The sequence below is a fragment of the Adiantum capillus-veneris genome, chromosome 21 (assembly GCF_014529385.1).
Source record: "Adiantum capillus-veneris isolate H3 chromosome 21, ASM1452938v2, whole genome shotgun sequence".
Lineage (NCBI taxonomy): Eukaryota > Viridiplantae > Streptophyta > Polypodiopsida > Polypodiales > Pteridaceae > Adiantum > Adiantum capillus-veneris.
The window spans coordinates 37,950,622-38,094,800 of NC_140951.1; the positions used below are offsets into that span (position 1 = coordinate 37,950,622).

At 44.4% G+C, this 144,179-nt stretch overlaps 1 protein-coding gene across 10 annotated transcripts; it reads left to right on the top strand.

Moving 5' to 3' along the window:
• The first annotated feature begins 14,334 nt into the window (after positions 1 to 14,334).
• LOC147430800 (TSL-kinase interacting protein 1-like) lies at positions 14,335 to 113,092 on the top strand. Of its 10 annotated transcripts, none has more exons than XM_086493354.1 (15): positions 14,335 to 14,706; positions 51,999 to 52,081; positions 52,175 to 52,222; positions 52,402 to 52,511; positions 79,141 to 79,225; positions 79,304 to 79,535; positions 79,749 to 79,946; positions 80,028 to 80,116; positions 80,217 to 80,458; positions 80,552 to 81,086; positions 81,278 to 81,700; positions 81,778 to 81,897; positions 112,245 to 112,386; positions 112,512 to 112,577; positions 112,660 to 113,092. In XM_086493354.1, the coding sequence occupies exons 1-14, from the start codon at positions 14,565 to 14,567 to the stop codon at positions 112,556 to 112,558; spliced, it is 2,496 nt and encodes an 831-aa protein (XP_086349480.1). In that variant the 5' UTR covers positions 14,335 to 14,564; the 3' UTR covers positions 112,559 to 112,577; positions 112,660 to 113,092. The 10 variants fall into 10 exon arrangements, with proteins under 10 accessions (XP_086349480.1, XP_086349482.1, XP_086349488.1 ...); XM_086493356.1 differs by having other exon boundaries at positions 79,764 to 79,946; XM_086493362.1 differs by having other exon boundaries at positions 52,004 to 52,081.
• The last annotated feature ends 31,087 nt before the right edge of the window (positions 113,093 to 144,179 follow it).

A 144,179-nucleotide genomic window follows, 5' to 3' on the forward strand; every position in this document is an offset into this window, starting at 1 on the left:
TTGGTTTGGTCGCTTAAGGTTGGATGTGTAAAGCCACTTAGGGTAATTGGTTGGTCTAAACTGGCCTAGGGCCATATTGGTTTGGCCATTTCAGTTCGCTTAGGGCTAGCCGCTTAGGGTTAGTGGCTTTTGGTTTGGCCGCTTAAGGTTGGCCGTGTAAAACCGCTTAGGATTGGTTGTCCTAAACCGACTTAGGGTCGCGTTGGTTTGGCCATTTTAGTCCGCTTAGGGCTAGCTACTTACGGTTAGTGGCTTTTGGTTTGGGACCTTAAGGTTGGCTCTGAAAAGCTGCTTAGAGTCTGCACTCTAAACCACCTGTTGGTTTGGTTGTTTCGGTCCACTTAGGGCCAACCGCTTAGGGTTAGAGGCTTTTTGGTTTGGCCGCTATCTAGGAGTTGGTCGTTTAAAGCCACTTACAATTACCCGTTCTATAACTGTTCTAAATTGGCTTAGAGCTGCATTGGTTTGGTCGTTGCAGTCTGCTTAGGGCTGGCCGCCTAGGGTTAGCGCCTTTTAGTTTGGCCGCTTAAGGTTTTTTGTGTAAAGCAGCATATGGTTGACACTCTAAACCGATTTAGGGCCACATTGGTTAGGTTGTTTTAGTCCACTTAGGGTTAAAGTCCACTTAGGGTTAACAAATTTTGGTTTGGCCGCTATGAGTTGGCTATGTGAAGCCGCTTAGGGTTGGTCGTTTAAAGCCGCTTAGGGTTGGCCATTTAAAGCCACTTAGGGTTGGCCGCTCTAAACCGGCTTAGGGCCGACTTGGTTTGGCAATTTAGTCTGCTTAGAGCTAGTCGAGTAGGGTTAGCAGCCTTTGGTTTGGTCACTAAGAGTTGGCCATGTAAATCCATTTAAGGTTGGCTACTCTAAACCGGATTAGGGCTGCGTTGACTTGGTCATGTTAGTTTGCTTGGGCAACCAATATGCAAAGACACAAGCAAAAACAACAAGATGACAAGTCATTTCTGGAGGTCATTTGCGTTACGGATTGTCCTCTTGCCGTTTCTACTTGCCACTTTGCATATGGCTTGCTCAAACCATCAATAGGGAAGTGGGTAAGACGCATGCAAAGTGGCAAGCAAAAATGACAAAAGGGCAAGCCATTTTTAAAAGTCCGATTGCGTTTTTTCTCATGGAAATGCAAATGGACTTCAAAAACAACTTGCCGTTTGTGTTTTTTTGCTTTGCATACAACTTACTCAAACCATCAACATGGATAAGGACAAGCTATGTGCAAAGCATCAACAAGAAATGATGCTACCATATATGTGGTATAGATGTGTTTCAACACACTTAGGACTGCCAGGACATTTTTTCCCTCACTAGGCGGTTTCCCCCTCGTGCATTATATATACACCCATCATTCTAGGGCTATCTTATCTTTCCATTGTGTACTAAGCAATATACTCTCTGTTGTGTGCCTTGAGCTTCTTCATCTTCTCCAAGCTGTGTGTGCATCCCTGCAACCCTAATTGCAAGAATTGGTATCAGAGCAGGTTGTGTCTCCTCTCTCGGGCATAGTCGTCAGCACCCGCCTGCTCAATGTTACCATATACATGTGGTAGTGATGTGTGTGAACACACTAGGACCGCCGGGGCATTTTTTCCCTCTTTAGGAGGATTTTCCCCCCGTGCATTGTATATACACCCATCACTCTAGGGCTATCTATCTTTCCATTGAACACTAAGTAACACACTCTCTATTGTGTGCCTTGAGCCTCCTTCGTCTTCTCCAAGCTGTGTGCGTTTCTCTGCAACCCTAATTCCAACAATTGGTATCAGAGTAGGTTGCGTCCTCCTGGGCTTAGTCGCCAGCTGCTCCAGTACACACCTGCTCACTTTCTTTGATTTCAGTGAGCTTTGGCGAGCACTCGCAGGTCGATAAATATTTCGGGCGAGTTCACAGAGCTCGGTCTGCTCAGATTTCTGATTTGGGCTCATTTCGACCTCCGTTTCCACTACAGGCAGTATTGCACAGGCTATTTCGTCATTTTGTGCAGAGTTTCTGTCAGTGCCATTTTTTGCATAACAGGTGCCTTACAATCTTCTATGGTTTGTGCTATATAGCATGTGTTGTTCCCGCTCCATTTCTCCTATTTTCGGGCAGTTTTCACATCAGGTGCAGCATTTACCATGGCTGAAAACGACAACACAGATGTGTTCAAGATGTTTGCTGCTGAGGACAGGTTGGATGGGGACAATTACCTTATGTGGGCTTATATGATGCAACATGTTCTTGTGTCAAAGGGCGTCTGGAATATTGTGCAGGGCATTGATGTACGTCCTGGTTCTGAGGATGTAGGCGATGTTGAGGATGTTGCAGGTCTTGCTCCAAGGATTGCTACTATTAGAGTTGTTTTGCCTACGGCAGAACAAGCTCGTTGGGATGTAAAGGATGCACAGGCTCATGCATTGATTGTGTTGTCTGTGAAGTGCACCATTGTTCCTCACATCCATTCAGCAAAATCTCCAAAACAGACTGGGATATTCTAGCAGGTCTTTATGCAAGCCGCAATGAGGCTAAAATTGCTTTGCTGCGTAAAGAGCTAGAGTTGAAGATTATGCATGAGGAAGATGATATGGACACTTTCCTTGCTAGTGTCAAGGATATCAATGAGCAACTTATTTCTGCAGGTGAAGTCATTTCAGACAGTTCCCTGGTGAAGACTGTTCTTGATGCCTTACCAGATTCTTACCAGACTTTTGCTAGCACTTGGAGACTGATGACCCAAGGAAATCCAGAAGTTGTCAAGTTTGATGCATTATGCACATTGCTGTTGCAAGAGTCACTTTCCAGAAAAAACAAGACTAGACAGCGTGCAGTTGAACAGGCTTTTATTGCTCCTCAAAGAAAGGGTGGTAACAGCAATGCAGCCACTTCTTATGGTTCTGCTGCGAGTGGAAAAACTTCTGTTCCTAATGCTTCTGCTGGCAGCAGCACTTCATCTGGCAATTCTGGTGATAAGGGAAAAAAGAAGATGCGTTGCCATTATTGTAAAGCTAATGATCACTTGATCAAGTCGTGTCCTAAGTTGAACGCCAAAGAGGCTAAGAAGAAAGAGGGTGGTTCCAATGCAAATGCTGGTTCCACTACAAATGCAGCAATTGTTGAGTCTTCTGTGAAAGGAGACTGTGATGCTAATGTTGATGTAGAATGGGCTTTTAGTACAGAGTGCACTTACAATCCTGCCGTCCATGATGCATGCTTTTCAGTTGCTACAGATTCACATGTGTGGTATTTCGATAGTGGTGCTACAAAGCACATTACCTCACATAGTGAATTGTTTACCTCTCTCGAGTCTGTCCCTCGTGGGAATTCAGTCACTTGTGCCAACAATGCCTCTTATCCGGTTCAGGGAGTTGGAAAGATTGTGCTTACTACTGCAAATGGCAGTTCCTTCACACTTGTTAATGCACTTTATGTACCTGGGATCAAGAAGAATCTCTTGTCTGTATCCGCACTTGCTAGACTTGGACTTGTAGTCAAATTTGTGGATGACAGATGTACAGTTCATGATCTCAGTTTTGGTGATGAAATTGTTGCATCTGGCCTTTTGTGTCGTGAGCTGTATAAGCTCACTTTGTATGACAAGTGTGGACAAAATTCTGCAAATGTTGTTGCAGATTCAAGGGCTATTTCAGATGCAAAACTTTGGCATGCACGTTTTGGTCATCTGAATTTTGCTGCGTTTGCAGAAATATGATATGGTTGCTTCTTTGCCGCCTCTTGAAGCACCTGCCAAACATGTTTGTGAAGGCTGTATTTTGGGTAAGATGCAGCGTTCTAAGTTTCCAAAGTATGGTTCAGTTCGGGCCACATGCAGGTTGCAGCTTGTGCATAGTGATGTTTGTGGGCCCATGCAAACTCCGTCCTTGGGCAATTACCTGTACTTTGTGACTTTCATTGATGATTACTCCAGGCATGCATGGGTATTTCCGCTTAAAGCGAAGTCCGAAGTTTTTATGTGCTTCAAACAATTTCTGGCTATGCCTGAAAATGTCTCGAAATGTACTATGGGCACCCTCCGTTCTGATCGAGGGGGGGAGTAAATGTCTCATGAATTTAATGCATTTCTGGCTAGTTGTGGGATAAAACACCAATGTACAGTGCCTTATACACCTCAGCAAAATGGTGTTGCTGAGAGGGAAAACAGGTCACTAACGGAAATGGCACGATGTATGGTCAAAAGTCAAGCTTTGCCGCATTCTTTTTGGCTTGAGGCCATTATGTGTGCCACTTATGTACTTAACAGGTGTCCTACGAAAGCTTTGCAGTCTATTACTCCATATGAAGCATGGCATGATAGAAAACCTTCTAATGAGCACATGCGTGTTTTTGGCTGTTTGGCATATGCTTTGGTGCCACAAGTGTAGCGCAGAAAATTGGATGATAAGGCTGTCAAATGTATTTTTGTTGGTTATAGTGTTGAAAGCAAAGGTTACAGTTTGTATCATCCGCAAACAAAACGTATTCTGGTTTATCGGGATGTAGTGTTTGTGGAAGATTCTGTTCAGCCCTTGCTGTCATGTACTAGAGACAGTAATGTAAGCTCACAGGACATTTATGACACTTTGTTGCCTCTTTTCAGTGGTGGAAATACGAATGTAAGTTCCAATGAGGCAAATGTACAGCCTATGGGGGTTTCTGAAAATGTTCTAGATCATCCTATTACTGATGCAGATGTACATGATGTACTTGATGAGGAAAGGGTTGAAAATGAGCAGGCTAGAGGTATGCCAAAATGGCTGGTGCACACTTTGCGTGACAGTAAATTGGATGCACCTTTGTCTAGTCGTACTCGTTCAGGCTCTCGCCATGCATCTTATGCATCAGATTGTTATGCTTTGGCTGTGTCTAGCTTACATGATGTTGAGGAGCCTCTGTCTTTTGATGAAGCACAGAATTCAAAAAATTGGATGACTGCCATGCAATCAGAATATGATGCACTTATAGAAAATGACACATGGACTTTATGTGATTTGCCTCCTGGCAAAAAGGCCATTGGTACGAAGTGGTTTTACAAGTTGAAACGCAAGCCGGATAGTGAGATCGATTGCCATAAGGCTCGACTTGTTGCAAAGGGTTATGCACAACAAAAAGGCATAGATTATGAAGAGACTTTTGCTCCCACTTGTCGTATGACTACTGTGCGTTTTCTATGTGCATTGGCAGCTCATTTTGGTTGAGATGTACATCAATCAGACATTGTTTCTGCTTTCTTGAATGGTGACATATTTGAGGAAGTTTATGTAACGCAGCCTCGCGGTTTTGTCATAAAAGGACAAGAGGACAAAGTGTGAAGATGTAAGAAGGCTTTGTATGGGTTGAAGCAATCTCCTCGTGCTTGTTATGAGAAAGCTGACACTCATTTGGCTAAACGAGGCTTTTGTAACAGTCCAATAGAAAGCACATTGTATGTAAAGCATGAGGGTGATGTACTTCTCATTGTGGTTCTTTATGTTGATGATTCGTTGATCACTGGACCAAATGAGAGACATATTGCTGAATTTAAGGCTGATTTGAATGCTACTTTCAAGATGAAATATTTGGGGTTGTTGCATCATTACTTGGGTATACAGTTTAAGCAGTGTGATGGTGGTATTGCCTTGTGTCAGAAAAGTTACATAGAGACATTGCTATGTAAGTTTGGACTTGAGGATTGCAAACCTATTGCCACTCCAATGGAAACAGGTTTGAAGTTGAGTCTACATGATGCTGGCGATCCTGCTCTTGTCACTCTTTACCAAATTGTTGTTGACTGCCTCATTTATGTATGCAACACAAGGCCCAGTATTCAGTTTGCAGTCTCACAAGTCATCAGATTTATGCATAGCCCAGGGTCTAAGCATTGGCAGGCTGTCAAGAGTATTTTCCGCTACCTTAGCGGCACTTTACATCTTGGCTTGTTTTATCCCAAGGGGGGATCATTGCTGTCAGATTTACATGCTTTTTCGGACTCAGATTGGGCTGGTTGTTTTGACACGCGAGTGTCCACAAGTGGTTTTTGTTTCATGCTTGGTAGTTCATGTATATCATGGTTGAGCAAGAAGCAACCTATTGTGGCCACTTCGAGTTGTGAGGCTGAGTACAGGGGAGTCTTCACAGCTACGGTTGAGTGTGTATGGCTCAGACGCCTTATGGTTGATTTGGGTGTTGGACAGGACACTTCCAACACTATCTACACTGACAGTCAGAGCGCATTGGCAGTTGCGAGGAACCCAATTTTTCATGCTCGCACAAAGCACATTGAGGTGCATTATCACTATGTCAGGGAGAGGCTCTTAGCAGGAGAGATCAACTTGGCTTATGTGCCAACACAGGACAACCTTGCAGATCTTTTCACAAAGGCATTGTCTCGTGAAAAGCTTGAAGCTTTCCGGAAAGGTTTGGGCTTACTCCCCTTTGTGGACTGATCGTGTCCTTAGTTCATGGCACTTCCCTTTACTCATGTGCCAGCTCTCGTTTACCGCATCACTCCAGGGGGGATTTGTTACCATATACATGTGGTAGTGATGTGTGTGAACTCACTTTCTCCAATTTGGGTGAACTTTGGTGAGTGTCATCAAGTCGATTTATACTTATGGAAAACTCCAAGAGCTTAGTGTGCTCAAAAAATTGATTCGGACTCATTTTGGCCTTTGTTTACACTATAGGTAGTAACTGCACAACAATTTCGTCCTTTTGTGCAAATTTTTTGTTAGTGCAATTTTAGTCTCTTACAGTCCTCTTTGGGTTGTGCTACATAGCACGTGTTAGCTTTTGTTTGTGTTTCCTCTCCATAAGGAATTTTCACATCAGGTGCAGTTAATGGCCATGGCTGACAATAACACAAATGTTTTCAAGATGTTTGTTGCTGAGGATAAACTATATGGGGATAACTACCCAATGTAGTCTTATTATGATGTTAGAGATGCGCAGACTCATGCATTGATTGCATTATCTATGAAGTTCACCATTACCCGTCACATTCGTTCAGCAAAATTAACAAAACAGACTTGGGATACTACGGCTGATATTTATGCAAGTCGTAATGAGGCTAAAATTGCATTGTTGCATAAAGGACACTAATGAGCAACTCGTTTCTGACAGTTTAATTGTGTAGACTATTCTCGATGCATTGCCAGACTCCTACCAAACTTTTGATAGTACTTGGAGACTTATGACCCAAGGAAAACTTGAAGCTATCAAGTTTGATGCATTATGCACATTGTTGTTGCAAGAGTCACTTTCAAGAAAGAACATGACTAAACAACGTGCAATTGAACATGCTTTTGTTGTTGCTCAAAGAAAAGTTGGTAATTGCAATATAGCACTTCTCATGGTTCTTAAGTGAGTAGCAAATCACGTATTTCTAATGCTTTAGCTAGCAGCACCTTGTTTGGAAATTCTGATGAAAAAGGTAAGAAGAAGATGCATTGCCATTATTGCAAGGCTAATGATCACTTGATAAAGCAACGTCCTAAGTTGAAGGCAAAAGAGGCCAATAAGAAAGAGGTTGGATCCACCACAAGTGAAACTATTGTAGAATCTTTTGGGAATGGAGTTGATGTAGATGCAAAGTGGGAATTTAGTGCAAAGTGTAATTATGATCCTTCTGTCCATGATGCACGTATGTCAGTTGTTGCAGATTCACGTGTGGTACTTTGATAGTGATAATACAAAGCACATTACTTCGCCTTGTGACTTGTTTACCTCGCTTGAGTCTGTCCCTCATGGAAATACGGTTACTTGTGCCCAATGCATATTATCCAATCAAGGGAGTTGGAAAGATTGTGCCAATTGCTACGCATGGCAGTTCTTTCAAACTTGTTGATGCACGTTATATACTAGGGATAAAAAATAACCTTTTGTCTGTATCTGCACTTGCAAGATCTAGTCTTGTTCTTGATCTCAATTTTGGTTGATGAAATAGTTGTATCTGGCATTTGTGCCATGGGTTGTATAAGCTCACTTTGTACGACAAATGTGGGTAGAATTTTGCAAATGTAGTTGTGGATTCAAAGGCTGTTTCAAATGAAAAACTTTGGCATGCATGTTTTGGGCCTATGATTTTTTATTTATTTTTTTGCATTATGTACCAGGGATAAAAAAGAATCTTTGTCTGTATCTGCACTTGCAAGATCTGGTCTTGTTCATGATTTCAATTTTGGTTGATGAAATAGTTGCATCTGGCATTTTGTGCCATGGGTTGTATAATCTCACTTTGTATGACAAATGTGGGCAGAATTTTGCAGGTTTTTTTGTGTTTGCAAAAATTTGATATGGTTGCTTCTTTCACGAAGGCTGTATATAATTAGGTAGGATACAACGCTCAAAGTTTTCAAAGGATTGTTTAGTAAGGGCTACATACAGGTTGCAACTTGTGCATAATGATGTTTGTGGGCCTATGCAAAATCCATCCTTAGGCAATTACCTATACTTCGTGACTTTCATTGATGATTACTCCATGCATGCATGGGTGTATCCGCTTAAAGCTAAGTTTGAAATGTTCATGTGCTTCAAGCAATTTCTAGCTATGTTTGAAACTGTCTCTAAATGTACTATGGACATCTTCCGTTCAGATTAAGGGAGGGAGCATATGTCTCAAACAAGGCTTTTGTAATAGTCCAACTGAAAGAACTTTGTATGTCAAGCGTGAGGGTGATATATTTCTCATTGTCATTCTATATGTAGGTGATTTGTTGTTGACTACTGGTCCGAATGAGACAGACATTGCTAAATTCAAGGCTGATTTGAATGCTACTTTCAAGATGAAAGACTTGGTGTTTTTGCATCATTACTTGGGCATACAATTTGAGCAGTGTGATGGAGGTATTTCCTTGCGACAAACAAGCTACATAGAGAAATTATTATGTATGTTTGGACTTGAGGACTTCAAACCTGTTGCTACTCCAATGGAAACAGGTTTAACATTGAGTTTCCATGATGTCAATGATCTTGCCAATGTCACTCTTTATCAGATTGTTGTTGGATGCATTATTTATGTATGAAATACAAAGCCAAATATTCATGCACTTTACGTCTTGGGCTGTTTTATCTCAAGGGGGGATCATTGCTGCCAGATTTGCATGATTTTTGACTCAAATTGGGCTAGTTGTTATGACATGCAAGTGTCCACAAGTGGTTTCTTGTTTCATGCTTGGCTGGCTGATCAAGATGCAACCTACTATGGACACTTTCAATTGTGAATCTGAGTACAAGGCATTCTTCACAGCTACGATTGATTGTGTATGGCTCAGATGCCCTATGGATGATTTGGGTGTTGGATAGGACATTGCCAACATCATCTACACTAACAGTCAGAGTGCATTGGTAGTTATGAGGAACTCAATTTTTCATGCTGGCATAAAGCACTTTAAGGTGCATTATCACTTTGTCAGAGAGAGTCCTCTCAACAGGAGAGGTCAACTTGGCTTATGTGCCGACACTAGACAACCTACAGATTTGTTCACGAATTTAGGGGTTTTTTTCCTTTGTGCATTGTATATACACCCATCATTTTAAAGCTATCTTATCTTTCCATTGTGCACTAAGCAATATACTCTATGTTGTGTGCCTTGAGCTTCTTCATCTTGTCAAAGTTGTCTGTGTATCCTTGTAACCCTATTTCCAACAAATGGGAGTCTGTTTGCATTTTTTCTCATGGAAATACAAATGGACTTCAAAAACAGCTTGCACTCTTGCCGTTTATGTGTTGCCGCTTTGCATACGGCTAAACTATCAATATGGACAAGGGTAAGCTGTGCACAAGCCATTCTTAAAGTTTGTTTTGTGTTTTTTCTCATGGAAACGCAAATGTACTTCAGAATCAACTTACCCTCTTACCATTTTTGCTTGCCTCTTCGCCTGCTTATCGCTTCGCATATAGACCCTATCACTAGTGAGATTTGGGCAGGTGAGAATGGTAGGAAGGTGACTACTACCATGCAAAGCTTCTGCTTTTGGTATTTTGTCGCCACCTCATGAAGAAAGGGAAAGAAATACCTGCAGAGCTCAAAAAAAGTAATCAACGTGCTTTATAACGCATTTAACGTGGAGAGTGTGGAGCATCATTTCTCCACCAAAATGGATGCACACACATATGCACAACTACTTGAAGCACAAGCGCATAGAGGTATACAAAGCATTGAAGATCGACACGTCCAAGCCATCTTGGCTCGACAAGGAAAACATGAAGAAAGATAAGAAGGAATTACACGATAATCCCAACAAGTACAAGCAACAAAAAGACGTAGCAAAGCTGCGAGTGGAGTCAAGAGTTCACACCACTTGGGCAGTGGTGGATGGGCGAGCTTCGAGGGCGATTTTGTAAGTACAAATGCATTTAATTTAATTTTTGTAAGTAATTATGATTTAATTTTTGTGATCAATTGCTTAATTTAATTTTTGTGCTGCTTTCAATGTTTTTTAATAGAGGGAGATGACAAATCGCTAGCCTACCCCGTTCGAGCGCAGTTGTGGTGCAAGCCACGGTCTTGCTGTGCTCATAGAGATTTTCAGATCTTGACCTGGCGAGATATGGCGTACAAATTTTATTAGTAGTTTCATTTTTGTTAAACTATATGTTAGTATATTGGGTTGTTAACTAAAATTTCTTTATTGTCACTTTTTTGTTTTGTAGAATTCGACTCGAATGTCGTTATGAATGAGGAGGGGACCTTCAATCCAAAGTAGTGCACTCATGGGCTACCATATCTTTTAATTTTATGTTCATGTATCTATTGGAGATAATACAATTCTCCCATTTTGTACCCAAACATTCTATTTAGTGTTTATACGTTGTTTTAGTTTGAGGCATGCACCCACTTTTGCTCTGTATATATCCTTTCACACTCTAAACAAATCTTTTTACCTGCCGCATTGGCAATCCCTTGTACATATGCATTTGTATCAATGAACACAAATTATTTTCAAATGTTGTGTCATCTCAATGTTTTCATTTTAAGTTGGTGTTGATCAATTTGTTATTCTTTTTGAAAGTTAAAATTTGCTTACAATGGAAAATTTGTTATTCTTGGTCTTGCCACCCCAAAATTTTTGTACTTGCAGGCATTGATATACGCGTTGGTATGTATAGTTATGCAACATCAATATCATAATCGATATAGGCAAGAATATCTATGTCATTGTATGAACATAATGACATAGATATCGACGCCTATATTGACGTTTTGATCGTGACACAAATATTGACACTCCGAGGCAAAGAAGTTCATCCGCGTCAATATGGACGTCACAAGTGTGAAGACCCCCCTTGTAGTGTTATTCTATTTTTATTGTCAAAATTATAAACAAAATGAGGACCCAAGACCTTTCTTGATGTAGATTTTAAGATACGTAGGCTTTACAAAATATAGATCTCCACAACAAGACCAACCAAGGGGATTTTTATAGAATAGAGTGGTAATTTGGTAAGCTGCCCTTTCGTTGGCACTTCCTTTCTAAAAAAAAGAGAGTGTTAATAAAGAGGTTTTTGGAGACCGCGTAAAAAGATCACTCTTTATTTGCATATGTGCCATATGGCGCTTAGAAATAACAAGATACCCTCACTGCGCAGGTGAGCGCATTCTCTCTCTTTTTGATGAGTCTGTATGGGATAGTGATCTCTCTCTTCTGTGTGTGTGTGTGTCGCTCACAATTTCTGGTCTTTCGCGAGACTCCTGAATGTGATATGTTTTCTTGTGTCTTTTGTGGCGAGGCCGGTACTTCTTTTCTTTGTTTTTAGGAATTCATGTAGCCCTTGAAGGCAAGATTGCATTTCCTTCCCTTTTCATAGCTTCACAACCAAGATGAGGCTGAACTGCAAACATTACACGACCATCTAAAACCGATGCAACAGAAGGGGAGGGGGAGAGACAAGGGGTACAAACAATATAGTAGAGAGAACAAAGAGATGCGACCGATTGTAATCACACACACACACACACACACACACACTCACAGAGAGAGAGAGAGAGAGAGAGAGAGAGAGAGAGAGAGAGAGAGAGAGAGAGAGAGAGAGAGAGAGAGAGAGAGAGAGAGAGAGAGAGAGAGATTTATCATCCTCGGGAGGTCACATATGACCCATGGGACCAAAACATGTATACAAAATGTGTCTCTTCCTATAATAAACAGAGAAGTGGTTGTTACATTGAAGAGTGGATGACCTGAAAATTGGTATGACTAGGCAATTGCTAATGACTGGATGAAAATAACAACTATAACATTACAAACACGCCTTGAAAGGGAGAACAAGCCTAAGAGAGTAACAGGTGGTGGACAATAATGGCATAGAAAGCTAGGGAGAGCGAAACTCCTGATTTCCCTCCTTGGTATACTACCCATTTGCCTTTCATTCGTGCCACATGTACTTTTTTGAGCTTTATGCCTTTGTGTTTGAGCTTTAGCAGGGTGAGTTCCTGTGTAATTAAAAGGTTGGTGTCTTTGAGAAATCGAGATTGTTGAAGTAGTTTCAACCAGCCTTCCCTATTCCCAAATTCAAGAATAGTATGCCCACTCGATATGAGCTTTGTTGGGGCCTCTGGAGGTGATACATTCTATTGTATTGAAGTCAAGCTTGATCGGCGTAAGGGTTTCGTTGAGGAAGTTGATACGCTTGAGGAAATCAACTTTGACTGATCCCACCAATTCGGACCTTTAGGGTATTCTCTTCTTAGACTCTTTTCTCTCAAAGCTCTGTTGTCACACAAGTCTTCACTTTAGCAAGCATTGTTTTGGCGGTATTCACTTCGACTTCCTTCACTTTGTAGGTAGCATGATCAACCATGGAGTCAAAGCATGCTTCGATCTTGCTACGATGAGCTCTCATGTCACGATTTTCTTCCATGACCAAGCTTGGAGTCGTTTGATGCTGTCCAATTTGCTTGGACCTGCTACAACGGCAGCAAAGCTTGGCTAAGTTCTCATGGGAGTCTTTGGGATGGACTTGCTTTTATTTGTCATGCTTTTGACAGCTTGGCGAGGGTGACCAAGATAGAGAAATCCCTGTCTCTAGTACTTGTAGAAAAAAGCTCAAACCTCCCAAGTGATTGACTGTAACACAACAAAGAACCTCTGCAAAATCTGAGATTTAGCACAAACTTCCTACTGTAACTAAGAGCGGTCTAAGAGCTCATAAGAAACGTTGCTAAAATCTTTATGAAGCCACGTAACAAGCTTAGGCAAAATTAGGAAAAATCAAAACTCGAGATTTGATAAGACCAGACTCAACCTGGAGATTGCACAAATTCTCATCTGCCACATAACGCATAGAGGCAAACTCGAAACTCAAAACTTCAGAGGCTGCGTGCTTAGATGGCGCGAGCGGGTCTGCAGCAAGAAAAACTCATTGTAGGAAATCTACCCAATCCAAAAACCTTTTCATATATAATAAGCCAAGCATGCAATGGGGCACCACCGCTCTTGCCGTAGATATACAAAAAATATGGCAAAAAATGATAGACCCACAAGATGCCTCCCACAATGTTGCATTATATACCTACTACTCCATTGTAGCAATGTTCAAAAGCTAGCTAGGTGTGGGTTTCTACCACATGTCATCACCAATTCATTTTTTGAGTGCCTTTGTTTGGTACATTTATACTGAAACTAGAAAGGGTTATACCAAAGATTGTAGGTTGAACCAAGACGAGTGCTATGGCGTTGCATTACTCAACATGGCAACCATATCGTAAGTTAAGGTTTTGCTAATAAGAATCTCTTAGGATTCCTTCTTTCACTTCAATGAAGAGGAAAACTATTTTTAAAAATAGCAAGGCTCAATTAAAGTTAATTTTGCTATTTTAAACTCACTCCCCCCCTTTCTCTATCACGTGGGCGTGCACGCAACGCGAAGCGCTTTTGGAACCTCCAACCCTCTCTCTCTCTCTCTCTCTCTCTCTCTCTCTCTCTATGCACAAATCTCTTGGACTCCTCTTCACCTTTGAGAATCTCCATGCAAAGGAGCACGCGCTGGCCCCTCCCCCCCCTCACTCTCTCTTGTGTTGAGGAGGGCCTACCCACATGGTCGAGGGCGGTACTTGCTGTGACATCTTCATGTGTGTGTTCCCTGGTCTCGAGGGGGTGTCATAGATTCTAGTGCACAACGTGTTGACAATGCTTGTTTCATTTGCATGCCTCCAAAATGCCACATCAATGGCATTTGGTACTAACCTCTTGGTCTGTATTGCTTAGAAAACTTATAAATTGACCAAAGACGAAGAACTTATCAATTTGGAAAGCCGCGACCAAGAGGTTAGTAAATAGAAGGGTAGGCTAGTATTCATTATCATCAACATTTTTTCACAAAACTCACAGTTTCCTTTTCAACTTGTTTTTCTTGTTTGTGTGCTCGTTGTAATAACTTCTCATCCGGAGAGAGAGAGAGAGAGAGAGAGAGAGAGGAGGCAAATTCGAAACAGACCAAGATGTCAACTGTCTAATTCAACAGGCCGACAAGAGAGGAACGCGCACTCTTTTCACTACACTTGCCATCTTCATCTTCAGATCTCTTCGTTGCAACCAGCTCTCTTCTTTACTACGCTATGGCTGCTGCAAAACGTTAGGGTTTGTGGCGTGAGGACGCAATGCTCAGTACTGCAGCTAAGGAGGAATCTTCTTCGGCGGTTCCGTCCCCTACGACACCATCGCCTCCCCCTCCCCCTCCTACAGCTTCGGTAGCCGCAACAAGCACATCTGTAGCTGTTGATGACAAAGTTACTGCTCCAGGTGTGTGTGCGTATGAGAGAGAGAGAGAGAGAGAGAGAGAGAGAGAGAGTGTTTTTATATTTACTGTAATGGCTGACGCTCAAATACACATTTGAAAGTTTATTACTGATTCAAGAGCCAAGGATGAAGAGTGTTCATTTGACAATCGTGAACTATGCAGCAATAGCAATACCAAGCATAGCAATTCTGGCGTAGCATGCCACTGTTACAGCAACTAGATGGACAATATTGGTCACAAATATCAATGTTGGTATTATAGATTTTTCTGCACTCGTCTATTATCGTTTTCAGAAGCTAGTGGAAAATATGCATATGGAACATGTTGTCAAAGTTGATGATGTGGAAGCGTCGAGGCCACAGAGAGAGAGAGAGAGAGAGAGAGAGAGAGAGAGAGAGAGAGAGAGAGAGTTTTTTGAATCAGCCAATCTTGGCCATGAATAACTGATCATGATACAATGGGGGCAATGGGTTGTTTATATACCCACCTCAGTAAATTGTCCTACCCAGACTTTGACAAATAAGTAAAATAAATACTAAAAGCCAAAATAAATATTCGGATCACATTGGGCTATTCACTTGAGATGCTACTAACTTTATAACACCCTCTCTGTAGCTCATAGTGACAAGTTGATGAAGAAGCTACCATGGACAACCTAGCAACACTGGTCATGTTGTAGAGAGAGAGAGAGAGAGAGAGAGAGAGAGAGAGAGAGAGAGAGACTTCTGAATTAGTCAATGGCAATGGATAACTGATTATGATACAATGGGGGCAATGGGTTGTTTATATACCCACCTCAATAAATTGACCTACCCACACTTTGACAAATAAGTAAAATATATACCTAAAGCCAAAATAAAATTTGGGATCACATCGGGCTATTCAGTTGAGATGCTACTACCTTTAACACCCTCTCTGCAACTCATAGTGAACATAAATAGTGAGACTAAGTAGTTGAGATGCTACTACCTTTAACACCCTCTCTGCAACTCATAGTGAACATAAATAGTGAGACTAAGTCGATGAAGAAGCTACCATGGACACCCCAACACCGGTCATGTTGGATATACCTTGGCGGATTTGCTACCTCCAACTTTTTACCTTAGAGGAATGCCATCTTGAGCATCAGTTGCCTAAATCCAAACATTCTGAGACAATGAACTTTGAAACATATCCTGTCCATAGTTCGACCAACAACAATGGATTGGTGCACTTATCCATGGTGTTTTAGATATGTCTGATCCTACCTGATGCATGTGCCTTGAACTTTGACCCACGGGTTCAAACATCGATAACTTGAACTTCAACAAAAGGCTCCAAATTATTTATAGGGAGCACTGCTTGCCCCTCTTTGCCACTCACAAGCCTCTTTTTGGCTGAAGCTAGTGGCGGCAATGGCCTCAGGACTAGAAATCTGGCGTTGTGGCCACTGTTGTTGCCACCATTTGTGCCATGCCGATCTCCTCTATCAAGTCTTTATCACTGCTATCTTTGTCTAGCTTACCTTTGCCCTTGTCTTTTTGTGAGTTCTTGCTTTTGTCTTTGGCGTTGCATTCTAAGCCAAATAAAGCGTTTTCTTACATTTATAACAACAATGCTCGGACCTCGTGGGTACTGAGACAGCTAACTAAGGGTTGGTATTGTCACAAGACGGGCACCACGTGCCAATAGAAAAGAACACACTGAACAGACTTTTAGCACTTTAATAACAACTGAACTAAAAGAGAGAGAGACAACACGCGACACGGAGTGGCGGAATTCCACCCCAGAGAGCATTGGCCCCAAACCTTGGCGCCCCTTTTGGTATTTCTTTATATTGCATCAACGCAGCACATTACAAGCTGGTACTCCAGACTCTGTACCTTCTCTAGGAAGCATGCCAGAGAATGAGCCCTAACTTCATATTTAAAGGCCCTTGGCGTAAAAAGCAATTATAGTGAAAAGCCTTCAAACTCAAAAGCATCTGGTCCAAAAGCAAAGCGAAAAAGCTGCCAGTGTAAATCACGAAAATCTGTACAGCTTGCCATGTCATCAACCAGCGCAAAACGTGAAAATCCGTACAGCCTGCCACGTCATCATGCCAGCGTAATTTCCGAAAATCTGCCACATCATTAGTTTTTCCGTGTGTGCGGGTCTTGCTTTATTTTAATCCTTTATGTCACTTGGGGCCCCATCGGACGGGGTCCCCATAAGTTGGTAGGACTTCTTCTTCTATTACTTGTTCTCTTAGGGTTTAGGCCCCTCGGCCAGCATCTGCAAGTTAGCTCCATTCTTTAGGGTTTTGACACGTCAGCAGTTTGTTACAGGTATTGTGGTCCTTGTTAAGCTTGCCTCTGCCTTTATTCTTTAGCGAACTCGTGCTTTTGCTTTTGGCTTCATAATCTCGAGCCAAACAAATTGAGGGCTTTCTTGAGAACTTCGCCCGTGCATAGGCCGCTAAGTGGGAATTGTCGATCCGCTTTGCGTAGCCGATAGTTGGTGTTGGTCATCACTATTGCTGGCGCTTGAGCAAGGGGGGCCATGTTGAAGTTGCAAGATATGGAAAGCTACCTCCTTCTTGTACTCCAAACCGGGCCTTAGAGATTCCCAGCCGCTCCACAAACTCTTCGGAAATTTTGAGATTTGAAATCCTCCCCTTCCAAGCCGCTCCTCAAAGCTCTCCAAAAAATCTATGGAAGGGGACTCCATGTCACAAACTGATGACGTGGCAGTACTGCCCGGACAAAGGCTGACGTTGACATGGCAACAGGACAGTACGGATGTTGATGTGGCAACATGGAAGTACGGACGTTGACGTGACAACAGAATTGTACGGGACCCAAATATTGCGATGGCTGATGATGTGGCATACTGTTTGGATTTCTGCAAATTGTGCTAAGTGCTTTTGCTGGCAAATTTTTGATCTGTTGCTATTGGGACTACTTGCTTTTGAGTTAGAAGCTTTTGGGGCTCTGCTTATAGGGCATCCCTTGTAAGAATAAATAAGCCCAAGGGGCCTCACTCTTCAGAGCATCTGGACGTAGAGTCTGAGAGTAGAGGATCCCTTCGTTGAGTACACCTTCTGAGCTGGTGTTCTTGGTGTAGTCGTCTTCTTCAAAGCTGACTTCAGAGGTGAATGGATGTCACTGGTTTGGGCACTCCAAGCGAGAAATCAATAGCAACACGAACAGAAACTTCAAAATTACTGAACTTTACGAGAGAGAGAGAGAGAGAGAGAGAGAGAGAGAGAGAGAGAGAGAGAGAGAGAGAGAGAGAGAGAGAGAGAGAGAGAGAGTCTCACGTGCCACATCCAACCCTATGTGTCCGTGGACAAGCTACAACACGATAAGGGTTCAGTTTAGTCAAGTCAGTCTAGAATAGGAAGTGATCTGGCACTGTTGTGAGTCTGTTCGCAGACCGTGCATGCCCAGTCACTTAGTATAGATGCATATCCTCTGGTTGCACACAACATGATCATCAATATTCCCGACAGAATCCATTAGAATCAATTAGGGGATTTTTCCAGTGCATTTAGCCTATTTTCCCTATTTTTGACATTTTTCACTTATTAACTTAAGTGACTTTCCAACAAAAGTAGGTAGGGCAATTTTGCTAAGTAAATATATAAGCAAACCCAAGCTAGCACTAAATGGCAGCAGGAGCTCTCCGCTCAACAGGCATCTTCTCAGCAAGAACCCGCAGTACCCCCCAACCTTGGCGTTTTCCTCTCCCATCAGCCTAGCGTTTTTGGTCTTCATCATCACCCCTTCAAGCCTTGGCGTTTTCAGCATAGTTACAGGAGACGGGCCCTAGGGCCGGGGGACGGCCGTAATCGGGCCGGTAACGGCTGGGAACGCCGAGGGACGGACGGAAAACGGGCCGGACGGGCGGGTCGCAGGGGAGACGGACCGGGGACGGCCGGGGCCGGACCAGGGTCGGACGGACCGAACGGGGACAGCAGGGGTCGGCCGGGGTCGGATTCAAAAAAATGGCCGTTTTTGACCGTTTGCAACGGCTCTGTGCAGCCCCAACTGCCATATTTTTAAAGCCTTGGCCCTTGGGAGGCTATAAAAGGCTCCCTTGGGCCTCTTAATACTCATAGTCTCAATGCTCAATGCTCATTCCATTTCCCTCAAGCTCAAGGCTCAAGCTCATTCCATTTCCCTCAAGCTCAAGGCTCAAGTTTGAACTTTGAAGCTCTCCTCTCCCTCTTCTACCCACTTTGAAGCTCTCCTTTACTCTCTCTCCACACAAGCTCTCCTCTAACCCTTCTAACTTCTAAGCTCTACTCTCTCGAGTCTCTCCACCATCATGTCATCTCAAGCCAACTCCACTTCTCAAGCCGCTTCTTCTCGAAGGAGGCCCGCCATGCAAACGTGGTCGTGGTGGGATGAAGTCGACTTTAGCTTGCGTGGCAAAGGTGGCGGTGCAAGACCATGGACGTGCAAGCTATGTCCATACAAGAGATCGGGTGGTTCAAACAAAGTGCGAGCCCATCTTCTTCATGAACCCGGTCACGAGGTGAAGTTTTGCCCTCATGTAGCTCCCGAGAAGAGGTTGGATCTTCTTGAGAAACTCACGGTGTATGAGGTTGCGGAAGCGGCCAAGAGGGGCCGTTTTGTTGCCGTTGATCCCTCCGCCACGGCGACACCGCGAGAGCCCTTGTGGCATGCACTTCTCATTTTGTATCGATCGATCATCGATGTTTTATTAGCACATTTCAGCCTATATGACTCGTGTTCTTTGGTCTATTTAGTGTAAATTTATGGTCAAAGTGATGCTCTATGTGTGTAGGTCAAAAAACGCCAAAAAAACTCTTTTTTTTTTTTGCCGTTCCGACCCCCGTCCCCGTTTCCTGACTTTTGCAGTCCCGACCCCGTTCCCGACCCCGACCCCGACCTGCCGTCCCATGTAACTATGGTTTTCAGCTTTGCAGTCCTCGCCAACAGTCCCAGATCCCTAGCATTTTTGCTAGCGCTACCCAAATCTGCCAGCATTTTCATTTTCAGCCTGAAGTGAAGAAATTGCAGCAGCGTTTTCAGCCTTAGGAACAACAGCAAATTCCGCCCTAGCCACTTGCAGAAGATCCCCATTTTCAGCCTTCAAAAACGCAGCCAAAACAGCGTTTTTCAGCCGCCCAAAACAGCCCCAAGTTCAGCAGATTTCAGCAGATAGAAGACCGCAGATTTCAGCCCTTAAGTCGTCGTCGCCATCCCCGTCGTCGTCACCAGCATAGTCCCAAGTTGCATCAGTTTCCATGCATCGTCATTGTACCACTTTGTGCAATCACCTTCGCGAAGGGAGTATCCAGCTATTGTCTCCCCATCCCGTATCTGTGTGAAAATATCTGCAAAATCTGTATCTGTGGCATACTGATCGACCATATCGTCGAGGCTCCGATGATGTATCGCGGAAATAGCCGGAACCAACGGCTTCCTAGACAAAGCATCTGCCACCACATTCTTCTGTCCCTGCACATGGACAATCTGGAAGTGAAACTGTGACAAGATGTTCGCCCATTGCATCTGCTTTCCGAAAGCTGCTTCTGTGACAAGAAGTAGCGTAAACTCTGATGGTCTGTAAAGACAGTAAAATCCACTCGGAGTAGGTAATGCCGCCACTGAGTAAGACCATGGATAACCGCCAAAAGCTCTTTCTCATATATCTGTGTTGTCATCTTCGGCCTCGAGAACAATCGGCTCTCGTAAGCGATGACATGGCCTTCTTGCATCAAGACCGCACCCAGACTACGACCACAAGCATCACAATATACTTCAAATGACTTCTGCAAGTCCGACAAAGTCAAAATAGGTCCCGTAGTCAATTTCTCTTTCAATGTCCGAAAGGCAGTCACCTCTATGGATCCTCACGAGAAAGGGACTCCTTTCTGTGTCAAGATATGCAAAGGGGAAGCAACCTATGCAAACTTTCGTATGAACCGCCTGTAGTACGAGCACAGTCCCAAGAAGCTTCTAACTTCATGGACATTCTTCAAATCGGGCCAATCATGTAGAGTCTCTATCTTGGCCGGATCCATTTGCACTCCTGCTGCTGAGACAATGTGTCCCAAAAAGCGTCTATGGTAGGAAAAATTCACTTTTCTTTGCATTAACCACTAACTTGTGATCTCGTAATGCTTGAAAGACCTGAAGCAGATGATCTCTGTGTTCTGTCTCATTCTTGGAGAAAACAATGATGTCGTCAAAGAAAGTACCAACAAATAGCCTGTACTCTCGAAAAATCATGTCCATCATCCGGTTAAATGTCGCAGGAGCATTGGTTAAGCCAAAAGGCATCACCAAAAACTCAAATAACCCAAAAGTAGTCCGAAAGGCTGTCTTGTAGACGTCTCTCGGCGCGATTCGGATTTGATGATATCCAGTCTTCAAGTCAATCCTGCTAATGCACGAGGATCCCTGTAAGCTGTCGAGTATATCATCAATCCTAGGAATCGGAAATCTGTTCTTGATGGTGATTTTGTTGAGAGCTCTATAATCAATGCACATCCTCCAAGATCCGTCTTTCTTCAAAACCAACACTGGAGAGCAATACGGTGAAGTACTAGGCTGGACAAGACCCTTTTCCAAGAGGTCTTTCACTTGGTTCATAATCTCTTCATTGTTAGAGTTACATCTCCGGTTGCTTCACACTTCATGTTGTACGGCTAGTATGGTCCGGGTTGGCCACCCATGTCATGCACTTAGCCTAGGGTCACATGTGCACATTGCACATGGTCATTCCTTTTACCATTCACCACACCCACATTGGATGGTTTTATACCTTAGGGTATTTTTTCCCATGAGGGTCGTGGGGCCTTTTATCTCATGAGGTCGTGGGGGCCTTGCGGCCTAGTATATATGCTAGGCCCACCCCACATGTATTCATCATATTTGTACACTTACAATAGTAGAGAGGTTCCATTGGGAACCCGTTTACCCACTCTCTCTCCATTCCAGCGTTGGGACTTTCTCTCTCTCTCTCTCTCTCCATCGCCATTCTCACATGGTATCATTGCCTAGGCTGGGAGCATCTCTACATCAGCGTTTGAGGCATCAGTAGCGAGCGCTCATCCTCCCCTTGTGTTTCATCGCCAAGGATGTGCAACTGGAGTGCTTGCGTTTTTTTCCAAAGGCAGCTGCGTTTTCAGCACCTACCCCTTGCGTTTTATCTTGGGATTAACTCTTGTGTTTTTTCCTCATCATCGCTTTGTAGCAGAGAGAGAAACTCCAGCGTTTTTTTTCTCTATTGGTCTGACTTTTCCCTCATTGCTCAATTGGTGCTTGTGTTATCTCATCAACACAGTTGAAGGGTCCCTCGTCTGTTGCAGTTGGCTTCAGAGTTCCCCTTCATTCCCTATCTTTACCCCTCATTGCCCCTCATCGGCCGGGCATTAACCTCAGCGGACAGCGATTTTCAGCTTGCTATTTTTTACAGGTTTGCTGCGTTTTTTCGCACACACGAGGTGAGGTTCAGCGATCTTGTTGGTTCCCCGGTACCCTCTACTTCGGGTGTTTTTACCCCTCTTCCGGTGCAGTTTCTGGACCGGTTTCCTTGCTGTTTTTCTCTCATTTCAGCGCCTTCATAGGCTGAGATACACAGAGTTACTCAACATCCGCTTCTGCAGCGTTCGGAGACGTACAAGCTTGCTGTTTTTTACTGTTTAGCACCTTAGCAGTTGCTCTTGGGTAGATACTAGACAGCTTGCCTGGCACTTATCCTCTAGCACGGTTGCTCACGGTACCCTCACATCGACTTGATCTCTCTGCTTTCTGGGCATACGCTTCCGCACGGAGATTGACGAGACATGGCTGCCCCTGCAGCATATGGTTTTACGGTCTTTGCAGAGACCTCCAAGCTGGATAATTCCAGCTACAGTGTTTGGAAGACGAAGGTGAAGACCCTGATCACCTACAATGGATTCTGGGATTGGCTTCAGGACAGCACATTGGCTACGAAGCCGGTTCTTACTCCAGGATCTGTTTCACAGGCAGATATTGATTCATGGGTCGACACTGACCGTCGGGTGTACACTGTTCTCCTTATGAACCTCTCTGACACGGTTCTATAGGAAGTTAAAGTGGAGGAGCACGCACACAAGCTTTGGCAACGCATTACGGAATTGTTTGAGGACAAATCAGTCGCCAGGTGTCTTCGGCTAGAGCGGGAGCTTTACCTCTTGCAGTTCAGCCAGTTCAACTCACTTCTGGGGTTGACTCGCAAGATGCGGGAGATCTGGGATGACCTCGTTGCCTCTGGAGGCAGCATGACCACACAGCAGATGGCCAAGCACTTGCTCTTCAAACTCCCTCCTCGATTTGATTCCTACTACCACAGGGGATCATACGCTCACGCCCCGGAGCCCCGCTTACCTGGGAAGAGGTTCTTCTCGAGCTCATGCAGATTGAGAGCCACTCCGAGTTTCGGGCCGAAGGAGCTGTTGGCGCGGATGGTGCATTGCTGGCTAAGGGAAAGGACAAGGGAAAGAAGGCCCAGACATCGGATTCGGGCGAACCTTCTACGTCGGACGACAAGAAGAAGAAGAAGAACAACAACAAAGACATCGAGTGCCATTATTGCAAGAAAAAAGGGCACAAGCAAGCGGAGTGTCGGAAGAAGAAGCAGGACGAGGCTGACAAAGCTAAGAAGAACATAGCTTCCACGGCGGTGACGACTGCCAAGCCATCTGAGGGGATTTCTCTTGTTGCTGCTACCGGTGCGGCATTGACTTCTACTCAGTCTGGAGCATGGATTGTGGATAGCGGTGCTACCGCCCACATGACTCCTATGAGGGACTGGTTCAGTTCCCTTACAGCTACGTTAGATCAGACTATCACTCTTGGTGATTCCCACACGGTACCGGTCTCTGGTACAGGCCACATACCCATTTTCAGATCTTCGACTGACCCACGATACAGTGCTTTGGAGGCTTTGTATGTACCTGACTTAGCCTTCAACCTCCTTTCAGTGGCTTCACTTGATTCACAGGGGGCACAAGTACTATTTGGAGGAGGTAAGGTTGTTATCTCCGACTCTGCTACTGGCACAGTGCTAGCCCATGGTGAGCGAGACGGCGCCCTCTTCAAGCTCACAACACTACTATCACATGGCTCGGTATCTTCTTCATTGTGGCATGCCAGATATGGCCACTTGAACTATTCCTACATGCAGCAGGCATCCAGGGAGTCCTTGGTTGATGGGCTTCCTAGCATTCGCTCTCCTACGGGTGTTTGCACAGCTTGCCAGATGGGCAAGCAACATCGTGACGCCTTTCCGAAGCAGGCTGAAACTAGAGCTTCGAGACCACTAGCCTTGATCCACACCGACATTTGTGGCCCTCAAGCCACTCCTTCCTTCAGCGGAGCCCTCTACATGTTGGTGCTAGTGGATGATTTTACGAGGTACACTTGGGTTTAATGCTTGAAACTCAAGTCGGAGTGCCTATCCTACTTCAAGGATTGGAAGACTGGATTGGAAGACTCTGGTGGAGAAGGAGAAGGACTTAAAGATTGTCTCTCTTCGCTCAGACAACGGAGGTGAGTTCACTTCCAAGGAGTTCACGCAGTTTTGCAAGTCGGAGGGCATATAGCGCGAGCTGACTACTCCTTACACTCCATCTCAGAATGGAGTGGTCGAGCGGAAGAATCGGACTATTGTTGAGATGGCTCGAACGATGCTCGAGCATGCTTCTCTGGCTCGGGTTTTCTGGGTAGAAGCTTGTTCCACGGCGGTCTACCTTCAGAACAGGTTGCCTACATCAGCAGTAGCATCTATGACCCCTTATTAGGCTTACTATGGACGCAAGCCCTCTGTGGCACACCTACGCGTGTTTGGGTGTCCGGCCTTCGTGCATGTGCCAAAGGAGAAGCGGACAAAGCTGGATCCCAAGTCCAAGAAGATGATCTTCGTTGGATACAGTCAGGAGTCCAGTGGATTTCGCCTTCATGATCCGGTCACCAAGGCCACTACAGTGAGTCGTGATGTTGTCTTTGATGAGCAGTTCATTGGCTCTTCAGAGGGGGCGTCTACTTCGGAGCCTTCTACATCGACCTCTCTCTCCCTTCCCGCACCAGTCAGGCCTCCACCTCCACCTCCACCACTACCTAGACCTCTACCACAGTAGCCAGTACCTACCTTGGATCATGCTGATTCTGACACCGACTCTTTCCAGTCTGCAGATGATCCCGAGGACCCTCCAGAGGACGTAGCAGCAGCACCTCGGGAGCGACTTGTACCTGGTTGGCTTTATTCGACAGTTTCTTCTTCTGGATTGACGGAGTTACCACAGCCGCAGGAGCCTGGGCAACCTAGACGCTCAGCACGCCTTCAGCAGCGAAGTTAGGTATACGAGGGCAACGAGTTCGTGAACTTTGCTGTCATGACGCGGATTTCTTCTGCGGCCCCAGAGCCCTCTTCAGTGAAAGAGGCCCTTGAGTCTAACTCTTGGAAGTGTGCGATGCTTATGGAGCTCGACGCTATTGAGCGGAATGGTACTTGGAAGCTTGTTCCTCGACCTAAGAAGCGGAAGATTGTTGGGACGCGCTGGATCTTCAAGACGAAGTTCAAAGCCGACGGCCATCGAGAAGCACAAGGCGAGACTTGTGGCCAAGGGCTATGCACAACGCCCTGGCGTTGACTTCGACGAGACTTTCGCTCCGACCGCTCGGATGACTACTATACGGATGTTACTCTCCTTAGCAGCCCACTACGGCTGGCCTATCTATCAGATGGACGTCAAGAGTGCCTTCCTCAACGGTACTCTTACAGGGGAGATTTATGCTGAGCAGCCGTCGGGTTTTGCGAAACCTGGCTTCGAGGACTACGTCTGTCGACTGTACAAAGCGCTATACGGCCTGAAGCAGGCTTCCAGGGCCTGGTATCAGAGGATTGATGATTTTTTCATTAGTCTCGGGCTGAAGCGTACACATGGTGACGCGAACTGCTATGTAGCATCAGAGGGCAGTTTGGTTGCTATTGTTATTGTATATGTTGATGACTTGATCTTTTCAGGTTCTTGGACAGTCAGGATCCGCTCCATCATGCAGTCTTTGGAAAAGACATTTGAGATGACGGATTTGGGCTTGCTACACTTCTTCCTGGGTTTTGAGATTTACCAGACACCTCATGGCATCTTCTTCTCTTAGCGGAAGTATGCTACGGATATACTTGACCGACACAGAATGGGACAGTGCAGACCTATAGGCACTCCACTTGAGCCCGGGGAGAACCTTTCTATCCATGATCCCTCAGCTCGGGTTGACCAGACTCAGTACCGCAATGTTGTAGGCTGTTTAGTGTGGCTTACCTATTCACGCCCAAACATCTGCTATGCTGTTTCTATTCTGAGTTCCTTTTCCTCCAAGCCTCGGCAGCGACACTGGAAGTGTGCTCTTTGTACGACGAGGTACATTTCTAGCACGGTTTATCTGGGGATCTTCTATCGTCGCTCAGGCGGTTCCACACTTTGTGGATGGTGCGATTCGGATTGGGCTGGCAATCCCGACACTCGGCGCTGGACTACAGGAGTCGTTTTCACACTTGGCTCAGGACCTATCTCATGGAGCAGCAAGAGGCAACCTACCGTTGCGCTCTCATCTACAGAGGCGGAGTACCGTGCAGCTTGCTACACTGCGTGCGAGGGCATTTGGCTACGGAGACTTCTGGGGGAGCTGGGGTTCCCACAGATTGCAGCGACACTTCTTTCCTGCGACAACCAGAGTTGCATCGCCATCGCCAAGACTCCGGTCTTCCATGCGAGGACCAAGCACATTGAGGTGCAATATCACTATGTAAGCGAGAGGATTCTGGCTGGAGATTTGCGATTGGAGTACGTCCGTACGGCGGACAATGCTGCAAACATCTTCACCAAGGCTGTTTCCCAACAGACTTTGGCTTCTATTCACCGCATTCTTTCTGTTTGCTCAGCATCCGGTGCTGAGAGGGGGTGTTAGAGTTACATCTCCGGCTGCTTCACACTTCATGTTGTACGGCTAGTATGGTCCGGGTTGGCCACCCATGTCATGCACTTAGCCTAGGGTCACATGTGCACATTGAACATGGTCATTCCTTTTTCCATTCACCTCGGCCACATTGGATGGTTTTATACCTTAGGGTATTTTTTCCCATGAGGGTCGTGGGGCCTTTTATCTCATGAGGTTGTGGGGGCCTTGGGGCCTAGTATATATGCTAGGCCCACCCCACATGTATTCATCATCTTTGTACACTTACGATAGTAGAGAGGTTCCATTGGGAACCCGTTTACCCACTCTCTCTCCATTCCAGCGTTGGCACTTTCTCTCTCTCTCTCTCTCTCTCTCTCTCTCTCTCTCTCTCTCTCTCTCTCTCTCTCTCTCTCTCCATCGCCATTCTCACATTCATTCTGTGCTCGGCTCACACGGTAAGATGGCCGGTTTGGTGGTGTGCTTCCAGATATTAGATCAATGGTATGATCTTCAGGACCAGCAGGTGGTAACTCTCCTGGTAGGCCCTCTGAGAGACAATCAGCGTGAGTGGAGAAAACCTTGGCGTTCTTTATCAAGTTTAGACATATTTGTCCTATCCTTATCGTTCAATTCTTTCAAAAAGATAGAGTAAACAAAGAGACTGGATTTCATGAAATGGCGGAAGTCGATACAATAGGGACAGACTCGCCCTTCAATTTAATATGAAGTACAATTGTTCTGCCCTTTTTTGTAGTCAAAGTCGCTTTTCTCGCCCGATAATTGACCACGGCGTTGTTCTTGTGGTACCAGGGAAACCCTAAGAGAACATCACAACCCTCCAAAGGCATTATGAAGAAGTCCTCATGCCCCAAATACCCCTGACAATGCAACCAAAGTTTGCCAATGACAGGTGTAATGGCTACGTCCCTGTCGGGTGCCGCTAGAACTGCCTCTGCAAGTGGTCCCATCCGATCGGGAGTAATCTCGAGCTGCGCCGCCAATTCTGGTGAAATGAAGTTGGCCTTGGCTCCTCCATCAAAGAAAATCAAGGCGTCTTGATCTTTCACTTTGCCCCAAGCTCGGCAAAGTTCTGTACTCTCATCCATGGTGTTGGGATCGGTACCCACACAATCTGGAACCCGTCCTGTTTTCATCTTGCCTTTTCGTCCATGTTCCTCAGCTGCTCTCAAACTCTCAGGCTTGTCGTCGTCCTTATCATTCTGTTCTTTCTGTGCCTTTTTAGGGCACTTCGCGGAGATGTGTCCATGTTCCCCGCATCCAAAGCACTTCCCCTCCTTGATGAATCGAGCTCGCTCTTGAGGAGTAAGCTTGGGTCGTGCATCGTTTTTCTCTGGGTTGCTCTTTTTCTTTCTACTTCCATTCCCGGAAGTCTGTTCGGCTGTTCGGCTCGTTGTGTCATGGCCTCATCTGTGGGGTAGGTCAGACTGCCAGAGTGAATGGCAAAAGCCCGCTTTGCATGACTCATCAACTCCTGAATAGAAGCTGACTTCTGCTCCAAGTAGTGATCTCGGATCTCTGTAGGTAGACCCAAGGTGAACCGCTCAATCTGTTCTCTGAACGAGATTTTCTTGAATGAAGAGGCGGGTAGAAAAGAGCTCGAGAATCTCTCACAGTAAGCATTGATTGTATCTTTCTTGGTCATCCGAAGATGGTTCCAAGCAGCTCATATATCTCGTTCATATTCTTGCGTCAACCAAGAAGAAATAAAAAGCTTCTTAAATTTCAGCCATTTAACTGGCGCAGTCTTGTTTAAAAGAAGCGTGGACCACCAAGTATGAGCATTCCTGTCAAAGTAAGAGGCAGCTCTCCGAATCTTGGAGTGCTCTGAATAGCGTCCTCCCGCGAAAGCGATGTCAAACTGTTGTATAAAAGACAAAGCTTTCGAAGCATCTGAGTATCCTGAAAAAGTATCAAACTTGATGGAGTGGCTACCTTCCTTAAACTCTCGGACTTTCTTGCTTTTATCTTCGAGAAAGTCATACTGGTTGGCTTTATAAAAGTTCTTGTTCGCATACAAGTTTCCATCATCAGAATCTGAGCTGTCTGTAGACGAGTCCTCAGTAGAACTGTCAGGCTCTGGGCGAGATTTAGCCTTCTTTGCCTTTTTCTTGCCCTTTGTGAAGCTTTGTTTCTTGCTTCGCTTTTTACCTTTTCTGTCTTCTTCGCTCGAATCTGAAGAGCTAGAAGAATTGTCAGAAGAAGAAGAAGAAGAACTTGCTACTCCTTCAAATCGAACACGCTTCTTCTGTTTCTTTGCCTTGTCAAATGTCTACTGACGACCCAAATATCCCGAGAAGTCAGTGCTTTTCTTCTACTTTTTGCCGTGCTTTTTGGCTTTCTTTTGCGCGTCAAAAAGCTGAGCAATCCGTGCATCAACCACCTCTTGTAATTCCTTCTCTGAATACTCTTTGTGATCAGAAGATTTCTTGAGAGCGGGTTTCAGGGGTGGTGTAGTGGTTTTCTGCCACTGCGCATGCACTTCCTGAAAAGGAGTCTCGCTCATATATTTTGCCAATTTCGGATCCTTCGCAAAACTAAGCATCATCTTTGTTGCATCGCCGATCAATTGACGACGCTTCATCTCTCTTTGCTCCGCCTGAGTAGGCCGAGGTGGGCCATACTCTCTGCCGGAATCTTCGTTGTGATCCTTGCCCGCATCTCCAGATGCAGAGGGAGTCGACTGATCCTTGCGTGAAGCCATAGGTGCCGCGGAAAAAAAAATTGGGGATCGGATTTCCCGTAGAAGAGAAATCGGCGGTGCTCTGATACCACTGTAACAGACTTGGACACTCCAAGTCAAAAATCAATCGCGACAGCACCAAATAACCACTTCAAAACAATTCACAGATCACAATAGATTTGCACTGGCCCGGCGGAGTTCCGCGCCTAGAGATATTGGCCCAAAGACTGGCGCCCCTTTCGGTATTTCTTTATGTATTAAATCAATGTCAAAGTACAAAGAGCGGTTAGGGTTTCACTCTCAGACTCTGCGTCGAGATGCTCTGAGAAGTGAGCCCTAAACCGTGAATATAAAGATTACGAGGGATGCCCAAAAGCGAAGCCCCAAAAGCTTATCATTAAAAGTAATTTCTCTCTCTCTCTCTCTCTTTCTCTCTCTCTCTCTCTCTCTCTCTCTCTCTCTCTCTCTCTCTCTCTCTCAATGAGAGCAACTAAAGCAAATCTCTCTCTCTCTCTCTCTCTCTCTCTCTCTCTCTCTCTCTCTCTCTCTCTCTCTCTCTCTCAATTTTCCTTGCGTAGCAAAAAGCTAGCAAAAATTGCATCGCTCATTGCTTTTTCCCCATCTCCGCAATTTTCGAAAACTTTTGCCACGTGGCATGGCCGCTTGATTTTAGGGTTTCCAGCCATTTTAGGGTTTCAGCCAGCAGTTAGGGTTAGGGTTTCCAGAAATTAGGGTTTTTGCAAAATTAGGGTTTATGGTAGAAATTAGGGTTTGCAGGATTTTTAGGGTTTCTGGCAGAAATTAGGGTTTTTGCTGTCGGTAGCCAGGTCATCACTTTGTGACAAGAATAATGTGTTCATCTTCAATTTTTGGCACATAAGAAGATAAGTCTGCAACACGCGAATCTCCTTGAATATACTGTTTGAGTCAGGAAATGTGAAAAGTTGGATGAATTTTTCTCCATGAAGGCGGAAGTTCCAACTCGTAGCTAAGAATTGAATTCTTCTTGATGATCTTGAAAGGTCCATAGAAGTGAGGTCGCAATTTTGGGAAGACTGACTTCACTGTTTTGTAGCGATGAGGTGCTACATAGAATAAGACCAACTCGCCTTTTTTAAATTTTGCATATCGACGATGCTTATTTGTCTGCTTCTGATAACTTTGTTGAACATTTAGCAATTTATCTCGAATTTGTAGAAGGACATCTTGCATTTCTTGAACCAATTGATCTGCTAACGCTACTTTGTGTTGAAGAACAAAGTTCGTAGGCTCAAGAGGAGCATGTCCATATGCTGCTTGAAATGGTGTCATTTGAGTTATCGAATGAGGAAAGTTATTATAAGCAAACTCCACAAGTGGCAAATAATCCTCCTAAAATGCTAATCGAGTTTGAATGTAATGTCGAAGCATCTCTTCTAAACTTTGGTTCACTCGTTCTGTTTGACCATCTGTTTGAGGATGGTAGGCTAAACTGAACAATAGATTGGTGCCCAGAGACTTGAATAGTGATGTCCAGAAATGTCCTGTAAACTTTTGGATCTCCATCGAATATGATGGATTTTGGTAATCCATGCAATCTGAAAATATGTTGTACGAACAATGTTGCAACATCCGGAGCAGAAACTGTTTTCTTGCAAGGTATAAAATGCGCCATTTTGGAAAATGGATCAACTACCACAAGAATTTGAGCATTGCCTTTATAAGGGATCGAGGCAAAGTGGTAATAAAATCCATGCTGATACTTTCCCATCTTTCGTTAGGCACGGGTAAAGGTTGAAGTAAACCTTGAGGTAACTGTTGAGAAGCTTTCATGATCTGACATGAGTGACAAGCTTTCACAAACTTAATAACATTTGCTTGCATCTGCGGCCAAAAATATGTTGCTGAGAAAAGCCGATATGTTTTGTTAATTCCAAGATGTGCAGCAAAAGGTACTTCATGATGTTCCTGTATCAAAATCTTCCTCAAAGATCCTTTGTGTGGAATACAAATACGATCCATGTAGTAGAGTAACTCATCCACTATTGTATCCTATGGTCCTCTGCTTGCAAAGACCTTACCCTATAGGCTTATTTTTGGTTTCTCATGTCTTTGGATTTTATTTTCTTTTATCTTATATATTTTCCCTTTGTGGCTATGATGTTTTACAAAAAAAATACATCAAATTTTGTGTAGAGAGAGCGTGTAGAGTCTTTCATAGGCACCTTTCAAATCATTGACATTGACATCAAAAAGCTCTTACATGCTTCTTATGGATCGCCTAATTGTGGTGGCAAGGAAATATACTTATGTGGTCATACGTACATGACACCATATACTAATGGGTGAAGCACTTCAATTTCCCTCCTGCCAATTTTGCAAGTGTTCTTTGTGATCTGCCATGGTTTTATTGAAGACAAGGATGTCGTCGAGGTACACGATCACAAATTTATCCAAATAAGGGCCAAAAATTTCATTCATCAAGGTCATGAAGGTTGCTGGGGCATTGGTTAACCCAAAAGGAATGACTAGAAATTCATAATGATCATACTTTGTCCGAAAAGCTGTTTTGTATTCATCGCCAATTCTAATGCGAATCTGGTGATAACCTGACTTCAAGTTGATCTTGGAATAGACCCTTGAACCCAATAGTTGATCAAAGAGTTCATCGATGCGAGGTAAAGGAAATTTGTTTTTTATCGTCATCTTATTGAGAGCACGATAATCATTGCAAAGATGCATAGAGCTATCCTTCTTTTTTACCAATAAGACTGGAGTGCCAAAAGAACTTTTGCTGGGACGGATATGACCTTTATTCAATAAATCTTCCAATTGTCACTGAATTTCTTGAGATTCTGAATATGAAACTGGATAAGGAGCTCGAACTGGAGGAGGTTGTCCAAGAATCAAATCGATTGTATGATCCACAGGAAGACGAGGAGGTAATGTAGTTGGGAGCTCATCAGGAAATAAGTCCACGAATGGTTTAAAGAAGGGCTGTTGCAAGTAAGCAGTGGGTGATGTTGAGGATTTTGATATTTCTTCCGTTTTTGCTTCTTTTTCTCGCAACATACCAAGGCTGTTGCACAATCACGCTTGCGAACCAAAGGCTTAACTTGTAAAGCTGAGACCAAGGTGATCGGCTTTGCATTAAAAAGACCACGAAGTTCCACTTCTCGATGATCATGATAAAGCCGAATGGAATGATCTCTGAAACTGATGACAGGATCATATGAAACTGATGACAGGATCATACTGATACAGCGAAGATTGACCAAGAATCATGTCGTAGTGTGATAAGGGCATTATTGCAAAGCTTAACTGATCTCGGTAATCCCGAATTTGAAATTGTAACTGTTGAAGTTTCCTGTTGCAGTTCAAAAATGAATCATCTGCAAGTTCCACTTGAAAAGCTTCCAAACTCTGTTGGGTTGGTAGGTGAAGCTTGCTGACTAAAGAAGTGCTGACAAAATTTGTGGAACATCCACTATCTATGAGCACATTGATTGGATGTTGACCAATGAAACCAAGAAGACTGAGTATCTGGTTAGAAAGATCAATAGGAACTGAGGTGCGATTGTGGGCATTTAGCATTAAGGCGCTAACCACTTTGGATATTCTAATCGCACGAATTGCTTGTTTGCCTTTGTCCTTTATAGGAGGGGGACAGTGTTCTGAATCTGTACATGACTCCCTATTTGAATTTTGCCGTATATTTAAAGGGTTTGGACGCTTCGGGTATGCATACCACCTGTGTGATCCACCACAAATTGTGCACAATCCTGTGTTGTTGGACTGAGAGGTGGAGGGAGCCGATGAAGAGGCTTGTTGCTCTACTGAACCATTACGACGGCCGTTACGTCGGCGGTCGGACCGAAACTGTCCTCGATTCCGATTGTTGTTGCTGAAAGAGGAACTGTTATATGAAGGTGCTGCTTGTCCAGAGAACCGAGGCGAAAAAGACTGCTATCTAGAAAATTGTTGTACAGAAGACTGAGGCTGCTGTAGTGAGCACCGATTAGGATTAAAGTTGCTTGGGTGACCACGTTGAGAAAAGCGGCCACTGGTTGAAGACTGATTGCCCATAAATGAGGTCTGTGTTGGACGGCGATTGTCTCCAAGCCGTTCGACATAAGCAATGATAGCATCCAATGTAGTTGGGTTAAACTTTTGCACATCCTCCTTCAGGTTGGGTTCTAGTCTGTCGATAAAACTGTGTAGTTTATCCGAGGAACTGAGGGTCTCTATCTCCAGAGTTAGCCTTTGGAACTCTGTGATATACGCGGCCAAGGAACCTGTTTGGTTCAGGCGGCGGAGAGCAGACCGGGCATGAAAGTCCACATTCGCAGGTTCAAATGCTTTGCGAATGGAGCGCCGGAATTTGTCCCATGAAGGGGTGCGTTACCGTCAGCAACTCTACGTTGCCACCACAGGAATGCTGTATCTTTCAATAATGAACTGGCTAATGCAACTTTCTTACTTTCCACCAAGTCCGTATTAGACAGGTAGACCTCCATCTTAAATATCCATTGATCTAGCACGCGCTTATCGCTGCGACCATTGTATGGTTCTGGCATCTTAACATCGAGCTTCTTTTTCTGTGCGGAATTAAATTTTTTATAAAGAAGCTGTAATTCAATATTATCTACCTCTGCTGTAAGGTCTGGTTCGTCTTCGTGTGCGTCCACTGAAGCTTCTGAGGAAGAGGGTGTAGCAGCAGAAGGATTTGCTCCAGAAGAAGTATGTGTTTGTTGCATCTGCTCCAAACGAGTGTTGAGGGAAGCAAGACTTGTTGTAAAAGTCTGTTGTAAAGCTTCCATTTGTTCCTTGAGGAGAGCAAGCATCGATGCTTGCTGGCCATCTTCTTCTGCTTGGGACGTTGACATGGTTCTGCCTCAGAGAGAGTATCGAGGAGACGCTGGAGAAGTATGGGGCATGTAGACAGGAGAAGCTGGTTCTAACGATTCGCCAAGCTCTGCTGGGAAGTCGGAATCGAAATCCGAATCCTCGAGATCCTCGATCTCTTCCACTGGAGGTGTCTTTGTTGGAGCGGGCGACAGAGGTGTGTACTCCGGAATGCGTAACTAGCTGTGAACACGTACTAGGGACTGGAGGGATATAATATTGTTGACAACGTCCACTCTGCACTCTACCAGTGAGTAGGCAAGATGGGGGTAGCGCCCAAGTATAAACTTGTAATGCTGAAGGTGTTGAGAGTCGCAGGTGAGAAAAATATGCCACACCACCCAAGTTTGGAACTGTGTCTCGTGGCGGTGGGTGACGTAAAGTAAATATGCCTGCTGGACCGGTATGGCGTGTGGCACGGGAACAGGTGCAGGGATGGGTTCTGGAACGGGGTTTTGGAGAATCCGGAATAATAATGACCTCTGGTGCGGGTGCGGCCAATTGTTCGGGCTCTGGAGTATTGGAAATAAGGATTACCTCGGGTGTCGGGAGCGGGTATATCGGCAAAACTGCGTCGGGAATCTCGTCTATGTACGAGAGATAAGGCACTGGAATCCAAAATTGATCGCCATCCATTGCGTGCATGAAGCCGATGCGAGAAAATTGCCAGCGCTGGAAGAGGGAATCCACCACGCGGGGGAGAGAGTAAAGTCTGGATTCGTGATTTGCGCCATCAGTTGCATACACTGCCTGGCCTTTGGTTTATTTTTTTTAAATGTTGAAGCCTTTGCACACTAGGAGTTAAATTGGTCCTGTCCCAAATTTAAAGTGGCCAGCCAATTTATTAAAGACCTTTTAATTTGACCATTAGCGTAAAAATGAAATCATTGGCTGTGCAATAAGAATACGAAACGCTCCAGAGAGGCATCGCTAGCGCGTGGTACCAAAAGGTGCATCTGCCAGGGCTGGGGCTCTCAAGGGGTGCGACCCATCATCGCCAAGGGGTGCGAGGCAGGAAGCTCCAGCGCATGGAAGAGAGGAATGCAAGGGGTGCATCTCTTCAGAGAGGTGCATGCCAGGAGTACAGCCGGTATGCCATAGCATCCATCTCTTTCTTCTGTCTTCTGCTTGACTTTATGTATACGTAGCAGAGAAGATTACCTCATGCTGGATTGTATATTTTCCATCGTTCTTTTGCTTCCATGCAACTCCGGGAAGGGGGGGAAGAGGGTAGGAAGGGGGGGAAGAGGGTAGCGGCGAGGGTGAGAGGCTCACAACCTTCGGGTCTCGGGAAAAAAATTGCTCTGTTACCACTGTAAGGATTCTAGGTACTAATCTTTTATTAAGTACTTAAACTCATGATTAAGACTTAAGAAACTGAATTGAACTCAAAGAAAGACTCAGAAGACTCTGTGTTTGATTGATTGATTGAAAGTGTGATACAAGGGCTCCTTATATAGGAGACGAAGAGACACAAATGAAAAGACACATCTCTTGGTGAAGAGAGATGACTTTAGATGTAAAGACACATCCTTTCGGCGAAGAGCTGCAACCATTGGGCGAAGAGTCGCACCCGTAGAGTGCAGGGGTGTGACCATCCAAGCGCAGGGCATAGTAACAGGGAATGGCCGTTTTCAGGTCTCCGATCCCCGTTCCCATTCCAAGTTCCGGTTCCGAATCCCCGTTCCGTGTTTCAAACGTGAGTACCCGTAACAAGGAATGGCATTTTGTTCCGCGTTCCCGTTCCCCGTTCCCGTTCCGGTTTCGCGTTCCTGGTAACTATGGCGCAGGGGTCCTCCTTGGCATGGCACTTCGCATATCTGCATCAATGAGTAAGTATTGTGGATGTAGTTAAGTCACAAACGTGACAGATCAGGCTTGACCGTCTTCTTTACCGGAATGAAATGGGTCTGTTTACTGAATCTGTCGATGACAGTCCAAATGCCATCATGCCCACTTTGAGTCTTGGGAAAAATCCATGGCAATGTTCTCAGGGACGGGACGGTATGGGTAAAGGCTGTAGAACATCCTGGTGCCTTATGCCTGTCAAACTTGACCTTTTGGCATACCAAACAACTGCGAAAAAACTCGTCCACATCCTTTTTGAGCCTCTGCCACTAAAAGTAAGGCTCAACACCCTTCACGGTGGTATCTATGCCGCGGTGGCCTGAAAAAGGTAGACAATGGCACTCTCTCAAAACCTTTTCCCTCAAAGGCTGTGTTACACACAACATCCTTTTCCGCATTAAATAGCCATCCCGTATGGAATAGCCTGCGACTGTCTCTCCACTCTGTATTGGGTGAAAGTTATCTGCAAATTCAAGATCTGTGGCGTATTGATGTACCATATTCTCGAAGCTTCAATGATGTATCGTGGAAATAGCCAGAACCAAGGGATTTCTAGACAACGCATCTACCACTAAATTCTTTTTTCCTTGAACATGGACTATCTGGAAATGGAACTGATAGGATGCTAGCCCATCTCATCTGCTTTTCCGAAAGTTGCTTTTATGACAAGAAGTAGCGCAAACTTTGATGGTCTGTAAAGACGATAAAATCAGCTCCGAGTAGAAAGTGTCGCCACTGTGTAAGAGCATGGATAACTGCTAGGAGCTCTTTCTCGTAAATCTGTGCAACCAATTCAGGACGTGAAAACATCTTGCTCTCATAAGTAATGACATGGCTTTGCATCAGACTACGACCACAAGCATCACAGTAAACTTCGAATGGCTTTTGCAAGTCTGGCAAGGCCAACACTAGTCCCGTAGTCAACTTTTCTTTGAGAGTCCGAAAGGCTGGAATCTCTGTCAGTCCCCAAGTAAAGGGAACTCCTTTTTGAGTCAGTATATGCAAAGGAGAAGCTATCTCTGCAAATTTTCGAATGAACCGCCTATAAAATGAGCACAAGTCCAAAAAACTTCGAACTTCATGAACATTCTTTAAATCAGGCTAATCATGAATAGTCTCAATTTTGGCCGGGTCCATCTTTACCCCTTCTACTGAGACGATGTGTCTCAAGAAATGTATCTCAGGCAAGAAAAATTCGCTCTTTTTTGCATTTATAACCAATTTATGTTTCCGCAGTGCCTGGAAGACCTGCAACAGGTGGTGTTTATGTTCTGCTTCATTTTTGGAGAAGACGATGATGTCGTCAAAGAAATTGCCCACAAACGATCGGTACTCTTTGAAAATCCTATCCATCATACGGTTAAATGTTGTTGGAGCATTCGTAAGGCCAAATGGCATAACCAAATATTCGTACAAACCAAAAGTTTTTCTAGAAGCTGTCTTGTAGAGGTCTCCATGAGCAATTCGAATTTGATGATATTCACTCTTCAAATCAATTCTGCTGAAACAAGAGGACCCTTGAAGTTTGTCGAGAATATCATCGATCCTTGGGATAGGGAATCTGACCTTGATGGTGATTTTATTGAGAGCTCTATAGTCAATGCACATTCTCCAAGATCCATCTTTCTTTAGTACTAGCAATACCGGTGTACAGAAGGGTGAAGTGCTAGGTTGGATGAGACCCTTTTCAAGAAGTTCTTTTAATTGGTTCATGATTTCTTCATTTTGGGCTCGGCTAACTCGATAAGGTGGCCGGTTTGGAGGTGTACTACCTGGAATCAAATCAATCGTGTGATCTTCAGGATGAGAAGGAGGTAACTCGCATGGTAGGCCCTCAGAGTCAGCCTGTGCGCGTAGAAATTCTTGTTGTTTCTTATCTAAATCAGACATATTTGATCTTTGTTCATCATTCAATTCGTTCGAGAAAAATCGAGTAAACAAAAAGACTCGATTTTATTACTTTAGAAACGGCCAAAGCCGATACAAGTGGGATGGACTCGCCCTTCAGTTCTACATTGAGTACAGTCTCTCTGCCCTTCTCATTCTTCAAGATGGCTTTCCTTGCCCTATAATCGGCCACGGGACTGTTCTTGTGGAACCAAGGGATTCCTAGGAGGACATCACACCTCCCCAAGGCATGATGTAAAAGTCCTCATGTCCTTAATACCCCTGACAATGCAAACGAAGTTTGCCAATGACAAATGTAATGGCAACATCGCGTCCGGGTGCCGCTAGAACAGCCTCCGCCTGTGGCATTTCCTTCTATTGTGTGAGACTAGATTCCCACAAGATCTTGACCTCCACCTCTCCTTTTTTTGTGTGGAAGACCTCCTTCCTACACTCCTCTTTGCTTACCTCTCTCCCTGACCACCCCCACTTCCATGCCAGTTGCATTGTCATAAAATCTAATATCTAATCAACCCAAATGATTTCTCATATTAAACTGATCATTTAGTGTGGGAGAATAAACGGGAACAAGGGTTAAGATATAGACATGTACTTATAGATCTATCTCAACACAAGGCCAATGGTAAAAGGGGCCCAAATGAGAGATGGTCTATCAAAGAGCAAGGCTAACCAATGGAGCATAAGACCTTAGGGTTAGCTTCATTGAAGAACTCCAATAGTTAGCGTAGAAGGCCCTTGACCTTAGGTAAGGTAGGGCTGAGCTTCAGGTGGGAACCCGCGGCCCAAGCTTGAGGTGCTTGTCATGCTTGATGACTAAGGTGCTTGAGGTGCTTGATGGCCATTTGCTCGTGCGTAATTTCAAGTTGAGCCACCAATTCGGGTGAAATAAAGGCCTTGGCTCCTCCGTCAAAGAAGATTAGGGCTTCTTGGTCTCGCAACTTTGCCCCATGCGCGGCAAAGTTCAGTGCTTTCATCCATGTGATCCGGGTCGGTCCCCACACAATCTGGTACCAGTCTTGCGTTCATCTTTCCTTTCCTTTTGCGTCTTTGGCTGCTCTGGAACTTTGTGGCCTATCTTCTGATTTTCCTTTGGGTGCCTTTTTGGGGCACTGTGCGGATACATGTCCTTGTTCCCCACAATCAAAGCACTTCCCCGTTTTGAGATACTCGGATTTCTGTTCCTCTATTAGTCGGGGACGTGTATGTTTCTTTTTTTGAAACTTCCCTTTTCTTCTGTTACCATTATTCGAATTTTGTCCAGTCCTAGTTGTCAAAGGTTGATCAGTTGGATACGTAAGAGTACCCGTATGCATAGCAAACCCTTGCTTAGCATATCCCATCGGTTGTTGTATGGACTCGGACTTCTGCAGTAAGCAGTAATCTCGTATCTCTTTGGGTCAAAATCACTCATTCTGTTCCTTAAAAGTGATCTTCCTGAAAGAAGAGGCCGATAAGAAGGTATCCCAAAATCTCTGACAATAAGTATCCAAAGTATCTTCCTTGATCATCCGAAGGTGATTCCAAGCGGTAATCACATCACGTGCGTACTCCTGAGTGAGCCAAGAGGATGTGAAAAGGCACTTGAACTTCAACCACTTTGTCGGTGCTTCCTTTTGTAGCAAGAGAGTGGACCGTTAAGTCTGTGCATTTCCTTTCAAATAAGATGCTACCCTTCGAACCTTGGATTGTTTGAATAGCGCCCTCCAGAATAAGCTATGTCGAATTGTTGAATAAAAGCGAGGGCCTTGTGCGTATCTCGGAAGCCTGAAAAAGTATCAAACTTAAGTGCTTGTCCACCCTCCTTGAAATCTTTGGTTTTCTTGCTCTTGTCCTCGAGAAAGTCATATTGGTTGACTCTGGACAAATGCTTCCTCTTAGAATAAAACATCGGTTCATTAGAGTCCAAACTCTCAGAAGAAGATGAAGTCTCCTCTGAGCTATCTAGATATTTCCAGGATCTTCGGTGGGATTTTCTTTTCTTGGCCTTCTTCTTGTTCTTTCCATGTTTTCGGATCTTTCGTCGTTTCTTGCCCTTTCTGTCCTCATCACTGAAATCAGAGGAGGAAGAGCTGTTGGAACTATCAGCATAGGATGAGGACGAACTGGACACACCTTTGAAGCGTACACGCTTCTTTGATTTTCGTGCATTTGCAAAAGTAGACTTCTGACCCAAGTAGCCAGGATAGTCTGTGGATCGACTGTGTTCCTTTGAATGCTTCTTGGTCTTTAAAAGTTGGTTGACTCGTTTGTCGACGTCGTCGAGTTTCATCTTCAGTGAGCATCCGTGGAACATGAGCTTTCTTCAAAGCTGATCTCAAAGGTGAATCAATGGCCGTACACCATTGGGAATGCATCTCATCAATTGAATGCCGGGAAAAAAAGTTCACGTATTGGGGATCTTTAGAATATTGGAGCATCTACCGAGCACAGACATCAACCTGTTGTTGACGATGCATCTCCATTCGTTCATACTCCGTGGGTCGGGGTGGCCCGTACTCTTCTTCTGAATCTCTAGAAGATGGCCGACGTCCGTTTGAATCTTTCGTGCTCTCTCTCGATCCGGAGTTGTCAGGTGGGTTGTTCTAATCCTTGCGGGATTCATCGATTGAATCCATGTGTATCGCGATAGAATGGATCGGATTCTCCTTGGAAGAAAAGTCGACTGAGCTTTGATACCACTGTAACAAACTTGGATATCCCAAGTCGGGAATCAGGCACGACACACGAGAGAATCACTTAAAAATACTTCTCAAACTTTATCACTATTCAATAGAGTTGACATGGCCCGTCGTAGTTCTGTGCCTAAAAGTATTGGCCCAAAGTCTGGCATCCCTTTCGGTATTGATTTTTATATTAATCCTTAAGCAAAGTACAAAGTCCGAGGGTCCTCTCTGCACATTGCTCTCTGGCAAAACTGAGGGAGAGTCGCCCTTGAATACAACTTTATAGGCTCTGGGCCTTCTAAAAGCAGTATATGAAAAGCTTGAGGTCTCAAAAGCATCCAGCCTCAAAAGCCAGCGCTCCAGGCCAGCCAACACGATTTGCAGTGCAAAAAGCGGGCACCCGTACAGCCTGCCACGTCATCGTGTTTTACGGGATTTTTGCCATGTTAGCAATCCACGCGATTTTGGGTCTTCTCTTTCTTTTTTTCTTTACTTATGTGTCCCATGGGCCCATCGGACGGGACCCCGTAAGTTGGGAACAACTAACAAAAAAATAGTCTTTGATCCATCTGGTAATGCCACGTCATCATTTTGAGAGAGAGAGAGAGAGAGAGAGAGAGAGAGAGAGAGAGAGAGAGAGAGAGAGAGAGAGGGCACCAAGGAGTTCCCCGCCTAGAAGCATTCGCCCCAAAGACTGGCGCCCCTTCCGGTATTTATTTATTATTGCTCACAACAAGGTATAACTCCCGAGGGTCCTCTGCTCTGAGACTCTACGTCGAGATGCTCTGTAGAGTGAGAGGCCTAAGGGCTCTTATAAACCTACAAGGGATGCCTAAAAGTAGAGCCCCAAAAGCAATTATCTTAAAAGCACTAAACCCGACGAAGCAACTGTTCTCGAAAGCGTCTTGTAAAAATGCCTAGTGGCCAGCAACGCAAAACGGGGAAATCCGTACAGCCCACCACGTCAACGCCAGTAACGTAGTTTACAGAAATCGGTGGCGCAAGCAACGCAATTTACGGAAATCGATACAGCTTGCCACGTCAGCATGCCAACGCAATTTATGGAAATGACTTCGAGAGGTCAAGCTTTTGATATTTAGGGTTTCGAGCCCCGTGGCCGGTGCTCAGAAGTTCTTTAAGTTGGTTGGTTCAGTGTTTCTTGTCCACACCAGTCTCTCTTGTCCACGCGGCCATTTCTCTTCCAGTTGGGCATGCCATGTCATCACTTTGTGACAACGGACGGCGGTACGCCAATGGGAATGCATCTCGTCAAGCAGGTGCTTGACCAAAACTTCGCATACTAAGGATCCTTGGACTATTGAAGCATCTGTTGGGCACAAGCATTTACTTGCTGTTGACACTCCATTCCATTCTTTCGTACTCAGTAGGTGGAGACGGGCCGTATCCTTCCGAATCTTTCGAAGATGGACGATGTCCGTTGGAATCTTCATTATTCTCTCGTGAGCCAGGGTGGTCGGGTGCCACAAATTCCTTTTGCTCGTCGTCCGAATCTGTGTGCGCTGCAAATGAAGGGATCGGATCCTTTGTAGAAGAAGAATCAATTGAGCTGTGATACCACTGTAATAGACCTGGACACTCCAAGCCGAAGATCTTATGCAACACACGTGAGAAAACTGAAAGAACTGAACAAAATTGAGAGGGAGACGACATGGGACGGCGAAGTTGTGCGCTCAGAGAGATTGACCCCAAAGACTGGTGTCACCAGGAGTTGTATTTTTCTTGTTGCCTTCCGTAAATAAGTATTGGATATTTTAATTTTTTCTTGTTTTCCCTGGAACCCTTGAAAAGGTGCAAGTGGACATTGTATGGCCAGTGTGAAATGGCTGTAGCCGAATAGGTTTCTCACATCGGGAGTCTTGGTCGGTCAGTTTGGGACTGGTCGGGTCAATTAGCACTGAATTTTGATGAGTATGGAAGCCTGTGTGCGCCAAATGAAGCGTGGCCACTCGAAAAGTCACTTACAACTTTATAAGTCAGTGGGAACTAGGGAATTAACTCAAAAGGGGCAAACTGGACACTTGGCAGAAGGAGAGCAGCCTGCAGGACACCTCAACAAGAGGGGGCGCCCATTTTGAGGCTGGGGCTGGTTTTTGGTTCATTAAGTGACCTATAATGTGTGTGTGAGTAGTGGGTGTAGGTCTACAGCTGTAATGAAAAGCTTGCCTTCTCCTCTGTCTCATGTAGCGCGATGACTTGCTCTTGTGCATCTCTCTCTCCCCTTTGGCACATATGGTAATGCCACTAGTTGGGCTACTCATTTGAATATGTACAGTTCTGAAGTTTATGTGCGTTGGCCAAGGCAAGAGCCTTCTGATCAGGAACCGAATTAGCTAATTGCTAATCCCCCACAGGTACGCACAGTTCCATCGCGAAAGATTGCGAGTTTGGAGAGTTTTCTCGTCCAATTCACATGGGAACTTGTCCCATTGCGTGCGGGAGCCCTTGGGACACGCGTAGGCGTGTTCGCTTCGCTAAAAACAATCCGAAACAGGGAATTACAGTCTGCTGTGTTTTCTGCAGGTTTAGGGTTTCGCACCTAAACTGCAAGGGAACACTAGGGGAGCCTCGTGAGAGCCTTGGGATGCCTGTACAGGCTTTTGGTCACCCGGCAGAGAAAAACAGAGAATTACAGCCCGCTGAATTTCTGTGACAGCTCACCAGAAAGCTTCTAGATAGCGAGGGAATCCGCCCTAGACAGGTACTTTTGATCTACAGGGGTATTTGCGTTGTTATGCTGCGGAAATCAGGTCGGAAACCTGCGTTTTCAGCCCTTGCCAGGTTTGGACAGCTTTGTGAAAGCTTGTACTAAGTGGTCGGATCGTCTACCTTAAATTGAATAAGAAATACCGAAAGGGGCGCTAGTCTTTGGGGCCTACAGGGTGTCGGTCTCGTGTGCGCAGTGACATTCTAGTCGTTGGACGCATCTGTGTTCTCTTTCCTTCTCAGTGCTCTGTGTAAAGTTAACAGGTATTGAAATAGTACTGCTAATTGAAATAATATTGCCCTCTACGTTGTACAGGCCGGTTATAACTGGCGCCTCTTCTCGGTATTTCTTTATTATTATGCTTCACAAAGTATAATGTTCGAGGGTTCTTTTCTTCGATTAGTGCTCCCAAGCTAATCTGTCGAGAAAGAGGCCTTGGCAATTCTTATGAAAGCGCCCTTGGCCCAAAAGCAGTACATGAAAAGCTACCAATCCAAAAGCATCTGGCTCCAAATGCTAGCACTGCCAGCAGCCAACATGTTTTGGAGAAATCTGTATGACCTGCCATGTCATCAACGTAAAATGTAGGCGTTCGTATAGTTGCCACGTCATCAACACAATTTGCGGGCATCCGTACAATTGCCACATCAGCATGCCTTTACGCAAGGCTTTAATGTGTGTGTGTGTGTGGCCTTGCTCTATTTTTATGTCAAGTGTCCTCCCTTGTTTATAAGTGACACGGGAGGAGAGTGAAGGGATCGACGGCAGGGGCTTCTTATCGGCGGCGCGCTTGATTTGGACCGTCGGATCGACACAACAAGGGGGGGAAGGTAGGATTTTATACACTTGTGCTTGCCATATGTGCAAATAAGGCATGGGCATGTGGAGTGGGAGGTCGCGGGTTCAAGGGCATGAGGCGACACACAGAGCCCTAATTTTTTTTTCCCATTCAAATGGATCAACGGCTGATTAGACCCCAACCGTCGATCCCTTGTCTCCTCCCGTGACACTTATAGACGAGGTAGTGTCCCCTAGACCTCGTCGGACAAGATCGCCATAAGTTGGCGGAAATTGACTTTAAAAATAGGCTACTCGGCAAGCCTTATAAGTTTGATAAAACTTTATCTACCTCTTTCACTAGGGTTTCGACCCCTCTTTGTTCACAGTACATCCTTTAGGTCATGCAACGTCATCACTTTGTGACATGGCACTGCGCAACAATTTGGGGAGCATTTTGATATGCTGTCGTGCTGCAAAGTGCAGCGGAAGTGAATGTTGAACTTTGCTCAAGATGAGTGCTCCAAACTGTGCTCAAGGTTCCTTTTACTTACGGAAGGGAGAGCCTCCCGTTTCTTTAGTGAGAGAGTGCAATGGACACAAACAAAGTGGTGAACACTGTGAATGAAGGTGTTGAGAGTGAGAGATAGAGAGAGAAGAATATGACACCAGAATGTTGTCAAACCCTCCTCCGAAGGCCCCACTCTCTATGGCGAGAGCAGTCTACTATTGATTGCACAAATCTCTACAATGCAATGGACTTGCCGACGATGAGGACGACGACGAGACGGGCTGAAATCTGAAAACGCTAATGGCTGAAATCTGCAAATCTTTATCTGTTGAATTCTGACTCTATGTTGGTGACGACGGGGATGATGATGATGCGACGACGATGCTCTGAAAACGCGATGCTGAAATCTGCGTTTTCCGGGCTGACTCTGCAAACTTCGGTGGATCTGACCGTGCAGCGAGGATCTACAAGGTGAGATCTGCAAAGTTCGGGGCTGTTCTGTGGTGTCTTGATGCTGAAAACTGAAAACGTTGATGCTCCTGGGTGTTTTGTCGTGAAGGATCAGCAAAATGTTGAGTGGTCCCGCTGATCCAAAACGCTAGGGCTGATTTTGTGCTGATGCAAAAACGCTATGAATCTGCTGTGTCTTGCTGTCGCTGGGGCTGATCTGCAATGCAAAAACGCTAGGTTGTCTGTAGGCTGAAAACGCTAGGTTTACCGTCGTGGAAGGTCTTGCTGAGAAGGTGCCTGTTGGGTTGTCTGGTCCTTGCCGCCTCTTCTGCTAGAAAGTGCTAGCGCTAGGGTTTCTTATATACTTGTCAAATTGCCCTACCCAGTTTTCCAAAAAAAGTCACTGATTAATAATAAGTGAAAAATGGCTAAAATATGGAAAATAGATCTATGCACTGTAAAAATGCTCCTGATGGGTTCTGATGGAAATTTGATGATCATGCTGTGTGCAACCAGAGGATATGCATCTACTCTTAAGTGTCTGGACATGCACGGTCTGCGAATAGACTCACAAAAGTGCCAGAATAATTCTTAATCTAGGCTGACTGAACTGAACTTCACCCATGTCATGAAGTAGCTTGTCCACGTACACATAGGGTTAGATGTGCACGTGACATCCCCTCCTTTTCAAAGTGAGGTATTGGTACCGAACTGTATGGCATCGAGGGAGATCGCCAACAGCGTCTGGAATCCTGGGAAGGACTCTTCGCCGGCCCACTCTGATGCGTGGGTCATGCCATACTTGAACTTCATAAAGGTCTGCAACGCTTGCTTCTTTGGGCCGCACTGAAAGCGACACAAAGTCATTTGGCTCCTTCAATGCTTCAACTTCGTCCATAGTCACGCGTCTACATTCTTCAAGAATCTCCGAGGATGAAAATTCCTGAAACCACTTCCAATACAAAAACGTGAACATACCCATTCCATGTAAAGAAGACTAGAAAAGTGATACCAATGTAAGGTGCAGCGGAAGTGAATGTTGAACTTTGCTCAGATGAGTGCTCCGAACTGTGCTCAAGGTTCCTTTTACTTACGGAAAGGAGAGCCTTCCGTTCCTTTAGTGAGAGAGTGCAATGGACACAAACAAAGTGGTGAACACTGTGAATGAAGGTGCTGAGACTGAGAGATACAGAGAGAAGAATACGACACCAGGATGTTGTCAAACCCTCCTCTGAAGGCCCCACTCTCTATGGTGAGAGCGGTCTATATTGATTGCACAAATCTCTACAATGCAATGGACTTGCCGACGATGTCGACGACGATGAGGACGACGACGAGACAGGCTGAAATCTGAAAATGGTAATGGCTGAAATCTGCAAATCTTTATCTGCTGAATTCTGACTCCATGTTGGTGACGACGGCGATGATGACGATGCGACGACGACGCTCTGAAAACGCAGATGCTGAAATCTGCGTTTTCCGGGCTGAATCTGCAAACTTCGGTGGATCTGACCATGTGGCGAGGATTTGCTGCGGGGAGGTGAGATCTGCAAAGTTCGGGGCTGTTCTGCGGTGTTTTGATACTGAAAACTGAAAACGCTGATGCTCCTGGGTGTTTTGTCGCGAAGGATTTGCAAAATGTTGAGTGGTCCTGCTGATCCAAAACGCTAGGGCTGATTCTGTGTTGGTGCAAAAACGCTATGGATCTACTGTGTCTTGCTGTCTCGCCGGGGTTGATCTGCAATGCAAAAACGCCAGGGGTTGGATTGAGGCATAAATGCTAGGTTGTCTGTAGGCTGAAAACGCTAGGTTTACCGCCGTGGAAGGTCTTGCTGAGAAGGTGCCTCTTGGATGTCTGGTCCCTGCCGCCTCTTCTGCTAGAAAGTTCTAGCGCTAGGGTTTCTTATATACTTCCTTGTCAAATTGACCTACCCAGTTTCCCAACAAAAGTCACTTATTAATAATAAGTGAAAAATGGCTAAAATAGGGAAATTAGGTCTATGCACTGTAAAAATGCTCCTGATGGGTTCTGATGGAAATCTGATGATCATGCTGTGTGCAACCAAAGGATATGCATCTACTCTAAGTGTCTGGACATGCACGGTCTGCGGACAGACTCACAAAAGTGCTATAATACTTCCTAATCTAGGTTGACTGAACTGAACTTAACCCATGTCATGAAGTAGCTTGTCCACGTACACATAGGGTTAGATGTGCCCGTGACACGTGTTTTCTGGGTTGCATATTGAGACTCCCCTGTAAATAACTGCTGCGCGAGCGTTTTGAAACACCTTGGATCTAAGAGGCCTTGCAGGTGCTATTCCCAGGTGCATTTTGAGACGCCTTGGCTAGGAGAGCACATATGAGGCAGTTAGTTTTCCTTGCTCTTTGCACCATTAAAGCCCCTTGGAGGGCTTGTGAGGTATAAGGCTTGGAAACTTTTGAAGGCGAAGATAAACCAATACCAAGTCATGGCTATGGAAAGAGGATTGACCAACACCCAGCTAGCAGCCTATGCTCGTGTCATGAGGACGTGGCAATTGCTAACCTTAGTTGTTGGTTTCTTTCCAATGAGTTCTGTTTTATTTTTGAGACCCTCTTTTTGAAGTTGCAAATGGTCAGACATTGTATGGCCAATGTGAACAGTAGTTTCACCCGCAGACGGGAAGTTGGTCGGCATTAGAACTCGTAAAGTAAAAGGATGTCTAGGCTCAATTTAAGATCATGTAGGTCCCCCCATCGCACTGAGCAAGTTGGTGGATACTAGGAAGTGAACTCAATAAAGGCATAAAGTCAAGGTGGGATCACCAACAGAAAGTATCGGACAGTTGGGTCACATTGCACTTTTGGATGCGGTCACAATGAGGAGAGATGGTTAGAAGACCAGTGGGAGCCCAACGGAAGCATCTCCTAAAATTTAGGGAACTGCTATTTTGTCATTAGCTTCAGAATGACAAGGGAAACGTTTTATTACTCTCTGCTGCAAAGTCAACTGATGCACCAGTTGAGAGATTTTTAAGCAGGAAGCCCAATGCGGGGAAATTGCATTCACGAGTGCCAAGTGGCACTTTTTGGCCAATTTACCAAGTTTGGGAAAATAGAACTCGTAACTGACTTGTTGGAGCAGTTTTGGAGGCTGATAACTGTGATTTTCAGCCATTTCTCTCCATTTTTGAGCTTCCCATGACTTTACCTAGGACCAAGGAGCTCATTTTCAACATTGGAAGGCATCAGATGCGTGTTTATAGGGCTGTTTTGCTGCGTTTTCAGCGATACGCAGGTTTTGGCAGCCATGGAAATCTTCCCCTTTTGCATCTATTTGTTCCACAGATGCATTACAGGTAAAGCGCAGAAGAGGGGGCGCTCGATTTATGCTGGGGGGATGCTTCATTGAGAACCTATCACAGGTTAAGAGCTATGGAGTGCTTTCTTTCCCTCTCATGTACATTGTGGTGCTAGGAGTGATGCCCTGCACACTACACACTGCTCTCTCTCTCTCCCCTACGTGGAGTTATGTGATGCCCCACAAGAGGGCTCTTCATTTGACTGATGTACAGTTGTGTGGGTTCATGCTTTTGTGCTGAGGCAAGAGCCTCCTTGAGCAGGAACAGGGTTAGCTAACTGCTACGGGTCATAACCTCACCGTACAGGTGCGTTTTCAGCGCTGTGTATGCTCTGTAAATTGACTGCTTTTCAGCCATACGGACACCAGAACCCTTGGGAATAGTGCCCGATTGACAAAGGACAGCTAGGGGACTGTTTAGGACTGAAAACAGGGCAAAAACCAGTAAATACAGCGTGCTGAATTTATTGTTTTGGGTAGGAATCAGAGGGTTTATGCCAGTGGAAGTGAGTTCTAGCAAGGGATTTGGTTTCGTGCAAGTTTCGGGGCTGTTATGTTACCGAAATTTGGTCAAAACTGGTAGTATCTAGCGGGATATTATTAAAGGATTCCCAAGACTCTACTTTGTAATTTACCCTCTCAAAGTATAAAGAAATACCGAAAGGGGCGCCAATTTTGGGGCCTACAGGTTGTCGGCATCTGCTCGGAGCATTCTAGCTTCCGAGCCTTCTGTGTACTTACATGTTAATTCCCGTCGCAGGTTACCTTTGCAAAGTGCTCTGTGTGTGTGTGTGTGTCTAAAGTAAAGAATTTGGGGTGAAAGCCAAAGCCTACCGCCCCACGGGCCGGTTTTAGCTCGACAGAAGTTCTCAAGGAAACCGTCAATTTGTTTGGCTGGAGATTGTAAAGCCAAGAGCGTATGCACAAGTTCGCTAGAGAATAGAGGCAAGGGCAAGCTTGACAAGGACGACAGTAATAATGCTTAGTTAGCTCACGAGGTTCGAGAGCTGTTGTTATAAATGCGAGAAGACGCTTTGTTTGGCTCAAGAATCCGAAGCCAAAGGCAAAAACAAGAATTCACATGAGGACAAATGCAGAGGCAAGCTAGATAGAGATAACGGTGATAAAGATTTGACAGAGGAGATTGGCATGGCACATGTGGTGGCGGCCACAATGGTCATGATGCCAGATTTCTAGTTAGTTGGCAATTGCCACAACTATCTTCAGCCAGAGAGAGGCTTGTAAGTGGCAGAGAGGGGCAAAAATAAAGCTCGCTACAACAATTGGCAGCTGGGGGGTGTGTATTTTGCCACCACAGTTTCTATGGATGATTCCTTTGTATCGTTTGTGTAAGGCGCAGCGGAATGAATGTTTGAACTTTGCTCAAGATGAGTGCTCCGAATTGTGCTCAAGGTTCCTTTTTGTTCTTATGGAAGGGAGAGCCTTCCGTTCTTAATGAGAGAGTGCAATGATCACAAACAAGTGAATGGACACTGTGCGTGAAAGTGTATGAGACTGAGAGATAGAGAGAGAAGAGAATACGACACAAGAGACGCTGTAAAACCCTCCTCCGAAGGCCCCACTCTCGTTGGCGAGAGTGGTCTACTATTGATTGCACAAACTGGTACAAAGTGGATGCATGTGACTGATGCAAGTCTAAGCTAGATTGATGTTGGCGACGGGGATGGCTAGACCGATCTAAGGGCTGAAAATGGGTGCTCTTGTCCTGCTGTCCAAAAACGCCAAGGGCTGAAATCTGCTGCTGAAAACGCAAGGAAAAACGCTGGTTTGCTGGTCTTTACTTGCTGAAATTCTGCTGCTGTTATGAGGTTGAAATTGCTATGGAAAGGGGGGCGACAATGGCCTGCTGAAAACGCCAATGGTTGAGATTTGTGGCGTTGGGTGCTTGGATGAAAAACGCTAGGGTTGAGAGGTCTTGGTGATGAAGCTATGGCTGAAAACGCCAAGTGCTGGAATCTGATGGCGAGGGTGACTTGCTGATGAAAAACGCTAGGTGAAGGGTGTCTTGCTTGGAGGGAAAACGCCACCAAGGGGAGGATCTTGCTGAGAAGTTGCCTGTTGAGCAAGGTGCTCTTGTTGCCTCTTCTGCCAATTAGTGCTAGCCTAGGTTTGCTTATATACAAACTTACTCAATTTGCCCTACCTACTTTCCAACAAAAGTCACTTAAAAATAATAAGTGAAAAATGTCAAAAATAGGGAAAATAGGTTTAATGCACTGGAAAATTCCCTTGAAGGATTCTGATGGGTTCTGATGGGAATGCTTATGATCATGCTGTGTGCAACCAGAGGATATGAATCTATACTAAGTGCCTGGGCATGCACGGTCTGCGAACAGACTCACAAAAGTGCCAGAACACTTCCTATTCTAGACTGACTTGATTGAACTGAACCCTGGTCATGCTGTAGCTTGTCCACGGACACATAGGATTGGATGTGACACATAGGATTGGATGTGTCACGTGACAATTTGGCTCTGCCTGTCACCTTTCTTGGGTTGTTTGAGTTTTGTGATCGTGGGTATCCTTTGCTTCGTTGCTTTGGGGTTTGAGTCGTTTGGATTTGTTTCTTTCTTTTCCTTTCTTTGCTTTATTTTGTGTTTTTTCCCTTTTAAGGGGTTGGATTCTTGTTTTCTCCAATGTTTCCATGGAGGCTCCCCTTGGCACGATTCCTCGTCCTAAAATCTTGTCCTCTTGGTTCACTTTCTCCTTTGGGAATTTATCAGGGGCACCTTGAGCAAGTGGACAAAGTTGTTAGATGGGAATCTGGTTGAAGGCACCCATAGTGGGGGTTCTACGTTTGCGACATCCAAATTGAGGCAGTAATCTTAATAACTTCGATAACCGTGCTTGTGTTTAATAGATTCGACAAGGAGGGGCGGGGGAAATAGTAGGAGTTAAACTACTTATTTATACCTACTCTTGGGCACTGACGACGTGAGTAGGGATGTCATAGCTGTTGTCCAAGCTATGCATGAGAAAGGTGATAATCTTATTCTTCCTGTTTGGACAAGCAGCGAAGTTGAGGTCACATATTGTCAAGTTTGGATCTTTGCTCTTCGTAGGTTTGTAGTAGTATTCATTTTTCGATTTCGTATTTAGCTTACCTGAGGACTTAAAATGGTGTTCTTTTAGAAGTTGTTGTGTGAAGTTTGATTTCTAGGATTACATTTTTAAGATGTCTTATCCTTTTTTGCTTAAAGTTGAGTACTTGTTTTAAGCCAAGTAAGTTGCGTCAACTTATTTTACGCATGCCTTTTCTAAAACATTTTTAAGTTAATAATGTTTTGTTTTATCTAGTTTTGTTTCGTAGCAAACAAAGTGATTTAGTTAGTTTGTTGTTTGTTTTTGTTTTTTCTTTTCTTTTCTTGTGTCCCAAGCTTGCTTTTATAGTTTTATGAGTGCTTTATTCCCTCTTACAATTCGTGAGTTCAGACTATTCTGAACTTATGAAGGTCTATATGACCAAATCATGCAAGTCACAAGAGTTCAGGTTGTGTAGCTCATGGGAAATTGACGTTTCTTTTTGTTTGGTCGAATTTTGCTAGGAAAGAAAGTAACTAGGCAGTGGGAAGCTTGGACACACGAGGAGGAGGAGAATTTCTTCGTTGCATTGCGCCATGTTGGGAAGGTGACGTTTTGACAAAACCTTTTCTTAAAATGTGTCTATTCTGAAGTGTTATTTTTGTTCAAAATTTGACTGTCCTTAACTCAATCTTAACAGAACTTTGACAAGATTACTAGCAAGGTTCAAAGCAAAAATAAAGATCAGGTTTGTGATGTCGTTTGGCTAAAATATTGTGTGTGTCCATTGTCTATGGTAGCATCAAGTTACTTTTTGTTTTCTGAGAGGAGCTATTTTTGAGAAGCTACAATGAAGCTGAAGAATATCAATTCCATGATGATGTTCAATATAATGTGATCATTGAAAGACGGTTCACTTATTTTCAGGTCCGACACTATTATTATCGAGTTATTAGACGCATAAATAAGCTCTTAGGTCCTGGCTTTTCTCTGGATGCAAAAAACACAAAAGATGCAAATTCGGCAATGCTGCGCTGGTGAGTTTTCTCTGTGTACATTGTACAAATGGTTCAGCTGTGCTCAAAATTTGTGGCATGAGTAAAACAGAAACTTGGTTAAAAGTCTAACTGGGTTTTATGCTTATAAACAGTCATGAGCCAAGTGATCTAGTGGAAAGACCACATCTGACAGACGAGACTCTTAGAAGTTTTCAGACTGGTTATTGATGGCAATTGTAGGGTGAGGATATATCACATATGTACATTGATTTTGTCTCATCGGCCGAGTTCGGCCTTTTGAAGATGTTGATAAAATCTTTCTTTCTTTCTTCTCTCTCTCTCTCTCTCTCTCTCTCTCTCTCTCTCTCTCTCTCTCTCTCTCTCTCTCTCTCTCTCTCTTTGTAACTTTCGGGCCTCATAGGTCATTATGGCCTTTTGAAGACTTTAATATAACATTTCATTTCATTTCTACCATACTTTACCCCCCCCCCCCCCCCCCCCCCCCCCCCCTTCACTTAGGTTTTCGAGACACACACGCACACACACACAACTGAGCATATTGAGGGCACCTGGCCACACTGCCTCGCGCTCCACCACTCGTCGCGATCGCCGCCAGTGGGTGCACACGTACATCCAGTGACTCCCAGCTGCCGCGCCTACTGCTAGGGTGGGTGTGCACGTACACCTAACTCCCTTACGGACGGCGATCAAGCATGAGGAAGATTAACGATAAAGCCGACCCCCTAGAGGATGCCATTCAAAAATGCAAAGAGGAGATGACGGAGATCATGACCAAGATGAACCGCAACCTCTGGGGCACAATAAACATGCTCGATGGACGCGTGCTGATCCAAGAGAGCAAGATAAGCATGCTGGAAGACCGAGTGACGACCAAGGAGGAAGAGATCGCGTCACTCAAGAAAGAGCTCGCCGAAGTACGAGCAAGAAACACACTGGAAGAGGGCGAACTGCAACCCTCAGTAATCGAAGAAATCAACAATCAAGGAGCAAGTACGGGCCATCAAAGAAGGAGAAGAGCAGCATAAAGAAATGACGACCTCTTGGGTGGATGTTCTTACCAAAACTCAACAAAAGGCGGACGAAGCCGAGAAATGGATCAAGGTGGCCAAGAAAGGAAAAGGCAAGGAGATAATGCCCACGCCCACACCCAACAACATCATTAATCAGACACTAGAGGAGGAGCAGAGGAGAAGGGTGCGTGCTTTACATGTGAGAATTTGCGGTCTTAAAGACAAAGGCAATGTGGACGAAGAAGTAAAAGAACTCACAGCCTTGATGGGGATTCATGAGCCGACGCACACAAGGGCATGGAGAGTGGGCAACATAAAGAAAAATGGAAGCAGTGGAGAAACCTCAAAAGAAAGAGCACTCATCCTCCGTTTTCCCTCCGTGGAAGCAAAGAAGTCATTAAAGACCAACTCTTAAAGAGACTGGCATCTTTCTCGAGGATGATCTCACCCTCTCGCAGATCGCTCATATGCAGGAAGTAATGCCGGAGATTAGAGCGGCATGGGAAAAAGGCAAGATCGCTTTTTACCGAGACGGAAAAGTGGTAATACTAGAACGACGCTCCACATGACGGTGCGAGACTTATGGGACCACACTCAAAGTAGTTGCCTGGAACTGCAATGGATCTATGCGTCTTGATGTGGGTGCCTTTGAGGATAGCTTTCCTGGAAGAGACATCATCTTTTACTCTGAGACACACCAGGCCCCTGGGCAATCCATGCCTCACATCAGTGGATACAGGTGGGAGACAGCCTACAGACAGGAGACACGCTCAGAGCACAGAGGGCGGGGCTCGGGGGGAGTGGCAGCGTTATTAAGAGAGGATCTGCAACCACTGATACATATAGCCCGTAGGGACGAGCAGGCTAGGTACATGTGGGTGAGACTGAAAGCAGAGACAGGCAGATACCTCTATCTAGCTATTTGCTACTTTCCCCCGAGTACATCAGTTTATGCATCACCCAAAGGACAGTCCCCTTTCTCTCTTTTGGATGATGACATATGGGAGTTCTCTAGGGACGGTGACATTATCATCCTAGGGGACTTCAATGCCAGGACTGCCCATCACCAAGCAGTGTTTTATGATACTTCATAGGAGATGCTAAGAGAGCTAGATGTTGGAGAGACGGCCTTTCTAGACTATCACACGACGTGGAATGTACTGAGTATGGGCGATACCTGATAGACATGGGCATTGCACGTGGATTGGCCATCTTGAACGGCCTACAGAGATTTCCTGCTTCGGGAGGTTTTACATGCTTCCCACACAGACATGGAGCCAGCACAGTAGACTATGTCATGGCACAGCCGAATCTCATCTCTAGTATCCAGGATCTCACAGTTGAGCCCAGACCGATCGGGGTGGCAGTGGATCATGCTCTGGTGTCGATGACCATCTCCTTCCAGTTCAGTCTAGCACATAGGCCACGAGTAGCAGCCCCTACTCGCTACACATTCACACAGGAGACGGATTCTGTATACATGGACGGAATCTACAGACGCCTATGCACTGAGGACCCGGGGCGACCTCTGGAAGAGCTAACTACTATACTGACACAGACATTACATGAGGCAGCAACAAAAGCATACCCACACACCCAGCCTGAGCATAGCCGTCGATCAGGGAGCATGCCTCAGAACAGCTGGTACGATGAGGAGTGCCGTCAGACTAGAGCCAGACATCAGAGGGAGGTGCTGTTGGGGGACGTCACTCACAGACAGTCACAGATTGACTTCCGACGCCTGGTGCGGCGGAAGAAAAGGGCTTTTTGGGCTCGACTCGAGCAGGATCTATATCAGCTATTCTTGAGTCAGGACTCGCGTGAGGCATGGCGGCTCTTTCATGAGTAGTCCCCCCCACCTGCTATTTCCTCCACAGCGACCTGGGGGCAATACGCATCATCTTTGTACACAGTCCCTGGACAGCCGGCCCTTCCTAACCCCCCCGATCCATGCCCACACGCATGTGTCTTTTTCATCGCTGAGATGGTGAAGAAAGCTATTGACAAGATGAAGACTGGGAGAGCATATGATCATGATGGCCTAGTTGCTGAGCACTTCATGCATGCCAAAGACCTACTAGCAGAGCTTCTAGCAGTTATGTTTAACCGGGCCATGTGTGAGGGTCTACCAGACTCTTGGAGCCTATCTACGATCGTACCTATCTTCAAATCACGAGACCCCATGGAGCCTGGGAATTATCGCAGTATTATGATTGGGCACACACTGGCACGGTTGTATGCATCCATTTAGGAGCAACAATTGAGTAGATGGGCCGAGAGGGAAGGGATACGTGCAACTGGGCAGGCAGGATTCAAGAGAGGCTTCTCTACTCTTGACCATATCCTAACACTTAGGGCCATCATCGAAGAAGGGAGATCTCATGGGGGACGGATCTATTGTAGCTTTGTGGACTTCCGCAAAGCTTTCGACACGGTACCCAGAGCTAGACTGATGCGCAGACTACAGGAAATGGGAGTACCCACAAAACTCATTTGGGGGATCATGGCAATGTACAGAGCAGTAGTAGGGCATGTACGCACCTCGGAGGGACCTTCTATACCGGTTCACTCCACTATTGGGGTGAAGCAGGGCTGCCCGCTCTCTCCCACTCTTTTCAGTATGTATGTGGATGAGGTCTCTGACTACATTGACAACGATGGGGATAAAGGTGCTCAGTTGGCAGGGACATGGATTCCACTCTTGTTATATGCTGATCACATAGTGTTGATCTCCGAATCCCCAGAAGGAATGCAACGTCAATTGGATGCTTTGCATACGTTTGCCCACGAAAGTGGTTTGTCTGTCAACCTGAGTAAAACCAAGGTTATGGTGTTTAATACCACCCCACAGTGGATCAGGAGGTCAGCACCTACATTCACATACGGCCAAGAGACTGTGGAGTACACATACACTTACACTTACCTTGGAGTGGTTTTTAGCGGACCTGCATTCTCACTCAGAAGAGCAGCAGAGACTAGACTTACTAGAGCCCACGCAGCATTGGGTAGATTGGAGAGGATGTGTTCGCAGGTTCAGTTTCAGGAGCCCCGGACGAAGCTCTGGCTCTTTGACACCTTGGTGGCTTCAGCATTGCTCTATGGGGCTGAGATATGGGGACCTTCACTGGATCACCACGGGAGGCCGGGTCGCTCAGACGGATGGGGGAACATGGAGAAACCTCTCGTCTCTATGATCTCGCGGCTCATTAGAGCCAAGGCATCAGTACCACGGGCCATTATCCGAGCAGAGCTAGCGGCCCCCCCACCAGTGTAAAGGCGCTCAGCAGATCAGTCTCCTTCATAAACCGCAGATGGGAACTTCCCAAAGACAGATATGCTCGCATAGCACTTGAGTCTTCCCGACAGTTAGCCATTCAAGGAGATACAACATGCTGGTATGGGGAGATGACATCATGGTTTCAGGCGCATGGGTTCAGCATAGACAGATTGCCACCATTCCTGTACTCATTAGATGCACCATCTCTCATTCTTACACAATCGGAGATCACCAAGCTCATCCTCCAAGACGTAACCCAGCTAGACACCAAGAGGACATGGATACAACCAGCACAAGAACAGGGCAGGAAGATGGCTTTCTACAGAGACCACCTTCTCCAGCTTACGGAAGATGGTTTTGTGATGAGACCCAGATACATGGATACCCACCTGTCTCATGGGATACGGTGTGCTATTGGCCAGTTACGCACATCGTCTCACCAGCTGCGGATTGAAACTGGGAGATACAGCGGAGTACCAGCAGAGGCCAGGACATGCCCCTTGTGTGACATGGAACCTGAGACAGAGCTGCATTATACATGCCACTGCCCCGTCTACTACGAGATACGAGGCCGCTTCCATTGCTTGTTCAGAGAGGGTTTTGGACCACTCTCAAGAGTAATGGGATACGAAGATCAAAGATGCCTTGGTTTGTTCTTGCTCGAGTTGCGCAGACACAGAGAGAGCCTGATGAATGGCGAGGCTAACCAGTCTGAAAGACGGATTACAGACTTCTTCAGAGCAGACACGGGACATCCGCAAGAGCCACTCCCACAGGAGAGCTCCCCCCCGTCTCACACCAGAGGCACACTGATTGATCGAGCGATTGAACTGGGGAAATCCAGGCGCCCACGACTGCGCAGGACTACACAGCATCGACGGAGGCTACGTTAGAAGATTCAGAGCACGCTGGCCAGGCATGCACGACGCCCGGTCGGACTACTAACCATGGAGGAAATTGATGAGATTCGCCAACGACCGATGCTAGATCTTTTGTGATTCGTCTATCCCAACTAGCCGCCCTTTTTTGCTTAGTTTTCGGCTTAGCTCACATCGACCAATCTAGAATCCCATAATATATATCTTTGTTTTGTACTATTGTTAGGTTATTTTGTTACTCTGACTTTGTATCAGATCCACCACCTTGTAACTTTCTGGTCTCATAGGTCACTATGGCCTTTTGAAGACGTTAATATAACATTTCATTTCATTTCATTTCATTTCTCTCTCTCTCTCTCTCTCTCTCTCTCTCTCTCTCTCTCTCTCTCTCTCTCTCTCTCTCTCTCTCTCTCTCTCTCTCTCTCTCTCTCTCTCTCTCTCTCTCTCTGCTTTCTGTCTGCGCGCTGTTGCTGCCCTCGCGTGCTCTGCTGTTGCCTGCGCGCTGTTGCTGCCCGCCCATACATGAGCCCCCCTCAGCGCCGCTGCCTCTCTCTCTCGCTCCCCTGTTGCCCGCCCATACACGCAGCCCCCTGTGCCCCTGTCATCCCGCTGCCCTGTTCTGCACCCGCACGCGCTGCCCCCTTGCTCTGCACCCGCACCCGCTGCCCCACTCTATCGCGTATTTTTAATGTTTTTGCCTATCGTAACTCTCAACACTATCGCCCTCTCTCTATCGCTCTCTATTTTTAATTTTTTAATTTTTTTAATTTTTTTGCTTATCATACCCTCTCTCTCTCAACTCTATCGTGCTGCCCTTTGCAGCCCAATCCCGCCCCGTGCACTGTGTCCCCCCCCCCCCCCCCCTGCCTACCACACCCTCCCCCAGCTGCCCACGCCCCTCGTGCTACCCCACCCGCCTAGCTCCCCCCCCCCCCCTTGCCACGCCCTTGCGCTGCCCCTCCCCTGCCATACCTCCTCGCGTTCCCCCACTCGCCCAGCTACCACGCCCGCTGCCATACCTCCTCGCGTTCCCCCACTCGCCCAGCTACCACGCCCGCTGCCCTAGTACAAGTCTAGCAATTTTCCACAAGGGAATCCAGAAATTCAGATAGCAGATTTTCTCGGCAAATGTATGCTTAATGCGGATGTACGCTTGGTGCAGGAGATAATGTATGCATAGTGTGGATGCATATGTCTGCTTAGTGGCATTTTCTCGGACGGCGATTAAGCATGAGGAAGCTGAACGATAAAGCCGACCCCCTAGAGGATGCCATTCAAAAGTGCAAAGAGGAAATGACGGAGACCTTTACCAAGATGAACCGCAATCTCTTGGGCACAATAAAAATTCTCGAAGGATGCCTGCTGATCCAAGAGAGCAAGATAAATACACTGGAAGACCGAGTGACGACTCAGGATGAAGAGATTGGGTCACTCAAGAAAGATCTCGCCGGAGCACGATCAAGAAACACACTGGAAGAGGGCGAACTGCAACCCTCAGTAATCGAAGAAATCAACACGATCAAGGAGCAAGTGTGGGGCCATCAAAGAGGGAAGAGAGCAACACAAAGAGATGACGACTTCTTGGGTGGATGTTCTTACAAAAACTCAACAGAAGGCGGATGAAGCCGAGAGATGGATCGAGGTGGCCAAGAAAGGAAAAGGCAAGGAGATAACGTTCACGTCCACACCCACTATCATTAATCATACACTAGAGGAGGAGCAAAGAAGACGCGTGCGCGCTTTACATGTGAGAATTTGCGGTCTTAAAGACAAAGGCAATGTGCACGAAGAGGTAAAAGAACTCATGGCCTTGATGGGGGTTCATGAGCCGACGCACATAAGAGCGTGGAGAGTGGGCAACATAAAGAAAAATGGAAGCCGTGGGGAAACCTCAAAAGAAAGAGCACTCATCCTCCGTTTTCCCTCCATGGAAACGAAGAAGTCTTTCTTGAAGAAAAGACCGACTCTTAAAGAGACTGGCATCTTTCTCGGGGATGATCCCACCCTCTCGCAGATCGCTCATATGCAGGAAGTAATGCCGGAGATTAGAGCGGCAAGGGGAAAAGGCAAGATTGCCTTTTACCGAGATGGAAGACTAGAGCGACGCTCCACATGACGGTGCGAGACTTATGGGACCACACTCAAAGTGGCTGCTTGGAACTGTAATGGATCTATGCGTCTTGATGTGGGTGCTTTTGAGGATAGTTTTACTGGAAGAGACATCATCTTTTACTCTGAGACACACCAGGCCCCTAGGCAATCCATGCCTCACATCAGTGGATACAGGTGGGAGACAGCTTACAGACAGGAGACACGCTCAAAGCACAGAGGACGGGGCTCGGGGGGAGTGGCAGTGTTATTTAGAGAGGACTTGCAGCCATTGATACATATAGCCCGTAGGGATGAGCAGGCTAGGTACATGTGGGTGAGATTGAAAGCAGAGACAGACAGATATCTCTACATTGCTATTTGCTACTTTCCCCCGAGTACATCAGTCTATGCATCACCCAGAGGACAGTCCCCTTTTTCTATTTTGGACCATGACATATGGGAGTTCTCTAGAGATGGTGACATTATCATTCTAGGGGACTTCAATGCTAGGACTGCCCATCACCAGACAGTGTTCTATGATACTTCAGAGGAGATGCTGAGAGAGCTAGATGTTGTAGAGACGGGCCTGTCCAGACTATCACACGATGTGGAATATACTGAGTATGGGCGACACCTGATAGACATGGGCACCACACATGGATTGGCCATCTTGAATGGCCTACAGAGGTTTCTTGTTGCGGGAGGTTTCTCATGCTTCCCACACAGACATGGAGCCAGCACAGTGGACTATGTCATGGCACAACCGAATCTCATCTCTAGTATCGAGGATCTCACAGCTGGGCCCAGACCGGTCGGGGTGGCAGTGGATCATGCTCTTGTGTCAATGACCATCTCTTTCCAGTTCAGTGTAGCGCACAGGCCACGGGTAGGAGCCCCTACCCGCTACACCTTCACGCGGGAGACAGATTCTGTATACATAGACGGGATCTACAGACGCCTATGCACTGAGGAACCGGGGCGACCTCTAGAGGAGCTAACTACTATACTGACACAGACATTACATGATGCAGCAGCAGAGGCATACCCACACACCCAGCCTGAGCAGAGACGCCGACCAAGGAGCATGCCTCAGAACAGTTGGTACGATGAGGAGTGCCGCTAGACTAGAGCTACACTTTAGAGGGCAGTGCTTTTGGGGACGTCACTCACAGACAGTCACAGATTGACTTCCGACGCCTCGTGCGGCGAAAGAAGAGGGCATTTTTGGCTCGACTCGAGCAGGATCTATACCAGCTATTCTTGAGTCAAGACTCGCGTGAGGCGTGGCGGCTCTTTCATGAGCAGTCCCCTCCCCCTGCTATTTCCTCCACAGAGACCTGGGGTCAGTAGGCATCATCTTTGTACACAGTACTTGGACAGCCGCCCCTTCCCAACCCCCCCGATCCATGCCCACACACATGTGCTTTTTTCACCACTGAGATGGTGAAGAAATCCATTGACAGGATGAGGATTGGGAGAGCATATGATCATGATGGATTAGTCGCTGAGCACTTCATGCATGCCAAAGACCTACTAGCAGAGCTTCTAGCAGTTATGTTTAACCGTGCCACGTGTGAGGGCCTACCGGACACTTGGAGCCTATCTACGATTGTACCTATCTTCAAGTCAGGAGACCCCATGGAGCCTGGGAATTATCGCACTATCATGATTGGACACACACTGGCGCGGTTGTAGGCATCCATTCTTGAGCAACAATTGAGTAGATGGGCAGAGAGGGAAGGAATGCGTGCAGCTGGGCAGGCAGGGTTCAGGAGAGGCTTCTCTACTCTCGACCATATCTTGACATTCAGGGCCATCATCGAGGAGGGCAGATCTCATGGGAGACGGATCTATTGTAGCTTTGTGGACTTCCGCAAAGCCTTTGACACAGTACCCTGAGCTAGAGTTATGCGCAGATTATAGGAGATGGGAGTACCCACAGAGCTCATTTGGGGGATCATGGCACTGTACAGATCAGTAGTAGGGCATGTACGCACCCCTGAGGCATTATCTACACTGGTTCACTTCACTATTGGGGTGAAGCAGGGCGGCCCGCTCTCTCCTACTCTATTCGGTATGTATGTGGATGAGGTCTCTGACTACATTGAGAGCGATGGTGATAGAGGTGCACAGTTGGCAGGGACATTGATTCCACTTTTGTTATATGCTGATGATATTGTGTTGATCTCCGAATCTCCGGAGGGAATGCAACGTCAATTGGATGCTTTGCATAGGTTTGCCCACGAAAGTGGTTTGTTTGTCAACCTTGGTAAAACCAAGGTTATGGTGTTTAATGCCACCCCACAGTGGATCAGGAGGTCAGCACCTACATTCACATACGGCCAGGAGACTGTGGAGTACACAGATGCTTACACTTACCTTGGAGTGGTTTTTAGCGGACCTGCATTCTCACTCAAAAGAGCAGCAGAGACCAGACTGACTAGAGCCCACGCAGCATTGGGTAGATTGGAGAGGATGTGTTCGCAGGTTCAGTTTCAGGAGCCGCGGACGAAGCTCTGGCTCTTTGACACTTTGGTGGCTTCTGCATTGCTCTATGGAGCTGAGATATGGGGACCCTCATTGGATCACCACAGGAGGCCGTGTCGCATTGATGGATGGGGGAACATGGAGAAACCTCTCGTCTCTATGATATCGCGGCTCATTAGAGCCAAGGCATCAGTACCACGGGCCATTATCCGAGCAGAGCTAGGGGCCCCCCCACTAGTGGTTGAGGCGCTCACCAGATCAGTCTCCTTCATACACCGCACATGGGAACTTCCTAGAGACAGATATGCTCGCATTGCACTGAGTCCTCTCGACAGTTAGCCATGCAAGGAGATACAACATGTTGGTATGGGGAGATGGCATCATGGTTTCAGGCGCATGGATTCAGCATAGACAGGCTGCCACCATTCCAGTACTCACTGGATGCACCATCTCTTACTCTCACACAGTCCGAGATCACCAGGCTCATCCGCCAAGACCTGACCCAGCTAGACACCAGGAGGACATGGATATAGGCAGCACAGGAATTGGGCACGAAGATGGCTTTCTACGGAGACCATCTTCTCCAGCTTACGGAGGATGGTTTTGTGACGAGACCCAGATACATGGACACCCACTTGTCTCATGGGATACGATGTGCTATTGGCCAGTTACGCACATCTTCTCACTAGCTGCGGATTGAGACTGGGAGATACAGCGGAGTACCAGCTGAGGCCAGGACTTGCCCCTTGTGTGACATGGAGCTTGAGACAGAGTTGCACTACACATGCTGCTGCCCCGTCTACTTTACGAGATACGAGGCCGCTTCCATTGCTTGTTCAGAGAGGGTTTTGGACCACTCTCAAGAGTCATGGGATATGAGGATCAGAGATGCCTGGGTTTGTTCTTGCTCGAGCTGCACACACACAGAGATAGCCTGGTGAGTGGCGAGGCTAGCCAGTCTCAAAGACGGATCACAGACTTCTTCAGAGCAGACACGGGATAGCCGCAGGAGCCACTCCCACAGCAGAGCTCCCTCTCATCTCACACCAGAGGCACATTGATCAACCGAGCGATTGAGCTCGGGAAGTCCAGGTGTCCACGATTGCGGAGGACTACACAACATGGACAGAGGCTACTTCAGAAGATTCGGAGCACTCTGGCCAGGCATGCACGACGCCCGGTCAAACTACTAACCATGGAGGAGATTGATGAGATCCGCCAACGACCGATGCTAGATCTCCTGTGATTCAGCTATCCCAGCAAGCCGCCCATTTTTGTTTAGCTCACATCGACCAGTCTAGGATCCCATAGTATATATCTTTGTTTTGTTTTGTTATGTTGTTATTTTGTTCCTCTGACTTTGTATCAGATCCACCACCTTGTAACTTTCTGGTCTCATAGGTCACTTTGGCCTTTTGCAGACGTTAATATAACATTTCATTTCATTTCATTTCTCTCTCTCTCTCTCTCTCTCTCTCTCTCTCTCTCTCTCTCTCTCTCTCTCTCTCTCTCTCTCTCTCATGGATGGGAGGCATGGAGAAGCCTGTGGTCTTTTTGATCTCGCGGGCTTATTAGAGCCAAGGTTTCAGTACCATATGACATTATTCGAGCAGAGCTAGCTGCCTCCCCACTAGTGGTTGAGGCACTCACCAGATCAGTCTCCTTTATACACCACTCATGGGGCCTCCCGAGAGATAGATATGCTTGCCTAGCATTTGAGTCCTCTCGAAAGTTAGCTATGCAGGGAGATACAACATGCTGGTATGGGAAGATGACATTATTGGTTCAACATGGACAGATTGCCCCCCTTCCAGTACTCATTGGTGGATGCACCCTCTCTGACTCTTACACAGTCTGAAATCATCAGGCTCATTCGCCAAGACCTAACTTAGCTAGATACTAGGAGAACTTGGATACAGCCGGCACACTAGTGGGCACGAAGATGGATTTCTATAGAGAGCATCTTCTCTAGCTTACCGAGGATGGTTTTGTGACGAGGCCCAGATACATGGACACCCACTTATCTCATGGAATACGATGTGCTATTGGCCAGATACACACATCTTCACACTAGCTTCGGGCCGAGACTGGTAGATACAGCGGAGTACCAACAGAGGCAAGGACATGTCCCTTATGTCGTTGCATTACACATGTCACTACCCAGTTTACTAGGAGATATGAGGCCGCTTTCACTGCCTGTTCAGAGAGGGCTTTGGACCACTCTCTAGAGTCATGGGGTATGAGGACCAGAAATGTTTGGGACTGTTTTTGCTCGAGTTGTGTAGACACAGAGAGAGCCTGATGAGAGGAGAGGCTAGCTAGTCTCAAAGACGGATCACAGACTTCTTTGGAGCGAACATTGGTGTTAGACTTACACCACTTTGCTGCTTCACAGGTCTAGGGCATGCATGTACGGCTAGTGTGCCTCCGGGCTAGCCACCCTTTGCATATGCATTTAGATTGCATTGTCCGGCTGCCCACTTCTGGGCCGGCCGCCCACCTTGTCCGGGTGCCCTCATATTTCATTTATTTTCTTGTTGGATTGTGGGGATTTTTCCAAGCTTTGCCTTACCTTCCCTTGGGCACCTATTTATGGGGCCAAGGGGGTACCCACTTCCATCATTTGGTCATTGTGTATTGGGTCTTCTGCTCATGGTAGTCATGGGGGGTTGATCGCCCCCTCTTCACCATATCTTGTGTTTGTGCTCTCTCTCTCTCTCTCTCTCTCTCTCTCTCTCTCTCTCTCTCTCTCTCTCTCTCTCTACCGTATATGTGCACTCTCACATGGTATCAGCAGCTTTAGGCTCTTCATGATCCAAGGCGCTTCACAAGCATCAGGTACTCCTCCCAAGAAGAATCAGCCAGCGTTTTTTGCTGATCTGCCAGGGTTTTTGCATGAGCCAGGCACGTGATGCAATTGGAGCGTTTTCAATGCAGAGGACCTCCCTCCACCTGCGTTTTTTGCATCAACTACTTGCGTTTTTGCTTCTAGCTGCCAGCGCTACCTCTGTTGGGCACTTTTGTCGCCGGAACACCCCTCCCTCTACTTGCGTTTTTGGAGCATCAACGTTTTCAGCATGGAGGGGCAGCGCTCAGCTTGCCAATCCCAGATCTTACTGGACCTTACCCTAGCTACCTGGCTAGGCATCCGCTGCCTGGGCCGGTCAGTTTTCTTCTTCATACACATCAGATTTCAGCATATACCACTGCTGTTTTCTCTGTTTACAGCCCATCAGGGGCAGTGACAGGGATTCACCACCCTCCCTACACCCTCTGCACCACTCCGGACCCTGCCGAGAGCGTACGAGCACCCTGAAAATCGCTGGACAGCAGCATCTTCATCACCTCGCAGTTGCGTTTTTGGGTGGACAGAAACCTCTTGGCTTGTGTTTTTCATAGAGGACAAAGTTACCTCCTTCCAGGACACCATCCGATGGTGGTCCGTGCAGCCTCTCAGTGACTGTTGCAGTACACGATATCTTTGACATGGGCTTGATCATCTACAACGTAGGATCCTTGGGAGATCCATTCATTCGAGCCATTTTTCGGCGGTTACGCACTCCAGAGGGGGTGGTGACTTGTGGTTTGCTATGGACACACCTATGCACTCATTAGAGGAGTTCACACGAGATATGACCATGCTCATGGCATATGGGATTCCGACATTCCTAGGGGCGACACCACCATCTTGGCTGAACAGACACTTACCACTTGACCTCGACACGTCAGATCACTTGCTTACACAAGAGAATCTACATGGACTTTGGGAGAGGATCTTAGATCTCTTCTTGGACAGGTTCATTGCTTGGATCTACAGACTGGAGTGGGACTTCAGTGCTTTGGACTCTCTTGGAGAGTTTACCCGCGAGATGTGGGAGATCAAGCATCCCGCGACTACATTCGGAGTCACCCGGAGCTTGGCTTGGATGGTAGTGTAGTTGCTCTTCTACACTCTTGATCATTTCGATTCCTACCTTTAGAGTTGCTTACACCCACCTCGGTAACCTTACAACAGACTTATCCCTCGACCTGGGCAATAGGCCACTCCCAGCTCATTCACATTGAGAGCCACATCGAGTTGCGGTTTGGTGGCGTTGTTGGTGCGGATTCTGTTTGGTTAACACAGGAGGATTGGAGGCAGGAGATACAGGCAAGATGGCCCAGACAGATTGGTCTGGCCTTTCCTCTTCTCAGAGGATCTTCACAGCATAGACTGCTCAGTCTGGCTTCCCTACTTCTACAAGATGATTATGGTGCAGACATCTTGGTCTGACCACACCTCTTCTCAGAGGCCCTTCACAACGGAGACTGTTGAGTGTGGCTTTCCCTTCATCTTGGATTACCCTACCTACTGACAGGACACCATTTGGTGGTGGTCCGTGTGGTCTATCGGACCTCGCTGACTGTTGCAGCTTACAGTAGATTGTACAGTGCAAAGTACTTAGTCCTTGTTTGAAGAATGTTCATGAAGTTAGATGCTTTTTGGGCTTGTGTTCTTACTACCGGCGGTTCATTCGGAAGTTTGCAGAGGTAGCTTCGCCTTTGCACTTATTGACCCAACAAGGAGTCCCTTTCTCGTGGGGACCGACAGAGGTGACCGCCTTTCAGACACTTGAGGAAAAATTGACTACTGGACCAATGTTGGCTTTGCCAGACTTGCAAAAGGCATTCGAAGTTTATTGTGATGCTTGTGGTCGTAGTCTGGGAGCGGTCTTGATGCAAGAAGGCCATGTGATTGCTTATGAAAGCAGAATGTTTTCAAGGCCATAATTGGTAGCACAGATTTATGAGAAAGAGCTATTGACAGTGATCCACGCTCTTACTCAGTGGCGACATTATCTACTTGGAGCCGATTTCACGGTCTTTATTGATCATCAAAGTCTACGCTACTTCTTGTCACAGAAGCAACTTTCGGAAAAGGAGATGCGGTGGGCTAACATCTAGTCACAATTTCACTTCGAGACATAAAAACTTAGTGGCAGATGCATTGTCTCGGAAGCCCCTCGTCTTGGCTATTTCCGTGATCCATCATAGAAGCTTCTAGGATATGGTTGACCAGTACGCCATCGATTCAGATTTTATCGGTGGTTTTACTCGGATACTATCCAAACTGGTGACGTGGTTGGCCCTTGGACATACACTCACACACCCTGCTACCTGAAATGCGTCGACAGGCTGACGTGGTAGTCAACGGAAAATCTGTCGCAAAACGCATTGACATGCTCACGTGGCAGGTTGTACGAACAGTAATACGGACGCTCCGCTTTTTGCGCTGACAGGCCGTATGGAATTCTGAAAATTACGATGGTTGGGCATTATGCTTTAATTTTGAGAAGCTTTTGGAGTTAAGAAGCTTTTAATTATAAAAGATTTCTGGGGCTCTGCTTTTGGGCATCCCTTGTAACAATAAATAAGTTGGTTGGGCCTCACTTCTCAGAGCATCTGGACGCAGTGTCTAAGAGTGAGCACCCCTTGACTCTCTTGTTCTTGAACACAGATTAATATAAAAAGAAATACCGAAAGGGGCGCCAGTCTTTGGGGCCAATACCTCTGGGCACGGAACTACGTCGGGCCGTGTCATCTTTGTAAACTGTTTTGAAGTGAATGTCTGTTGTGTTGTGGTAGCTTGGGGTGTCCAAGTTTGTTACAGTGGTATCAGAGCACAGAAAGATTCTTCTTCTACGGAGTATCCGATCCTTTTTGCAGCGCACATAGATTTTGGGAAAGAATCTTCGTGTCCCGACCTTGGACTTATTAGTCACTCCCACCCTTTATACCACGCACATTGGGCACACTCTCATCTTCATCGCTCTGTCTTACAGGGCATAAAACCATAAAGAATCCGAGATTACACATGGGTTCTCGTGAAGAATCTGACAGAGATGACACCTCTCAGTGGGAAGGCAAAGAAAAGTTGAAAAATTTGGCGCGGGAACTGAAGAAAAGAATGAAGGTTTGGGCAAATCTTTTTGGGATAAGTTTGCGAGAAAGGAGTACAAACGTCAACTACAGATTGGCATATGTGTGAACAGATTGATTAAGTACACCAACGACCCGAGATTGGCGAAACACCTGAAGAATTACCCGATTGATAAGATTTACTCGAGATGGCGTGTGGCCATTGCTTCTCCTCTCAGGTAGGGAGGACTGCGAGATGGCGTGTAAAAGACAAACGAGTGTAGAAAAGTGAGAGGAGAAGCAATGGCCACACGCCACACTCGCAGTCAAACGAGTGCCGAAAAGACAAACGAGTGTAGAAAAGCTAAACTTGTACTCGCAGAAAGACGTGGACAAGCACTCTTGAAAAGAAGCACTTCTACAGAGCCAACCAATATGACTTCCGCGAAAATAAGAGCAAGAAAACAAAAGAATCTAAAGAAGGTGGAGAGTCGATTAAATTTGAATCCTTTTTTGGGTTCCGAGATGCTCCGAGGACTTTGGCCTTCATTTAGCAGTTTGACATAGCCTTCTCTGGAGGGCACTTCATTTAGCATTTTGACATAGCCTTCTCTCCTTCTCTGGAGGGCACTTCATTTAGTAGTTTCATATAGCCTTCTTTGGAGGGCACTACTCAGAGCACTCCAAGATTAGGAGGGCTGCACCTTTCTTCAAAGGAAAGGCTCGAACATGGTGGTCCACTTTTCTTTTGAGGAAGGAAGCTCCAATTAAATGGTTGAAATTCAAAAGGCTTTTTATTTCTTCTTGGCTAACTTGGGAGTACGAACGAGATATACGAACCGCTTGGAGTCATCTTCGAATGACCAAGGGAGATTCTTTGGACGCTTATTGCGTGAGTTTTGGGAACTCTTTTCTACCAACCTCTTCATTTAAGAAGGTCTCTTATAAGGAACAGATTGAGCGGTTTTGCTGCGGACTCCCTACAGAGATCCGAGACTACTGCCGGAACAAAAGTCGAATTCTATTTAAGAATTGATGGGTCATGCGAAACGGGGTTTTGCGATACATTCGAGAAATTTGACTTATCCCACTGATGAGATCTTGACTCAGAGAACCCAACAGACCTCTCACAATGAAAGTAGAAAGAGAAAGAGTTCTTAGGACAAAGAAAAGAAAGATACACGTCTCGATTGACTCTTAGAGAAAGGGCTATCCATCTCAACAAGGGGAAGTGTTTTGGTTGCGGGGATTTGGACACACCTCCGCAAAGTGTCCCAGAAAGGCACAACAAGCACAGACTGAAGACAGGCCAGAGAGTTCTAGAGTAGCAGAGGAACGTGGCAGAAAAGGCAGATGAAAATAGAACTGGCACCACATTGCGTGAGGCTTGAACCAAATCAGATGAATGAAAGCACTTAGGGCAAAGTGAAAGATCGGGAAGCAATCATTTTCTTTGATGTAGGAGCCAAGGCCAACTTCTTGAATTGGCGGCTCAACTTGGAATTACGCCCAACAAGCTGAGGCCACAGGCGGAGGCAGTTCTAGCGGCACCCGGACGGGATGTTGCCATTACATTGATCATTGGCAAACTTCGTTTGCAATGTCAGGGGTATTTAGGGCACGAGGACTTCTACCTAATTCCCTTAGGAAGGTTGTGGCGTCCTCCTCGAAATCCCTTGTTACCACAATAACAACGCCGTGGTTGACTATCGGGCTGAGAAAGCGACTTTGACAAATGAAGGGCAAAGAGATTGTAGTTGATGAAATTTAGTTTCTTTACTCGATTTTTTGGAGAGAATTGAATGATGGTTGAAGGTCTAATATGTTTTGACCTCGAAAAAGAACGCCAAGATTTTCTCCACACATGCTGATTGTTTCTCTGAGGGCTTGCTAGGCGAGTTGCCACCATCTCGTCCTAAGGATCATACTATTGATCTGATACCTGGAAGCACACCACTGAACCGGCCACCTTACCGTGTGAGCCGAGCCGAGAATGAAGAGATTATGAACCAAGTGAAAGACCTTTTGGAAAAGGGTCTTCTCCAGCCGAGTACTTCACCATACTGCTCTCCGTTGTTGGTTTAAAGAAAGATAGATCTTGGAGAATGTGCATTGATTAAAGAGCTCTCAATAAAATCACCATCAGAACAGATTTCCGATTTCGAGGATCGATGATATTCTTGACCGACTATAGAGATCCTCTTGTTTCAGCAGGATCGATTTTAAAAGCAGATAGCATCACATCCGAATCGCGCCAGGAGATGTCTACAAGACAACTTTTAGGACGAGCTTCGGTTTATATGAATTTTGGTGATGCCTTTTGGCCTTACTAGTGCTCCAGCGACTTTCAACCGAATGCTGGATATGATTTTCAGAGAGTACAGGTCTTTTGTTGGCACTTTCTTTGATGACATTATAGTCTTCTCCAAGGATGAGGCAGAACATAGGCAGCATCTGCTACAGGTCTTTCAGGAATTGCGAGATCACAAGTTAGTAATCGATGCCAAGAAGAGTGAATTTTTCTTACCGAAGATGCACTTTTTGGGACACATCGTCTCAGCAGCAGGAGTACAGATGGACCCGGCCAAGATTGACACTATACGTGATTGGCCCGATTTGAAGAATGTTCATGAAGTTAGAAGCTTCTTGGGCTTATGTTCTTACTATTGGCGGTTCATTAGAAAGTTTGTAGAGGTAGCTTCCCCTTTGCACATTCTGACACAGAAAGGAGTCCCTTTCTCGTGGGGACCCACAAAGGTGACTGTCTTTTAGACATTGAAAGGAAATTGACTACGGGATCAGTTTTGACTTTGCCGGATTTGCAAAATTCATTCAAAGTATATTGTGATGCTTGTGGTCGTAGTCTGGGTGCGGTCTTAATGCAAGAAGGCCATGTCATTGCCTATGAGAGCCGATTGTTTTCAAGGCCGGAATTGACAGCACAGATTTATGAGAGAGAACTTTTGACGATCATCCTTGCTCTTACTCAATGGTGACATTACCTACTAGGAGCCGATTTTACGGTCTTCATTGATCATCAGAGTTTACGCTACTTCTTGTCATAGAAGCAGCTTTCGGAAAAGCAGACGCGGTGGGCTAACATCTTGTCACAGTTTCACTTCTAGATTGTCCATGTACAGGGACAGAAGAACTTGGTGGCAGATGCTTTGTCCCGTAAGCCGTTAGTCTTGGCTATTTCCGCTATTCGTCATATAGAAGCTTTGAGGACATGGTCGATCAGTACGCCACAGATCCAAATTTTTCGGATGTATTCACATGAATACAGAATGGGGAGGTAGTAGCGGGATATTCCGTACGGGATGGCTACTTGATGAAGAAGGATGTTGTGCGTTACATAGCCGTTGAGGGAAAAGGTTCTAACTATATGCCATTGTCCACCTTTTACGGGTCACCGCGGCATTGACACCACCTTGATGTGGAGCGTTACTTCTTTTGGCCGAGACTCAAGAAGGACGTGGACGATTTTGTACGCAATTGCTTGGTATGCCAGAAGGTCAAGTTCGACAGGCATAAAGCACATGGATTGTTACAGCCTTTGCTCATTCTCACTCGCCCTTGGGAAAGTATTGCTATGGATTTCATTTTTGATCTCCCGAAGGCACAGAGTGGGCACGATGGTATCTGGACTGTTATTGACGGATTTAGCAAGCAAGCTCATTTCATTTTAGTGAAGAAAACAGTCAAGCCGGACCATTTAGCGAGACTGTTCATTCTCCAGATATTTAGATTACATGGCATGCCTGAGACAATAGTCTCTGACAGAGATCCCCGATTCACGAGTTTGTTTTGGAAGGCTAATTTGGGAGAACATTGTCACACGGTTGCAATTTTCGTCATCTTTCCACCCGTAGAGTCCAGACAGATTGGCAATCTGAGATTGCAAATTCAGTCATACTGGATTTATTGAAGACATGATTTTCTGATCGGAAGACTCAATGGGAATTTCTTTTTTTGCCCTTGGTGGAATTTGCTTACAAGAACACGATCCACTCTTCGACGAGGAAGGCGCCATTTGAGATTATTGAAGGTGCTAGGAAGGTTCTACCCTTCCTTAGCACGAAAAATAAGATTTTTGAAGCCGACCAATACACGAGGGACTTAATCACGGCTTTTGCCAAGGTCCAGGAGGCTTTAACAAAATCTCAGGAAAGACACAAGAAGGCAGCAGATCGACACCGTCGCGATTTGAAATTAAAGGAAGACGATTGGGTGCTCTTACGTTTTGAGAAGGCACGCCTAAGAAAGAAAAAGGGAAAGGAGCGGTTTTTTCCAAAGCTTAGCATGAGATACTATGACCTTTCCAGATAAAAGAAAAGATAAATGATGTCTCCTTTAGGCTGAAGGTGCCCGATACTTGGAGAATTCACAATGCTTTTCATGTGAGTCTCTTGAAGCCTTTTAAGGGGGATGTGCCCGACGATGGGGAGCCAGATGAGCAACCCGAAGTGAAGTAAAGCGAGGAGATACTCGTTCCAGAACAGATATTGGCACATAAAGATAGAAAGATTAAAGGTAAAGTGATTAGGCGGTTCTTGGTTAAATTTCAGAACTATCCTGCATTGGATGCGAAGTGGATGGAGGAGGATGACTTAGCAGACTCCTCAAATTTTGGAACTTTACCTTGAAGCATTCGGTTTAGCATAGTCTACTTCGATAGAACCCTGATTTCAGCATGGGTGAATCTAATGCAGCGGGCTTGCACAATAGGGGAGTCACTCCGCTCCTTTGTCAACAGATGTTCCCGATTTTGATATAGAGTCACGGATGTCCCTTTGGGTTTCAAGGATACTGCTGGACTGACAATATTCTGCTGTATGACTTTATGAACTGGAGTTCCCGAAAATGAAACTGATTGATTTGTACTTGACTTGTTTGAGTGCAGGAATTGAAAGACAAAATGACTGTAGCATTTCGGTCTCATAAATCTCTATAGACATGATTGCAATATGGATTAGTTAATCGGGCATCTGTGAGGTCCCAACCGGATCTACATGCGATTACTAAATATGTTGCCGATTAATCATGGTCTGAGCTTTGGAATGAATTTGTATGTGATGTCGTGTGATGTCAAGTGATGTCATGTGATGTCCGGTGATGTGACTGTCGATTGGTACATGTCTTGTGTCTAGTGCGTCGGTACTAATAGTCAGTGTCTACTAGGAGAGTTTATGGCCTCTATCTGTTTTGCAGGCGTAATCAAGGGCGATTACAATTCTTTCAAGAGGGGGGTATGTCACAAACTGGTGACGTGGCTGTCCCCCAGACATACACTCACACCCTGCTGCCTGAAATGTGCCGACAGATTGATGTAGCAACCAACGGAAAATTGGATGCAAAACGCGCTGACATGTTGATGTGGCAGGCTGTACGGACAACAGTACGGACGCTCCGCTTTTTGCTCTGACAGGCCGTATGGAATTCTGGAAATTACACTGGCCAGCTTTTGGGCATTATGCTTTAATTTTGAGAAGCTTTTGGAGTTCAGAAGCTTTTAATTTCAAAATATTTTTGGGGCTCTGCTTTTGCCCTTGTATCAATAAATAAGTTGGTTGGGCCTTACTTCTTAGAGCATCTGGACGTAGAGTCTGAGAGTGAGCACCTACCGACTCTCTTGTACTTTGAACACATATTAATATAAAAAGAAATATCGAAAGGGGAGCCAGTTTGGGGCCAATATTTTCTGGACACGGAACTACGCCGGGCCGTGTCATCTTTGTGAGCTGTTTTGAAGTGAATCTCTGTTGTGTCGTGGTAGAATCTTGACTTGGAGTGTCCAAGTTTGTTACAAATACAGAATGGGGAGATGGTGCTACGATATTCCATGTAGGATGGCTACTTGATGAAGAAAACAATGTTGATGTTGAGGGAAAAGGTTTTGACAAAGTGCCACTGTCCACCATTTACAGGTCACCGCGGCATGGACACCCCCTTGAAGGGGGTGGAGCGTTATTTCTTTTGGCTGAGACTCAAGAAGGATGTGGACGACTTTGTTCGCAGTTGTTTTGTATAAGGTCAAGTTTTGACAGGCATAAGGCACAAGGATTTCATTCCCATTCCCACCCGCCCCTGGGAAAGTATTGCAATGGATTTCATCTTTGATCTCCCGAAGACCTAGAGTGGGCACGATGGCATTTGGACTGTCATTGATAGATGTAGCAAGCAAGCTAACTTCATTCCAATGAAGAAAACAGTCAAGCTGGACCATTTAGCGAGACTGTTCTTTGCACAGATATTTCGATTACATGGCATGCTTGAGGAGTATTTTCTGACAGAGATCCCTGATTCACGAGTTTGTTTTGGAGGGCTATTTGGGAGAACATTGGCATGCGGTTGGAGTTCTCATCATCATTTCACCCGCAGACAGATGGGCAATCTGAGATCGCAAATTCAATTGTTCTGAATTTATTGAAGTCTTACATCTCTGATCAAAAGACTCAATAATATTTTTTTTTTGCCTTTGGTGGAATTTGCCTGCAATAACACGGTTCACTCTTCAACGGGGAAGGCGCCATTTGTGATAGTTGAAGGTGCTCAGAAGTGTTAGGTGTAGCGGAATGAATGTTTGAACTTTGCTCAAGATGAGCGCTCCGAACTGTGCTCAAGGTTCCTTTTGTTCTTATGGAAGGGAGAGAGTGCAATGGACACAAACAAAGTGAATGGACACTGTGTGTGAAAGTGTATGAGACTGAGAGATAGAGAGAGAAGAGAAATACAACACCAGAGACGTTGTAAAACCCTCCTCCAAAGGCCCCACTCTCGTTGGCGAGAGCGGTCTACTATTGATTGCACAAACTGGTACAAAGTGGATGCATGTGACTGATGCAAGTCTAGGCTAGGTCGATGTCGACGACGGGGATGACGAGACCGCTCTAGGGCTGAAACTGATGCACTTTTATCTGCTGTCCAAAACCGCCAATGTCTGAAATCTGCTGAAAACCAAAACGCTGGTTTGGGGCTGATTCCTGCTGGCTGAAAACCGCTGTTTTGGGCTGTCCAAACACTTAAAATCTGATGCTATGCACTGCTGAAAATGCCGGGGATGTGGGTGATCATGGGCTGCTGAAAAACGCCAGCAAAGGGGGGAAACTTGCGGCGATGGAGCCCTGCTGAAAACGCTAATGTGGGGGTGCTGATGGCGATGAGCATCTGCTGAAAAACGCCAGCCAAGGGAGGACTATGGCGATGCTGATGAAAACGCTAGAGGCTGGGGTGTCTTGCTTGGAGGGAAAACGCCACCAAGGGGGGAGTCTTGCTGAGAGAGAGAGGGGGAACCTGCTACTTGTGGCCTGTGTTCTCCTTGCTCTTCTACCAATTAGTGCTAGCCAAGGTTTGCTTATATACAAACTCACTCAATTTGCCCTACCTACTTTCCAACAAAAGTCACTTAAATTAATAAGTGAAAAATGTCAAAAATAGGGAAAATAGGTTAAATGCACTGGAAAATTCCCCTGAAGGATTCTGGTGGATTCTGATGGATTTTGATGGGAATGCTTATGATCATGTTGTGTGCAACCAGAGGATATGCATATACACTAAGTGCCTGGGCATGCATGGTTTGTGAACAGACTCACAAAAGTGTCAAAACACTTCTAAATCTAGACTGATTGGACTGACTGAACCCTTGTCGTGCTGTAGCTTGTCCACGGACACATACGGTTGGATGTGTCACGTGATAAGAAGGTTCCACCCTTTCTCAGCACTAAAGACAAGATTTTTGAAGCTGATCAGTACACGAGGGTGGTTCGCGAGGCTTTGAGAAGTCTCAAGAACGACATAAGAAGGCAGCAGATTGACATCGATGAGATTTGAAACTAAAGGAAGACGATTGGATGCTCTTACGTTTTGAGAAGGCACGCCTAAGGAAACGAATGGAAAAGGAGCGGCTTTTTCCAAAGCTTAGCATGAGGTGTGGGGTACCCAATCCTAGAAATTCCAAAAATCGTGGGATTAATTTGAAGTGGAAAAGCGAAGGGTTTACTTTGGAAGGAAAATGGAAAGGGAGAGGGAGCGCATGGCGGCGAGTCAGCAAGGTCTGTGTTTTGGGGGGGGGGGGGGGGGGGGGGGCGCAATGCAGGCAAGTAAGACGGATAGGAGGGGATGGGTAGAGCCGACGCAGCTTGCTGCTTGCAGAGCCGAGGACATAGTTTTTTTTGTAATTAAAAGTTAGCTATGAGGGCAATAACTGCGAGATGCTGAGGTGGTCAGGACGTATGCTGAGGTGGTCAGGACGTATGCTGAGCTTGTGCATTCAAATTGCATTCTTGCACGAACACGGCAATTTTGCTTGAGGGTCTATCGGATGATGCCATGAGGAGGAATCTAGAGAGATTCGGGCTGATAAGGTATTATGGCCCTTTCCAGATTAAAGAAAAGATAAATGATGTATCCTTTCGACTCAAGCTGCAAGATACTTGGAAGATTCACAATGCATTCCATGTGAGTCTCTTGAAACCTTTTAAAGGTGAGGTGCCAGTTGATGGGGAGCTTGATGAGCAACCCAAAGTGGAAGAGAGCGAGGAGATATCGTTCCTGAACATATTTTGGCACACAAGGAAAGAAAGATGAAAGGTAAAGTGATTTGGCGGTTCTTGGTTAAATTCAAGAACTATCCGACACTAGATGCGAAGTGGATGGAGGGGGAGAACCTAGCAGATACTCCTCAGATTTTGAAACTTTACCTTGAAGCATTCGGTTTAGCTACGTCTACTCCGATAGATCTTGTAGATCAGCAAGGTTAAATCTAGTGTAGAGGGATTGCACAAGAGGGGAGTCACTCCGCTTCTTTGTCATAGATTACCTTGATTGAATAGAGTCACTGATGTCCCCTTTGGGTTTCAGTGATATTGCTGGGCTGACTGTATTCTTCTAAATGACTTTATGAAACGGAATTCCCGAAATTGAATATGAATGATTTGTACTCTCTCATGTGACTTGTTTGAGTGCAGAGACTGAAACAAGAAATGGCTGCAGCATTTCGGTCTCATAAATCTCTATAGACATGATCACAATAAGGATTAGTTAATCCGGCATCAGTGAGGTCCGAGATGGATCTAGATGCGGTTACTAAATACGTTGTTGGCAGTCATCGTCTAAGATTTGGAATGAATTTTTTTCTGATTAATTTGTCCTGTGATTTCAAGTACAGTGATGTGACTGTCATCTTCATACAAGTGCTAGATGTGTCGTGTTTAGTGCGTCGATACTTAAGACTTCGTACAAGTGCTAGATGTGTCGTGTCTAGTGCGTTGGTACTTAGAGTCAGTGTCTGCTGAAATGGTTTATGGCCTTTGTCTGTTTTGCAGGCATAATCGAGGGCGATTGCAATTCTTTCAAGAGGGGGGTATGTCACAAAGTGGTGACGTGGCAGGTTGATGACGTGGCATGCAAGCAATACGGACTCGTAAAACGCACTGACGTGGCACTATACAGACGCTTGTAGGGACACAGTAAAACGCGCTGACGTGGCGTTGTACGGATGTCCGCTTTTGCGCTGACCTTGCTGACGTGGCAGCGTATGGAAATTCCACTTTTTGGCGCTGACTGCTTTTATTGTAGCTTTGAGTCAAGTTGCTTTTAAGTTTACATGCTTTTGGGTCTCATTTCTCAGAGCATTTGGACGTAGAGTGTGAGTGCGAGCACCCGTGGGAGTTGTACTTTGCTCAAAGATTGATACAAAAAAGAAATACCAAAAGGGTCGCTAGTCTTTGGGGCCAATCTCTCTTGGCACGGAACTACGCCGGGCTGTGTCGACTCTTGAATTGTGAGGTGTTTTGCAGTGAAACTCTTTTGTGTCGCGACAAAATCTAGACTTGGGGTGTCCAAGTCTGTTACACCTGGAAAGTCTTCATTGGAGTCGGGCTTTTGCTCAGACTTTGGTAGATCAGTCGCCACTCTAGGCTTACTTCCTTTCATGTTGTGGCAACGCACGGTGGATGATGTGGTTGACATGTGTGGCAATTTGATTTGTTTTCCCCAGGCAGTTGTACACTTTGGTTTGGGCGTGCATTATGGCCGGTTTCGGGGCGAGCTTGAGCGCATGTTGGCTGATTTCCTGCCCCTTTCGTTGACATTTCTGCCCGTTTAGTTTATGCTTCTCTCCTACCTCGGTCTTGACTGGCTGACCACTAATGCATTATGTTTTTTGCACAAATTGGATCAATGGTGGAGCAACGCTCTTACTACAATTTGGAAGAGTCATTTGTCTCTAAAAGGAACATCTATTTCTATGGCACTGCTTGCTGGGAGTGCTCCCTGTTGGCACTCTCCTTAATGCGCGTCACATCAGCTCTTCTGGTTGTGTCCAATGTTGAGCCTCTGACGAGACTATCAGCCACCTACTTTGAGATTGCCGCATTGCCAGGGCCTTCCTGGACCGCTTATCCACTTGTATGGGTCTCCAGTTTCCCTCGGCAGTTTTCGAAAAACGCTTTTGGGTCTTCGGAATTCTCTCGGATTCCCTTCAACATTTTGTAGTCTTGTTCACCTGGGTTAGGTTTTGGTTGCTATGGTCTTTATGGCGCCAGCGCAATTCTCGCCTGTTCCATCAGCATGATGCGGATCCCTTTCCTTTGTTTTGGATTTCACTTCGGCAATCCTTACATTTTGCCCTTAATGTTAGGGACATCTCCCCGGACATCCTACAGCTCTATTATGTGTGCTTTTAGCGCCTTCCGTTTTGGAGTACCCCTGTGTTCTTCCTTGTATCTGATCTTTCTGATGGGTTTTCCTCACGTTGAGGTTTCCCATCTGTAAATTAATCCAAGATTTACAAAAAAAATGAAATTGTGTGTGTGTGTGTGGAATATGATCTGATTTCGTGCTCTCCCCCCCCCCCCAACACACACACACACACACACACACACACACACCAAGAAAAAAAAAAGAATGGGCAGAGATAAACGAGTTCTTTGATTTTTTGGAGTTTTAGGTTTTCATATCAGGTCCACTCTTGTGCTTGTATAATATAGTGGAGTGTACATATTCAGGTGGTCACTATTGGAGAAACAAAGCTGTGCTTCATCAAAATTGCACCTGAAGCCAAGACGATTTAAAACTTTTGTTACTGCGCTGGTGTGTATCATCTTAGTGCATGACCAGTGTCATTAAATATAAACAATGTGGCTATTTAAGGTCAATTTTTTCTTGTAGGAACATCAACTTCTTAAGGATAGAGTGAAAGCAGACAAACAGAAAAGGCCTTCACGAGCAGTTTCTGTGGTAGTCACGCCAGTCGCAAAAAAGTCAACCACAAGTGCTCAGGAGGCTGCAAAAGCATTTGTAACTGATGATTCGGGTAACTCAAAACTGATAACAGGGAAGAACAGAAATTACAAAAGGCAAGAGCCATCTCAAGCATCGAAAAGGCGCAAGAAGGGATCTGGTACTTCCATACTTCTCAACAAAGACTTCTTTTTGCCACTAACATGAATACCTGACTTCTGGGCAGATTGATTCTCTTTTTAGCTGCAATTATCTCCTGTGTTACATGTCGTTTATCTTTCATTATGCATTTTTTCATCTCTCTTGCCCTGCTTTGACCCATGTTATACCACGATCCTTAGATTTTTGCTTTACTGGCTATGTTGTCTAACAGATAGTTGTGTCTCAGCCGCTGCGATTAAAAGGTGGGAAAAAGCTGCATCAGCAGGTGTAAGCCTTGTTGCAGAAGCTGCAGAGCAAGTTGAGCGGGAAGCCTTTCAGCAACTTGGGCAAGTAGAAGCAAATGTGAAAGAGTCAAAGTTAAGTTCTCAGCAAGTGAGTCGGGAATCTGTTTCACTTGTAAGTGCACAAGGTGAGGCTACGGAATTTTTTTTTGAACTCTTAAAACACTCCCTTATGTCAGGAACTAATGCAATCTGTTCAAAACTTGTAGTGGATGCTATGGAGGGTAGACTGGAGGACGGAAAGTTGAGACTGCAGCTGTATCCTGTCGATGAAACCACCCGCAAATTCATGGAACAGGCAATTTTTTGGGTTTTCATGCTTAGTGCGTCGTGATTGCTTTAGTCATAGGTTTCAGGATCTAGTCATTGATGATTACCTATCTTTGGTTTTTGTACAGGATGGTCTGAATCCTTTTTTGCAGTTGACCTTAAAGCCACGGAAGCCTATTTCTTCAGTTGTTCGTCACCTGATTCAGAAATGGGGTCGGAGTTCTGCAGCTATGGGTGAATTTTACCTTTTTCCTTTCAATGCACAATCGGAAAACATTTCGAGTTGTAAGAGCTGGAGCCTTCATGACGCTAACGTCAGTGCGGGAGACGTGTTTTCTTGTTTGGGCAACCCTTCTGTGTTTCGCTTAAGGTATGCTATTTTATCTTGATTCTAAGGAAACACGTATGCTATCAGCCTTTTGACAAACTGGCTTATTCTTGTTTTTTTTTACTTCGTCGTCAGGTATGGTTGGTTTTCTTCCTGCATTCTACAGTCTCCATTGGAAGATTGCCTCAGAGCAGAGGGTGGGTTGCAAACTAGTGCTACAACCAATGGTCCCATACGACCGTCATCCTACGCCCTTCCATGTTTACCTTGTTGTGAAAATAGTGGCATTTTAAGAGGTTCAGACATCCATTCTCAGGCTAATGAGGCTGTGCACAATGAGCAGCCTTTTCCTGAGCCCCTTGAGTCACGAGATAAGCAATTGTCTTCTTTGTCAACAGTGGCGGTTGCTCATCTGCATCAAGCTGTTTCCGTCTCTCCAGAGAAAAGCATTTCTTGTGTCAACCGCGTGGATGCTCTTGTTCCTATGGATGTAAGAACTAATATCAATGCCTTTGGTCAAGGCTCAGTAGATTGCTCTGTAAATGGCGGAAAAGCTATTGCAGATGCTGGCGTTCACAAAGTGCAGGAAAGTGGAGATAATTTGGGATCTTGTTCTTGGCTCTACGAAGGCAGTAATGACAGTTTTATTCAACGGATTTGGGCTGTCCAGGTAAATTACATATCCTCTAATCTCAAGTAGCTGGTATATAGAATTGGGAAATGAGATGGGAGAGGATGGTTTTAATTGTCCGCAAATGTGCCAATTTTGATAAGAATAACTTCGACCATTTTAATGGCTAGTGGTTCTCGGTTTGGCAAAAGCAACTGTGTAACATCAATGGAATTTCTGTTATATTCTAGGATTCACCTGGTGCGGTCCCATTATTACCATCTGACATAGATTGGGCTGATACCCTGACAAACATAAGCGTGGGGGAGTTTTTAAATGAAGTCTCTCAGGCAGGCCACTTGACGTCAGGGCTGGCATCATTGCAAGCTTTGCAGCCAATCCAATCTTTAGACTCATTTGACGCTGCAGTTGCTGCTCAAGGTGCAGACATTTCTGGTACTGAAAGCAAGCTCATGCAGAATCCTGAGACGCCTGCTTGGGATGGTGAGGAAACGTGTGATGCATTTGCTTTTCAGAGATTAGTTTCACAGAGGCGAACAGTACATCCTGTACTACACAGCATAGAGCCTCCAAGCTCCATACAAACTTTGAGGGATCCAGATGGAATAGGTGCTTCTTTGGTTGACTGTGGTAGTCTTGAAGCTTGGAAACAGGTGCTTTTTGCTTCCCAATTCTACCTTGTCTCTGATTCATTTATTGATGCTGTTTGAAGGGTTATTTTCTTTTGCAGAGTTTTAATCATGCAGAGCCATCTTTTCCAGAAGAGTTAAAGTATAATTCAAATTCCCGGTTTTCTTCTCAGCAATTAGAGCATATGGTGAATGGGAATTCCTCTCAAGATTTCACCTGGGTAAGTTGAATTTTGTTGACAATCCAGCGTCCTAGGTCAGATTTATGCAAAATTAATATGAAATAGAAAGTTGCTTGAGAAAAATTATCTGAAGGAGGCAGGCCTGATGGTATTGAAGAATGGCAATAAAGATCAGAATGAATATGCAACACAATTATTTGAAAGAGACACTTACAGAAAGGCTGTTAGCTATTAAAGTTTTGCTGACAGTGAAGACTTTTCATATCACGTGAATGCCTAATTAGTGAATATTTTGTCTTGCACTTTTACAGGGTGAATTGAATTCTTTAATATGTGTGTTGCCCCCCCCCCCCCCCCCCCCCCCCCCCCCCCCTTCCCCTCCCTCTGTAAGTCTTCTTCTTTCTCTATCATTCTCTCTTCTCTCTCTAGTCTATTGCACATCTCTCTCATGAAGTACAAGGAACCTTGAGTTCGCACTGAGCACACATTGTGAGCAATCACCATTAATCACTTCCACTACACATAACATTGGCATCAGAGCTCTTTGGCAGTGTTCGGTATCATTACTCAAGAAAAGAACCTAATGAACCTCTCATATTTATTTTCTCAAAGAATCTTTGTGTCCTTGCCGCCACTCCCACCCTTAGTCCCTCGCGCATCGAGCACGCTCCCGTCTTGATCGCTTGTCTGAAGGGCCATTAAGCCATAAAAGAACCACTTATTTTTTTTTCTTGTTTGAGATTGCACGTAACTCAAGAGCACTTGGACTTGTCGATCGCTCTAATCTGTGTTTTTGAAGAGTAGTAGATAACCCAAAAAAGAAGGGCTTGTCTAGTCTCCCCTTGTTCCTCTTTTCCACTTATTGAGAGTGGACCTTGCACATTCGGCACGCTAATCAACGTGAGGTGGGAAAAAGAAACCTTGGTGTGAGCGCAAGGAAGCTAAGGGATGCACTCGTAGGAAGAAGTTGAGCTTGGGGTAAGAGAAAAGCCTTCTTCAACGTAGATTGCAAGTAGTAACAAGTACTAAGAACACGGAGTACCCCAAGTACCCCAGTACCCGAGTGCTCAGTGCATGGTCATCACCCGAGGCGGAATGGATACTTTGCGTGATGGTGATGAGAATGGAATTGGAGAAGAAATCCTTACATCGGGAGGACCATTTCCGGTCCTCCTTGTCTCCATCTACATCACGGATTGCACCAAATTCTATGGAGGATTTGATAAAGTCCATGATGGAGATGATGCTACAACAAGAGGCTCAACGAGCCGCAGCCGAAAGGGAAAGGGAAGCTCAACGAGATGAAGTCAAAAGAAGCGATTTGCAGCCGAAAGGGAAAGGGAAGCTCAGCGAGCTGAAGTCGAAACGGGAAAGGAAGCTCAGTGAGTTGTAGTGGAAAGGGAAAAGTATGCTTAGCAAGCCGAATACAAAAGGGAAAGGACCCTCAGCAGACCGTTGTGGAAAGAGAACACATGGCTCTAGAGAGAGAATGCGAAGCTCAACGCACAGCGATTGAAGAGAAGAGGACAACTATGGAGCTAGACTCGAGGTGCTTCGAGACAAATGCATGCAAGACTTGGTCCTGCACGTGTTCTTCTCGAAGAGCGATCCACTCAAGGAGGTTGGCAAGTCATCACGTAGACAAGGTAGAGATGATGACTCCCAACAATGTAGTCACTAAAAAGTTGGCTTCTGTAAGTACCATGGTAGGATGGATGCATTGATAATTTATTCTTGGTTGCATCAATTTAACGCTTATTTTGCTACTAACAAGAAAACAAATAATAGTAAAGTTTTGACTGCTGTCACATGCATCTATCGGGTGATGCCATTAATTGGTATAAGCCTGGCAAGAGGCACAATTGGCGGAACATCTTGAGAATGCCACGGATGGCAAACTACTGTCTTATAGTTGGGTGGACTTTCAAGGTAAGCTCAAGGCTTGTTTATGCCGTAGTACCTTGATCAGTTGAAAAAGGATAGGAGAGGCCTTAAGGAAGAAGGGTCATTTTCTAACCGTATTTTGCAGATTGGTGTGCATTTGCGTAAGTCGGGATGAGGATCGCAAGGAGGCTTTCCTCTCCCCCCCCCCCCCCCCCCCAAAGAGATAAATCCTTCCATCAGTTAATAAAACTGTGCAATGGGCTATAACTTGCCCCTACTAGAGAGGGCTACATCAAGATGTAGGGAGACTCTCCCAATGAGAAAGTAAGATATGTGCAATGACGGCTAAATCAAGAGATGGGAGAAGGAAACAACCACATTCGTGGATGGTATTGCCATCTAGGCGCTCCATGAACCATAGTGAAGGAGGGCCCCGATTGCCAAAGTTGCAGGAAGGCCTCGCGGCACTCTCGCATGTGGTTGGAGCTGCTTGGAGACTCTCAAACTGTCCCTCCAGTGTATGGATTCCACCCAGATGTCACATATAGTCTCCGTTGGAAAGACGAGTCAAGCCTTCAAGATGCAGAAGCATTGGGCTTTTCAGATGAACCAAAGTGTCAGGATGTAAATGAGCTCCCAACAACACTCTGTCACAAACTGCTGACGTGTCAAAGCCTTGAAGAATGGAGCCAACTTGCAGATCCTAGCTGAGGGGCCTAAACCCTAAGAAGAAGAAGTCCTACTAACTTATGGGGACCCCGTTGATGGGGCCCCAAGTGACATAAAGAATTAGAATAAAGCTGGACCCTCACACACACACACACAACGTGGAACTGATGACGTGGCAGATTTCCAAAAATTACACTGATGTAGCACACTGTATGGATTTCCGCGTTTTGTGTTGACTATTGACGTGGCAGTTGTACGGAATTTTGCAAAACGCCTTGGCAGCTTTTTGGCATTGCTTTTGGACCAGAAGCTTTTGAGTTCTGAAGTCTTTTCATTGTAACTGCTTTTCAAGCCAAGGGCCTTTAATATGTGCTAAGGGCTCATTCTTTGGCATGCTTCCTGGAGAAGGTGCAGAGTCTAGAGTTTCGGCTTGTACAGTGTTGATGCAATATAAAGAAATACCGAAAGGGGCGCCAAGGTTTGGGGCCAATACTCTCTGGGGTGGAATTTTGCCACTCCATGTTGCGTGTGCTCTCTCTCTATTTCAGTTCAATTGTTATTGAAGTGCTAAAAGTCTGTTCAGTCTGTTCTTTTCTATTGGCACATGGTGCCCGTCTTGTGACACACTCTATCTCTGCTCCTCTCTTGCAGCACTCTCGTATCACAATCATCCTGCTGACTGAAGCCATCTCAAAACGAAGTGCAGGGCCCATGAGGTTGTCACAAACTGCTGACGTGTCAAGTCATTAAAGAACGGAGCTACCAATCGAGGGGCTTAAACCCTAGAAGAAGCAAAAGCAACAAAAGAAGCAAAAGCAATATAAGGATCTTACGTTGGCCTGCTGATGTGGCAGAGCCGTACGAAATCCCTCATTTTACGTTGACATGCTGACATGACAACTGTACGGACAACCCGAAAATTGCGCTGATCTGTTGACATGGCAGCTTGTACGGATTTTTGCGATTTGGGCTGCTGACATGGCAGTTGTACGGATTTCCGTAAATCACTATGGCAGCTTTTGGGACCGGATGCTTTTGAGTTTGAAGGTTTTTTATGTAAACTGCTTTTGGGCCTAGGGCCTTTAAATATGAGGCCATACATGGGCTCATTCTCGGGCATGCTTCTAGACGAAGGTGCAGAGAATGGAGTACCGACTTGTACTTTGATGATGCAATATAAAGAAGTACTGAAAGGGGCGCCAAGGTTTGGGGTCAATACTCTTTGGGGTGGAATTCCGCCACTCCGTATCGCGTGTGCTCTCTCTCTATTTCAGTTCAATTGTTATTGAAGTGCTTAAAGTCTGTTCAGTATGTTCTTTTCTATTGGCACGTGGTGCCCGTCTTGTGACAGTGGTATCAGAGCATCAGGCGTGTGCTTTTCTGAAAGCATACTGGTCCTACAAAAGAGCAGACAAAGCTACTGGAATTTTACTTGAAGTATCTTTGGGTCCCGACCCCGGACTTATTAGTCACTCCCACCCTTACTTCATCGCGCATTGGGCGTGCTCCGGTCTTCATCGCTCTGTCTTACAGGGCATAAGCCATAAAGAACCCAAGACATGGAATTCATGGATTCAGCAGAATATTTGTAGTTTCTGCTCAACGAGCTTCACGACATTCTTTCGTGGCATCCTCAGCAGAATCTTTCGATGCTGCAAAGATTCAACAATTTTTGAACTACATGTTACTCCCTTTGATGCCCAGGTGGTATCTCCTCTGTCGGCACGAGAAGGTACCTTCTCAGCTGTCTGTTCCGATCAGGGGAGTTTTCAGGAATATGGTGCAGCCATCTGACCCTGATCCAGTGCAACCGCCTTTGCCACCGCCATTGCCCCCACCTTCACCACCACCACCGCCACCAGGCTACAATAGATGGAGCCCATATGGATACCCTTATTATCCATACTCGGGATATGCTTCACGACATTCTTTCGTGGCATCCTCAGGAAAATCTTTCGATGCTGCAAAGTTTTCAATAATTTTTGAACTACATGTTATCTCCTCTGATGCCCTAGGTGGTACCTCCTTTGCCGGCATTAGAAAGTACGAGAGCTTCCAACCGGCAACCTTCTCAGCCGTATGTTTCGATCGGGGGAGTTTTTAGGAATATGGTGCAACCATCTGACCTTGATCCATGACCTTGATCCAGTGCAACCGCCTTTGCCCCCACCTCCACCACCACCACTGCCACCAGGCTACAATGGATGGAGCCCATATGGATACCCTTATTATCCATACTTGGGATATGCGGCTAACCAACCCAAAGATTTCAAAGATGGCGGCAAGATAATCAAATTTTTCACTTTTTCCAGGGTGAAAGATCACAAGAAAGCATTGCAGTTCCTACAGCAATTTGACAACATCTATGCTCTGGGGAACTATACAAAAGAATCCAAGATTTCTCGAGTAGCGGGATTTCTTAAAGATAATGCTACGCAATGGTGGAGTTCAATCGCGACACAACCGCATGCTGCAAGGACTTGGCAAGCTTTCAAGACAGTTTTTGCACGCAGTTACATAACTTCTATGTTTGAAGTCCAGATTTTGGCAGAGTGGGGCAACTTGAAAATGCTTGCCACCGAAACCATGAATGACTATAACCAAAGGTTTCTCGATGTGTACCTTCCGGTGTCCTTTAAATTCGTTCCCTTGGAGGCCCAATGTGAGCGATACACGGTTGGACTACCATCACCATTGTAGGAATATTCTCTCTCCAAGCAAGTCTCCACCATGCAAGAGCTTATGGACCACGCTGTGATCGGCTACAAACTGATGAAGGGAAAGCTAGAGTGTACCACGGAAGAACCTTCGGCCACTAACCACAACTCTCGACAACAACGAACAAATTCTCGAGTCTTGTGAAAATCAACCGCAAAGGCCTCATTTGACGCCTCAACAACGAGACACCATACTACAAGCAGGCCGATGCTTTGGATGCTTTCAAACAGGGCATAACCATTCTAGTTGTCCCCATGGCAGTAATAGATCAGCGAAGCTGGCGCCCCCACCAACCGCCGACAGAACCCCAACTCAACCTCGAGCTAAGAGAGCTAGACTTGCTATTGGACTAGTTCCTGATATCTATGGGATACGCCTTGAGAGTACAAATAAATTGTGCCGAGCATATCGCAAAGTCAATGGCTTCAAAGCCCTTATTTTCTTTGACCTTGGAGCTACAAAGAACTTCATCCATAGAGAATTCTTGAAGCAAATGCACTTTGATTATGATGCAAAGGGTGGAGAAATTGAAGCTGAGCTAGCCATGGGGCAAACTGAGAAAGTGATACCGCTCATTGGTGCTCTTCCAATGACTATCCAAGATTATCATGGAAAAGCTGATTTCCACATTATAAAGTTGGGCAATTGCGACGTTCTCTTGGGCATGCCTTAGCACGACAAGAATGATGCGACTCTTCAGGTTTGGAACTGAACCATCACTGTGATGTAGAAGGACAAGCCAGTCGTCCTCAAAGTTCGGTTGTTCGAACAAAACTTTGAATGAATTCTCTAGTTGTTTTTTATAGCTAGATACTTTTAAACATTGTTTGAGAAAGTATTGTTTGCAAATTTGTTTGAAATGGATAGTATCTATTTTGAACTTGTCTTGGTGCCGATTTGAAATGTTTAATTTTGGTTTTAATACTGGTTTCAATGATTGGTGATTTTACTCCCGGGTGGAGTAGTGAGAAATGTTGTTTTGGTATTGTTTGAACCTCCGAATGACGCAAACAGGATGTCTGGGGAGCATTTCGTTGTATGTTAGAAAACCTTCGAACGACGTAGACGGGATGTCTAGGGAGTGTTTGGTTGTATGGTTGAAAAATATTGTTGTTGTTACTCCCGGCCCGGACCTGAATGGTTATGCGGGAGGAGTATAAAGAAGTCTGAGCAGTGGTTACTCTTAGCACCTCCAAACGACGCATCCTGCGGTCTGGGGGGCGTTTGGTCGTAAAAGGCCTCTATATCTCCCGGCCTGGACCTTTTTAGGTTATGCGGGAGGAGTGATGAGGGAGTCGTTGAATATCTCCCGACCCGGGCCTTGTTAGGTTATGCAGGAGGAGTGTTTTTATCGGCGACTTTATGTTTCTATGTCTTGTAACATGCATATGTGAGCATTTGTGTTGCATTGTGATGTGCCAACCACTGTATATTCCTAATTGGATGAGATTGCCTGGGTATGTAATTTTAGTGCATCAAGACACCCGCGAAAGATTAGTGCGGTCTCAGTGTGATGGCTAATTTTACTATGCCGGAATATCAAGAGTTCTGATCTGGACGAGAAGCCAACTACTTGATCAAAAGAGCCAAAAGGAGAAGCCAACTTCTTAACAAAGAAAGAGCAAACTAATTTTCCCTTGGATTGTCCCTCGGAATGACCCTCAGAAATTTTGAGCTACCTTGCATTGTTTTGCAAATATGTTGTAATCGCGGACGATTATTTTCTTTCAAGCAGGGGGGATGTCACAAACTGTTGACGTGTCAAGTCACTAAAGAACGAGCTAAACGCCGAGGGGCCTAAACCCTAGCAGAAGCAGAAGCAGCAGAAGAAGCAGAAGCAATAGAAGGATCTTACCCTGACTTGCTGACTTGGTAGAGCCGTACGGAATCCTGCATTTTACGCTGACATGCTAACGTCGCAACTGTATGGACAACCCGGAATATGCGTTGACCCGTTGACGTGGCAGCCTGTACGGATTTCCGCGATTTGCGCTGATGACATGGCAGTTGCACGGATTTCTGTAAATCACACTGACAGCTTTTGGGCATCGCTTTTGGGACCTGATGCTTTTGAGTTTGAAGGCTTTTCATGTAAACTGCTTTTGGGCCTAGGGCCATTAAATATGAGGCCATGGGCTCATTCTCGGGTATGCTTCTGGACGAAGGTGCAGAGGATGGAGTATCGGCTTGTACTTTGATACTGCAATATAAAGAAATACCGAGAGGGGCGCCAAGGTTTGGGGCTAATACTCTTTGGGGTGGAGTTCTGCCACTGTGTGTGTGTCCTCTCTCTCTCTCTCTCTTTCAGATTCAATTGTTATTGAAGTGCTAAAAGTTTGTTCAGCCTGTTCTTTGCTATTGGCACGTGGTACCCATCTTGTGACAGAGGCAGCAACACCCCCAAATGTACTGGCTAGCTGTCGAAAGTGCATGTATCGTGTCATGGGGCAGTCCCACAGACAATGGCATTGTGTCTTAAGTGGATGGTTGCAGGATGAACAGATTGTAGTGACCACTGTGCACCAACCAAATCCCAACTGCAGCTCGATGGGAAACTAGCCTAGTAGCCACTGAAACATAGCAACTCTCTTCGACTGTCTAGTGTCCCACAGGTGTCCTCAAAAGTCTGCTAAGAACTTGGTCGTGAGACCCTCCTCCTGACAATAGTCTGCTGCAGCACGACGAGTCTCTCTCCGTGCTGAGTATGTGACGTCCTAGACATGCTGTGTACTGAAAAAAGGGGGTCCCCGAGTGATTTGTTGCAGTAAAAGGATTGTGTCGAATCCACTCCCCCAGGTTCCACTGCACTCGCACCAAAGGGAGGCTCTCCCAAGCCCATAACTGCTAGTGTCCTGACACAAGAGATGACGGGTCCAGGTCTATAACACAAGTTCTCCCACTGATGTCCACAATTGGGATCATTGAAAGCAACACTCGACCACCTCTGGTGCCTCGATGGTGAGTTTGTGGAGGCGGCCCTCTCTCTGAACCTCAAAGACCATGCATAATTCTGTGTCTAAGCAAGCCTTAACTACAATGAGGACCTCCAATCGACGAAAGCCCCCATCCAGCGGGGAGTCGCCTGCTCAAGAGAGGTGTGCTGCTCTATTGGCATTGCCTCTATAACATCCTGACAAATGCTCTGCATGCCCCTCATATCTCATGTCACACAGTGTTCCATTTGTTAAAAAGTAAAAGCCCCTAGGGGTAAGCAATATGGTCTTTTGTGTTTAACAATCGTTGATCGTTTCAGCAAGTTGTGTGACAAACTACTGACGTGTCAAGCCACTGAAGAACGGAGCCAATGTCACAATATGGGCACCACTTGCCGATACAAAAGAACAGACTGAACATACTTTTAGCGATTCAATAATAACTGAATTGAGAGAGAGAGAGACGACACGCGACACGGAGTGGCGGAATTCCACCCGAGAGAGCATTGGCCCCAAACCTTGGTGGCCCTTTCAGTATTTCTTTATATTGCATCAACACAGTACAAGCCGGTACTCCAAACTTTGCACCTTCTCCGGGAAGCATGCCAAAGAATGAGCCCATGGCCTCAATTTTCAAGGCCCCAGGCCCAAAAGCAGTTTACAGTTAAAAGCCTTCAAACTCAAAAGCATCTGGTCCAAAAGCAAAACCAAAAAGCTGCCAGCGTAAATCACGAATATCCGTACATCTGTCACGTCAGCAGTCAGCGCATAACGCGGAATTCCGTACAGTTTGCCATGTCATCATGTCAGTGCAATTCACGGGATTTCGTACAGTCTACCACGTCAGCAAGCCAACGCGAAATCTGGGTTCATCTATTGTTGCTTCTACCTCTTCACTTAAGGGTTTAGGACCCTAAGTGAAGAGGCATGATCTGCAAGTTGACTCCATTCTTCAGGGCTTGACACGTCAGCAGTTTGTGGCAGCCAACTTGCATATCCGGGTCGAGGGGCCTAAACCCTAAGCAGAAGCAGAAGTAGCAAAAGATGTTTTACCAACTTATAAAGTCTTGCCAAGTGGCCTATTATTAAAGAAGAGTTCCCACGAAGTTCCAACCAATGGAATAGATCCCGGCCGAGGGGCCTAAAACCTAGAAGAAGAAGAAACAAAAGGAATCCCCGACCAACTCACAGATCAGCAGCCGAGGGACCTAAAAACCCTTACAGTCAAAGAAAACTGGTTTAAAGCGTACGAACCAACGAAAAAGAACAGATTGAACAACTTTAAGCACTTCAAATAACAATTGAACTTTAAACTGGTTTAAAGCGTACGAACCAACGAAAAAGAACAGATTGAACAACTTTAAGCACTTCAAATAACAATTGAACTGAAAGAGATGCACGACACACGAGACGGGGAGTGACGGAGTTCCACGCCAAGAGAGCACTGGCCCCAAACGTTGGTGCCCCATTCGATATTTCTTTATTATTGCTTGAAGTTAGTACATTGCCGGTACTCCACCCTTTGTACCTTCGTACTGAAGCATTGCCACGTGCACATCTAACCCTATGTGTACGTGGACAAGCTACTTCATTACTAGGGTTCGGTTCAGTTCAGTTCAGCTAAGTTTTGCACTTTTGTGAGTCTGTTCGCAGACCATGCATGTCCAGGCACTTAGAGTAGATGCATATCCTCTGGTTGCACATAGCATGATCATCAGATTACCATCAGGAGCATTTTTACATGGCACATACCTATTCTCCCTATTTTAGCCATTTTCTCTTTATTATTAATAAGTGACTCTGTTGGGAAACTGGGTAGGGCAATTTGGCTAAGTTAATATGTAAGAAAAGCTAGCGCTAGTGTTTTCTGGCAGAAGAGGCAGGAGACCACAGTCAAAGTGCACCTTCTCAGCAAGACCGGCAAGAAGACCCCGCGTTTTCAGCCATCAAAGACCAGCCAGCTTTTTTCATCTGCTGCAGAAGGAGCCTAGCGTTTTCAGCAGCTGCAGACCAACCTGGCGAGAGCAGTTCCATTAGCGTTTTTGCATCAGATACAGATTCAGCTGTCACGAGGACGTGGCAGTTATTAACCATGTCAAAGAGATGTGGCAACTGCTAACCTTGGTTGTTGGTTTCTTGCCAATGGGGTTTATTTTATTTGTTTTGAGACCCTCTTTTTGAAGTAGCAAACGGTCGGACATTGTATGGCCAATGTGAACGGTAGATTCACCCGCAGACGGGAAGTGGTCGGCACTGGAATTCGTATGGTAAGAGGATGTCTAGGCTCAGAGCAAGATCATATAGGTCCCCCCGTCACACTTAGCAAGTTGGTGGATACTAGGAAGTGAACTCAATTAAGGTGTAAAGTCAAGGTGGGACTACCAACAAAAAGTATCCGACAGTTGGGCCACATTGCACTTTTGGATGCGGTCCCAATGAGGATAGATGGTCAGAAGACCAATGGGAGCCCAACGGAAGCATCTCCTAAAATTTAGGGAACTGCTATTTTGGGCCGTGAAATGTGTTCGCGTCATTACCTCCGGTATGACTAGGGGAACATTTTACAACTCTGCCGCGAAGTCAACTGGGCAACCGGTCAGGATATTTTTAAGCGGCAAACCCGAAACGGGCAAATGCTTGTAAATGCGCCAAGTGGCAAAAACTCATGAACTTGCCTCATGTAGAAAAATGGGCGCTGATTTTTATGCTGGGAGAGGCCTCATTTCAGCTTTTGTCACAGGTTAAGAGCTATGGAGTGCTTTCTTTCCCTCTCATGTACAGTGTGGTGCCAGGAGTGATGCCCTGCACACTACACACTGCTCTCTCTCTCCCCTACGTGCAGTTATGTGATGCCCCACAAGAGGGCTACTCATTTGACTGATGTACAGTTGTGTGGGTTCATGCTTTTGTGCTGAGGCAAGAGCCTCCTTGAGCAGGAACAGGGGTAGCTAACTGCTGCTCCAAAGCAGGCACTGGTGAGGGTCATAACCTCACCGTACAGGTGCAAAATCAGCGCTGTGTATGCGCTGTAAATTCACTGTTTTTCAGCCATATGGACGCCAGGACCATTGGGAATCGTGCCCCACTGGCAGAGGACAGTTAGGGGACTGTTTGGGGCTGAAAACAGGGCAAAAACCAATAAATACAGCGTGCTGAATTTACTGTTTTTGGACAGGAATCAGAGGGTATACGACAGTGCAAGCGAGTTCCAGCAGGGGAATTGGTTTCGCGCAAGTTTTGGGGTTGTTATGCTGCCGAAATTTGGCCAAATCAAATGGTATCTAGGTGGATACACGTGAAGGATTCCCAGGATCTTACCTTGTAATTTACCCTCCTAAAGAATAAAGAAATACCGAAAGGGGCGCCAATTTTGGGGCCTAGAGGTTGTCGGCGTCTGCTCGGAGCATTCTAGCTTCCGAGCCGTGTGTGTATTCAAGTGTTAACTCCCGTCGCAGGTTCTCTTTTCAAAGTGCTCTGTGTGTGTGTATAAAGTAAAGAATTTCGGGTGAAAGCCAACGCCTACTGCCCTACGGGCCGGTTACATTCAGCCCTAGCGTTTTTGCAGATTTCCGGCGTCATAACCTTCTTTGCATCAGAGTTTTCAGTTTTCAGCATCTAGACTCCGTACCGCAAGCCCCGAACTTCACAGATCTCACCTTCCCGCAGCAGATCCTCGCCGCACGATCAGATATCAGCAAGCGTTTGCAGATTCAGCCTGCTTTTCGCAGATTTCAGCATCCGCGTTTCCAGCGTGTCGTTGTCGCATCGTGGTCATTGCCGTCGTCACCGACATAGAGTCAGAATTCAGCAAATAAAAGATTTGCAGATTTCAGCCATTAGCGTTTTCAGATTTCAGCCCGTCTCTTTGTCGTCGACATCGTCGGCAAGTCCATAGCATTGTAGAGATTTGTGCAATCAATAGTAGACCGCTCTCGCCATAGAGAGTGGGGCCCTCGGAGGAGGGTTTGACAACATTCTGATGTCATATTCTTCTCTCTATCTCTTAGTCTCAACACCTTCACTCGCAGTGTTTAGCACTTTGTTTGTGATCATTTGCACTCTCTCACTAAAGGAACAGAAGGCTCTCCCTTTTGTAAGTAAAAGGAACCTTGAGCACAGTTCGGAGCACTCATCTTGAGCAAAGTTCAACATTCACGTCTGCTGCACCTTACAAGCATGCTAGAGAATCAGCACTTTGCATATATTTAAAGGCCTTTGGCCTTGAAAAGCAGTTACATGAAAAGCATTCAAACTCAAAAGCATCTGACGCAAAAAGAACTAGTGCCAAAAGCTATTAGCGTGTTTTGCGGAAATTTGTATAACTACCACGTCAGCATGTTAGCGTGAACTGCGGGCGTCCGTACAGTTGCCATGGCAGCATGTTAGTGCGAAACCTGGGATTTGGTACAGGCTGCCACGTCATCTGTTTTTGCGCTTGTCCTTGTGGGATCTGCTTCTAGTTCCTTGGGCCCCATCGGACGGGGTCCCATAAGTTGGCACAAACTTCTTTTGCTGCTTGTGATGGTTTAGGCCTCTGAGCTGGGATGTGCAGGTTGGCTCTGTTCTTCAATGGCTGGGCACGTCAGCAATTTGTGAGACCTTGTGCTCGTGACAGTGGTATCAGACCTTCAGGCGTGTGCTTTTCTGAAAGCATACTGGTCCTACGAAAGAGCAGATAGGGCAAGATGGCGCTTCCAAGTTTCACCGGGAACTTCGTAAAAGAACCTTCGTGTCCCGACCTCGGTCACTCCCACCATTACTTTATTGCGCATCGGACGCGCTCCCATCTTCATTGCTCTGTCTCACAAAGCACAAGCCATAAAGATCACTTGCGAGAGAAGGATGAAGGATTTTTTTTCAAGCCGCTGTTTTGCTCATAGGTAGTGCCATGCAGTGGTGGATGTTTATAGCTACCAAGCCGCACACTCCCAAGGACTTGGCAAGCTTTCAAGAAATTTTTTGCCCGAAGTTACATGACTTCTGACATCTTCCTTCGGAGTGCAGGTTTTGGCCGAGTGGGGTATCCTGAAATGCTTGCCACAGATTCCCTAGCAGATTACAACTTAAAATTTTTGGACATCTCGCAATAGGTGTCTCTTCTCGAGCTAATAACCTTGGAGGCTGAGTGTGATTGCTATGTCTTGGGACTAACATCACTACCACCATAACACTCTGTTAAGGCCTGTTTCGATTATTCGAGAGCTTATGGACCATGCTGCGATCAGCTACAACCTTATGGAAGAAATCTAACCCTAATTTTGGTGCAAGTTTAGGGTAGAAAGCCAATCATTTTTTCGAGCTCGACTGACGTCGAGATAGCTTTTAAGTTTGAACTTTGTTTGAGAAATTGTCGGTGATCTTGTTTGGAATTTGTTTGAAATGTATGGAATCTGTTTTAAACCTGACTTGGTGCTGATTTAAATTGTTTGACTCTGGTTTCAATACCGGTTTCAATGCTTGGTGATTTACTCTTGGGTGGAGTAGTGAGAAATGGTATTGTATGAACCTCAGAACAATGCAGACGGGATGTCTGTGGAGCGTTTCGTTGTATATTGGGAAACCTTCGAACGACGCAGACGGGAGGTCTGGGGAGCATTTGGTTGTATGCTTGAACCTCCAAGTGACGTAGACTGTGCTCTGGGGAGCGTTTGATTGTACCAGTCTTTTGAACTCATGGCCCGTACCTTTTAAGGTTATATGCGGGGGGAGTGTGGAGGTAGTTGTGAGTACCTTCATACCGCAGACCGTTTGTCTCAGGGGAGTGCGCAGCGGCGGCGCTCGTTGTGGCTTGTAACATGCATATGTGAGCATTTTTGTTGCATTGTGATGTGCCAACCACTGAATATTCCTTATTGGATGAGATTTTTCTGGGAAACCAACGACCCAGGATATCAAGAGCTCCAATTTGGAATGAGATTCCTTATTGAATGAGATTTTTCTGGGAAGCCAGCGACCCATGATATCAAGAGCTCCAATTTCGAATGAGACTCCTTATTGGATGATATTTTTTTGGAAAGCCAATGACCCAAGATATCAAGAGCTTTAATCTAGAATGAGAAAATTGATTCTCTCTCACATTGTTCCTCGGAAATTTTTGAGCCAACTTGAGTTGTTTTGCAGATATGCTATAATCGTAGATGATTACTTTCTTTCAAGAAGGGGGGATGTCATAAACTTCTGAAGTGTCAAGCCATTGAAGAACGGAGCCAACTTGTAGATCCCGGCCGAGGGGCCTAAACCCTAAGAAGAAGCAGCAGAAGAGGCAGAAGCAACAAAAGATGTTTTACCAACTTATAAAGTCTTGGCAAGTGGCCTATTTTTGAAGAAGAGTTCCCACCAAGTTCCGACCAAGGGAATAGATCCCGGCCGAGGGGCCTAAAATCTAGAAGAAGAAGAAGAAACAGAAGGAATTCCCGACCAATTCATAGATCAGTAGCCTTGTTTTTAAGTTCAAAATCTCAAAATATAATGATGTGGCAGTTGTACGGACATCCTAGAATTCGCGGCGAATTTTTAAGAAAATCCCGAAATTTTAGGAATGTGTAATTTTGGGGTCCGCTTTTCATATTTGATGCTTTTATTCTTTGGGTCTTTAAATATGGGCCTTGGGGACCCTCTTTGACAATCTTCAGTTTAAGATTGGACCGTTGTACTTTGCGAATCAGCAATAATAAAGAAATACGGAAAGGGGCGCCAACGTTTGAGGCCAATGCTCTCTTGGGATGGAACTCCGCCACTCCCCGTCTCGTGTGTTGTGCATCTCTTTCAGTTCATTTGTTATTTGAAGTGCTTAAAGTTGTTCAGTCTGTTCCTTTCCGTTTGCACGTGGTGCTCATCCTCGTGCCATTGTGCATGTTAATTCCTTGCAAGGCCACAGTCATAGTACAAGATGTAGCATTTTTGTTCATTAGACACTGGTATTCCCTTTGTGTTGGAATTAGGGTTGCGGGAAAACACACACAGCTTGGAGAAGCCGAAGGAAGCTCAAGGCACACAACAGAGAGTGTATTACTTAGTGTGCAATGGAAAGATAGATAGTCCTAGAGTGACTGTAACAGACTTGGACACTTCAAGTCAAGAATCAACCGCGACAGCCCCAAATAACCACTTCAAAACAATTCACAGATCACAATAGATTTGCACTGGCCCGGCAGAGTTCCGTGCCTAGAGATATTGGCCCCAAAGACTGGCGCCCCTTTCGGTATTTCTTTTTATATTAATCAATCATCAAAGTACAAGAGAGCGGTTAGGGTTTCACTCTCAGACTCTGCATCCAGATGCTCTGAGAAGTGAGGCCCTCACCACTAATTTAAAGGTTACAAGGGATGCCCAAAAGCAGAGCCCCAAAAGCTTTTAAAATCAAAAGCATCAGTTCTCTCTCTCTCTCTTAGAGAGTCTTTTCTCTTTTTTTTTATAAAAAAAGCAAAAGCAAAATTCGCGTCGCTCATCATTTTCCAAAAAAAAAAAAAAAAGAGTTATTTTTTTCTTTTTAATAATCCGTCTTCGCGATTTCCGGAAATTAGGGTTTCTGGCAGAAATTAGGGTTTGCAGGAATTTTAGGGTTTCTGACAGAAATTAGGGTTTCTGCTGTCCGCCACGTCATCACTTTGTGACATACCCCCCTCTTGAAATCATTGTAATCGACCGTGATTACGCCTGCAAAACCGACAAAAGCCATAAACCGTCTTAGCAGACACTGACTGTTAGTACCTACGTACTAGGAACACACATCTAGCACATGTACAAAATCGACAGTCACATCACACGACATCACAGGACATCACCAGACATCACAGGACATCACATGATATTCAACATTCATTCGGATCTTAGACCATGATTTATCGGCAATGTAGCTAGCAATCACATCTAGGTCCAATCAGGACCTCAACGATGTCCTATTGACTAACCCCTATTGCAACCATGTCTATTCGAGATCAATCAGACCAAAATGCTGCAGTCATTTCGGCTATCAGTTCCTGCACTCACAAGAAGTCAAGAACAAATCAGTATCATAATCAGGAATTCCATTTGATAAAGTCATCCAGCAGAATACTGTCAGCTCTCAGTATCCCTGAAGCTCAAAGAGACATCAGTGACTTTAGTATCAAAATCGAGGCATCTGTTGACAAAGGAGTGGAGTAACTCCCCTCTTGTGCATCCCACTGCACCAGATCTTCGTCCAAGCTGAGTTCTGGGTTCCGTTTGGAGTAGACTATGCTAAACCAAAACATCGAGGTAAAGTTTCACAATCCGAGGAGTATCTGCTAGGTCCTCCTTCTCCATCCACTTCGCATCAAATGCAGGAAAGTTCTTGAACTTAACCAAGAACCCGCCTTCGGACTTTACCTTTCTTCGTATCATTATGTGCCAAAATCTGTTCAGGAACAAGGATCTCCTCGTTTTCTTCCACTTTGGGTTGCTCATCAGGCTCCCCATCATCAGGCACATCACCCTTGACAGGTTTCAAGAGACTCACATGCAATGCATTATGAATCCTCCAAGTATCTGGCAGTTTCAGTCAGAAGGAGACTTCATTTATCTTTTCAGTAATCTGGAAAGGACAGTAGTATCGCATACTAAGCTTTGGAAAAAGCCTCTCCTTTCCCTTGTTCTTTCGTAGGTGTGCCTTCTCAAAACGTAAGAGCACCCAATCATCCTCCTTCAATTTCATGTCGCGACGATGGCGATCCGCTGCCTTTTTCTGTCGTTCTTGAGACTTCTGCAAAGTCTCGCGAACCTTGGCAAAAGCCGTATCCAAATCTCGCGAATATTCATCCGCTTCAAAGATCTTATCTTTCGTGCTCAGGAAGGATGGAACCTTTGCAGCACTTTCAACAATCTCAAATGGCGCCTTCCCCGTCGACGAGTGTATCGTGTTATTGTAGGCAAATTCCACCAAAGGTAAATATCTTTCCCATTGAGTCTTTTGATCTGAGATATAAGACTTCAATAAATCTAGAACCACTGAATTGGCAATCTTGGATTGCCGATCAGTCTGCGGGTGGAACGATGACGAGAACTGCAACCGCGTGCCAATGTTCTCCCAAATTGCCTTCCAAAACAAACTCGTAAATCTGGGGTCTCTGTCGGAGACAATCGTCTCAGACGTGCCATGTAATCGGAAAATCATCGTGATCATTCTGTGTTCTTGGGAGATCAAAAATGAAATCCATTGCAATACTTTCCCAGGGGTGGGTGGGTATGGGTAAAGGCTGTAACAATCCCTTTGCCTTATGCTTGTCAAACTTGACCTCTGGCATACCAAGCAACTGCGCACAAACTCTTCCACATCCTTCTTCAGTCTCCGCCAAAAGAAATCTCTCTCTACCCCTTTCATGGTGGTAGCAATGAGGCGGTGACCCGTAAAAGGTGGACAGTGGCAATCAGTCATAACCTTTTCCCTCAACGGCTGTGTAACGCACAACATAGTCTTTTTCATCAAGTAGCCTTCCCGAAGGGAGTATCCCGCTACTGTCTCCCCATCTCGTATCCGTGTGAAAATATCTGCAAAATCTGTATCTGTGGCATACTGATAGACCATATCCTCGAAGCTCCTATGATGTATCGCGGAAATAGCCAGAACCAACGGTTTTCGAGACAAAGCATCTGCCACCACATTCTTCTGTCCCTGCACATGGACAATCTGGAAGTGGAACTGTGACAAGATGTTCACCCACCGCATCTGCTTTTCCGAAAGCTGCTTCTGTGACAAGAAGTAGCGCAAACTCTGATGGTCTGTAAAGACAGTAAAATCCACTCGGAGTAGGTAATGCCGCCACTGAGTAAGAGCGTGGATAACCGCCAAAAGCTCTTTCCCATAGATCTGTGCTGTCATCTCCGGCCTAGAGAACAAACGGCTCTCAAAAGCTATGACATGGCCTTCTTGCATCAAGACCGCACCCAGACTACGACCACAAGCATCACAAAATACTTCAAATGACTTCTGCAAGTCCGGCAAAGTCAAATCTGGTCCTGTAGTGAATTTCTCTTTCAATGTCCGAAAGGCAGTCACCTTTGTGAGTCCCCACGAAAAAGGTACTCCTTTCTGTGTCAAGGTATGCAAAAGGGAAGCAACCTCTGCAAACTTTCGTATGAACCGCCTGTAGTACGAACACAGTCCCAAGAAGATTCTAACTTCATGGACATTCCTCAAATCGGGCCAATCACGGATAGTCTCTATCTTGGCCGGGTCCATTTGCACTCCTACCTATTCTTGATGGTATTCTTATTCAACGCACGGTAATCAATACACATGCGCCATGAGCCATCCTTCTTCTGCACTAGGAGCACTGGGGAGCAAAAGGGTGAAGAACTAGGCTGAATCAGCCCCTTCTCTAATAACTCCTCAACCTGGCCCATAATCTCTTTCTGCTGCGCCGCACTAACCCTGTAGGGAGGTCTATTTGGTGGGCTACACCCTGGCACCAAATCTATCCGATGGTCCTCAGGTCTCTCTGGCGGCAATTGCGACGGTAATGAATCAGGAAAACAGTCACTAAACTTTTGCAAAAATGCTGACCTTTCTTTATCTAACACAGATAAATTTGACTGATCCCTATCTGAGACATCACGTGCAAAAATCAAGTACACAGAAAGATGATTCTTTATTACAGAAGTGATAGCAGAAGCAGATACAATAGGGACTGACTCTTCTTTAAGCTTTACATCCAAGATGTGAGTTTTGCCCCTATGCTGTACAGTGATCTTTTTGTTGTAGGCATCCAAGACTCCATGCACTCGGAACATCCACGGTATCCCCAACAAGGCGTCACAACCTTCCAGCGGCATGATGTAAAACTCTTCAGTGTCCACATACGACTGAATATGCAGACGCAGTTTTCCAATGATGGGAGTAACACACTCTGAGTGGCCAGGACATGCCAACCCTGCCTCTGCTGTGTACCCCATCTCTTCAGCTTTGATGCCGAGCTTCATAGCTAACTCTGGTGAGATAAAGTTGGCTTTGGCACCTGGATCAAAGAAGATGAGTGCCGTCTGATCCCTAACTTTACCCCATGCCCTACATAACTCACTGGCATCTGTGCTGGGCTTGTCACCCACCATGTCTGGCACTAAACCTGTCGTGGGTTTTGGCTTCTTGCCTTTCTGGTCTTCTTTATCCTCTGAGTCAGCTGGCCTTTTTCTTTGTGGACAATTGATAGAAATATGACAAGGCTGCTCGCATATAAAGCATTTGTTCTCAGCCATTAGGACCTTCTTTTCCTCGAGCGACTTGCGCACAAAAGGCTTCCTTTTCTGTTTCTTTGCCTGCGCTCCAGAAGTCCCAGCTGAATCCTTGTCTTTGGTGGCTTGTTCTGACCCCTGTGACGCATCAGGAGCCGTTTTCACAAAGGGCTTCTTCGCTGAATTTTTCTTTTGCTGCCCTCCTTTATCACTGCTCGGAAATCCACTGTCCTCTCCTTTCAACAGGGCAAGACCAGTGTTCGCAACTTCCATAAGCTGAGTAAGGGTAGCCACTCTGTTCTTTGTACAGTAATCACGAAGCCCTTTTGGCAGCCCACAACAATACTTCTCTATCTGCTCTGTCAGTGGCACAAATCTGTAGGAGGTCACTGAGAGTAACGCTTTACAAAACCTCCTATTGTACTCCAGCAAGCTCTTGCACGAAGCTGAAGTAAGCTGGTGCCAATCTGTCAGGACATCGGCTTCAAATTCATTTGATAGCCAAGCAGATGCAAACATTTGCTTGAAGTAAACCCAAGTGGCGGGTGCCTGTCCTTGCATTAACAATGTCGTCCACCATGTCAGCGCATTGTCCTTTAAGAAAGTGGCAGCTTTCCTAACCTTCGAGGCCTCTGTAAAATTCCCTCCCGCATAAGCTGTATCAAACTGCTGGAGGAAAGTGAGTGCCTTTGTCTTGTCCTCGAAACCACTGAAGGTACTGAACTTTACCGCTGCACCACCTTCTTTGTAAGCCTTCGGCTTCTCTAGTGCCCCCAAGTTGTCATACGGAATGGTCTGCAACATGGGCACTATACTAGGCATGATCGGCACGTGTTGGCCATTCACATTTTGCGTCAGAGATGTGATATCTGGCTGCTGTCCAGAAAAACCAGCCATGCCAAAATGACCCTGTGGCACCCCAAACTGGCCCTGGTTGCCGTGGAAACCTTGCTGCATGCCGATAGTACCATACATGGGGTTTGGCATGATGCCTTGCATACCCCCGAACACTGTTCCTGGCATGTACGGCTGACTTCCAGACGCATAACCAGCCATACTTTGGAACACTGATCCACCCCCGAAATACCGAGGATGTACCGTGGGTGGTGGAAAAACTGAGTGCATAGCCTGGTATCCAGCTCCCTGTCCATTCAAGACAGCATGCTGGCTCTGAAAGGTGGCGGGCTGAACTGGCATAACCTGTGGAATAGGCGTTCTAGCCACCTGTTCAAGCATGGGAGGAACCTGCTTTGGAGCCCCCGACTCCGCAACATGCGAGTGTTCCCTTTCCTCCTGCGCCTCATGAAGTACCTGGGCTTGAGCTTCAACAAGCTCCGTACGCGGCGTAGGTTGCCTATTTTGCTGTTGCACTGGTGGCGCTTGCAAGAATTCCATAAACCTCGGATTCTGCACCAGCTGCGAAAAGACATTCACCGCGGCAACTAATTGAGTCTTAAACGCATCATCCTCAAGTTGCCCTGTCATAAAGCCCTGTACTACTGGAGGGACATTCACGTTGACAGGAGGTACAGACTGACGTGGCCGTGAGCTCTCGCCAATCTCAAAAACCATAGGAATCTCCTGCCTGTCCTTTGGAGAGGAACCCTCTTCCATAATTCCCTTCCCCTTGTCGGCCATAGTGTAATCCCCGCGTTCTTGCACTGTGTGTCTTTACCCTGAACAATCCAGGCTCACTCTTTGAGGAAAAAGTGATTGATATCCCGGCAATGGAACCATGTAACCGGCCCGTAGGGCGGTAGGCGTTGGCTTTCACCCGAAATTCTTTACTTTATACACACACACATAGCACTTTGAAAAGAGAACCTGCGACGGGAGTTAACACTTGAATACACACACGGCTCGGAAGCTAGAATGCTCCGAGCAGACGCCGACAACCTGTAGGCCCCAAAATTGGCGCCCCTTTCGGTATTTCTTTATTCTTTAGGAGGGTAAATTACAAGGTAAGATCCTGGGAATCCTTCACGTGTATCCACCTAGATACCATTTGATTTGGCCAAATTTCGGCAGCATAACAGCCCCAAAACTTACGCGAAACCAATTCCCCTGCTAGAACTCGCTTGCACTGTCGTATACCCTCTGATTCCTGTCCAAAAACAGTAAATTCAGCACGCTGTATTTACTGGTTTTTGCCCTGTTTTCAGCCCCAAACAGTCCCCTAACCGTCCTCTGCCAGTGGGGCACGATTCCCAATGGTCCTGGCGTCCGTATGGCTGAAAAACAGTGAATTTACAGCGCATACACAGCTTTGATTTTGCACCTGTACGGTGAGGTTATGACCCTCACCAGTGCCTGCTTTGGAGCAGCAGTTAGCTACCCCTGTTCCTGCTCAAGGAGGCTCTTGCCTCAGCACAAAAGCATGAACCCACACAACTGTACATCAGTCAAATGAGTAGCCCTCTTGTGGGGCATCACATAACTGCACGTAGGGGAGAGAGAGAGCAGTGTGTAGTGTGCAGGGCATCACTCCTAGCACCACACTGTACATGAGAGGGAAAGAAAGCACTCCATAGCTCTTAACCTGTGACAAAAGCTGAAATGAGGCCTCTCCCAGCATAAAAATCAGCGCCCATTTTTCTGCATGAGGCAAGTTCATGAGTTTTTGCCACTTGGCGCATTTACAAGCATTTGCCCGTTTCGGGTTTGTCGCTTAAAAATATCCTGACCGGTTGCCCAGTTGACTTCGCGGCAGAGTTGTAAAATGTTCCCCTAGTCATACCGGAGGTAATGACGCGAACACATTTCACGGCCCAAAATAGCAGTTCCCTAAATTTTAGGAGATGCTTCCGTTGGGCTCTCACTGGTCTTCTGACCATCTATCCTCATTGGGACCACATCCAAAAGTGCAATGTGGCCCAACTGTCGGATACTTTTTGTTGGTAGTCCCACCTTGACTTTACGCCTTAATTGCGTTCACTTCCTAGTATCCACCAACTTGCTAAGTGCGACGGGAGAACCTATATGATCTTGCTCTGAGCCTAGACATCCTCTTACCATACGAATTCCAGTGCCGACCACTTTCCGTCTACGGGTGAATCTACCGTTCACATTGGCCATACAATGTCCGACCGTTTGCTACTTCAAAAAGAGGGTCTCAAAACAAATAAAATAAACCCCATTGGAAAGAAACCAACAACCAAGGTTAGCAGTTGCCACATCTCTGTGACATGGTTAATAACTGCCACGTCCTCGTGACAGCATGCATGGGTATTTCCGCTTAAAGCGAAGTCCGAAGTTTTTATGTGCTTCAAACAATTTCTGGCTATGGCTGAAAATGTCTCGAAATGTACAATGGGCACCCTCCGTTCTGATCGAGGGGGGGAGTAAATGTCTCATGGATTTAATGCATTTCTGGCTAGTCGTGGGATAAAACACCAATGTACAGTGCCTTATACACCTCAACAAAATGGTGTTGCTGAGAGGAAAAACAGGTCACTGACGGAAATGGCACGATGTATGGTCAAAAGTCAAGCTTTGCCGCATTCTTTTTGGCTTGAGGCCATTATGTGTGCCACTTATGTACTTAACAGGTGTCCTACGAAAGCTTTGCAGTCTATTACTCCATATGAAGCATGGCATGATAGAAAACCTTGTAATGAGCACATGCGTGTTTTTGGCTGTTTGGCATATGCTTTGGTGCCACAAGTGCAGCGCAGAAAATTGGATGATAAGGCTGTCAAATGTATTTTTGTTGGTTATAGTGCTGAAAGCAAAGGTTACAGGTTGTATCATCCGCAAACAAAACGTATTCTGGTTTCTCGGGATGTAGTGTTTATGGAAGATTCTGTTCAGCCCTTGCTGTCATGTACTAGAGACAGTAATGTAAGCTCACAGGACATTTATGACACTTTGTTGCCTCTTTTCAGTGGTGGAAATACGAATGTAAGTTCCAATGAGGCAAATGTACAGCCTATGGGGGTTTCTGAAAATGTTCTAGATCAGCCTATTACTGATGCAGATGTACATGATGTACTTGATGAGGAAAGGGCTGAAAATGAGCAGGCTAGAGGTATGCCAAAATGGCTGGTGCACACTTTGTGTGACAGTAAATTGGATGCACCTTTGTCTAGTCGTACTCGTTCAGGCTCTCGCCATGCATCTTATGCATCAGATTGTTATGCTTTGGTTGTGTCTAGTTTACATGATGTTGAGGAGCCTCTATCTTTTGATGAAGCACAAAATTCAGAAAATTGAATGGCTACCATGCAATCAGAATATGATGCACTTATAGAAAATGACACATGGACTTTATGTGATTTGCCTCCTGGCTAAAAGACCATTGGTACGAAGTGGGTTTCCAAGTTGAAACGCAAACCGGATGGTGAGATCGATCGCCATAAGGCTCGACTTGTTGCAAAGGGTTATGCACAACAAAAAGGCATAGATTATGAAGAGACTTTTGCTCCCACTTGTCGTATGACTACTGTGCGTTTTCTATGTGCATTGGCAGCTTATTTTGGTTGGGATGTACATCAATCAGACATTATTACTGCTTTCTTGAATGGTGACATATTTGAGGAAGTTTACGTAACGCAGCCTCGCGGTTTTGTCATAAAAGGACAAGAGGACAAAGTGTGCAAATGTAAGAAGGCTTTGTATGGGTTGAAGCAATCTCCTCGTGCTTGGTATGAGAAAGCTGACAGTCATTTGGTCAAACAAGGCTTTCGTAACAGTCCACATTGTATGTAATGTGTGAGGGTGATGTACTTCTCATTGTGGTTCTTTAGGTTGATGATTTGCTGATCACTGGACCAAATGAGAGACATATTGCTGAATTTAAGGCTGATTTGAATGCTACTTTCAAGATGAAAGATTTGGGGCTGTTGCATCATTATTTGGGTATACAGTTTAAGCAGTGTGATGGTGGTATTGCCTTGTGTCAGAAAAGTTACATAGAGACATTGCTATGTAAGTTTGGACTTGAGAATTGCAAACCTATTGCCACTCCCATGGAAACAGGTTTGAAGTTGAGTCTACATGATGCTGGTGATCGTGCTGATGTCACTCTTTACCAAACTGCTGTTGGCTGCCTCATTTATGTATGCAACACGAGGCCGGATATTCAGTTTGCAGTTTCACAGGTCAGCAGATTTATGCATAGCCGAGGGTCTGAGCATTGGCAGGCTGTCAAGAGGATTTTCCGCTACTTTAGTGGCACTTTACATCTTGGCTTTTTTTATCCCAAGGGGGGATCATTGCCGCCAGACTTACATGCTTTTTCGGACTCAGATTGGGCTGGTTGTTTTGACACCCGAGTGTCCACAAGTGGTTTTTGTTTCATACTTGGCAGTTCATGTATATCATGGTTGAGCAAGAAGCAACCTACTGTGGCCACTTCGAGTTGTGAGGCTGAGTACAGGGCAGTCTTCACAGCTACAGTTGAGTGTGTAGGCTCAGACGCCTTATGGCTGATTTGGGTGTTGGACAGGACACTGCCAACACTATCTACACTGACAGTCAGAGCGCATTGGCAGTTGCGAGGAACCCAGTTTTTCATGGTCGCACAAAGCACATTGAGGTGCATTATCACTATGTCAGGGAGAGGCTCTCAGCAGGAGAGATCAGCTTGGCTTATGTGCCAACACAGGACAACCTTGCAGATCTTTTCACAAAGGCATTGTCTCATGAGAAGCTTGAAGCTTTCCTCAAAGCTTTGGGCTTACTCCCCTTTGTGGATTGATCCTGTCCTCAGGGCATGGCACTTCCCTTTACTCATGTGCCAGCTCTTGTTCATCGCATCACTCCAGGGGGGATTTGTTACCATATACATGTGGTAGTGATGTGTGTGAACATACATAGGATCGCCGGGGCATTTTTTCCCTCTTTAGGAGGTTTTTTTACCCGTGCATTGTATATACGCCCATCACTCTAGGGCTATCTATCTTTCCATTGCACACTAAGTAACACACTCTCTATTGTGTGCCTTGAGCTTCCTTCGTCTTCTCCAAGCTGTGTGTGTTTCTCTGCAACCCTAATTCCAACAACAAATCCCCCCTAGAGTGATGCGGTGAACGAGAGCTGGCACATAGAGTAAAGGGAAGTGCCATGCCCTGAGGACATGATCAATCTACATAGGGGAGTAAGCCCAAAGCTTTGCGGAAGCTTCGAACTTGTCACGAGACAATGCCTTTGTGAAAAGATCTGCAAGGTTGTCCTGTGTTAGCACATAAGCTGATCTCTCCTGTTGAGAGCCTCTCCCTGACATAGTGATAATGCACCTCAATGTGCTTTGTGCGACCATGAAAAACTGGGTTCCTCGCAACTGCCAATGCGCTCTGACTGTCAGTGTAGATAGTGTTGGCAGTGTCCTGTCCAACACCCAAATCAGCCATAAGGCGTCTGAGCCATACACACTCAACCGTATTTGCGGAGACTGCCCTGTACTCAGCCTCACAACTAGAAGTGGCCAAAGTAGGTTCCTTCTTGCTCAACCATGATATACATGAACTGTCAAGCATGAAACAAAGACCACTTGTCGACACTCGCGTGTCAAAACAACCAGCCAATCTGAGTCCGGAAAAGCATGTAAGTTTGGTGACAATGATCCCCCCTTGGGATAAAACAAGCCAAGATGTAAAGTGCCATCAAGTAGTGGAAAATCCTCTTCACAGCCTACCAATGCTTAGACCCTGGGCTATGCATAAATCTGCTGACTTGTGAGACTGCAAACTGAATATCCGGCCTCGTGTTGCATACATAAATGAGGCATCCAACAACAGTTTGGTAAAGAGTGACATCTGCAGAATCACCAGCATCATGAAGACTCAATTTCAAACCTGTTTCCATGGGAGTGGCAATAGGTTTGCAATCCTCAAGTCCAAACTTACATAGCAATGTCTCTATGTAACTTTTCTGACACAAGGAAATTCCACCATCACACTGCTTAAATTGTACACCCAAGTAATGATGCAACAGTCCCAAATCATTCATCTTGAAAGTAGCATTCAAATCAGCCTTAAATTCAGCAATCTGTCTCTCATTTGGTCCTTTGATCAACAAATCATCTACATAAAGAACCACAATGAGAAGTACATCACCCTCACGCTTTACATACAATGTGCTTTCTGTGGGACTGTTACAAAAACCTCGTTTCACCAAATGAGTGTCAATCTTCTCATACCAAGTACGAGGAGATTTTTTCAACCCAAATGAAGCTTTGTTACATTTGCACACCTTATCCTCTTGTCCTTTCTTGACAAAACCGCGAGGCTGCGTTACATAAACTTCCTCAAATATGTCACCATTCAAGAAAGCAGAAACAATGGCTGATTGATGTACATCCCAATTAAAATGAGCTGCCAATGCACATAGAAAACGCACAGTAGTCATACGACAAGTGGGAGAAAAGGTCTCTTCATAATCTATGCCTTTTTGCTGTGCATAAACCTTTGCAACAGGTCGAGCCTTATAGCGGTCAATCTCACCATCCAGCTTGCGTTTCAACTTGTAAACCCACTTCGTACCAATGGCCTTGCCAGGAGGCAAGTCACATAAAGTCTGTGTCATTTTCTTTAAGTGCCTCATATTCTAATTGCATGGCAGCCATCCAATTTTTTGAATTCTGTGCTTCATCAAAAGACAAGAGGTTCCTCAACATCACATAGGATGCATGGCAAGAGCCTGAACGAGTGTGACTAGACAAAGGTGCATCCAATTTCCTATCGCACAATGTATGCACTAGCCATTTTGGCATACCTCTAGCCTGCTCATTTTCAGCCCTTTCCTCATCAAGTACATCATGTACATTTGCATCAGTAATAGGCTGATCTGTAACATTTTCAGAAACCCCCATAGGTTGCACATTTGCCTCATTGGAATTTACATTCGAACTTCCACCACTGAAAAGAGGCAACAAAGTGTTATAAATGTCGTGTGAGCTTACATTAATGTCTCTAGTACATGACAACAAGGGTTAACAGAATCTTCCACAAACACATCTCGTGAAACTAGAATACGCTTTGTTTGTGGATGATACAACCTATAACCTTTGCTTTCAGCACTATAACCAACAAAAATACATTTGACAGCCTTATCATCCAATCTTCTGCGCTGCGTTTGTGGCACCAAAGCATATGCCTAACAACCAAAAACACGCATGTGCTCAATAGATGGCTTTCTGTTATGCCATGCTTCATATGGAGTCATAGATTGCAAAGCTTTCGTAGGACACTTGTTAATTACGTAAGTGGCACACATGATGGCCTCAAGCCAAAAGGAATGCGGCAAAGCTTGACTTTTGACCATACATCGTGCCATTTCCGTAAGTGACGTGTTTTCCCTTTGAGCAACACCCTTTTGTAGAGGCGTATAAGGCACTGTACATTGGTGTTTTATCCCTCGACTAGCCATAAATGCATTAAATTCATGAGACATATACTCCCTCCCTTGATCGGAACGGAGTATGCCCATAGTACATTTCGAGACATTTTCAGTCATAGCCAGGAATTGTGTGATGCGGCTGGAGTAATCATCAATAAAGTCACGAAGTAAAGGTAATTGCCCAAAGACAGAGTTTGCATGTGTCCACAAACATTACTATGCACAAGTTGCAACCTACACGTGGCCCTAACTTAACCATCCTTTGGAAACTTAGAACGCTGCATCTTACCCAAAATACAGCCTTTATAGACATGTTTGACATGTGCTTCAAGAGGTGGCAAAGAAGAAACCATGTCAGATTTCTGCAAACGCAGCAAACTGGCAAAATTCAGATATCCAAAACGTGCATGCGAAAGTTTTGCATTTGAAATAGCCCTTGAATCCACAACTGTATTTGCAAAATTCTGCCCTCCCGTGTTATACAAAGTGAGCTTATATAGCCCACGACATAAAATGCTAGATGCAATAGTTTCATCACCAAAACTGAGATTATGTGTTGAACATCTTAAAGATTCTTCTTTATCCCAAGTATATAAAGTGCATCATCAAGTGTAAAAGAACTGCCATTTGAAGCAGTAAGCACAATCTTTCCAATTCTTCGAACCGGATAAGAGGCATTGTTGGCAGAAGTAACTGAATTCCCATGAAGGACAGACTCAAGAGAGGTGAACAAATCACAATGTGAGGTAATGTGCTTTGTAGCACCACTGTCAAAATACCACACATGTGAATTTGTAGCAACTGACATGCATGCATCATGGATAGCAGGATTATAGGTACACTCTGCACTAAAAGCCCATTCTGCATCAACATCAGCATCACAAAGACTCAACAATAGCTGCACTTGTAGTGCAACCACATTTGCAGTGGAACCACCCTCTTTCTTCTTAGCCTCTTTGGCCTTCAACTTAGGACACTGCTTTATCAAGTGATCATTAGCTTTACAATAATGGCAACGCATCTTCTTTTTGCCCTTATCACGAGAATTTCCAGACGAATTGCTGCTAGTAGAAGCATTAGGAACGTGTGATTTTCCACTCGCAAAAAAACAATGAGAAGTGGTTGCATTACTGTTACCACCTTTTCTTTGAGCAACAATAAAGGCCTGTTCAAGTGCAGGCTGTCTTGTCCTGTTTTTTTTGGAAAGCGACTCTTGCAACAGCAAAATGTGCATTATGCATCAAACTCGACAACTTTAGGATTTCCTTGGGTCAGTACTCTCCAAGTAATAGCAAAAGTTTGGTAAGAATCTGGCAAGGCATCAAGAACAGTCTGCACAAGGGAAGTGTCTGAAACGACTTCACCTGTAGAAATAAGTTGCTCATTGATATCCTTGACACCAGCAAGGAAAGTGTCCATATCATCTTCCTCATGCATAATCTTCAACCAAACGGAGCACTACGCTAATCTTTTGAAGAGTATGCCAAATTTTTATTTAGGCCCTCGGTCTCCAAAAGCTCCGAGTCCCAAAAGCTTGTGTTGCTGGCCAGCACCGTCAAAAGCGGACGTCTATGCAGTGCCACGTCAGCAGTCAACGGAAAACGTGGAAGTCCGTACAATGCTGCCACGTCATTTCAGGACTGAGACGTTTCGTGGTGACACTGCCTATGCATGCAATACTACACCCCCAGTTTGGTACTGGATGGAGCTGGCTAGTCCTTTGTGTATCATGGTTGCATTCCCCTATGCATATAGTTCCACATCTTTTAGAGTTAGAGCTCTATCCCCCTTATCACTCATCACAGGTACACATCCCCATGTCAATCTATTTTGTTTTGTAGCAGGTTTCTTGTCAGCACTTGGTCTCTTTTCCTGGCCAAGGGACACATGTGCAGCATTGTGTGTCAGAAAATGTTAATAAAACATTCTCTCTCTCTCTCTCTCTCTCTCTCTCTCTCTCTCTCTCTCTCTCTCTCTCTCTCTCTCTCTTTCCAGATTTCTTTCAGTCACAGACATAGGAGTCCGAGCAGCCTCTGCAACATAACAACACCAAAGGCATACTGCTTGATCGGGCGATAGAGTTGGGGCGGTCACGTGGCCCACGGATGAGGGGGCCCTCTCGATATAGACGCAGATTGCGACAGAGGATCCATACCATATTGGCGCAACATAGGAGCCGTCCCGATAGAGTGCCTACCTTGGAGGACATTGAATCTCTATAGTCTTTTGGATACTGATGTATATGTTTATGATGCCTCGACTGTCAGAGAGCTCCATTGTATCAGCTCACCCCTCCCCCTTTTTGTATTCCCTTTGTATGAGCTTTCACCCCACCCCTACCCACTATTTTCTTTTCAGTTCTTTGTACTTTTTGTACCCAGACCTGGTATTAGATTCACCACATGTAACCTTTTGGTCTCATAGGTCATTTTGGCGTTTTGAAGACGTTATATTACATTTCATTTCATTTCTCTCTCTCTCTCTCTCTCTCTCTCTCTCTCTCTCTCTCTCTCTCTCTCTCTCTCTCTCTCTCTCTCTCTCTCTCTGTGAGTGTGTGTGTGTGTGTGTGGCTGAGTGGATTGTAATGATTGAACATTTTGGTTGTTGTTTATAGTCACTATGTAGTGCTTCTTATGCTTAATCTACGGTGTTTTGAAGTTGCAGGCTCATATACAAGCTATAAGCAGCTCTAAAGATGATCTTTTCTTGGCTAAAACCAAAGGCACGGATGCTACCTTGGAGGCAAATGGTAAGGAAGTACAGTCTATCATCACAGGAAAGGAAGATGGCCATCTGCAAGGTGATGTTTAGCAGTTATTTTGAACGTTCATCCAGGGATCTTTGGCGAGTAGAGCTTTCTGGCACGAATATTCTAGGCAGCTAGTTTGTCTTCAAAATCTTAGATCTGGATCTCTTTTTCTTCAGCTGAAAAATGTACACAAAAATCTAAGGACGCATTTGCTGGAGCTTAACAATCCTTTTACAAAGCTGGTTAGTTCTCTTGATGTCCTAGAGGTAAAGATTGGGCGTGGTTGAAGATCCAGGTTATCTTATGTATTCTTATGTTTTGCAGTGGGTTAGGCAAAGATCCACATTTAGAACAAGCAATCTACTTGTGGTTCACTAGTAACCTGCGTGCAGTATGGTTGGGCTGATGTAAAGTACAAGCTGGTCATAGCATCGGGAAGCCTTTTGATTGTTCTTTGCCAAGATCAATGCGTATTTAACAAATCCTTGGAATGTGCGCTCTTCTCGGCACATTTTGAGTTTGTACATAAATTGATGGGGTCTCTCTCACACGCAAAATGTGATTAGAAGAGTTGGGTATTTCAACTTGCTTAAATTTTGCAATTCTGGTTGCTGTGTATGGTCCTGTACCCTTCATGCTTAGCTTTGCCTTCAGGATAATCATTGAACGTGTATGTGGTAGGATGAATGGTATACTCAAGACACATGGTGTCCATGTTTTTATAGATTGGATCAATAGAATTAATGGTTTCCACAAATTTGACCACAAATGTAGTGTATTTCAAGACAATTGCATTCTATTTTGCAGTTCTCATTTTAAATGTGCATGTGATACGGTTGTCATAGCCACCAAAACCATATGATGGCTCCCAAAGAGTGCCTTTTTTACACACATTTCATCATTTCAGTAAGTTCAGGAGTTTCTGCCTGGCTAGCAGGACCATTTCGAGAAAAGATGATTTTGAGGAGCGTGTTTTCAATGGTCAAGCATAGCATGTAAGCGACAACCACATGCCATGAAACATTTTGCTCTTCCTATTCAATAAGAGTCCATTCATGCTATTTTCATTTATATTTCTTTGATCTTGAGCTGGGAAAAAGGTGTGGGTATATATCTCATCTTGGACCTCTTGACGGAAACAAATTATTGCCCAAGCAAAGGAGAAATTTTAACACCAGAGGATAAATCCCGAGAGGCCTTAATGATCTCTCCATTGAGAGAGAGAGAGAGAGAGGAAAAAGAAGAGAGTTTTAACGTTGTAGGAAACTATCTCAAGAGACCTCAAAGGTCTAGCCGACAAGGAGTAGAACTCAAGACCTGTTATTCAAGAGGGAAATGGCATAGCCAATCTACCACACTTGGGTGAGAGAGAGAGAGAGAGAGAGAGAGAGAGGAAAAGGGAAGGGGGGAGGGCGCGTGCGGGAGCGAAGAAGAGATTTTTTAATGTCGTAGGAAATTGTCCCAAGAGACCTTAAAGATCTATCTGATGAGGAGAGTTGAATTGGAGACCTCTTATTCAAGAGGGATCTGGCATAACCAATCTACCACACTTAGGTGATAGAAAGGTTATACCATTTTCCTTTTTTTATTAGTGCATGTGCACATGCCCGAGAAGAGATTTTTTAATGTCGTAGGAAACTGTTCCAAGAGACCTTAAAGATTTGTCCGGTGAGGAGAGTTGAACTCAAGACTTGTTACTCAAGAGGGAAATGGCATGACCAATCCACCACACTTGGGTGAGAGGAGAAGAAGAGATTTTTTTATGTTTGTAGGAAACTATCCCAAGAGAGAGATGCTTACAGCGTTTTGGATTATATAGAAGTGATGCTCATAGTTCCTTGGATGAATACATAGTATAAACTGTTATCTTTATAGTATAACCATGGAAATATGCGTCCATAATTACCCTAAAAAGAAGCCCATAAACAATTTTCTTGCTATTTGTAATGGGAAAATTTTCCATATGTATGTGTGCCTCTAATAAAAAGAAAGAGAAATAACTTTAGGCTGATGTATGCATGTAAATGTGAGAAGCCTCTCATGACCAAGGGCTTTAGTTCATATTAGTGTGTCTCTCTCTTTGTCGGGCTTTAGTTCATATTAGTCTCTCTCTCTCTCTCTCTCTCTCTCTCTCTCTCTCTCTTTGTTCTTATGCTATGCAACGGGCAACATCTAAGCAAAGACAACAGGGCCAGCTTCCTAGCTACATGCCACTTGGTATTGCATAGCTTACGCCTGTAGGTCTCACAAAACTTTTACAAAGTGAGATGAAACCAGTGCCTTTGGTGTCATGTGATGGATCATTTGATGAGGGATTGTCCTAGGTGGTGATAGCTTCCAAGCTACATGCAACTTTGTATTGCATAGCTTACACATGTAGGTCTCACAAAACTTTTGGAAAGGGAGATGAAAACAGTGCCTTGGGTGTCATCTGGTGAGGGAATGGCCTAGGTGGTGATAGTATAGATAGACGGGTTGCAGGAGAAGGCGTCCTCTCAACCAAAATAGACCTAGCATGATCTTGCATGACAGCATGATAGAGATCAAAGTGATGAGAGTCAATAGCAACAAAATGATCAGTAGTAGTGATTATGGACGAGTAGTGAGACAAAGGATTGATGAGGTAGAACATCACCCATATAGACCACCTGAGAAGTGGTTAGTAGAGGAGGCTTGATAGGATGTTTCAGAGCAGTTGGACAAATAGACAGAGCATGGGGATGAGAAGTGGGATGCAGCTCAAGATCATCCGAAGCCTGAGGTGCAACATGCTCTAGGTACCTATGCATGCATGCATGCAATCTTTGCTCCTTGGTCCCGATCCTACAGAGGACATGACTTTGCCTCCCTCTAAAGAAAAGTTTTTCCTTGTAAACGTTTTGGGATCCATAGGGAGAGAGAACCATAAGGTAATGAATTGTCCTTTATTGCATCAACTTAGAACTCCTTTTTTTGTTTTCTTGTGAGTTCGCACTTTGAGAATCCTCTCTTACCTTGGGAGTTTACTATGGTCAACTCGTTTTAGATCCCCAATGGCAACCCTTAACCTTTTAGGTTCCTTAGTGGCGACAATTACGTGTGGCACTATAGTGCCTGAAATTCGTAAACCTAGCATCCCATACTACTTGGTTGAACCACCTAGGTAAGTGACGTCTTTTCCTTGAGACTTATATTGAGCTCTTAATTGGTTACCAATAGTTAGCCTTGAGCTTTTACACTTTAATATAAGGATAACTTAATGCTACTGTTTTACTTAAATCCTCAAGGACTCTATATATCCTCATATAAAACTTTAGTTAGGTGTAACAACTTCTTGAACTTGACTTTCTACCTCTGTGTTTGAAGATGAGTACAAAAAAGTATTTAAAGTGCTCTCACATGAAACCATGCATCCCATATTGTACAGCTTCATTCAAATCGGTTTGTTGACAAAGTAGTTTAAGAATCCTTGATCCTTTTCATTGAGACTAGTATCTGAATCACTAATCCTATAAGCATCCAGTTTGTGACTGTCCAAAAATGAGGAACTACTAGGGACTAACTTAGATGGGTGACTATCGTGTTGTCTCTTGCATAAGGGTCTACCGAGGGACTTACGTGGCCATGAAGAAAAACACCTTTTGGCCAAAATTCTATTATACCCTTAGGTAGCCATGGCTACCATGGAATTGTTACCAATTTATCTTTAAGTGTCTCAATGGGTGTTCCAGCAATGCCTTGACCGAGAGTCTTAGTTTATGGACTTGGTCATGCTTCCATTATTCAAGAGAGTTAATTACAACTTTGTATTTATGCTAACATGTTACAGTAAGGGGGATTTTGTGCTATGATACCAATGTAATATAGGCATTGTATGCCTCTCATAAAAACCTCCACAAATGTCATATATGTGTTGTGCGCCTCTCATAACAAAACTCCAAGAAGAGTTTTCCCTCTGAGAGCTCTCTAGCATAGGAGCACTGTCAAGAACTCTCCACCCTACCATAGGAGTCTCATGCTTATATAATCTTGGCTTGGCCATTCACAAGTTGTTTACACTTGGACGAACATGACCCAAGCCTACGGTGTGCCTAATCACACGCCTCTCTGTGGCTGTCTAAGCCTCCTCAAATTTTGTGTGAATCCACCTCCGAGATTTGCAAACTTGGTGTTCTCTATGCATCGTGGTCTCGTTCCTACAGATGATGTGACAATGGCATAGCGAGTCTCCTGAACTAGCTGAGAATTTTGATTATTTAGTAGGTTTTGCATCACCGATATATATCCCGTTATTGATGTCTTTGCCTCCTCACTTCTTTGCTTGCAGTCCATGGAGGTTTCCAGAGATATTTTTGTAAGGTGGGCCACTATGTGTCGACATATTTTTCCTGTAAATGTTTGTAGGATATAAGGCTTTCTTTGTCCAAAGAGTGCACCTATGATTATATTCAGATTGCAAATGGTATGTGATCTCTTGGACATGGAAGGTTGTGTATGATAGCTTAAAGGAGTAGACAGTGGTGGTGGCTAGCTATTACATGGACCTTAGAGAGTTTGCATATTTTTATGAGAGATATTAATGATGCCTTGGAGGAGTTGGTTTGTTCATAGAGATGCTCACCTTGGTACCTTCCCTTGGCTTTTGTAGTGGAGGACAATCGGGCTTCTCCTGCCTCTCTCACGATTTGGCTCATATGAGGTCACTCTAGTTCATACCGTCTTCTTTATACAAGAGGCACTTTGTATACAATATGTGAATAGTGATGAAATTTGATTTCTTTTTAGTGTCCTTGAAGTGACATGAAAAAGCATTGATTTCAAGTCCTTTTGAAAAAAATTATTTTGTGGCTTGAATGTTAAAATTCTTGAAAGTCCACCACTCATAATGGAAACGTGGAAAGGTTGGATGAGGGGTTCAACCCTTCTATCTTTGTGTAGCTAGTGAACCTTTTTTAAATTTTTTGTGAAACAACCCTTATACACCACACCATTGGAAACAAGTTAAAGTCTTCACGAAGGCCTTCAAAAGGCATAAAAAGTGACTATTGAGGGGTCATGAGTGTCATAAAAACTAGTATCTAATACTCTTAAATGATCTTCTCATGTTAAACTGATCATTTAATATGGGGAAGTACCAGGGGAGTAAAAGCTAGAATTTGGTAAGGCTGCCAGACTGGTCTTTGTCAGGGATCCAAAGGAGGAAAAATAGGGATCCAAAGGGGGACAGCTTGCAAAAGATCAATGTGCTTCAATGGGGCTTAAAAGACCTAAGTTCTGCTCCATTAAGACTTCCATAGGCTAAGGTTCCAAAAATTAATTATTTTATCCAATGGCCAAAGCAAGGGGAAATTGGATGGTCATGGGAAGACTAAAAAGTCTTCCCACACCCTTAGGAAGGAGGGGACAAGCCCATATTTGTAGGGGATGAGAGAGAAACACACACACAGACACACTCCAAGGCTCCCCCTTTACACAAAGGGCTGGACACATGTCAAGCTATAGGCCAATTGCCCCCAACCTCCCCTCAAATCCTATTGAATGGCCATAGAGGTGGACCAATAAGAATTAGGCTAGAGTAAAACTAGTCTAATCAATTTAAGAATGCTTGATAAAAGAACCAATAGAAATTAAGCTCCCTAGAAGACTATTGGACAGTCTACCAAGGGGTCCAATGAGCATTCAACAGCCCAATGGCCTGCCTGATTCTTATTGGCTAGAAGACTAAGAAGCCAATGAGAGTTTAATTGAATTATTTAATTACCTAAAGCTCTCATAAAAGGGGAAAGGGGGACACATGTCACAAGGCTAGCAATTATGCTTCTAAATTGTCATTGGCTAAGCTTTGCAAGAGCCAATAAGATGCCAGCATGAGCAAATAGCAAGAGGGGTCAACTAAGAAGAGGGAAAAGGCTGTATTTTACGCTAACTCATTGCCACACACACACACACACACACACACACACAACTCATGTGTGCAAGAAAAACTCCATCTCCTTCTCCAAGCATTGAGAAGTAGAGGCCTACACCAACAACTCTTGGCTATGGAATGCAAATCCAACCAAGAGCCAAGCTTCAATGGCATGCTCATCTCCTCTGACATGCTAATTACTAAGCTAAGCTATGCTAGTAGGGGGTACCAGCTGGAGGAAATTCAAGAAATACATCATTAGTATCCAAACAAAAAGGGAAGGGAAAGTTCGAGGGTGTGGTTTTGGAAAGTGGATCTCTCTACCGACACCTCTGGAGGAAGACTAAGTGTGGAAGCCTATGAAGCGGCTCTCTCTCTCTCTCTCTCTCTCTCTCTCTCTCTCTCTCTCTCTCTCTCTCTGTGTGTGTGTGTGTGTGTGTGTGTGTGTGTGTGTGTGTGTGTGTGTGTGTGTGTGTGTGTGTGTGTGTCTTTCCGTGCGGTGTTTGTGAACAACAATGAAGGGGCAGGGCTCTCTCTCTCTCTCTCTCTCTCTCTCTCTCTCTCTCTCTCTCTCTCTCTCTCTCTCTCTCTCTCTCTCTCTCTAGCTGCAACACGACAGAAAAGTGGCAGATCAAAACGCAAAAGAAATCTACACGCGGAGGTTGAGGACAGAGGAAAGGGAGAGGAGAGGTCGAGGTAGGAGGAGCATGATAGGAGGGACTAGATGGTAGGAGAATATTTCTTTCTTGTAAGATACCTCTTCTTCCTCTCAATCTATCCTTATTCTCTGCTAGCTCTCACCATTTTTAAAGGTGTGTGAGGTCTTGGGACTGAGGCTAGGGACACTAGGTGTGTTTTTCAAGAATAATTTGGTGTATGAAGCTTCCATCTTCATTACAACAACTAGTTTTATCAAGGAACACAAAGATTGTATTGTACAAAAGTCTCCTTTGATGGGAGAAGCTATAATACAAAGCCTTTATGGAGGGGGGACTGGCTCCATGTAAACCCGGTCCTCAACTGTTGTCAATTGTTCTATTTCTCTCTCTTTTCAAGTATTGTCAATGCCATATTAGCTAGGTGTAAATTGCTATGTTGCTTTCTCAAATTAAGTACTCTATCTATGCTCATTAGAAACTTGTTCTTAATGAAATGCTCACTATGTTATCAATATCCGCTACATACAAGTTACTAGTGCATTAAATGTTACAATGAGAGTTAAAAATTTATTTTAAAAACGTAAAAACTCTGCCTCTCACTTACAATTGAAAGCCAAGCACTACTTATATGTACTCAAACTATCAGATTCTGCTATTTTCAACACCTGTGGAAAGCTAGCAACCGTTGGATTTTTAAGAATAACACCATGGAAGGCTAGCTTCAAGCCACAAAAGCAATGGATTGATTATTGCCATGGGAAAAAAGAAGAATTTGGACGAGTGGAGCCAGGCATCTCTAGCGGTCATGACCTCTTGCAACGAGTAAGGGTGCATGGATAATGGCTCGCCGTTACTTGGCATTGTGTAAGCCTTCTAATGCTTCAAACGGCCCCTCAAGGCTCAATATAAGCTTTGAGGCTACTATACATATTTTAATGTTTAATACAATACATCTACCCACAATTGTGAGTTTAGCCCAAAAAAAAAAGGATACTCTATAATTTTTTGTTAGTCTTTTCAATAAATTTTTTCAAAAACAAAATTTAAAAAAATTATTTTAATGTTTTTTATTTAAAAATAGACTTGATAAGCATAGAAATTAATAAAACAATTAATTTACACGAAAGGACCCTTCATAAATATCTCAATCAAACTCCTATATAATGTTTATTAATTTGTTCTCTAAAAGCCTTTGTCAAGCATGCCAAAAAATAAATGCACTTTTGAACTTTTGGAGAATAGCATTTAAAAGGCTAGGATATCTTTGTATTCATTCACATGACTTTTAAGCTCCATAGGGACACTTGTCAAATATGCAAATTTGAACGACCTTGACCCCTTGAGTACTAAGGCCTTTAGAGGCCAAAAATCACGGATCTTCTATACGTAGTGTTTACTGTCATAATCCCCTAGAGTCTTGTCTACAATTTGCGATTCAAAAAAAAATTGCTCTACCTATCTCTCTAGGATTTGGCAAGTACTTTGTACACCTAAAAAATAAACAAAATGGAAAATTATAGGGAATACCTTTGGTTACTTTTTTTGATAGGCTATATGATGTTGATGTACAAGATGCATGTACAAAACTCTTGTAGAATGCAACAAAGGACCTTTTGCATAGTCTTAGAGATTTCTTTGCTTTCATAAGTGATGCTCCAAAAATGATGGCAGCATCTTTGGTTTCTCTTTGGGTCGTCCTGTTTCTTTGTAGCATCCACCTTTCTCTCTTTCATTACATGTTCCTTTACCTTTTCCTTTGCCTCTACCTTTGCCTTTGTAACATTCTCCCTATTTCTTCCTTTCTCTCGAGCTTATTCTTTAAACATGACTTGGCACTTTCTTCCTTTGCATTCTCTTTGGAGGTGGCATTGTACCCTCTTTGTCTTGTTTTTTGGAGGTCGCTTTGCACTCTTGTACCCACTTACCTTATGCCTTTGTCTTAATCCATTATACATGACCATGAATGTAACAGCACCTATGCAAGTGTTTACAAGAAAGAGTCGGTATACTTGTTGTAGAAAAAAAAAAAAAGATCCAAGCAAAAAAGCTTATATTATGCCACATCTCACCTCGATCTCCTTATGCGGGTTTTCATAAGGTGGCTTCAAAATTGTTTATCAAAATGAGTATGGGTTGCAAGCCTTCATACATCTTGAAATAACCTTGACCTTTGCATGAAGGATAGAAAGTACCATGCATTAGGGATCACTACTAGAAAATTAAATCAAGGCACTAAGGAATGGATCATCTTCCTAGAAAGGCTCACCTTAAGTTCCTATAGCTTTGCACACCTACCATAACTACTAATTATATCTTGTAAATCCCTTGATCAAGTCAAAGGCATTAAGTTGGCATGTGAACACCTTCTTCTTTGGTGTCTTTCCCGTTGCAGGTGCCAAAACCATGGAAGATCGGAGTCGATCTTGGGGATGTTGGGCGCTCCAAATGGAACGATGGTGTCTTGCTACCAAACTATGAGTGAAGTTGCATTTAATTCTTGTGGTTTTCCTTATGCAAGGCATAAGGAATCGAATGCCATGCTCCAATATAAACAATTCAAGAAGTAGGTGGGGGAGGTGTTTGACAAGCAATATAAGCACAAATTGAATTTAAGAGAACAATCCTAAACAACCTAGGAAACTAATTGAGCAAGTTCCTAGTTTGTAAAGTATAACCTTCCCAACATAGATGATACTTTGACTACTGAACAAAGCATCTTTCATTTGGTTTGAAAGGATTATTAGCCCTTTGTTTCCTTGCAAACCAGAGTGAATCACAAGAATCCATTGAACACAAACAATAAAATTCATGAGAAAAGAGACATGGAGCAGCACAAAAAATTGTGCAATGCGTTATGAACAACAAGGAGAATAGACTATAAAATTTTAATGGTGAAGTCTAATTACATGATGAAAGGTTGTGATTGAAGCTATAAAGAGGACTTGGATGGGGCAAAAGGATCAAGGTTTTTGGACATGAAAGACGAGTCAAAGACTTGGAAAACATTGCAAAAGTTCTTCTTGGCATGCAATCCCTCCTTGCTTGAACTCAATGCTTTGTTATTCATCAAGGCAGGAGGTTGCATTAAAGGGTTTCTGGCGCTAGTAAATTAGAATAAGATTTATTTAGATATCTCCACATGCAGGATGATCTTGTATATGATACAATGTTGCCTTTGTTTAATGGTGGGAGTACAAATGGAGATCTTGTGATGAGGCACACATGCAACAAATGCATGTTTTAAATGATGTTATAGATCATCCATTTTTTGATGCAACTTTATGATGTGTAATTATTGAGGATAGGGCTGGAAACGAGCAAGCTAGAGGTATGCTAAGATGGCTAGTGCAAACCTTGCATAATAGTAAACTGATTGCACACCTTAGCATGTCTCTTATGCATCAAATTGTTATGTTTTGGCTATGTCTAGTATGTATGATGAGGAAGAACCTTTGTCATTTAGTGGAGCACAAAAGTCCAAAAAGTGTTTGATTGCAATGCAGTCTGAGTATGATTCTATTGTAAAAATTGGCACATGGTGTTTTGTGACTTGCCATATGTAAAAAATAGGACATGCTATTGTACTACCACTTGTCATATGACTATCAAAAGATGGAATATCCCCTTAGTGATTTTCTCAAGCATGGTAGCTAGGGGATGAGAGCCATTTGCAAAGAAAAGACGGGCTAGAGGGTAGCCTTGCTTGATTGAACTTTTGGCTTTGAAGGCTCTCACAATTTTGTTATTACAGAGAAGTTTTGAGTAGCTTTCGGCTCTCATGGTGTATAGAATCTGACACATATGGGGTCAAGAGCCTTCATGACGCCTTCTATGTATGACTAGGAAAACTAATCATAAGCTTTATCAAGGTCGAGCCAAAGGAGGATACATTCATTTTTTGTGATGTTTGAATACTCTATAACAACCATCATTACAAGAATGTTGTTGTATATTGACCTTCTTTTCATAAAGCCATATTGCGCTTCCACTTCTTCTTTAATTCTTTGGTGCTTGTCCTCACAAGCTTTCTTCATCCTACGCCCTGTTCTTTTTATCACCGTTTGGATACTCCGAGCAAGAGTGTCTCGAGCCCTTGGATTATCCGCAATGACATATTTTTCAAGCTTGCTCATTGTTTTTTTGACAAGGCTTCTAAAAGGTGGCTCCTTGAAGAGGTGTTTCCCTGTGTACTAGCTTCTTCTTATTCCCTTTAGGGTAGTGATCTTCTCCTTTGATCCATCCTAGTTTGATTGATATTGGGGCAAGTGATACAACCTTCATTTTTACCGAGGAGATGGCAAGTCAGCTTGATGGGAGCAATAGCATTTGTGTAGTTTGAAGATTGTGTTAGCACGGTGAAAGCTTGCATAAATAAAATAAGCCTTTGAGAAGAAGATTTATGATGCATTTGAGATTTATTGCATCTTGAAGCATTGAAATGTTCTTTTGTTGTTGGCATGCTAAAACATGCCTTAGAAAAGAAAGAAGATATGATCGGTGGTAAAGAAAGAAGATATGATCGGTGGCTCCACCATGCAAGTTGTCCTTAGTTCTGATCAGTGGTCTTGCCTTGCGAGTAGCATTCTTTTTTTGGCCATGGGGCTTGGTGATGGCCCCTTCTTCATCTTTGAAGATAATTCATGTCAACTTGTCTATTGATGTACTGGTTTGAGAGACCGCGGCATAGGTTTGTTGTGGTGGTCTTGTGGAGTTGATGGCAATCCTACTGGTGGGGTGTCATCGTTTGATGGCTCCCCCACTCCCTTTTTGTCGATGGCCCCTTTACACTGATGATGGAGACATATGGGCTCCGCCCATCGCTTGGACTCTTCTATGGCATTTGGTGATCTTCCGTGGTGATGGGCTAGCAGGGTGGCAGGCGCTTGCTCTCTGGTGGCAGTCGAGGTGGCTTTTAAAGGTCTCTCCCTTATTATGATGGCTTTCTTTTGGAGGTATATGTGTTTTAATGGATTTGTTAGGTTATCATTTCTGCTTGAAAGGCAAGTTGTCTAGTGGCAAGGTTGGTCGCATGTGGTAGCCATGTAGGAACTATATGTGTATGGGTTTATTGACTTGAGTTGTTTGATGTAGTCTTATCTGATGGTTGTGGTGTGGTGGCTCATGTCTTCTCTCCACTTGAACGCTTGGTGATTCTTTTTGTGGTTTCCAATTTTGAGCATGGAGTTTGTATAGTTCGTTGCTTTTAATTTAATCTATATGTAACTCTCTCCATTAGAGAGAGTACTACAAGAAAAAACAAGGTGAAAATTCATTGTGGCCTATATAAGGCTACCAAGAAGAGTTTCATAATAAAAGCTTCTTTGTGAGAGGAACGTGACACTAGTATTTGAAAACATGTGGTATCACAATAAAAAATTATGTTTTTTTGAAAAAAAGTGTGACAACAATCAACTATTTAGTTTACAATATATTACAAAAGCATACACAATACTCAATGCCCCTCTTTAAAGAGAGGAACACAAATGTCAACGCCCTCTCACAAGTGTTTTAATAAAAGTATTTTAAAATAAAATTTATTATCATTAACTTGCCATGTGGCATTAATCAACAAGCTTTTTTCAATGGTCTAGATTTGCACCCAAAAATCAACCCTTTACTAAGGACTACTTATGTCAAAAACAAGTGAGGGATTCACCGGTCTACCTACCTACCGAGTAGCAAGTAGAGAAATTATAAATGTGGAAGGATTGGGCCTTAAGTTACTCTAGAGTGGAATTTGTTGCTTCCTATAGTCTTAGTTTATGCATTAAATAAAAGTAATGGTGCGCTTTTATTTGATGAGTGGACACGACAATGAGAATAGCAGTGGACGCGACTATGCTTTCATTTTTAATGATGTCCTAAATTTTTAATCTTAAAAATTGAACCTGAATTTTGTGACACGGTGCACTTCTATCTTAATCATCAATTAATTTATTTTCATTGAAAACAAGGCAATATCCAACAAAGCATAAGATTTTCAATGAAAATGCATAAGACTTTCTCATTCTATGACATTTTTTTACCAAAAAAAAGAAGAAGAACGATATTGAAGATTGTGGAAAGAAAAGCGTTTATTCTTTCCATCCGTTCCATATTCATTGCCACTCTCTTTCGTCCAATCAAAAAAGAAAAAAAAAAGACAAATTATCAAAACACCCCTGTAACTTGTGGAAATTTCTAAAATATCCCTCAAATTTTAAAAAAAATCTCAATATACCCCTTATATTCTCCCAAAAATTCCAAAATGCCTTGTTCTCCCAAATTTTCAAAATACCCCTCATTAACCTTTCAAACATCTCTTACGATCACTTTTTTTCCTAACTCTTCACAAGAAGATCGGTTCTCCCTCAATGGAAGATGATAGGACCAGGATTTCAAAATGCTATTGCGGGCACAAGATGCAATCGTTCATCATTTGTAAACAAAAGATGCCTCTATTTGTGAACTCATTGCTGAATAATTTTGTTCAAAATAAATCTTCATTGTCATATAGATTACACTATGCAAAAATTGAGGCAAATCCGTTCCAAAATTATACAAGGGCATATTGAAAATTTGTGAAATTTGAAAGATATTTTGGGACTTTCCACAGAGTATAAAGATATTTTGATAATTTTATTAAACAAGTGAAAGAATCACGATGACTTTTTAAAATAAGTAGAACGTGATAAAATCATTAGGTTGAGTTTAAGTAGAATCAGTGTTCAAGAAAGGATTGCCTCAGCTTAGCCTTGAGCCGGTTGAAAATGGAGACTACTTGGTTACAAACCATGGTAAAGGGAAGAAAAACTGGTGAAATGTGTGAGAAAATAGTTCAAAAATCTTACAGATTTTAAATTTATGCTAATATTTTTGATTCGTTTCTTTGTGGGAAGGAAACTCAATCGCTTAATACAAGAGACTTTCTTGAATATTGACTAGAATTAATTATAGAATGTAGAAAAAATCAAGCCATGTGAGGCTGTGAAATGAAATGTGAAATTAAAAAAACTCATTAACACTAGGTTGGTAATGGGACACTTTTATGTCCTGTTAAGTGACCATTTTCCTTGAATTATGTCAAGAGTTTCAAAATGGATTTTGAGGTGCTATCTATCTAGAAAGTTGTCTCATGAGCTGAAAAAAACTTGACATTTTTTTGGAATATCAGTTTCATCTTTAACCTTGTCCTTGCACAACATTTCACAACCTAAACTGTGTGAAAAAACGGGTCCTGTTTTTGGCTTTTTTCAACTTTTTGCAACTATTGCACTCTAGAATTCATGTTTGTGAGGTCTATAATGCTAGAGAACTGTCTTTAGTAGTCCTCAACATGTCCTGATGCTTCTAGGGAGAAATAAATGTTAAAGTTGTAAGTTATGACCAAATTACAAAAAATGTCAAATCCTGTTTTTTAGCCAATTTTAGCTCTTCTATGATTTTTTTGTTTGCTTTCATGATATCCAAATGTAGTTTTGATTTTCTATATCCCATATTGTAACATAAAGCTAATATTCCTTGAGTTTTTGGGCACCTAATACCCTAATTTGCATAGTACACAACGATGGTTGGTTTTTTCTATTATAGAAGAAAACAAAACATTCTAGTATATCAAGTATAGCTTTTTCAATATTGCTAGTTTCTTGTGACAACTATATGCATTTTGTAGGTAGTAACCATATCTAGTCATAAGGATCAAATTTGGCTAGATATTCAATAGTTTCTATGGGATTCTATAACTCATAATGTTGAACCCAGTTTTTTCATGTTTACTGTATTTAGCACTTCATCTTTGTCCCCAAGATTTCCCTTGGTAAGAGATGTATTATTCTTTTGACATGCTCCATGTCTCCTTATGAACCTAATGGACAATAGGGAACTAAGAAAACATGCATATATTATTTGTATTCAGCGTGGCTATAGAAACTTTGATGATAGGTTTGCAGAATGATAAAAATTCAACTTTTTTGTACCTATTTCTTTTGGCAAAACAAAAAATAGTAAGTGAGAAGCAATCATATGTTCTGATCACTAACCCGTTGAAGTTAACAAGGGAATTTATCTCAAGTTCTACAAAAATCCCTAATCTTATTTTTATACAAAAAAACGTAAGAAATGACTGTTTTGATGAAAATGTATTAGTCCATCAACTTTGGAGGCTTGGTGTGACCAAAAGATGAGAAATTTTACAAGTCTCTTATTTTTTCCATGTGTAGTAGGCCTTGAACTATAACCTCACGAAAAAATTTTACAAAATGAGTGGATCTACTATGGTTTTGGAGGTTTTTTTCAAAACCTTGAAATGACACTTTTATGTCATGTTAAGTTACCAACCTAGTGTTAATATGTGTGTGTATCCATAGAATTTATTAGAATCATGCAAGTGAAGTTTCACTTTACATTCTAAAACAATAGAATGCACAAAAAGTCAAGACTATGAAATGAAAGTGAAATAAATATTTAAAGTAAGTTTCCATCGCGAATGAAAACAATGAAAGTCTCCCTAACCCAACACAACACTAAGGTTTCTTTTAGAAAGCAATAGAAAGCAAAAAAGATAGGCCCACAAGTTTTTTGGTTGCTTTTAATAAGTTTGTAAATTTTTCTTTTCGTGCAAGGGCATCTTGACTTGGTGTTGGACTTTTTGTTTTGAAATCTCTTCTTTAATTTGTAAATTGCCCACACACAGATGTTTTAATATGACAGAAGTTTGTTTGTCAAAGCCTTGCATGACATTTTATTGTTTTGAATGCCTTGTTTTTTTTAAAATAATTTACACTTTGCCAGTACCACACAAAGGTCAAAAGCCAAGATTCTCTCCAGCAAAAAGAATACTCAGGCCAAACGAGTCTTTCTTCTTAGTATTAAAACTACTTTAATCAAAGTCTCTATCAATGTCACCTTTGCATTTCACATGGAGTGCACTATTGAGAACTAGTAAGACCTTGCACCTGTCTACAATTCTAAAGGCAACCTAATTTCTAAGCTTCATAATCTAGCTACCTCCACTCGCCAATGTGAAAGCACAAAGCACAACACATACACAAAGGTGGGCCTTCAATGCTCACCCTCCCTTCACAAGTATATACTATATAGCGCAAGCGAAGAGGGGCATAACCATAAATAATGATTGTGTATACTATAAATATATTCCTTTTTGGCCTTCAAAAGGCCATAGGGGAAGGTTGAGAAAAGGTGCAAATTTTGAGTCTTTGCTGCAAAGTGTGTCGATGGTGGACATGTTGTTACCATATCCATGTGGTAGTGATGTGTGTGAACACACTTAGGATGGTTGGGGCATTTTTGGCCTTCTAAAAGCCTTAGTGAGCTATGGGTGAAGGTCGTTCAAATTTTATGGCTTGACAAGTGTCCCCAAGGATCTTAAAAGTCTTTCAATGAAAAGAAATGATGGTCTTTTGAATGATATTTTCTAGAGTTGCATTCACCTTGTTGAATTAAAAAGTGTATTCATAAGAGTTTGATCTCATGATGGAAAGTATTGATAAAGAGTCTTTTGATTTAAGAAGATTTATTTTATTTATTTATTTGATTATTTACAAAATTATTGTAATCTTAACAATTCATTCATACATTTATTTTCAAAAAATCTAATATTTTATTGTGGAAAGAATTTAAAATGTATTGTCACTTTCTTGTTTTCTTTCTCACGAAACAACCTATCTAAACTATTATAAAGCAAGGAGGGAGGCTGGATCCCCCCCTGCCAGATGGCGATCGCTCCCAGTTACTGACCGGCCTAAGGAAAGAGAATTTGAAGTGATGCTGGTCTTTGAATTATCAGCTGCCCGCCGTTTTGTGCAAGTTTCAAGATGGAAAATCACCCGCTTCTTGAAGGTTGCGGACCAAGAGGGAGGGGTTCAACCGATTGAGAGAGAGAGAGAGAGAGAGAGAGAGAGAGAGAGAGAGAGAGAGAGAGAGAGAGAGAAATGCTTGCAAGGGTTTTTGTGCAAATCGCCCGCTTCTTGAAGCCTCAAGAGCACGATGGAGGGGCTCAACCCGTTGAGAGAGAGAGAGAGAGAGATAGATAGATAGATAGATAGATAGTTCTATTATCGTCCTGGGAGGTCAAATATGACCTATGGGACCAAATGAACATGTCACGTGGTGTGAGTGGAGTTCATAAGTGACTCTCGATGCTCAAAAATGGCTGAAATGAGCGTCGCAATAGAGAGTCCACATCGTGGTTGGGAGAGGAAGGTATGTAGGGAGAGATCATGGCTGAATATAGGGGGAAAAGAGGACCTAATGTGGTCAAAAGCTGAGCACTCAAGTAGTGTGTGGTACTCACTCTCTCGCACTTGACGAGGGCATAAGGTGCAAAGTCGATGACACTCCTCGCCAGTGCCCCAACGTCCTGTCTCGCAGCGTAGAGAATGGGAGCTAAGACGAATGGAGGCAATGGTGCGGATCGCACTCAACGGGATGGGCTCAAGGATGTAGGAATGGGTTCGGTTACCTCGTTCCGAGAAGAAGAGAGATTTGTAGTTTGGGGCAACGTGTGTGGTGTAATGGCTGAAGCGAGAACCTCCGGATTTCTCCCAAGCCGTGATACATTGGCGTTGTAAGAAGGCCTCATTAACTTGGGAGTCGATCGACGCATCCTTGACCAAGTGACATGCATCCCATCTTCCAAACCATTTCTTGATATCAAGCATCCACCCCGAACTTAGTATTTTGCTCTTGCATGTCTTTTGAATCATTTGACTTGCTTCATATGCGATTCTAGGAAGTCGATGCAAAGGGCTACGTTGTGTCTTACGCATGTACTCCACAACCCTTTGCATGCCCAAGACCTCAATGGGAAGCAATCCGGACTCAAGAAGTAAGAGCATGTAGGGTGTTTGTGTCTTGACTTGGAGAAAGTTGGTGAGAAAACGCTTTTGGACATTCTCAAACTCTTTCCAAGTAGACTTCCCGATGCTTCCACCCCACACCTCCACTCCATAAAGAAGCACCGGTGTCACCAATGTGTCAAAGAGGTACTTTTTGAGAGCCCAACACTTGATCTCTCCTGCATTGCACATGTTCTCAAATGCATAATAGGCCCTCTTTCCGGCTTCCAAGCGATGCATTGCACAATCCTTCCATTTATGATTGGATGGAACCTCAAGGCCAAGGTACTTGAAGTGATCTACCACTTCAAGTTTCTCATTGTTATATACAATCCATGGATTTTCATCATTGAGGGTCTTTACAAGCATAACCTTGGTTTTGGATCCATTCACGATCAGCCCGCTATGTAGGCAAAAGCGTTCCAAGACACTCATAAGCTTTTGTGCATCTTCTAAGGTATGTGCCAAGAGCACTACATCATCGGCATAAAGCAAAAGCATGATCACCGCATTTCCAATCTTAACCTCTTCTATGCCTTCTTGCTGCATAAAGTCAAGAACTATGCATTCCAATTTATCAATGAGTAGCCCAAAGAGGGTTGGGGAAAGTGGGCATCCTTGTTTGACACCAATAGTGCTTGCAAAAAATTCTGAAATTCCATCTCCCATATGTAATCGACATATCACTTTTTGGTAGATGCGAAAGACTGCATGCATAAATTCTCTCGGCACTTGAAGGCTTTGCATACGTCTCCAAAGATTTCCTCGCGGTACCATGTCAAAAGCTTTCTTGAAATCCACAAAGCAACAATACAACTTTTTTCCTTTCAATCGAGACGCTTCCATAAGAACTCGAAGAGTGACAAGGTGATCAATAGTGCTATGATGCTTTCGAAAACCTGCTTGGCCAAGTGCACGTTTGCCATTCTTTTCAGCCCATTCACTTATCTTCATCTCCATGATACATCCAAATAACTTTGCCATTAAAGAACCAACCATTATAGTGCGATAGTTGTTCACATTGTTTACATCTTCTCCTTTGTGCAAAGGTTTGATCCAATTTGCAATCCAATCATGAGGCATGCCATACTGAAGTGCAAGGTTAAACATATCGCATATCCAATATCGTGTTTTCTTGCTTGTCCATTTAATCATTTCAGCCTTGACACCTTGAAGGTCACCTGCCTTGCGAGTAGCAAGTTTCTCAAGCGCGCGGCATACATCTTCAATGGTAAAGAAAGGAGACATAAACGGAAGGGAGCTACAACACTCCATCTTATCAACATTGGGTTGCTCATAGAGATTCTTACAATGCATATACATATCCTCAAGAGTCAAGTCACCAAAGCTCTCAACGCGCTTGCCTTTTAGATTTTGCCAAAACTTGCCACATGCATGTGCTTTCTCTTGTGCTAAAAGAAGTTTTTTTTCGACTTCCCACCTTCTCCTCTTCTTTTGAACAAGTGCTTTGTATGTGTGTGAACATTCCAAGTAAACTTCCTTGTCTTTGATTGCATCCAATCTTAACAAGTGTTTTCGGGCTTGACAACATTCCATGTCAAACCATTTCTTCTTGGTGCTACCCTTCTTAGACCTTTTGCAAGACACGTGTTTCACCAAAAAGCATTCCTTCGCACAAGAGAAAATTACTTCTTTGAAAACTTTCCACTTGCATTCTAATGTTGGGCTCTCTTGATGCTCTATCATGATTAACATTTGGTCCACCATATCAGCATATATAAGTGCTCGTTTGAAGTCTAGACGTAGGTACAAATGATTCACATCATGATTGGAGGCTACATGCTCGGGCCGTTTACCACACTTGAAGTCAATACACAACATCCTATGATCCGATTCCGGATTCCATTCACCAAGTGTAAAGCTTTGTATGCATTCTAGAGTGGCTTCCGAGAACAACATATAGTCAATCACGCTAGCACCGTTGTGCTTTCTACATGTAAAGTCATTGGTGCCTTGCCATAGAGATACACCATTTGCAATGAGCATTCCGGTACTATTGCACATATGTAGAAGTGAATTTCCATAGTGATCCACTTCTTTTGCATCATTAGAACTTCAATTATACATGTATGAGTCATCCATTCTTCTTGAGACATGTGGCATGTCTACTTGTTGTGTGTCGTGCGCGCAACTCTTCACCTTGTTTGTTGACGGTTTCTTGTAACGAGATCAAGTAAGCCATGATCATTGCTTCCGTTGTTGTAGATGATGTGGTTGGATTAGCATCCAAATTCCTTGGAGATTTTGCATCATTCTCCATGGCGAGTGTGGCTTTTCCACCCTTGCGAGTTTTGTCTGACATTGTCTTCAAGTCGGCAACAAAAACACAAAGTTTTGACAGTTTTTTCAGTTCTGAGATGCTGTTACAGAAAAGCCTTCCATTACACAGAAAAATTATGTCTTTACATCAATGCGTAGAGGGCTTCCTGCTCTTCGATTGAGGCTATAGATCACCTAAATCGGAGTTCGGATGAGCAAGTTATGGTCAAAAGAGTGAACTGCTGTCTACTAGGTCAAAAAACGGCAGAGAGAGAGAGAGAGAGAGAGAGAGAGAGAGAGAGAGAGAGAGAGAGAGAGAGAGAGAGAGAGATGCTTGCAAGGATTTTTGTGCAAATTGCCCGCTTCTTGAAGCCTCGAGAGCACGACGGAGGGGCTCAACCCAGAGAGAGAGAGAGAGAGAGAGAGATGCTTGCAAGGATTTTTGTGCAAATTGCCCGCTTCTTGAAGCCTCGAGAGCACGACGGAGGGGCTCAACCCAGAGAGAGAGAGAGAGAGAGAGAGAGAGAGAGAGAGAGAGAGAGAGAGAGAGAGAGAGATGCTACAGAGATGAGGGAGTTGCCTCGATAGCAAAGCCGTGTGTGTGTGTGGGTATGTGTGTAAGAGAGAGAGAGAGAGAGAGAGAGAGAGAGAGAGAGAGAGAGAGAGAGAGAGAGAGAGATCCCTAGGACCTCAACAACCTCTGCAGTTCGACCTCCCTCAGCTCTGCACCAACGAAGCAGGTAACTTCCATCAACCTCAGCTCTACGTCATGTTGATGCATGTCTCACGTTACTGCTTGACAGTGCTTGCACGCGTGCACACACACACACACACACACACACAGCCATGGTTGTCTGTAGCAACCTCGAGGGGGTTAGAGAGAGAGAGAGAGAGAGAGAGAGAGATTTATGATACAGGAGATCGTGAGCCCTCATAGGTTGAGAGAGGCCTCTGTTGTTCGACCTCCCTTAGCTTTGCGCCAACCAAGCAGGTAACTTCTTATGTAAGTTCTACTTTTATTATTTCCATCAATCCTCCAGAGGTGTGTGTGTGTGTGTGTGTGTGTGTGTGTGTGTGCGTGCGCGCGCATACCATCATGGGGCTGCACGTCTCACGTTACTGCTTGGCCAGTGTGCCCTGCAACATCAAGGCATGCGAATGGAGATAGAGAGAGAGAGATAATTTTTTGCCTGTGTGACTGTGCCAGGCATTGAGTGCGAGCGCATAGAGAGAGAGAGAGAGAGAGAGAGAGAGAGAGAGAGAGAGGGAGAGAGAGAAGAGAGAGAGAGAGAGAGAGAGAGAGAGAGAGAGAGAGAGAGAGAGAGAGAGTTGCACAAAGAGAACGAGCGAGCGAGACTCGTGTTAGTTCTAGCCAGAGGAGGAGAAGAAGAAGAAGAAAAAGAATAAGAGGAGAGAAGTGAAATGATATATTAACGTATTCAAGAGGCCAAAATGGCCTATGAGACCAAACTATTACAATCTAGTGAATCTGTTACCGTGTCTAGGTACAAAATAAAAATAAAAATGAAACTAGAAGTGCTACTAGCAAGAACTGAGCTGGAATTGTGTGTGTGTGTGTGTGTGTGTGTGTGTGTGTGTGTGTGTGTGTGTGTGTGTGTGTGTGTGTGTGTGTGTGTGAGAGAGAGAGAGAGAGAGAGAGAGAGAGAGAGAGAGAGAGTTGCATAGGAGGGAGACTCCTATGAATGCTTCGGTCGATTGCCACATAAGAGAAATAAAATGATATACTAACGTATTCAAGAGGCCAAAATGACCTATGAGACCAAACCATTAGTTCTCTATCTCTTTGTGTCTTCCTATCTAGCTAGAACGGAGCTAGAATTGAGAGAGAGAGAGAGAGAGAGAGAGAGAGAGAGAGATGCTTGATGCATTTATACATTGTCTGTCGAGGCGATGCATCCTTTCGTTGTGTCTAGAGACAGAGAGAGACACAAAGAAAGGATGTATCGCCTTGACAGACAAGATAGAAATGCATCAAGCATCTCTCTCTCTCTCTCTCTCTCTCTCTCTCTCTCTCTCTCTCTCTCTCTCTCTCTCTCTCTCTCTCTCTCTCTCTCTCTCTCTCTCTCTCTCCACGAAGAAAGGATTCATCGCCTCGACAGACAAGACAGAAATGCATCAAGCATCTCTCTCTCTCTCTCTCTCTCTCTCTCTCTCTCTCTCTCTCTCTCTCTCTCTCTCTCTCTCTCTCTCTCTCTCTCTCTCTCTCTAAATGTAGGCCTTATGTAGGTACATGCCTAAGCACTTTCGGAGGCACTGCCACCACCGAAGACCTTACCGTTGTATACTATTTGTAAGAGCGAGCGAGACCCACCATAGCCGGATTGCACGAGCTAGTTAGTATAAAATTCTTTTCAATAGCCTTTATGAAGGCCATAGTGAACTTTCACCTTGTTTCCCTCACTAGGAGGTTTTTTCCCCGTGCATTGTATATATGCCCATCACTCTAGAGCTATCTTCTGTTTCCATTGCACACTAAGTAAAACACTCTCTGATGTGTGCCTTGAGCTTCTTTTGTCTTCTCCAAGCTGTGTGTGTTTTCCTACAACCTTAATTCTAACAATTGGTATCAGAGCAGGTTGCGTCCTCTCAAGCTTAGTCACCAATAGCTCCAGAGCACATGCCTGCTCACTTTCTTTGATTTTGTGAGCTTTGACGAGCATCAACAGGTGAATAAATTCTTTGTGTTGACTCATAGAGCTCAGTCTGCTCAGATTTTTTATTCGAGCTCATTTCACCCTCCGTCTCCACTACAGGCAATACTGCGCATACTATTTCGTCATTATGTGCAAATTTTTTGTTTGTGCCGTTTTTTGCATAACAGGTCCCTTACAGTCTTCTACGGCTTGTGCTATATATAGCACATATTGTTCCTGCTACATTTCTCCTCTTTTCTGGTAGTTTTCACATGAGGTGCAGGCATTGGCCATGGCTGACAACAACACAGATGTGTTCAAGATGTTTGTTGCTGAGGATAGATTGGATGGGTACAATTACCCTATGTGGACTTATATGATGAAACGTGTCCTTGTGTCAAAGGGTGTTTGGAACATTGTGTAGGGCATTGATGTACATCCTGGTTTTGAGGATGTAGGCGATATTGAGGATGTTGCAGGTTTTGGTGGTAGAATTGATGTTGCCAGAGCTGTTTTGCCTACGGCTAAGCAAGCTCGTTGGGATGTAAAAGATGCACAGGCTCATGCATCGATTGCGTTGTCTGTGAAGCACACTATTACTCCTCACATTCGTTCAACGAAATCTGCAAAATAGGATAGGGCTGGTCTTTATGCAAGTCGCATTGAAGCTAAAATTGCATCACTGCATAAAGAGCTAGAGTCGAAGATTATGCATGAGGAAGATGACATGGACACTTTCCTTGCTGGTGTCAAGGATATCAATGAGCACCTTATTTCTACAGGAGAAGTCATTTTTGACAGTTTCCTTGTGCAGACTATTCTTGATGCCTTGCCAGATTCTTATGAGACTTTTGCTAGTACTTGGAGACTTATGAACCAAGGAAATCCCGAAGTTGTCAAGTTTGATGCATTATACACATTGTTGTTGCAAGAGTCACTTTCTAGAAAAAACAGGACTAGACATAGTGCAGTTGAACATGCCTTTATTGCTGCTCAAAGAAAAGGTGGTAACAACAATGTAGCCACTTCTCATGGTTCTTCTGCGACGAGCGGTAAATCACATGTTCCTAATGCTTCTGATGGCAGCAATTCGTTTGGGAATTCTCGTGATAAGGGAAAAAAGAAGATGTAGAGACTGGTTCCACTACAAATGCAGCTATTGTTGAGTCTTCTATGAAAGGAGACTATGATGTTGATGTTGATGCAAAATGGGCTTTTAGTGCATAGTGCACTTATGACTTCTATCCATGATGCATGTTTGTCACTTGTAGATGCTCAAGTGTGGTACTTTGATAATGGTGCTACAAAGAACATTACCTCTCATCGTGACTTATTTACCTCTCTCAAGGATATCCCTCATGGGAATTCAGTCACTTGTGCCAATAATGCCTCTTATCCGAGCAAGGCAGTTGGAAAGATTGTGTTTACTGCTCCAAATGCCAGTTCTTTCACACTTGTTGATGCATTGTATGTACCTAGGATCAAGAATCTTTTACCTGTATCTACACTTGCTAGACTTGGGCTTGTAGTCATATTTGTGGATGACAGATGTACAATACATGATCTTAGCTTTGGTAATGAAATTGTTGCATCTGGCATTTTATGTTGTGGGCTATATAAGCTCATTTTGTATGACAAGTGTGAGAAAAATTTTGTAAATGTAGTCGTGGATTCTAAGGCTATTTCAAATGCAAAACTTTGGCATGCACGTTTTGGACATCTGGATTTTGTCAGTTTGCTGCATTTGCAGAAATCTAATATGGTTGCTTCTTTGCCACGTCTTGAAGCACATGTCAAACATGTTTGTGAAGGATGTATTTTGGGTAAGATGCAACATTCAAAGTTTCCAAAGGATGGTTCAGTTAGGGCCACATGCAGGTTGCAGCTTGTGCATAATGATGTTTGTGGGCCCATGAAAGCTCTGTCCTTGGGCAATTACCTTTACTTCATGACTTTCATTGATGATTACTCCAGGCATGCTTGGGAATATCTGCTTAAAGCGATGTCCAAAGTATTTATGTGCTTCAAACAATTACTGGCTATGGCTGAAAATATCTTGAAATGTACTATGGACACCCTCCGTTTCGATCGAAAGGGGGAGTATATGTCTCATGAATTTAATGCATTTTTGGCTAGCATTGGGATAAAACACCATTGTACAGTATATGCCTCAGCAAAATGGTGTTGTTGAGAGGAAAAACAGGTCACTTACAAAAATGGCACGATGTATGGTCAAAAGTCAAGCTTTGCCGCATTCATTTTGGCTTGAGGCCATGATTGTGCCACTTATGTGAAGGAGTACGAGCGAAAGTGCGACGCGAGAGAGAGTGCGAGAAGAAGAGCACGACGATATGGTGAACTCGCTCTACTGTAATGTGTAGAGCATAGTGAGTTCTTATTAGGTTTTTACAAAAGAATATGTGTACATACCTGGCGGCCCGCCCACTTACCTGGGCGACCACATTGGGCTTTATACCCCAACAACCTCCCACTTAAAGTCCAATGTGGTACTTTAAGTGTGAGAGAAGCTAATATACAAGAGATGTAGAGAAGTGATGTACTACCCTACACCTAACTGCTTGCGAAAATGCGCAAAGCTCTCTGAGGGAAGTCCTTTTGTAAGTAGATCAGCAGGATTTTCTGTGGTGTGAAATTTGACAAGCTGAAGTTGCTTATCCTCGAGCATTTCCCTGATGAAATGATACTTCACATCCACATGCTTTGTCTTTGAGTGATAAACTGGATTGCGAGCCAGTTGTATAGCACTTTGACTATCACAATATAACACAGGCATCTCTTCTTTGATTCCCAAATCTGTTACTAGTCGATTAAGCAAAATTGATTCTTTGCATGCCTCTGATGCTGCAACATATTCAGCCTCTGTAGTAGACTGAGTAACACAATCTTGTAATCTAGAACGCCATGATACTGCTCAGCCAATGTAAAGACATACCCTGACGTAGACCTTCGGTTGTCTAAGTCACCTGCATAATCTGAGTCTGTAAAACCCTTTACACTTAGCTCCTGACTCCCATAGCATATATGCATACTCTTTGTAGCTTTCAGGTATCTCAATATTCCTTTCACTGCCTCCCAATGTTTCTTGCCTGGGTTTGACATGTATCGACTTACTACTCCCACTGCAAATGCAATGTCTGGGCGAGTAGCAATCATTGCATACATCAAAATACCCACTGCAGACGCATATGGAATCTTATCCATTTCAACCTGTTCTTCCTCAGACACAGGACAATCTTGTTTGCTAAGTTTCACATATGGTGGCAATGGAACACTCAGTGCCTTTCCCTTCTCCATATTGAAACGTTGCAAAACCTTGTCAATATACTCTGTTTGAGATAACCAAATCAACTTCTTTGATCTGTCTCTCTCAATGCGCATACCAAGTATATGACTTGCCTCACCCATGTCTTTCATGTCAAACAATTTTGCCATCTTTGACTTCAAAGCTGAAATTTCTTCCAAGTGCTTGCCAGCAATCAACATGTCATCCACATACAAAATAAGGATCAGCCAACTACCATCCTTAGCCTTCTTTGTATATAGACAGTGATCGAACTCACTATGTTTGTAGCCTTGAGAAAGCATAAACTTGTGGAATTTATGGTACCATGCCCTTGGTGATTGTTTTAAGCCATAAAGACTCTTTAACAACTGGCATACCCAATCTTCTGCCTTTCTCAACAAACCCTTCTGGTTGCTGCATGTAGTTTTCCACATCTAAATCACCATGCAAGAAATCTGTCTTAACATCCATTTGGTGCAACACCAAATCTAATATGGCAACCAATGCAAGAAAGCATCTCAATGTAGTCATCTTGACCACCGGAGAGAAGACTTCATCAAAGTCAATGCCTTGTTCTTGCTTAAAGCCCTTGGCAACAAGCCTTGCTTTGTACTTTGGCTGACTATCATGAGCGGTGATCTTATACCTGTAAACCCATTTACAAGGTAGATCCTTTTTGCCATGTGGTAATTTAACTAGCTTCCATGTCTTGTTTTTATGCAGAGCTGTCATCTCTGACTGCATGGCCAATTGCCAATTCCCGGAGTCCTTCATTTGCACTGCTTCCTTGTAACGTGAAGGCTCATTGCAATCAGTCAACATGACATAGTTCATAGATGGAACAAACCTATCAGGAGGTCGCGTGACACGTCCAGATCTATGCACAATAGGTGGCTCAGGCTCAGCCACAACCTGTGGTTCCACTCTATCCTGTCCTTGCTCCTCTTGAGCCCTGACATTTTGTCTTGCATGTGCAGGTCCATCTTCTTGGAAGACAACTCTTCTAATCTCATCAACCCTCTCTGGTTTAGAATGATATTTGGATTCATTAAAGTGAACATCATTGCTGTGGACAACCTTTCTGGATTCGGGATCCCAAAGTCTGTACCCCATCTCACCAGAATTACCATAGCCTAGAAAGATGCACTTTCTACTCTTTGGCTCAAGTTTGTTCCTAAATTCCTTTGGAACGTGAGTATATGCCTCACAGCCAAAGACTCTGAGATGCTTGTATGAGGGCATTTTGCCTGACCATACCATCTCTGGCACTGAATCCTTCTGCAAAACCTTGCTAGGAGATCTATTTACAAGATGAACAGCTGTTGATACAGCTTCAGCCCAAAACCCATTTGGCAGCTGTGCATTAGACAACATACTTTTGACCTTCTCTTGTATGGTCCTATTTATCCTCTCAGCAACACCATTTTGAGGAGGATTGTAAGGAGCAGTAAGTTCACGTTTTATACCTTTTGACTCACAAAAGTCCTGAAAGGCCTTTGAAACATACTCTCCACCATTGTCAGTGCGTAAGCATTTAAGCTTCTTGCCACTCTGATTCTCCACAAGTGTCACAAACGTTTTGAAAACACTAAACGCTTCATCCTTGTGCTTGAGAAAGTAAACCCATACTTTCCTCGAGTAATCATCTATAAATGTCATAAAGTAAGAAGCTCCCCCTAGAGATAGGTTAGGCATAGGTCCACACAAATCACTATGAACAAGTGCCAACTGTGTATCTCTTCTACTGCTTCTATGCTTATGTGGCTACTGTGTTTGCTTACCATACAAACAATGCTCACAGAATTCAAAATCATTAAATGAAAAGCCAGGCAAATAACCAGAACGAGACAAGATTTCCATTCCCTTCTTGGACATATGTCCTAACCGGCTATGCCACAAAGAAACGTTCGGCTGCTCGGTTACATTGATTACATTTTTAGAGACATTTGATACATAAATCATGTAAAGTCCTCCAGACTTTACTCCATGTGCTATTGTCATAGAACCCTTGGATATCTTCCACATGTTCTGTCCAAAAGTGGTGACGTAGCCAGCATCATCAAGTAAACCTGTGCTGATCAAGCTCTTTGTAATTGCGGGAACATGTCTCACATTCTTCAGCATGAAAGAAGAGCCATTCTGAAACTTCAATTGAACATCTCCAACACCTAAGATCTCACATGTCTGCCCATTGCCTAGCCGAACATGATCTTTAGTGGTCACATAAGAGGTAAACCTCTCTTTGTTTGGAGACACATGAAGTGATGCTACTGAGTCTATAATCCATTCACTCAGTGCATTTCCATCAGATGCTGTAAGAAGAGCTGAGTCCATTGTATTCTTCAAGAAGTAGATGTCTCCTGACACTAGACTGTCATCCTCTGCAACAGTGTTTGTCACATTTATTTCTTGAATCTTCACTGAGGACTTGTTCTTCTCACCATGGTCTTCAGCTTTCTCTTTGCCTTTTTCTGCTTTCCATTCTCTGCAGTCTCTTTTCATGTGACCCTTCTTGCCACAATGGTAGCATTCTATGTCACTCTCGCCTTTAGCATTGCGGGACTTGCTACGAGACTGATTCCTCTTTCCACCTTTGTACTTTTCTTTGGTCCTTCCCCTGACAATTAAGGCTGTTCCTTTGCCTTTGTCCATTGTCTTTCTATTGGTTTCTTCAGTAAGCAGACTTCCTTCTACACCTGCTATGTTCAAACCATCTAGAGGTGCAGAATTACTCAAAGCTGTGCGAAAAGTGTCCCAACTTTCCGGCAATGTGATCAATAGGAACATAGCTCTAACAGGTTCATCAAACTTGACACCTTGAGCTGACAACTAACTATAGATTGTGTTGAATTCATTCAGATGATTGGACATAGGTGTCCCTTCTTTCATCTTCAAGTCAACAAGCTTCTTAAGCCAGTATACCTGTGAAGCTGCACTCTGCTTCTCATAAAGATCACTCAGCTTTAACCATGCTTGATAAGCCGACATCTCGTCTGCTACATTGAAGTAAACGCTTTCTGCCAAAGTCAGCATAATGGTAGAAAGTGCCAATTCATCCATTTCGCTCCATTCATCTTCGTCCATATCTTTTGGTTTTATCCCCTTGAGCTTTATAGGTTTTATCTGCTTCTTTTGTACCAACACGTGCCAAATCTGCTTCTTCCACAATGGGAAATTGGTTCCATCCAGCTTCTTGATATTGTAAAGAGCAGTGTCCTGTGATCCAGCCATAGCTACGCTTCACAGTAGTTTACTTTCCTGGGAAAAATTCGGCAGAGTTTTCCCTGTAAACTGACCTCTGAACCAATATCAACCTGTCAAATGAACCAAGAAAGCTTCAGATTCTGCAGAAATTTTGGCAGAGTCTCCTTTGTAAAATGGCTCTGGTGTACTAAAAACAGACCAAAAAACAACTCAAAAAACACTGTCTCTCTGACATTCTAAGCTGCGGGTAAACCTGTCCTGCACCTGTACTGTCTCTCACTGTCCTGTCACTGTCTTGTAAGCATAGACTGCGACAATGCCTCAACGGCAGTAAAGCAAAGATGCAATCCCAACTGTCTAACTCACAGTCAATACATCCTAGCTGCCTATCTAAGGGTGCTCGAGGGATCGCTCCAAGACCTGTATCACCGAAAGGATCTCAACATTCGAGAATCCCCCAGCTCAATAAAACCTCACTCGACCCTCAACAAAGGCTGCAGTAAATCTGACAGTACATAGACTTCCCACAAAGTCATACATCCACAAATTTCCCATTGTATGCTGTAACCGCTGCGGCGGTTGTTTGCTGCGTGACTCACAGCCAGCAAACCCTCAACAGACATACATCATCTCTGACAATACACCCCATGTGGAAGTACCTGCAATGTCAGGATGAAATCTGGAATATCAAGCAGCAAACGCAAGCTACCTGATGAACTAGTGGATGTCGCCTACAGTCTGTGTGTAGATGCTCCCGTGTCGTATGTGACATGCCTCCAAGAATTGTGAGCCGTCCTTCGATGTGTAGACAGCCACAAATCAACACTCTGGGAGTGTCGATATCCTCAGCACCTGCAATCGTAGGCCGAAAACCCCAAATTTGCAGAGTCGGATCTGCACCCGCTGAGACCACGTAGTCGAAAATGGCCTGCGCAGACCTTTGTCGAAGCCGAACGGTGGCCGAGATGACCTCAGAATGAAATTCTGACAACACCGAGCCCTTCGAGCAGTCCCACGAAATTTGGGGCCGTGTCTTCGCTTGTCGAATTTCACTCCAATCTGAGCTGGTGGCTCTAGCCTCCTGCAGTGCTGCCCCGAGCCTCGATCTGAGCTCTGATACCAGTTGAAGGAGTACGAGCGGAAGTGCGATGCGAGAGAGAGTGCGAGAAGAAGAGCACGACGATATGGTGAACTCGCTCTACTGTAATGTGTAGAGCATAGTGAGTTCTTATTAGGTTTTTACAAAAGAATATGTGTACATACCTGGCGGCCCGGCCACTTACCTGGGCGACCACATTGGGCTTTATACCCCAACATTATGTACTTAGCAGGTGTCCTACGAAAGCTTTGCAGTCTATAACTCCCTATGAAACATGGCATGATAGAAAGCCTTCTATTGAGCACATGCGTGTTTTTGGTTGTTTGGCATATGCTTTGGTGCCACACGCAACGCAAAAAATTGGATGATAAGGCTGTCAAATGTATTTTTGTTGGTTATAGTGCTGAAAGCAAAGGTTGCAAGTTGTATCATTTGCAAAAAAAAGTGTATCTTGGTCTCACGAGATGTTTTGTGGAAGATTCTGTTCAGGCCATGCTGCCATGTACTAGAGACAGTAATGTAAGCTCACTGGACATTTATGACACTTTGTCGCCTCTTTTCAGTGGTGAAAGTTTGAATGTAAATTCCAATGAGACAAATGTACAGACTATGGGGGTTTTTTAAAATATTACTTCAGTGGTGAAAGTTCAAATGTAAATTCCAATGACACAAATGTACAGCCTATGGGGGTTTTTAAAAATATTACAGATTAGCCTATTACTGATGCAGATGTACATGATGTACTTGTTGAGGGAAGGGTTGAGAATGAGTAGGCTAGAGGTATGCCTAAATGGTTGGTGCATACTTTTCGTGACAGTAAATTGCATGCACCTTTGTCTAGTTGTACTCATTCAAGTTCTCACCATGCATCTTCTGCATCATATTGTTATTCTTTGGTTGTGTCTAAGTTATGTGATGTTGAGGAACCTCTATCTTTTGATGAAGCACAAAATTAAAAAAATTGTATGGCTGCCATGCAATTAGAATATGATGCACTTATAGAAAATGACACATGGACTTCATGTGATTTTCCTCCTGGCAAAAAGGCCATTGATACGAAGTGGATTTACAAGTTGAAATGCAAGTCGAATGCTGAGATTGATCGCTATAAGGCTTGACTTGTTGCAAAGGGTTATGCACAACAAAAAGGCATAGATTATGAAGAGACTTTTTCTCCCACTTGTCTTATGACTATTGTGAATTTTCCATGTGCATTGGCAGCTCATTTTGGTTGGGATGTACATAAGTTAGACATTGTTACTGCTTTCTTATATGGTGACATTTTTTAGGAAGTTTATGTGGACAAGAGGATAAAGGGGGCATATGGGTTGAATGAATCTCCTCGTGCTTGGTATGCGAAGGCTAACACTCATTTGGTCAAATGAGGCTTTCATAATAGTCCCATAGAAAACACATTGTATGTAAAGTGTGAGGGTGATGTACTTCTCATTGTCGTTCTCTATGTGGATGATTTGTTGATCACTGGACCAAGTAAGAGACATATTGCTAAATTTAACGCTAATTCAAATGCTACTTTCAAGATGAAAGATTTGAGGTTGTTGCATCATTACTTGGGTATACAGTTTAAGCAGTATGATGGTGGTATTGCCTTGTGTCAGACAAGTTACATACAAACATTGCTATATAAGTTTGGACTTGAGGATTGCAAACCAATTGCCATAGGGCTGAAGTGCCTAATGTCAGAAAACAAGACAGAATCCTCCTGCAGTACAAGATGTTGCTGAGGAACAACCAGCTCAAGCAGTTATTAGAAGGTCTAAAAGAGTTTCAAGGCCTCCTGATAGATTTATCCCTCCCTGGACTACATTATGTTGACAGATTGCGGAGAGCCTTCCTGCTATAAGGAAGCCATGTCAATGGATAACAAGGCGAAGTGGGAGAAAGCTATGCAATCAGAAATG

Excerpts from the sequence above, each read along its gene's own strand:
- LOC147430800 (XM_086493354.1), top strand. The coding sequence starts at position 14,565 with ATGCTCAGTACTGCAGCTAAGGAGGAATCTTCTTCGGCGGTTCCGTCC. Across the intron at positions 14,707-51,998 it reads TGACAAAGTTACTGCTCCAG|GAAAGAAAGTAACTAGGCAG; the intron begins GTGTGTGTGCGT and ends GAATTTTGCTAG. Across the intron at positions 79,947-80,027 it reads TTCACTTGTAAGTGCACAAG|TGGATGCTATGGAGGGTAGA; the intron begins GTGAGGCTACGG and ends CAAAACTTGTAG.